The sequence below is a fragment of the Petromyzon marinus genome, chromosome 32 (genome assembly GCF_048934315.1).
Source record: "Petromyzon marinus isolate PM22_M1 ecotype Great Lakes invasive population chromosome 32, UKy_Petmar_22M1.pri1.0, whole genome shotgun sequence".
Taxonomy (NCBI): Eukaryota; Metazoa; Chordata; class Hyperoartia; order Petromyzontiformes; family Petromyzontidae; genus Petromyzon; species Petromyzon marinus.
Genome location: NC_133698.1, coordinates 8,308,825 through 8,453,003, shown reverse-complemented (window position 1 = coordinate 8,453,003; position 144,179 = coordinate 8,308,825). Strand labels below are relative to the sequence as shown.

General features: G+C 42.3%; 1 protein-coding gene across 3 annotated transcripts; it reads right to left on the bottom strand.

Annotated features, from left to right (window-relative positions):
- Positions 1-66,754: 66,754 nt before the first annotated feature.
- On the bottom strand, positions 66,755-132,429 carry LOC116948139 (zinc finger and BTB domain-containing protein 16-A-like). Of its 3 annotated transcripts, none has more exons than XM_032964544.2 (11): positions 131,976-132,429; positions 122,049-122,348; positions 120,544-121,620; positions 119,731-119,991; positions 117,909-118,070; positions 116,386-116,552; positions 108,263-108,357; positions 98,551-98,637; positions 81,414-81,587; positions 74,425-74,595; positions 66,755-73,952 (listed from the first exon to the last, which is right to left on the bottom strand). In XM_032964544.2, exons 2-11 carry the CDS (start codon positions 122,301-122,303, stop codon positions 73,723-73,725), a joined length of 2,679 nt encoding a protein of 892 aa, XP_032820435.2. In that variant the 5' UTR covers positions 122,304-122,348; positions 131,976-132,429; the 3' UTR covers positions 66,755-73,722. The 3 variants fall into 3 exon arrangements, with proteins under 3 accessions (XP_032820435.2, XP_032820437.2, XP_032820436.2); XM_032964546.2 differs by having other exon boundaries at positions 81,414-81,584; XM_032964545.2 differs by having other exon boundaries at positions 122,049-122,343.
- Positions 132,430-144,179: the final 11,750 nt, after the last annotated feature.

Sequence of the window (144,179 nt, the reverse complement as noted above, 5' to 3'; positions counted from 1 at the left end):
TGGAGTGACAGTCCAGGGATCGACCCTGAGTTATATTTAAATGGATAACAACAAAATAGACGAAGATCTCCCACGCGCAGCCACTAAACACGAACATACAAACATTCATCGAGGACACCCATAACTATGTAGGGATGTCCAGCGCACTGTTTCCCACGTGCATTGGTCTTGCAATAGGTTCCATCCTCGGTCCCCTACTCTTCTCAATATAACATCTCCCACGTTGGAAATTCACATCCAGCTTTAATGTGGACTGTCACTTCTATGCTGATGACACTGAGCGCTACACACCAATAACCTCTCTTCTACTTTTGTATGGCAAGGTCATGTAGCAACATTATCCGTGAATATCGAGGTTATTAAGTCATCTAATGGCCTATGTGGAGGCTTGATGGATGTTGGTAATATTGCTCCTGAATGAGCGGTGCAGGCAGCGTGGAATCATGTGATCTGTGATCTGTTGACTGCAGTCACATTGAGGACTCTCCTTCGTTAATGGCTCACCACTGGTTCCTGGGTAAGGGGTCGAACCGCGGATATTTATTTTTGTCTGGGGATGGCAATGAGCTCCTTGTTCGCGATGGTGATGTTGCACCACGACTGCCACCACTGTCCTTCTGGGCGGAACGAGCTCGTATTGAGGGCTCTGGCCCTGTCCCAAACACCACCGAATCAATGAACCTATAATCCAACCTCATTGTCCACTCTCACATCCTGCACTGACGTGGTCTCATCTTGGATTGCTTCCAACTTTCTCTCGCCAAATGTCAAAACTGAAGTACTCCTGATGGACAAAAAACATCCACGCCCCGTAAAGACTTCAGGAAGTCATTAAAGGCTGAGTTGACCTCGGGAAGGCACAGGGCCAGTTCATATTTATACGCGACTGATGTTTGTCAAAGCTGAGACTGGAACTCTGGTCACTGGGTTTGTAGCACAGTGAGTTAATCACGTACCATCGCTCCCCACACACAAACACCCTGAGGGTTGGCATATCCATCTGCACAGATGAATGTCACTCCCATTAAAACAGAGGAATCAAGATGTGTGTGCAAGATGGCTTGATGTGATTCTGCTGAGCAAAACAGACTCTGCATTACGGCAGCTTTGTTTCTTGAAATGAGGTGAATTCGCAAACCGTTCACATGAAAGGGCAGCCGAGGTTGTTTGTTAGCACGCATGGGCAGAGATATTGTTCGGAGATTAGGCAGGCCATAGCAACGAATTTAAATTAACTTCTGGTGACCTGTGGAGTGTAAATATAATCTGCAAACAGTCTCCATATGACAGACAAGGCGATATGTATGCATATGTAACCGGTGTGTGGTTATGGTTACGCTAATTTGTATCTATATACTGGCGCTAATGAGGAGCATGTTGGAATTGTGATTTGTACCTTTGATCATTACCTGTGTATCGATAGTTAAATGTTCAATGTGCCATTTTATTGAGGGACTTTTTGCTATCTTGGTGTGGTCTGGGACTGTTTTGTTGTTGTTTTTGCTGCCATGCCCAAGCTTGATAAATCGGAATTAAATAATTAATTGATTATTTATATGTAGCGACTTGTTTACTTTTTCTCTATTTTGTACTCCTATCGTCGTCGTTGTTGTTGTTGTATTGATTTCTGTCTTAACTTGCTGACGTGCCCCATACTGGACACGTGTGAAAAAAAACAGCCTCGCAGCTCATCGGATTTGTCCTGCAAGTCTAAATAAAGATGTGCGTCTGACTTCTGTGCAACAGCAGCGTCACAACTTGGGTTCACCATTGACCCAAGGGGGGCAGATGCGTGCTACTTTAGGCCCCGCTCCAACCCCCCCACCCGCCCCCCCCCATCAGCCCCCAGGTACAAGTGGGACAGTTACGTGACTGGTGATTCCGTGCGTCCGTGCCGAGTCACGGACCTGAAATATTCACGTCGCAGACCCTTTTGCTAGGGTTGCCGGCGTGTCGGCGAGTCGTCCGTGGACCATTGTGGTTCTCCTTCAACATCGCCCTGGAGGCTCCGTGTGTGCGCACGTGCGTGTGGTGGCTGGCGAGTGACGAGAGGGGACGCGGAGTTCAGAAGCAAGAAGACAACGCTTTGAGTTCTGTCGAGCTTTGTGAATTTGATTTGATGATTACCACCCCCTGCGTGTGCCCGGCAAGAATCACGGCTAGAAGACAGAGGACACGTTGGGCACGGGGTACAAACATTACGAGCAGCAGCAGCAACCTTAGAACATCCACCGCATGTTAAATACATAAATAATATTGTCTCCCAATATGAATGTGTATTCTGCAGCCCACCACTTGCTGATAATGTATGCTTGTTGTGCTGCAGCAGCATACACTTTTTACAACGTGATGTTTTACACGAGAACAATGTATGATCTGCATGATTAGGTCTTATCCGAGACGATAGGCAATGTCAATGTTATGGAAGGAGGTATTGTATAATTAAATACAATGTTTACTTCCAGGATAAAAATTACTTTAAACGATGACATGCTAAATCTTGTTCGTATTTCAACTGCCCTTAACCATGTCAAAGCAAAAGTGGCGCATATGACACAAGGTACCTTTATGGTTCAGAATATTTCTTTCCCCCGTGGCTTACACCAATCTTCCGCCGCTGCTGTACTGTATGAAGCGATGCTATGAGAGTGCAGCCAACTGCCCTGTGACATTAAACATACACTCCCTGGAGAAGCCAGTTGAGCTAAATGATAGCAACAAAAAAACTCGTCTGCCAAATCAATTCACCTATGATGACATTTATCCTCTGCCCTATGTTCACAATAAGAGATGCAGAGATACTTGGAATTCAAAGGAGACTGCTGTACCAGAAGAGTATTTTAAAAGGGTCCAGTGTACATATAAAAAAACTATCAACAGCCATATTCAGCCGAGGGAGGGACAAAAGATTTTCCCCAAGTGCATTTTCTTGCCTCTGGTCCAGGGTTCTCGTCATCCATTTACTGCCACGTGCGTTCTGATTTCATCAATGCATCCCCATTTATAATGTACGAGTCCACTCAGCACAAAGGAATGCCAGAAAGTTTTGAGAGCTGTGACATGAAAAAACTAATTTAGCATGCCTGCCATCATTGCGGACACCGCCCCTCACATTAGGACACGTATTAAGATGAACTATTACCGCGTAAACATTAAACGATTATATAAACTAAACATGTAACATTGTCTAGTATTCAGATTTTGTTTTAAAGCATTAGACACATTATGTGTGCTTGATTCTGTATGTCAATTTAAAGTGCACCTAGCCTGGCACAATTGCTGTTGGTGGCATCTTCGAGTAATTATATTGTTACGAAAAGTTAATTATATTGGGCTTTAATTTCATTTTACTAAATCATTACTTAATGCATTCAAGACAAACGTGGAATCCTCAGTAGACACAAACCTCCCTTAATGGGAATAAGATGTTCAATGAAATAAACAATGAACCATCAGTCAACCATTTCATGCACTCATCCGTAATCTTCACCTACCCAGACGTATAATGTATGTAGATTTTTTTGTTTTAATATGGCTTTGCAATCCATCTATTCAAATTAAATCACAAGCATTCTAAGCTGAATTGCTGTATGACACAACAAAAACACAATCTTCTTTGGTTCTTTCGGTAAAGTCACGTTGGAGTAGCGCTGTCCTACAAGACAGTCTCGTCCCTTCACCTGATGAAGGCCGCTTGTGTTGTGGCCGAAACGTCGTGAGAATATTATTGTGTTATTTTATTTTATCAATTTATTATTTTATTCTCATTCTACGTGACTTTACCGAAAGAACCAAAGAAGATGAATCATTGCAGTCACGAAAGCTTTAAATCGAAAAAAACACAATCATTTCGATGTCGCTTAGAAATAGTGCCAAGTTAATATGAAGTTCCACATACAGGGTGATCAACAACATTAACACAAATTGCTATTTCATGTTAATACCGTGGTCGAGTGCAAAAAAAATACTTTGGTAACCTACATGTATGTACACATAAATCATGTCATAGTCGCATAGGAACTAGTCTGCTGTTCGTTTTTGCCATTTGTTAAATGCCACCACTGTTTCAGTGCCCAGTAACTATGTAGGATTCTTTGCACATACCTTAAACTATGCGGATAATTGAGTGGAGGAAAATCCCTACTCAGGGATCAACATCTCTAATGGCCAATGAACTTGGCACATGAACACTGCGTAACCAACGAGCCTGTTGGACGCAATACCCATATTCCTTTTGCAGATCTCAAATTGCCACATTCGCTCAGATGTTTGCTCTATAGAGTGTTGGATAATGTGCACGCAAGCTGATCGACCCGTGCAGGAATCGTATTTGACTCCTACGATTCCCTCCCCCCCCCATCCTGGACAAATTTCGACGGAAAATCGCAATTCTTCTCTGGGCCAAATCCCAAGTGAAAATCTTCATACATACAAATGAGTGAGCATCTGTGTTCGCGTTCATGCACACACAGGTGGAGCATCTGAGTGTATGCGTGTATGCATAAATTACATAAGTGGTTGAGTGAGCATCCGGTCATGGGGTAGTCCCAGTAGTGGAAGTGGTAGGCCTGGAGGTCCTAGAGGTTATAGTGTTAGTCTCGATGGTCTACGTAGTAATCACAGTGGTTGTGAGTGGTGGTCCCAGGAGCCTCAGTGCTCAACCCTGATACTATCGAACCAATTTTTTTCCAGCATAATTGCCACTCGTTGCAGAGGTTTGTGCTTCAAATCCGGCAGGCCACCCTGGTTATTACTGCGTATGTATTCACTGTAAAATATGTGCCCGTCGATTTCATGGTGGGCCTTAGAGACCATACACCATCATATTCAATGTTATGGTCCACAGTTGCCAATTTTTTTTTAAATCAAACTGCAAATTACTTAACAGAATTACACGTAGCAGCATTGCCCCCCTACTGAGTCTATTAAAAAAGCAATTTCATGATAGCCGTGTCCTCTTTGAATGGCACTGATTCCAAATGTATTATATTATACTGGTAGGAACCTCCTGGTTACACCAGCCCACAGGGGATTATTGTGTCCGTCTGTCCGTCGTGCATCCAAAAATGGGAGGGGTGGGGCTGGGTGGAGAGGGGAGGGTGGAGAGGGGCTGGGTGGGGAGGGAGGGGCTGGGTGGGGAGGGGAGGGTGGGGAGGGGCTGGGTGGGGAGGGTGGGGCTGGGCTGGGTGGGAGGGGTGGGGCTGGGTGGGGAGGGGCTGGTCACCCCGTGGTGCCCTTATAAAACTCAATGTTTAACCTACTCACGCCGGCTTGTGCCCGCCCTCACAGTCGGACATATTTGCGGAATACACCACCCCGCCGTTGACCCTGGCCATTGACCGAGCAACCCAACGTTCCTACCAGCTCCCTCCGCAGGAATGGGTTTATTTTAAAGTCGGCATCAGTCATACCTTTCAATGGCGATTCATTCGGTCACCCAGGCCCCATATGAGCCCTCCCTTCTTGCCTGAATTCCATGGTGATGCCTGGCATCTGCCCATGATCAAAAACATCTTCCCATCCCAAGATCCCATGAGGAATCATAGTCCACTCTAATAATGTGATCAAACTTCAAAGCTAGAAAATAAAAACCAAAAATTTTCCCAAGGAAAAAAACACTTCTGAACTCTCATACATTGACTTCTCGTTCAGCAAAACAGTTTAATCAACAACAAAATTGGTACATAATTAATTACTTTAAATAAATTCATGAAATATGTCAAATGTTTATATATTAAAAAATGTTACCTCAACTGCACAGTTTAATCCCAGTCCCTTACCATCACCCACGAGGCAGAGGATGAAGGCTCAGGTTCACTGGACATCGAAGGCTGAAGAGATTTCCCTCATGGGCTAGAAGATTGAATATAGTTCATTTGTAAAATATAACAGACGTAGAATACAAAACATCCAAATCCACGGGTTCACCGAATTCCACACAACAGATAAGCAAATAGATTTAGAATTGTGGGTGAATGAACGACGGCATTTTACATGTCCTAGTATTATTCTTGGTTCTTTCGGTAAAGTCACTTGAAGGGAAACAATAAAATAATACAAATATACGTGACTTTACCGAAAGAACCAAGAATATGAATCCCTGCAGTCACGAAAGCTTTAAATCAAAATGCCCTAGTATTGATAAGCACATCTTTAATTTCCTACACGTAATTGAGTGTAGAGCTTCGGGACGACGAATGCAATGGGATGGAACACAGAACGCCGTATCCTGCCATGCACAGCTTAATTAGCGTGCGGACAGTGCTCCTTTGAGAGTTGAATTATTTAGTTTATGTACATTTATTTATTTTAGTGGCTGTTACCACTGACTCAAAATTCAAGCTTCGAGAGGTTTGACTACAGAATTGATGTGTGCTATCTTCGCATGCTCAACGAAACTATTTGTTTTACTTGACCAGATAAGACCCTCTGAGCTATTGAGCTCTTTTTTAGAAGCGACCTGGCCACAAATGAAAGCTCCAACGAAGTGGCTTATTATGTGTACATTTATCGCAGCCAAAATACTTGAAACGCACGTTGCGAAATGTGGAGAGAAAAACCGGAGGGGCCCACAGAAAAATCCACGCGACCACGGGTAGAACAAGCAAACTCCAAATATACAAGGGTCAGGGTTGGGATTGAACACACCACTTCCTGTATACCAGGCGAGGTATTTAACATCTCCTAGCCACCGTGGCGCCCATTGGGGGGGGGGGAGGGGTCTCCAAGTACTTTGGTCTCATTTCACGGTACCATTAATCGGAAAGGGCATTTCTGAACAAGGAGTTATGAGACTCATACGGACATAAATATGAATATTAATGTCGTGCTGCCAAGGGGTTTCTCATTAAATGGACAGGCCTAGATACGATGCCACAGAGCCAGTGTTAAGAGAGCATTACAATAAATGAAAAAAAATGCTTGTGAAGAGCAAACTCAGTCAATGAATTACACTTCAATGACCGAAAACATCAAAGCATTTAACAGTACAGGTCATCAAAACCCCTCAAAGATCTGCAAGATTTTTTTAAAAATCATCACAATATAAATGTATGTTCTTCACTAAATCCGTAATATCTGACATTGCATTCACATTTAAATTGCTGCCGAAGTTGCATAAACTCATTCCCACAAGATTTTACCGCAGCCTTAAATCGTTTACGGAGCATTTCTGCATTTGATGTATTTGCATGTTATAATCACCACAACAATCACTAGGGAGAAAAGGATTCCGGATTTTCAAAATAAAGGGAACATTATTTACAGCTGAATGCGAAGCTAGGTGTGGGATTTTTTCAATGTTTTGAATTTAGCTAAATTATCATATTAACACAGATCATACCAGCACACCAATTAGCATACCAAACAATCCTTTCAAATACATCATATTTCAGAAAGGAACAAATAAGTGTTTGAGACCAATTAAACTGAATACATATTTGAAATTATTGACAAGATTCAAATGCCTGTATCCATTTATATATTCACGAATAAAATACTATTATGGAAATGCACTGCGAGGATTTACCAACTGCTGTATATTTAATATTAGAGGGCAGCCCCATTCATCCTCGAGGTCGGAGTGACGTGACACATTCACCTGACCCTTGTCACACATTCACCAGACACTCACCAGTTATCAACGAACCCTCACCACTCACCAGTGTAAACATTACAGTTGGAAGGAAGCTCTCCAGTGAGATCCACGAGCTCATCCTCATCCCAACCCCACGCACGCCCCTCCCCTCACCAATCCATTGTTTTTTTTTTTAAACAATGCCACATCACGTGCCCGGTTATTGTAAGTAGTCAAACCAATTAGCGGCATGATTGGGTAGAAGGTTTTTTTCCCTCTCGAGATAAATGTTGACTTCATTTTCATGCACTACATTTAATAAACTTTCAAATTACAACTCCCTCATTGAGAGCGGTGGAGAGGCTATCTCCAGACACAAAGACAAAGAACCCCCGGTATAGCCTTAACAGACTGTTGGGGCAAGTGCTGTTAGCGAGTAGCACCTATGAAGGCCGGCACGGCACCCGAGGTGGGTGGACAACACCACGCCCGGCCGCCTTTGTCTCCCCAGTGACAATGTTTACACATCGTACCAGGTACTCATTTGAGGCTGAGTCGACCTCGACCGACTCAGATCATTGTCACTGGTGTTGGCCGTGAGCGCGAATCGAACTCAAGTCCCCGGATTCGAGTGTAGCACACTGACTGCTACAATACCGCTCCAGACAGAGATACATGCATACAAGCATACACATTGGCCACTTAGTGTAGACAGAATATGGCGATAACATTGGTGATGATATTCTGATGTTAACTATATCGATCAACATATCCATTTTCAATAATTGCCTCTTTTGTCAAAACTGATCACTATTACATAATGCAATTCCCTTATGTGTATGCATGTGTATGTATGTTGAACTTATTTCACACCGTATGTAGCCAACCGCGCGAATCGGAGGTGCGCGGGAAGGACAACAAACTAAATACGAAAAGCAGTTCTGAATGAGTTCAATGATGACGTCACCCTGCTGCTCTATTTAAGACCGGGAGCAAGTGAGGGCTTCACCATTCTGGCGAATTGCCCGATGACGCTGGATGTAATTACCAGCGAAACGTCGTACTCAAAAATTGTAAATGTTGTGGATTCACTTTTCAAAAACACACCGATGGGCTAAAGTAGTGAACTATTTTGTCTTTTGTCAACGTGACACATTTTTTACTGTTTGGCCGTGTCGGGTGGTGGAGGGTTACGACACATTTATAAATAACGAGATCTAACCCAAAAACCTTTATTATGAATAATATTGGTCGCGAAAGCCTACGTGTTAAACTAATTAGTTTTCAATCTACATTTTAAAGTGCGTAGCTCCATCTAAAAGCGCGCGATGCAGTGAGACCTTCTTTGTTAGTTTGTTAGCAATTTACAATGAACACCGTGTTTAAAGATATAACTTTGTACTGAAATTTGACACGGCCACTTTTCCTACGTGAATGTAACGCTGCAATATAATGGCCAATTTTCGCCCGCTATCAAAACCACAATGGGATCGGATTGAATGATGGGGAACCCGAACACAAGTTTAAACTGTCTACTTTCCATCACTTGGTAAGCAGCAGATAATGCAGGGAGATCACAGACGCGGATATATGTTGAAAATCTGCTGGGGCTTTTGTAGAGATTCGGCGTGCGTGTGTCCTGATGTAACGGCCACGCTCTTAACGGCCACGCTCTTAAACTGTGGATTGCGGTCCCAACAAGTGCAGTTTCTGATTATGAATTGTAAGGACCCAACCTGGCCAATCCATAAAATGGCATATTCACATCACCGATACTGAACAATGAAAGCTATTGAGCTGCCAATAATGAGCACAAATTGGCATCGAGTGAAGAAAATAACACTTTATGGCGATGTCACGTGCACATCATTAAAATCCTGAAAATAAACCACTTGAAACAGGCGCTTGCTAGATCTGCAATCTACCGTGATGGAAGATTGATGGGAATCAATGTGGGATGGTGATGCTGGTGTGTCGCAAACTACTTCTCAATGCAGAATCAGAATATTTATTTATACTGGAGGAATTGGATGAGCCATAAAGCTCTCTTTCACAGATGTCCAGTAAGAACGCTACAACAACAACAAACAATACAAAAACACGATACCAGTGCAAAGTACACGAAAGGTGAAGAAATCACCAAACAAATAAATACAACTAAATCGTCCCCATCCTACCAGTCAAAGCCGCACTGAGGTATCAATTTTTTTTTTCAGAAGTGACCTGACCGCAAATAATTGCCGCTCAACAAAGTGCCTTTATCATTTGGACATTTATTGCAGCAAAATTTCGTAGCAATGCACGCGCCCGCGCGCGCGCGCGCGAGTGTGCACATGTCACGACCGCACCTTGCAGAGAAACATTAAATCTGGTCACACGACACAGGCCCCCCTCCGACCAACGTGGTGCACGCGGCCGTCGGCTGTGGAGACATCTCTCGCCCACAGCCAAGCCGCTGCCCCGCGTTATCTTCCCACTCGCAGCCTCGTGTGTTTTCCGTCTTATCAATACGGCTTGGAAAGCCACTCAACACCAACACACAGGTTTAATTGTGGCCATTGTCAGATACCCGTCGAGTTGATGTACTCTTTTTTTTTGTAACTGAACATTTCATATTTGGGTGTGACTTTTTATAATGACCTGAAAGCACATTTTTGGGGGGTAATTTTCGTTAGGGGTAATTTCGTTTGTTTCTTTGCATTGTTGTAAACACTGAAAAGAAGCCACAAGCAAATTAAGCGTTTTTTTATATAAATTTTGTCTCTACATCCCCCGTGAATGTAACAAAATAACTTTGCTTACATTGGGTAGTACGTCAGATTGCTCACTGACATAGTATGGATGATTGGAATGTATTTGGTTTTAAGCGACCACCACCTGACAGCCAATCAGTAAGGTTTGTCACGTAAAACAAAACGTGCCAATTAGTTACTGCTTCAGCACACCGGTGTGTTGGAGTAAACCCACAACATTTAGAATTTGAGTACGATGTTTCACTGGTGATTGCAACAATCTTCACATCAGGCGATTTGCCAGAACATTCTGCGCACCCATATATGAAATGTTCTGCCAGAGAATCATGGCGAATTCTGGCATATCGCCTGATGAAGCTGGTTGTAATCACCAGCGAAACGTCGTACTCACTTAGTAAATATTTTGGGTTTACTTTCCAACACACCGGTGTGCTGAAGTAGTAACTAATTGGCAAGTTTTTCTTACGTGACAAACCTTACTGATTGGCTGTGTCGGGTGGTGGTGGGTTAACGACACACATTTATAGTTATGCGATCTAACCCAAAAAACCTTTATTATGGATACTCTTTGGTTCTTTCGGTAAAGTCACGTAGGTAGAAAAAATTAATCAAACAAAAATAACATATCACGACGTTTCGATCGCAACACAATCAGTCGTCCTCAGGTGGATAAAATAATCCAGTAGTGGAACACTGGTTTAGTAGTGGAACCCTGGTTCAGTAGTGGAACCCTGGTTCAGTAGTGGAACCCTGGTTCAGTAGTGGAACCCTGGTTTAGCAGTGGAACCCTGGTTTAGCAGTGGAACCCTAGTTCAGCAGGTTCAGCATTTCCACTGCTGGATTATTTTTTTCGCCAGAGGACGACCGCTTGTGTTGCGATCGAAACGTCGTGATATTTCATTTTTTGTTTTATTTTATTTTTCTACCTACGTGACTTTACCGAAAAAAACCAAAGAGTATGGATTCTTGCCGTCACGAAAGCTTCAAATCAAGATTTACTATGGATAATATGGATCGCGAAAGCCTACTTGTTGAACTGGAAGTTATTTGTTTTTGTGGTGATGTTGAGTGAAATATTTTGGTTGAGTTGTTGCAAAAGTATTGAATTTCCAGCAAGACAAATTGTTGGCATTTGCAAAAAAGCCCTCAAAGTAAGCTGGGGTTTGTTTTGTTGATTTTCCAATGAATGTCAATTTCTAAATTGTTTGTAAGTACTTTGAAAATAAACTGAATGCTTCCAATAAAAAATGTATAAAAAGATCATCAAATTGAAATAAGGACATTTACCATTAATGATGCGTTACAAATCATGCTCGAAATAATGACTAATTATTTTTTTTCAATATGTAGTTAATTGAAAAGTATATATAAAAATCATGACTATCCGAGCAATAGTTCTACATCCTGAAATGTTAATATTGTACACAGAAATGTTATCTATTTTCCTCTTTAGTGCGTGTAATGAAAAAAACTTCGTTCACTACTTTTTGTAGAAGATAGCATTGACATGAAATGGATGTTCTTCCATCAAGTTTTTTTCACGTGTTCACCGAGATTTATATCAGTACACAATGTTCTGAAAACATTTCAGTTGCATGGTTTGGAACACGATTTCCGCATGCCGTTTAAAATATACGGCTTTATGGAAAGGCGTATCAATGCCTGAAGGCTGATACAAGATGAAATGTTATACGTGTGGATTGGATCTTGTAAAATCATGCAATGGCATCGTCATTATCGTAGATGTTACAGAAAAACCTTGGCTTTAGTGCCATTTGGCAATGAAGTAGTAACTAATTGTCACGTTTTTCTAACGTGACAAACCTTACTGATTGGCTGTGTCGGGTGGTGGCGAGTTAACGACACATTTATATTTACGCGATCTAACCCAAAAAAAACCTTTATTATGGATGCTATGGGTCGCGAAAGCCTACTTGTTGAACTGGAAGTTATTTGTTTTTGTGGTGATGTTGAGTGAAATATTTTGGTTGAGTTGTCACAAAAGCCTTCAAAGTAAGCTGGGGTTTGTTTTGTTGATTTTCCGATGAATGTTAATTGCTAAATTGTTTGTGAAAACATTGATAATAAACTGAATGTTTCCAATGAGAAATGTATGAAAAGATAATCAGATTGAAATAAGGACATTTGGTAATGACACCTGCCATTAAGGTAGAAGAAAATATTTGTAGCTGTTATCATGCATTGCACTTTAGTCATTATATAGTGGTAAAGCATATATAATATATTAACAAAAATGCTGCATCCACATTTAAATATTTCTACTTGTGTGGGATAGTGCCTTTGCACATTTTCATACATTTAGATTGAATACATTAATAAATACGTTAGACCTCATTCTGAGGTAGCACATTACCTCAAACATATGTTTGATATTAAATAATTGCAGATTAGAAAAACTGCAAGTAAAATATAATTTCCTTTTTCCAAAGGTATATTTGTAAAATGTACATGTATGTTTTTACTTGAATAAGAACACATACACAAAATAGTATTCATCTACGCACAACATTTTTATGAAGCAATGCACAATTTCAATATCAATACCAACAAAACCCTTTGTGAATAGGTGATGGGATCCATTTCGCACGTTAAATTATTGTCTACGAAACTGAAATTTCAAATATTCCAAATATCCTCTACTTCAATTTCAGAATAATATCATATCAAATGCTATTTGAAATTGTTATTGAAATGGTATTTAGGCCATTCAGATTAATGTTCTTAATGGTAGACAAATTTTAAATAAAAATGTCCGCGTGATAAGCCACGGAGCTTTCATTTGTGGCTGGGTCACTTCTGAAAAAGAGCGATATAGCTCAGTGGACCATACATTGTAAAACTAAATCCGTTTAGTTGTTTTTAAATCATCTTCATTGTTTATTCTTTAAGTTAATATTTTATCCATTATCATTAATATCAAATATTTTCTTCCTTTTTTAGATGACATTTAAAAAGGGTAAGAAAATGTAATAAGAATGGACAAGTTCAATTAGTGTTTGTGTCCGCTAACGAAGGCAGCTGTAATCTTAAGAAAAGGTCCTCAATAAATGTCAAATGATAATTCATGCTTGCATTATTGTTAATGGAAGTCAGTTAAAATAAATGAAATAACCATGTGTCCTGACTTTTGGGACACCGTGTATTGTGTTAAAACTTTATTTATGCATTTGCTGTAATACATTTTTTTCAAGAATTTCAAAGGAGATGTGATGCTTCAGTGCATAATATGTTCTGCACAAGTGATAGAAACATTAAATTTTGATTTAAAGCTTTCGTGACTGCAGTAATTCATATTCTTAGTTTTTTCGGTAAAGTCACGTTGAAGGGAAACAACAAAATAATAAAATATATATAAAACAATAAAAATTCTCACGACGTTTCGACCATAACACAAACGGTCGTCTTCAGGTGTGTTGGTTTGCATAAATTTATTTTTAAACGGCGCATTTATTTATTTATAAAACGTTAGCGCCACGCGCAACGATTTGGCAGTTTATTTAGGACTAGTCCATCTATATTCTGAAAAGAGGAGGGGGGAGACGAATTTTTTTATGATGCATGCTGTCTGAAAGCCACTGTAAGCGTGAACAATCAATTAAGACCTGAAATGGTTTATCAAATCTTTCCAATGATTGCTAAGATAGAAGCACAGAGACAATTTCAACCGAGAAGATGGATTCTATCTTAGCAATCATTGGAAATATTTGATAAACCATTTCAGGTCTTAATTGATTGTTCACGCTTACAGTGGCTTTCAGACAGCATACATTATAAAAAAAATTCGTCTCCCCCCTCCTCTTTTCAGAATATAGATGGACTAGTCCTAAATAAACTGCCAAATCGTTGCGCGTGGCGCTAACGTTTTTTTAAAATAAATAAATAAATAAATGCGCCGTTTACAAATAAATTTATGCAAACCAACACACCTGAAGACGACCGTTTGAGTTATGGTCGAAACGTCGTGAGAATTTTTTATTGTTTTATATATATTTTATTATTTTGTTGTTTCCCTTCAACGTGACTTTACCGAAAAGACTAAGCATATGATAGAAACATTGTTTGATTGCAGTCAAAGTAGAGAATTATCAATTTGGTCATATATTTAAGCTAAATGCATCTTTTTCAAGTCACTGACAGCAAATAAAACAAATCCACGAATGTCCTACGATGTATTGTGAATATTATTTATTACTGATTTGCACGGTCATAACTCACACTTGCAACAAATAAAGTCTGGAATGTGCTTTTCCTGAACATGAAAAAAGTTGAATCACAATTACTACCAATCCGAAAAATAATTCACATGCAATGTATTTTATCTTCCGTATTGAAAGGGCTGATTAAAAGTAACCAAATTGTTGTTGTCACCAACAAAACTTGTTAAAGATATTAATATCATTCTCGCTCCTTTGTCAAACCGCTGCTGGATGGAGGCAACCTCCCGGCGTGTCGGTGAATAATATTTTTTTTCTTCACACAAAACTTCACCACGTTGGTCAATGTGGCTTGGTGAAGAACGGGAACCCGGCCCAGTTCAGATATCAATTTTCACTGATATAAGCGACTTGGCCTGGAATCAAACTCAGATGACCAGCTTCTGAATGTAGATCACTTATCCTCATGTACTAATATTCCGCCCACGACTACATACTTTTTGAGTGTTAATTTTTGCAATTAGTTAATACAAGTGGCAAAATAATGCTCACCGCATCACCGCTTCGGCTTGTGAGTACGAAGGGTGCCCAAATGTTTACGCAGATACCGTCACTGTCGTAAAATAAATATAATTGCAAACGTTCGTTCCAAAAGATTATACTATCTGAACTATTTCTTCACACGGAGATTTAAACAAATAAAGCTATGGAAGGAGTTGTGTGATAAAAATCAAGCAAAATAAATGTATTCACTAGTTTTACATTGCGTGTACCAGAATTATACACAAATAGTATATGATATCGCATTCATTAAAATGTTCTCCTGACGTTTATTTGCAACATTAGTCCACTCGATATTCAAAGCCATGGCGTAGTCATGAATATGCGCCTTTAAAAATAAAAGTTGCATTCCTCCAAACACACTCTACAGGACTGCAATTTGAATACGATTTACACGTTGCTATCGTTGCATGTAAGAAGAACGGAATGGCAGTGCTGAGGAATGTTCGCCATGAGGGGCGTTCTGAAGAGAATGCGTGTCGCTTTGCTATTCCGCCTTCGTTGAAGATGCCAGTCGACAGTGGTTTACTATATATGGTTCAGAGTTTTGCATCGCACCGTGGCCTGTCGTTGCTCTTACATTTCTGAAGACGTGTGCATTGGCCTGTTGACATTCTGATATGACGGTGAAAACAGCGCGATGCCGGAAGGGGGGGTCAGGCCTTGACTTGGCGGTGTGGTGACATTGTTGAGACCTCGGTTGATGACGGATAGATTATCATATTCTTAGCTCTTTCCGTAAAGTCACGTTGAAGGGAAACAAAAAAATAATAAAAAATATATAAAACAAAAAAAATTCTCACGACGTTTCGACCATAACACAAACGGTCATCATCAGGTGTGTCGGTTTGCATTAATTTACGTCTTTTTAAACGGCGTATTTATTTATTGTGTCCGCTAACATACACCCAGCCATCAGATTTACCATGGAAGTCGAAAAAGATGGCAAGCTACCTTTTTTGGATGTCCTAATAAGAAAGAGACCTGATGGTTCAATGAGCCACTCTGTCTACAGAAAAGCTACCCATACGGATGCTTATCTGAAACCGGATTCCCACTACCATCCATCACAGAAGAATTCTCTCATCAAGACTCTGTACCATAGAGCCCAATGCATATCCGACCAGGAACACATAGGCAGGGAACTCAAGCACGTACACCAAGCTCTTAAAGCTAATGGTTACTCCGACTATACAATCCGCAAAGCTATCACTCAAACCATGAAGAAGGACCCTCTTGAGGAGCCTTTCAAAACCATCACTTTACCCTACATTGCGGGGATCACAAAAAAGATCTCCAAAATCTTGAATAAACACAAGATCCAGGTCCGTTTCAACACATTACATGAAATCCGTGATCTGGTTCTGTCTGTAAAAGATGTGATTCCGGACATACAGTACCCTGGTGTCTACAAACGAAGTTGCCTCTGTGGTAGTAGTTACATTTGAGAAACCAAACGCCATGTCTCGGACCGCATTCGTGAACACAAAGCAGACCTTAAACACGGTAGGACCAACACCTCGGCCGTGGCAGATCATTGTTATAATTCAGTAGGCTCACATGACATTGAATTTTCCAAGACAGAGGTTCTTTGTAAGCCATCTGGCTACCATGAGAGATTCGTTCATGAGGCTATCCACATATACAAGCACAGAGACAATTTCAACCGAGAAGATGGATTCTGGCTTAGCAATCATTGGAAGGATTTGATAAACCATTTTAGGTCTTAATTGATTGTTCACGCTTACGGTGGCTTTCAGACAGCATACGTTAATTTTTCGTCTCCCCCCTCCTCTTTTCAGAACATAGATGGACTAGTCCTTCTAAATAAACTGCCAAATCGCTGCGCGTGGGGCTAACGTTTTTTATAAATAAATATGCCGTTTAAAAATAAATTCATGCAAACCGCCACTTCTTTCAAATGTTTCTTGCCGTTGGCTTTCACACCTGATGACGACCGTTTGTGTTATGGTCGAAACGTCGTGAGAATTTTTATTGTTTTATATATATTTTATTATTTTATTGTTTCCCTTCAACGTGACTTTACCGAAAGAGCTAAGAATATGAATTACTGCAGTCACGAAAGCTTTAAAATCACGATAGATTCTCGTTGGCAAGATAGTACGAAAAACGGTCTTGCAGTTTTGCATATTTGGTGGCAGGATGGTCACCAGAACAAGGGAGCCAGGGGATTGGTATCAGTTTCAGTGTTCCAGTTATGATGCGCATCGTGTTGATTCACTGTGCGTCTAGAAGTGTTTTGTTTGTTAAGTATGAGCTCCTGGACCAGGGCTGGAGCACAGTGACTCTGCCACGGAGTAGATCAGTGAGGGGGCGGCAGTTCGCAGCACATCAGCCGAGGTGCACCAGGTCGTTCCCTGCAAGTTTCTGTAGCAGGGCTGCTCTTGATTTGGTCTTGATGCAGATCTGTTTATAACCTCCGGAAAGTATTGTGGAGTGGGGTCATATCACACGGGGGGGGGGGGGCTACCACGAATGACACATCAAGAGGTGGCATCTTGCTGCATGGGTGTTCAGGTGGAAAGCGCACGCGATGGTTGTGTAATGATTTGGCCGGAGTCCCCAGAAACGGAAAAGTGCCTCCACTAAAGTTAGCTCAGCTGCTGGAGCAGCAGTGGCTCTTAAAGCTTGACTGCAGCCTTGCACCCCTTGGGTTCTCAATCGTGGAAAAAATGTGCAATATTCATATTCTTGGTTCTTTCGCTAAAGTCACGTAGAAGGGAAACAATAAAATAATAAAAATATAATATATAAGGGAAACAATAAAATAATAAAAATATATAGAAGGGAAACAATAAAATAATACAAATATAAAATATATAGAAGGAAAACAATAACATAATAAAAATATAATATATAGAAGAGAAACAATAAAATAATAAAAATATAAAATATATTGTATTATTATTTATTGTTTCCCTTCTACGTGACTTTACCGAAAGAACCAAGAATATGAATCCGTGCAGTCACGAAAGCTTGAAATAAAAAAAATGTGCAATGTTAATAAATACATAGTGTTTGATGAAACAAAGGAGTTGTACTTACGAGCCTGTGCTTAATTTGTGTTTTTCAATTATTTACCTTCTGAAACCATCTGGCCACGTCTCGCACCCCCAGAAAGGGCATCTCGCACCCAAGGTTAAGAACCACTGCGTTGGAGTATTGGCAATGTTGTCAAGGTTTGTGCCCTGTGAAGCAAGGGCTATGTCATCTGCATATATCAACTTGCCAGATGATGTACATAGCAGGTCACTTATATTTGTGTTCGCGACGGTGCTAGTATGGAGCCTTCAGGGAGGCAATTGTTCATAATTCTATAGCGGTTGTGTTTACCAGCGAGGAATAACCCTGAAAGTCCACTTGCCAATCATCGCGTCGATTACTTTTACAGCAGAACGGCATCTGATGGTCTTGACAAACTTCAGCAGCAGGCCATTATTCCAAACGGTGCTGCTATTAATTGAATTTGGCCCTTAACGCGATAAGCATGAATTACGCTATATAACATTTTATTATTGTTAAGGGTCGTCTCAACTTGGGGAGGGGGAGGGGTGGAGGACACACACACACACACAACAGCGCTAAAAGGATCATCTTCTCAACCGAGAAGATGGTTTCAAATTAAGCAACCATTGGAAAGATGTTCTAAATCGAACCAAACATTAAACAAATTTTCAATGGTACAGTATATTTTTTCAAGTAGGGGTACCCCAAACTTTCGTGTTTCCCTTTTCTTCCCTTTCACACCTCCCCCCCTCGCCGACCTGCACATGTTCACCTTTCATCGTGCTAAGTCCGCCAATTAAATTCTAATTTTTCATGCTAATTCCTTTGTCAAGGCACCTTGATTCCTCTCACACAGCTTAAAGGTCGCGGCCTGAGCTTAGCTGTGTTCACTCCAGCGCTGTCCTCGAGACAGTCTGGTCCCTTCACCTGATGAAGGCCGCTTGTGTTGTGGCCGAAACGTCGTGATTTTTGTTGTTTTATTTTTTTTTTACCTACGTGACTTTACCGAATAGAACCAAAGAGTATGGATCATTGCGGTCACGAAAGCTTCAAATCTCGAAGCGCTAAAAGGAGCCACCTCAGTGCCCCCGTCGCTGCTGCTCCAGGTGCGTCCTCGCCGCTAGAGCCACGAGACGAGCCCCGTGGCCTCGTCGCGGCCTCTGGACGTGCTCATTGGCAGCGCCAACGTCACCGTGGCCGGTTCAACCGTTCTGACGTCAAAGGCGCGTCCCGCGTGCCACGTGATTGTTCTTCCTCGCTCGTTGTGAGCCATGCAGCATGTTGGTGATGTCCTCCGGGTCGGGTTTAACCTCGTGGATAAATTAAAGCCCGCACTGTCGCCTCATTCCCTTGATTAGAATTTGCAACGGAATGAGGACGATTTGCACGACACGGAATTAAGAACTTTTAATGGCATACAAAGTGCGTTGTTTCCCCCCTGCGCTTCTCATTCCGAGCAATCAAGACCAAGCCATCAACGTGAGAGTCCATAGCCACACCTGTCAGCTTAATCATTGGACATGTTTTTTTTAATACTAATGCCTCCTAATCCTTAATAAAAAAAAAACCTTCAATTTTAAACAAGTTAAATGTATTATGAGACCTCCTTTGCCAGAAACAAGATATAGGAATAGGTTTTACCCTTTTATCTGGCACAAAAACTGACACCTTTATTCAAGGCATCATGTTTGCAATGACCACAACACAAGCAGTCAAAATGCAAACAAAAGACTATGCTCTAAGAAAAGCTGTCTCGGGTGTGGACCAATCAAATTCAAGGACAGTGCACATTATTATCAGAGTTGTCTTTTTTGTTTGCATTTTGACTGCTTGTGTTGTGGTCATTGCAAACATGATGCCTTGAATAAAGGTGTCAGTTTTTGTGCCAGATAAAAGGGTAAAACCTATTCCTATAAGTTAAATGTACCCTCTACTGCATGGGAAATTAAATCGAAAAAAGGCAAGGCCGAGTTAATCACTGATAGATTTGATGTAGAAAGCCCAGAGGTGTTGAGGGAGCACAAAAGACAAAGCTCCCCATATAGCCTTTAACAGACTGTTAGGGCACGTGCGATTAGCGAGCACAAGATGGGCCGGTGTGACTAGAACCACACCCGTCTCTCCCTTTGCCTCCCAACAGTGGTTACACAACACACCAAATAGTAATCTAAGGCTGAGTAGACCTAGAGGAGGTCCAGGACCAGTTTGAAGCACCACTGATGTGAGGTCGTGAGGTCCATAATGCAAAGGCGCTGACCACTGTACCACTTCCCTATGCACATGCACAAAAAAGACAAAGATCCCAGGTGCAGCCTAAACACTTGGAGCGAGTGCTGTTCGCGAGTCCTCTGAAGGCCGGCACGGCACACGAGAGGGTGGGTGGCCAGCGCCACGACCGACTTTGTCTCTCCAGTGGCGATCTTTACACACCGCACGAGGTATTCGTTTGAGTCAACCTCGGGGAGGCCCAGGACCGGGTTCAGATATTCGTCACTGGAGTTGGCTGTGAGTGGGAATCGAACTCGGCAACGCTGGGTTCGTAGCGTCCTACTCCGAGCACGCGCGCGCGCATCTCCAAGCAGACACGGATCCATAAAATTGGTCGATGAGCCACAAGCAAATTCTTGGCAGAGTTCTTCAAACATAGACCACCGAGTGCAGCTTCTCTTCGTCAATAGATGAAGGACTAAAAGTCACGCAAATAAAATGCAAGGCTTACTTTAAAGTCTTATATACACATTTGAAATTACTGTATAGAATTTTAACCATGTCTGAGTTGCTATATATTTTAAAAACGTATAAATATGCTAATTTATTTTTATTGACCCCCCCAGTCTCTCTTCCCTGCATCAATATGCTCTGAGATGCACAAAACACACGACTACCCTAATATTATGAATAATATATTGAATGATTCACTTTACATATATATACAATCAACAACGCACAGAGACAGTCACTGCATTGCGCGCTTTCAGATGGCTTCTGCAGCCGTCTGGAACGCTCTTCCTTCCAATATTCGTAAGTCACTGGAGTTATGCACTTTTAAATAGAAATTGAAAACGAATTTCTTTAGAACAGCTTTTTTGTGTTTAGTTTGTTGTCTTTCCCCCTGCACCTCTGCCACCCTCAACGCGGGTCGTCAATATGCTTGTCGATGATGCGGTGATGCAGTGTACCATAATTTGTCTTTGCCTAGAGGTCTCCCAAACAATGTTAACCAGCGGCGTGTGTTTCACCACACGAGCTGTAGACCAGTTTCGGCCTTACCGGGTCTCATCGGCAGAGTCAGGTTTGCTAAACACGTGTAGTGTAATAGCGTCGGCTGGTGACCAGCAGCGGCAACTGCGGTGGACAAACAGTGCACATGCCGGTGAGCATATACACGGCTGTGTGTGTGTCGGCAGGGCGGAGGAACTGGGGCAAGGGTCATGGAGGGCCCCATCTGGAAGCCCCTGGAACCTGCTGGTGGGTTCGAGAAGGGAGGCGTGGCCAGGGCGGAGCCAGGCCGGGCTTGTAATATAAAAGGGGCCAAGAGCGGCAGCTCGAAGCTGCCGGTTCTGGAATTGGATCGTCTCATTGCTGCTGTAGTCTCATCGCCATCGTCGCTGCCATCTTCGCTTGATATTGCGCTGCTCGATAATTGTTGGCTGTCTCCGTCAGCGCAGTCGGTGTTAGACAGCTCGCGTTGTGTGCAGACTGTGTAGAGCGTGCAGGCGAGAGCGTGGGTGTTCAATCAAGAAGGTGCCTCTACAAACCTCGTCTCTGACTCACTGACACTACGCATGTATGGCTCATCAGTGTAAAGAACAAGCACATTGGTGAAGCACCGTAAGATACTGCAACACACCAAGACAATATTTCAATAGACAATTGCAACTCACCATTACTGAAAACTTTTAGTTACTCACCCGGGTTCACACACGTTTTTGTAAATCCTTTCAAAACACAATTTTTGTCATTATTTCAGTCTCGATACATCCATTCAACTCCCCGCCTGCCTTTCGCACCTCAAGTGCTAGAAAATAAATTTCGATTTAAAGCTTTCGTGACTGCAGGGATTCATCTTCTTGGTTCTTTCGGTAAAGTCACGTAGAATGGAAATAAAATAATAAAAATAATAATAACAAAATAAAATTCTCACACTCAAGCGCTGTCTTCCCGACAGTTCTGTTTCTTCACCTGAGGAAGGCTACTTGTGTTGTGGCCGAAACGTCGCGAGAATTTTATTTTGTTATTATTATTTTTATCATTTTATTTCCATTCTACGTGACTTTACCGAAAGAACCAAGAAGATGCTAGAAAATAACTAACATTGGCTGTTATACTTGTAAAAGTAAAAAAAGCAACCAAAATTGTATAGTTGTTTGTGGCCACATCAGTTTGACCGAGCACCAAGCTCTTGTTTGTCCATATCGACTCGTCCACGTTTCTCAAAACACGTTTTTTTTCTCTCCGTGAACATCATCACACGATTTGGATATCAAAAACCGGACTTTCAGGTGTTTTTTCATTCCAAACAAGCAACCCCACGTTCTTTGGACATGATCATCCATTCATCCTCCCCTCCTAGCCAGCCAGCAAAACGTTTAATCTTACATAGAACGCTGTCTCTCCATCTTTCTCTTGCCACCTCTGTACAGTATATCCCAATTTATTTCTCACTCTGTTTCTCTATTCCTCCGTCCCTTAATCTACCTCTCCTTCCGTACTGTATTCCTTTCCTTCAACTACGACAGCCGCTATTGCTCCGCCACGTTTTGGCAGCGTCATCACAGCGCTTGTACCAGGCTAGGTGTACTTTGAGGCACACGTAACCACATGCCCAATCAGGTCGCACCTCGTCCCTTCTCTTGCACCCCATCAATTGTCACGTGATAATGCGCATGCTATGCTACCGATTTCAATGCAGTCCCATCTTTATTTTACATCAAACATTCTGTTTTGTAAAGCATATACAGTACATGTATCCCAATTATCACCTTTTTTATTACAATTCCTAAAGCAGTGGTATAACGGCAGAGGACGTACGTCTTAAATGTACCCTCGAATTATCCTGACATCGTGACACTGTCACCTTCTCCGCTGTAACCCGCTGATAATTACCGGATTACCTTAAAAATACGAACACTTTTGGAAGAGTAGGGACTAACATTTTTGAAACACATTTGTAACAATGCCTTTATATCTTGCAGTCATATTCATCACCCTCAGTTATACGAAAAGTCCTTTCCATAATGCATTCCCACACAGAGGAGTCCTATCTAATTGCAAATACACCGTTGAATGCGTTCGTATTATGCCCGTCGGAAAATAATGTTGTATTTCCATTCACAAATGTTGCATTTGCATTCATCATTTCTCCAAGTGGTGCATCACCATCCAAAGGGCATAGGCCAGTTATTACATTTACTGTGCCCTTCTAACCAAAGCTTTTTTTGTAATAAGATACGCCAAATGAAGCAATTTAAAGCGTCATCAATTAATGTTCCCTTCTTGTATTTTGCATTCAATTCAAACAAAAGGGATTTAAATATTCAAATGTCCTCTTTTGACTTTTGTGACTTTCAATTACAACCACTGTAAAAAAGAAAAATATATGCCTTGTCAGATAATGTAACAATCCCCTTTAAATGCCATGTATTAATCTGTAATGCGATATTTTTTGAAAAGGCCTTTAACCTACGCAGGTAATTATCTCAAAGGCATTGAATAATTTGTGGTGAGGTAACTATTGTTAACCAAATAATATATCAAGAGTAATAATGATACTAAACAGCCCTTTGTCAATATATTGCTGGATAAAGGCCTCCCCATGCATGTGTAGGTGATTATTTGACGATAACATCACGCATACAGTTTCCAAGAAATCTCAAAGAAAGAGAATGATCAAGAAGGATGAGAAAGCAGTCAGAACCGTTGCCAACAATTACCTAAGCTGGTCCAATATTGGGATCTGTGACCAACATTTGGAAGGAAACCAGAATACCAGGAATGTTTTAGTATAGAAAAAAAAATCCAGATAAGGCCCACTGAGCTATATAGCTATTTTATTTTACAGAAGCAAACTGGCTATCACAAATGATAGCTCAACGAAGTGGCCTTATCATGTGATGTCTAGCAGCCACATACTCTAAACGCATGTTTCTGAACGTGGAGGGAAAAACCGGAGGATCCGGAGAAAAATCCACACCACCACGGAGAGGGAGAACATGCAAACTCCAAATATACAGGCAGGCATCATGGTCGGGATCGAACCCACGCCCTCCTGTATATCGGGCGAGGTGGTTAACATGGGCAGTAGCTAAGCGGATCGTTGCATTGCGTGGACGTGAGGAATGGCGATGGGAGGTTAGGAGGCCTTGTAAAGTCGAAATCATTATTATTTCAATATAAGCAGCAACTTCTTGGGACTCAAATCTGATTTGTGCTCGCGAATTCGGTCAGAGATATGTCGTTTCGACTCCCCGATATAGCAGTCACCACAGGTGCAGCTCAATTTGTTTACAAATTGAGAGGCAGAACGAATTCTTCTGCCGTAGCTGATCACTGTTACAACGCTGTGGGTGATCACGATATAGTTTTCTCCGATACCAAGGTTCTCTGCAAACCCACGGGTTTTTATCAGAGATTTGTCCACGAGGCAATTCAGATTTACAAACACAGACACAATTTCAACCGAGAGGATGGTTTCAAATTAAGCAATCACTGGAAAGGTGTTCTAAATAAAACCAAACATTAAACTAATTTTCAATGGTACAGTATATATATATTTTTCAAGTAGTGGTATCCCAAACTTTCACAGCTGCTTATTTTCCCCTTCACACCAACGTTATGTAAACGCCCCCCCCCCTCGCCGGTCTGAACATGGGCCCTCTACGTGCATCACGCTAATCCCCCAATTACATGCTAATTTTTATGCTAACTCCTTTGTCAAGGCGCTTTGTTTCCTCCCACACAGCTTGAAGGACGCGGTCTGGGCTTGGCTGTGTTCACTCCAGCGCTGTCCTCTGGACAGTCCGGTCCCTTCACCTGATGAAGGCCACTTGTGTTGTGGCCGAAACGTCGTGATTTTTTTTGTTATTTTATGTTTTACCTACGTGACTTTACCGAATAAAACCAAAGAGTATGGATCCTTGCAGTCACGAAAGCTTCAAATCTAGAATTTACAACACATGTATTTATTTTAAAAAGATATGTCTACTTTTTAGCATGAATCAATCTCTGAAATGGACACTGTATATGACTTGGTGTAAATTGTAAGCATATACATCAATTTAAGGGATCTCCCATTCTGAAAATGTTACGGTATCAACGTTTTGACAAGTGTGTGTGGCAAGTAAGTATATATTTGAAAAACATAAAGAAAAACTGCTGGAAGAGTCATTCTCCCGAAAGCGTGTCAAAATTGGATGCAGATCTTTTTTTCATTAAGCGCAAATAATATTTTAGTTTGTACTGTTGACGCTTTCAGTGTATATTCGTACACAATGCATTTATATTGTCATATAGTGCCTGCAAGTCAGTTCACACACACACACACCAACAATCCCATCGTGGGGAGAAGAATAATAAAGACACCCTGTGCATTTTCCTCCAAAAGAAAGGGGGCTGTTTGTTTGCACTTCCATCTCAGACCTCTCCGGCCAACGCTATTGCTGGCATATTCTCAGAGAGCCCACATATATCCTACTGGCCTGTAAACATTAATAAATGTACAATACACCTTTATTCATAAGAGTGGTAATATTTCCAATGCACGGACAGAGTTAAAATAAAAAAAAACAATCTCCATTGCCATTATTTTTCGAAGGAAAAAGAGTATACAGGAATACACTGTATTGGCTACGTTTTTCGTATGTCATATTCAAAACAATGTTAGTGTCCTGCCAGATGGCTCAGCAGTAAAAGGGAGCGAGTGGGTCGAAATCAGAAGGTTGCAAGTTAAATCCTCGTTTGGGGTTGAGTTGGCCCACCATCCCTCTGGAGTTGATCAAATGAGTACCACTTCATAAGGGGGTCAAGTGGTTGTCCTATGGAATCGCTCTGTCCATAGGAATGTGGAATTTCCACAACTGGCTCAGGGGGCTGTAAACGGGAGATGGATACCACCTCAATGCTTACTTAAGCAGAAAATCGCTGGCTTTTGAGTGCGCTGGCAATTGCATTTTTACAATTCAAAGTGATTTGTTTTTTTAATGTCTTCACAGGCTTTTTATGAAATGTGCATTTTACGACAGTTGTTGCTATGTGTATGTAACATCGTCAGGAATTTTTGTTCAATTTTTACTACGTATATATGAGAAAAAAAGATTTCACTATTCAGACTCAAACATATAAATGTAATACGAAACAAAAATGCTGTATAACTATATACAGTATTTCATATTCTTAGCTCTTTCGGTAAAGTCACGTTGAAGGGAAACAATAAAATAATAAAATATATAAAACAATACAAATTTTCACGACGTTTCGACCATAACACAAATGGTCGTCATCAGGTGTGTCTGCATTAATTTATTTATTTTTGAACGGTGTATTTATTTATTTATAAAAAAAACGTCAGCGCCACGCACAGCGATTTGGCAGTTTACTTAGAAGGACTAGTCCATCTATGTTCTGAAAAGAGGAGGGGGGAGACGAAAAAATTAATGTATGCTGTCTGAAAGCCACTGTAAGCGTGAACAATCAATTAAGACCTGAAATGGTTAATCAAATATTTCCAATGATTGCTAAGCCAGAATCCATCTTCTCGGTTGAAATTGTCTCTGTGCTTGTATATGTGGATAGACTCATGAAGGAATCTCTCATGGTAGCCAGATGGCTTACAAAGAATACACAGTTTAAAATAAATAAATTAATGCAAACCGACACACCTGATGACGACCGTTTGTGTTATGGTCGAAACGTCGTGAAATTTTTTATTGGTTTTTATATATTTTATTATTTTATTGTTTCCCTTCAACGTGACTTTACTGAAAGAGCTAAGAATATGAATTACTGCAGTCACGAAAGCTTTAAATCAAAATATATACAGTATTGTTAAAGTATATACTTAATAGTCGAACGTACATTGTTAAAGTATAAAAAAAATGCACAGCAATAAAAAAAAAACATTAATAAAGCCATAAAAACAAACACATTTGCTAAATCTAACAACACGTTTTTTAAAAAACGATTAAACTATTTATATTTTACCAGGCCCACTGAGCTATGTAGCTCTTTTTCAGAAGCGACCTGACCGCAAATGATCGCTCAACGAAGTGGCTGATCAGGTGGAAATGTATAGCAGCCATGGTTCTAAATGTGGAGGAAAAAAGAGGACGACCCAGATAAAAATCCACGACGAACGCGGGAAGAACATGAAAACTCCAAATATACAGCAGGCAGTCGAGCCCACGACCTCCTGCGTACCAGGTGAGGTAGTTGACATCTTGCTATGGCACATACACTGTTTTGTGTGAACAAACAGACACATTGGAAAAAAAAAGCGAACACATCAGACAAACTTACAAATTAAGCACCACTGATATCTGCATATGCATTGTATATTAAGCAGCATTCAATTACGCAATACTATTCTTGCATTGAGACATGTTACACAATCCAAGGTACTTGTCATGCAGACCTTTTGTCAACTGTGGTAAGGAAAACTGAATAATGCTGGAAGACAGAATACTGGCGGGGCTGATGAAGTATTGAAAGGTTTCATGGAAAAATGAAACGGTCGAAAGGGAGTTCTTTTTTTTTGGCTTGGCCACAAAAGGAGTTGCACTTGGAGTAACAATTACATTTCATGCTTTACACATCACAGCCCAGTGTCAAACCAAGTGAAAGGGTACTACATCAAAGTCAACGCGCTGCGCTTTTGAGGACATTAATAACAAACTATCAATATTATTCAGGTAATTAGGGTTTTTTTTAATGGATTCTTATGTGTATGTACGGTGAGTTTTTTTCTCGCCACGTGTGTAGCCAACCGTGCTAATTGGAGGTGCGAAAAAGCATCGTGGCCCGTATGGGGATTCTACTCTTAATTATGGGTACGTTTTGACGCGTATTTGTATTGCTTAAGTACAGCACGGCAAAAACAACGTATAGGATGACATATCACACAATTATCTACGTATTGTAGTAGTAGGGTACGCATACAGTTTCATCCATATTTTGACGACTTGCATTTCATAAGATGTATTTTGGTAAATATTGCGTCGATGTCTCTATGGTCAACAATGACGCAAATTTCCAAGGGGGGGGGGGATGGGGGGCGCATTTCGGCCGTTTTATCAATAAGTGGATTTGGCCTATATAGATGTATTCCTACTTCCAACAAATAGTTAAATTTGACAAAAATCGCTCTGTTTTTTTTATTAGAGTTGTCTCTGTTAAGTGCAAAGAGGCAAATGAGAATGTAAATCGATTATGCTGAAGTGCAGAGAACAGGAGGTTTCGGGCATCACGACGCATATATAATCTTTGGTCATAATTCTGCTGGGTAAATTTTCCAAACATTTATAATGCTGCATTCATTATCCTAATCCTAACACCATTAGTATTTATAGACTAGTATGGCATAACGAAGTGTTTTTTTTGTGAATTCCAAGTATAGAGAGGAATGACATGGGGAAGTTTTGATTTAAAGCTTTCGTGACTGCAGGGATTCATATTCTTGGTTCTTTCGGTAAAGTCACGTAGAAGGGAAACAATAAAGTAATAAAAATATAAAACAATAAAATTCTCACGACGTTTCGACTGCAACACAAGCAATCATCATCAGGTGTGAAAACCACAAGAAGAAAATTAGAAAAAAGTGGCGTTTTTTTAACGTTAGCACCACGGAGAGCGATTTGACAGTTGTTCAGATGGACGAGTCCATCTATGTTCGGAAAAGAGGAGGGGGGAGACGAAAAATAATGGATGCGGTCTGAAAGCCACCTTAAGCGTGATCAATCAATTAAGACCCGAAATGGTTTATCAAATCCTTCCAATGATTTGTTTTATTATTTTATTGTTTTCCTTCTACGTGACTTTACCAAAAGAACCAAGGATATGGGGAAGGTTGTGTCTATATTGAAAATAATACGAATTGACTTAACAAAAACATTCTTCTTAGGATTGCCAGGCACGTTTGAATTGAGCAATAATAAAATCGTACATGTGTGTGGATTTTAAAATCGTGCTTACGCGTAGATTTTTAAATCGTGCGTACGCGTGGATATTCGAATGCTTACCATCATGCGTTTGTACTCGGAGGTATTTAATGCACAGGACGTCGCTGGTTCATTTCCTCCACCCATGTTGAGGACTCAGCCTACCTCCGGTGAGCATGGTATGGCTACGTACTGTGCAAACGAAGTTCAATATACATGCGTACATGCCATGTTCAGTCACGATACCACAGGTCGCAACAGCTATTTATTATCTTCTTTCTTTAAATTGTCTGTTTTTTCACTCTCTCCCCAAGCTCCTATAATTGTGCTAAATTCAAGAAAGGCGTTAACTCGTGTCGCTTACACCTTTGATAGTTTTGTTTGGTGCTGGCCTGTCTTTACCACATTTGTGGGGGGGGGTGGGGGGATAAAGCACGGAAGCCAAGGGCAAAATAGGTGCTAGAAGAGGTCGCAATGGGCTTAGGCATCGCTTTCACAGAAGCCAAAATTATATTATAGCTATAAGCTAACATGTATTATAGTTAAGGAAATATAATGCATACCAATTCAATGATGTAATGAGCTCAAATATGTGTTTGTCGGAAGTATTTAATGATTGAATCACTAAAACGTTTCCAAGACGTGGTGAGTCTACGATAAAGTCATGTATAGTGATGTTATTTTCTTTGGTTCTTTCGGTAAAGTCACGTAGAAAGAAAAATAAAAATTCAATAAAAAATAAAGTGAATAAAAATAAAAAGAATAAAAATGGATCTTCTCTGGTTCTTTCGGTAGAGTCACGTAGAATGAGAATAAAATAATAAATTGATAAAATAAAATAACACAATAATATTCTCACGACCTTTCGGCCACAACACAAGCGGCCTTCATCAGGTGAAGGGGCGAGACTGTCTGGTAGGACAACGCTGGCCACAACACAAGCGGCCTTCATCAGGTGAAGGGACGAGACTGTCTGGTAGGACAGCGCTGTCCTGTCTGGTAGGACAGCGCTGTCCTACCAGACAGTCTGGTAGGACAGCGCTGTCCTGTCTGGTAGGACAGCGCTGTCCTACCAGACAGTCTCGTCCCTTCACCTGATGAAGGCCGCTTGTGTTGTGGCCGAAACGTCGTGAGAATATTATTGTGTTATTTTATTTTATTCTCATTCTACGTGACTTTACCGAAAGAACCAAAGAAGATGAATCATTGCAGTCACGAAAGCTTTAAATCGAAATAAAAATTTAATACTAAATAATAATTAAAAAAGCACGAATGTAGACTGTAGCCTGGTTCTTAACAGTTTAAAAATTGTAAAAGCTCCCTGATGTAGGAGAGTCATCGAGTGATGAGCCTTATATGCAATGATACAAACTTGCATTCATAAATAACACTGCCATAAAAAGTAAAAAAAAACACATACACAGTAATAGGCAATGGGCCTTCTACGTAGCGCATACTGAATATCGTGCAGATGAGCTATTGTACGGAACATCGTCAATGATATGTAAATCAGGCAGATCTTAATTTGACATTGTGTAGTAATTGTCAGGCCATGCAATATTTGGAGTAATGGTGTAATGTTCCTTTTGATTGACCGAAGAAACATCCTTTAGTAATATATTCAGTATATGTTGCAATCTGTGCAAACAATGAATTGCAACAGTCTCGTCTGGATAGGACCAATCAGTGCACCAAGGCTCTGGAGTTAAATGTATTTCAAACGTGCGGCAACTTAAGAAGGTGATAAAAGACACATTTTACGATATTTCTCATATATATATAGATTGAGATGAATTGTAACCAACCAGCTGATACACCGAGACTTTTAGAAACTCAGACGATGTGCACGGTGTGGCCTGGTTCATGCCCAGGGCTCCTCCAAATCAATTCGAGCAACGTGGTAGCTTTGTGCCAAATAGTGACGAAACAGCGTTACGCGCGACTAATTTTTTATAGTTTTGTTCTCCACCCATGATACCAAACGGTCATTAAATTTTGCACATTGATGCACGTTCCTTGCACCGGTGGTAATATAATTGCATCGGCATGTCGTGTAAATTATACTCCACCCCACTCGCTGATAAAACGTCATATACAAGCAATAAATGTTTATTTTTTATTAAAGAACAAAGGTTCCAAGACAGATCCATGCAGGGCCCCTCAAAGGTAACCCATTCCTCTGATTTAGAAAAAAATGTCAATATACAATTTTCTTCGATCAGCAAGTACCGACCCAGGTACTTCAACGAGCTTTCGCAATGTATCCGAGAGAATGCTGAGATGTTTTGTATCGAATTCCACTGAATAATACAAGACCAGAATGGCCTATGCTCTTACAAGTATCCATCCCAAACAAAATATCATTGGTGATATTTAATAATAAAGTCGCCTTCGAATGAAATTCTCGAAAGCCCTCGTTGAATTGTACACATGCAGCAATGGAATTGCTCTGCAGGTGCTCCACATGTCCACGTGCCGATTGTTACGCACATAAAACACTCCAAATGCTAATTGTACCGTTATAACTGTGTATTTATTAATCGCAGTGAGACAATTGTGTTAATTTCCAAATTTCAGGAAAAATAATTTGATGATAATAACATTGGTTACATTGATACTGTCTATTGTATATTTTAATTCAACGTCTCTGAAACATAGCAAATACACTTGTAGGTGACCACATTTTAATAACAAATCGCAAAAACAAGGTATTGATCCTATGGTGCTGAACACATCTTTCAGACCGAGTCGAATGACAGCAATGCATTTCATAAGCAGCAGAACTGTCATTTGAATCATGAAGCATCAACAATATTTCGAATTGCTGCTTAGCCAAAACGCAAAGTCCATTTATATTAATGTGTGCATATGTGCTCATGTGTGTGTGTGTGTGCAGATCGCCCATATAGCTTCGAATAGGCTACACGCAGATATTTGTTTGCGGGGAGCGGTGGGCATAGTGGTTAGTGCAATGCCCTACAAACCCGGCGAAAACAAGTTCAGTTCCTGCTATAGACCAAAAACAGTGGCAAATGTTTGAACTGATCCCATAGGTCGACTCAACCTTAAATGTGTCACTGACAGGGCGTGTAAACGTCAGCAATAAGGGAGATAAAAGCAACCAGGAGTGGTGTTGGCCAACCACTCACCACCATTGTGTGCCATTCCAGCTTTCATAGGTAACTGAACTTGCGTCGACAGCCTATTAAAGGTTATACGGAGGATCTTTGTCTTTTGTTATATGTGTGTGTGCAGCGAGAGAAGTGAAACGTGGGAAAAGCTAATGCTCCTCCCACAGAATTCCTTCCTGAATACACGACTCCAGTCAGTCCCCGACTTACGAATGTCCGACTTACGAACGGGTCTCAGCCGAGGGGGCTGCCTGTTAAGGGAAATTGCTCATGTCCACCCTGACATGTAGGGCCCCATGGGGTGGACCATATTATCCGTGCTTTGCACGCATTCTGCTCCTTTTACCTACACAGAGAAAACACTGATAAAAGTGCATAATAGGATTAATTTGCTGCCAATTCCAGGGTCGCTCCGCAGATCCACGGTTGAGTGCGGCGAAAATGGTCAAAGATGTTCTTCTGAGAGGCTGCATCACGGCCAATTCGGTTCAGGTCAAACTTGCAGATACAACTTGGATAATAGGATGACCTTACTGCCACTTCCAAATTACTTCCTTTATGCGTGAAAATAATTTGCATAGCAGAAAAAAATGCACGTGTGCATTGGAAATGTCCATGGATCCATTCTGGGGTGCGAGTAAGCGCGGGTTTATCATCTTTATTTTCCAATTGTCTCCCAATTCCACCACCGATTGTGCTATTGGCACCCCATCACAAGATGAAGTACCCCTACGGATATCAGCAAACCAGTGCAACCCTTCGTGTCGGAGAACGGCCCACAGAAGCGGACATCACAGAACTATCTCCGGGATCCCTTCAAGTGACCTCTGGTCCACACTCAGTAGAGGGCAGCACGCTCACTCGTTTGAGTGAGGTTTGTATCACGTGACAGTAAAAAAAAATCTATATTTTGAATTCTCAAGAGCTGGAATTTAGCCACATTAAGTGCAGAATCAAATTTAATGTGATGAGATATTTTTTTTCATCCATTGGTGACCAGGCTGAGACCATCAATGCACTACAATTGGGTGGGGGGGGGGACCCTCATACTCCTGGTTTCTACGGTGATATACATTTCACCCCATGCCATTGAACACTGACCGCGTTAATTAACGTTATGTAAATAATCTGCACTCTTTACTCAGACTGATTGCAACAAGCCCCACGTCGTATCGTGTAAATGAGACGGTCTTATTTAATGACGGAATTTTTTTGTAATTATTACACCGGTATTTGAAACGTAACGAATGGCATATCGCGGGAGGCTTCGTTTACCAAATGGAACATTTTGGAGAAAATGTAAAAATGCGTTGCGGAAACGGCTCACCTTTTAACTCTCTCGGAGGCTGTGAGTATTGCAGGCTTTTAATACACCACGATCTGAAACCAGTGTTAGAGAAAGAGGACCTATGACAAGAGGTGATATTGGGGATTAAATATGCTGCAAATCCAAAACAATGAGAGACTGGAATATACAGTGTTCACAGTGGCTAGCTCTCAGCTCCCCATCCCATTACACCAGTGGGTCTTAACCTGGGGTGTGCACGCACCCCCTGGGGGGCGAGAAGCCCTTTCTGGGGGTGCGAGACATGGCCAGATGAATTTTAGAAGGCAAATAATCGAAAACACAAATTAAGCATGGGCACGTAAGTACAACTACTTTGTTTCATCAAACCTATGTATGCATTAACATTCTAAATATTTTTAACGATTGCAGTAAAGGTTAAGGACCACTGCATTACACGCGCTGCTAACAAATAACATGGAAACATTAAATCTGGTCGAATTTTTACAAATGGCAATGTATGTGTGTGTGTGTAAAAAAGATGTATATATATTTACATACTCTCACTTACCGACACCTACCGTGAGATTTGTGATGTCACTGTAATTGGAAATTTGACTTTCAATTTCTCTTCCCCCCCCAAGAATGTTTCATGGAACACATCAATAATGCACTTCAAGTGCGATGCGTGTGCATTTTCTGAATAGAATTAAGAGCGAGAAAATAAACACGTAAGCAATTTAAAATGCATCGGCCGAGTATGAATATAAAACGCAGTACATTGCTGAAACATTGTAAACATCTGTATTTGATAGGAAATAAAACTTTTGTCTTGTTACACCCATTGCCTACTATAGTCACCCAGAAATGTCTGTCCGTCCCGCGCGTGACGTCACTCCACATGAGTGCTACATTCGTGCGTGACGTCACTACAAAAGAGCCCCCCCCCCCCCTTCATTAATATTCATGCCAGCGTGGAAATTTACACGAACGCACAAGAAGGTCGCGAACTCCACATGCCGCATCCCTCCCCTCATTAATAATTATGAGCGGGTGACGTCATTCCACATGCCGCACCCCTCCCCTCATTAATAATCATGAGCGGGTGACGTCACTCCACATGCCGCACCCCTCCCCTAATTAATAACCATGAGCGGGTGACGTCACTCCACATGCCGCACCCCTCCCCTCATTAATAATCATGAGCGGGTGACGTCACTCCACATGCCGCACCCCTCCCCTCATTAATAACCATGAGCGGGTGACGTCACTCCACATGCCGCACCCCTCCCCTCATTAATAATCATGAGCGGGTGACGTCACTACACATGCCGCACCCCTCCCCTCCCCAATAAACCATTAGCGGGTGACGTCACTCCACATGGGGCAACCTCCCCCCCTCATTAATAATCATGAGCTGAACAATTTTACTATTTAATGTTTCAGATTTACTTCAATATACACCCGTCCTTGAACGGGCAAGACAAGCTCGTTGTCTTCATGAGAATAATTTCGACTCGTAGTCGACTCAGGGGCATGAGGAGGAACCAGAGACAAGCGGGAAGGCAGCCACGCCATCATCCAGGACCAAGAATTAAGCCCAAGCGTCTGCGGTCCTCTATACATTGAGGTGCCATCGACCCATTAACGCGCGTTTACATTGTGGGAGGAAGCCGGAGCACCGGGAGGAAAATCCACACGTGTGAGGGAGCAACATTGTATCCCGTACAGATGTAGCAGGTGGAGTCCACATTTGCTGCGCTGTATTATCCTGGCAGTGGCAGGGTATTGGCCCCTCGATGGACCGCGGGAAGAGAGATTCACAACGTTTATGTGATCCACCAACCCTTGCCTCCGCTGTTCTGGATTATAGGCGTGCATAGCCACCACCACCCACCTTGTGACTCGAACATTGTCACTGGGTAGTTCTTATTTTCATTGGAGTACTGTATATATTTTCTACCGGTCATGATCTGAATGGCAGTACAGTAAAACCTTGGATTGCGAGCAACTTGGTCTGCGAGTGTTTTGCAAGACGAGCAAAACTTTTTAATAAATTTTTATTTGATAAACGAGCGAGGGTCTTGCAATACGAGTAGTGTACGTATCCGCTTTGTCTGCCGAGCGTCACGTGATCACGACTGATATACGACTGCTTTGATATAGGAATGCTTTGGATTACAAACACGTTTCTGGAACTAATTATCCTCGCAATCCAAGGTTTTACTGTATTTCACAATTCAAAGCATACACATGCTTTATAGTATATACATTGTATCGAAACTCCTCTCATCCCTATACTAATTATCAGACAACTTATATTTGCTGTTGTCTCGAAACAATCTGTGCAATATCCACGTGATGATTCTTCCTATTATCTGACCGTGCGGACAGATGAGAGTGACCCAGAAGCCGTAGCAAACTCATTGCTTCTTCCCAGCTTTTGCAAAACTGCGTTAACTAAAAGTGGTCTCTTAAAAGTGATACATTCACAAGAGGAGTTAACCCGCGAGATGCTATCTTCAAGCTATTATCGAAGCTTTTGTGCAGACGAAAACGGATAAGAATTCGTCGGAAATTCACACTGTGTTTTATTTGTACTTTACCGTGCAGATAACAACGGGTAATTTGCACACGTAAACATTATTCCGATTGGCATGCTTGGCTACGTACGGTGCGACAGAAGTTCAACATACATAGATAACAGGATCACATAGATAGATAACAGGATCTGCCGAGTGTTAAAACCACACAAGAATTGGGTAACAGGAAAACTAGATTTTGATTTAAAGCTTTCGTGACTGCAGTAATTCATATTCTTAGCTCTTTCGGTAAAGTCACGTTGAAGGGAAACAATAAAATAATAAAAAATATATAAAACAATGAAAAAAATTCTCACGACGTTTCGACCGTAACACAAACGGTCGTCATCACACACACCTGATGACACCTGATGACGACCGTTTGTGTTATGGTCGAAACGTCGTGAGAATTTTTATTGTTTTATAATATATTTTATTATTTTATTGTTTCCCTTCAACGTGACTTTACCGAAAGAGCTAAGAATAGGAAAACTAGATTCGAAGCTTTCGTGACTGCAGGAATTACTCTTTGGTTCTTTCAGTAAAGTCACGTAGAAAATAAAATCAAATAATAATAATAGAATACGACGTTTCGATTGCAACACAAGCAACCATCATCAGGTAAGAATGGATGAGAAAAAAAACAAACATAGTAAACTTAGAAACACAATGCAACACAACACAGAGGGCCGGCCAACACAACAGCCAACACCCCACCTGGCTGACCACGCTGCTCCAAAGACTCACAAACAGAAAGACAGCTCCACTGTGCTGAGGCTTTAAATAGAGAGAGGCGGGGGGGGGCATAGGATAAAGAGAGAGTTGTGTGGAATTCCGGACCATAGCAATTGCCGTGCTGGTTTGCTTATAGTCCATTGTTTCTCCTCCAACCACTATGGTCCGGAATTCCACACAACTCTCTCATTCTCCTCTGCCCCCCTCCCCCGCCTCTCTCTATTTAAAGCCTCGACACAGTGGAGCTGTCTTTCTGTTTGTGAGTCTTTGGAGGAGCGTGGTCAGCCAGGTGGGGTGTTGGCTGTTGTGTTGGCCGGCCCTCTGTGTTGTGTTGCATTGTGTTTCTAAGTTTACTATGTTTGTTTATCTCATCAATTCTTACCTGATGGTGGTTGCTTGTGTTGCAATCGAAACGTCGTATTCTATTATTATTTGATTTTATTTTCTACGTGACTTTACCGAAAGAACCAAAGAGTGGATAACAGGAGTTTTACAGCATGATATCGTTTTCTATTATAAAACGACATTTCTGAAAACGGACATTGGTGAATATTTTCTGAACGCAGAATGGGCAGAATGCTAGAGTGCTTATGGGACAATACGAGTCTCCTGTGCCCCTTCTGAGACACTCAGAAGCTCACCAACTCACTACTCTGGCAAGCCCCAAGCAATGCCCACAAGAACCGCGTTCAGCAATCGCTGTTCAGTGCTCCACAGTGGCTCCGGGCACGATGCTGCATCTACCTTCTTCCAGAATCGTGGGCCTCACCGATTTCGTCTCTACATTCATGGGTCCGTGCACAGTAGCGTAACGATCGTGGGGGGTGGGGGGGGAGGCAGGAGGTGCCTTGCCCCCCACCCCTGGTGGGCAAAGCCACGAGTTTGGGCCCCCCTTGACAACCACCATGAGATTTGCTTTCAGCAGTATTGCGGGGGCCTCACCTGACCAATTGCTGCACCCGCCTCCCTGAGCTGATAACGTCGTTACTACACCACTGTCCGTGCACTGATCCTCAATCACGATGATTGAGGCATTGCATAGGGCAGCTGCAGTGGTATTAAATTATGTTTAATGAAATAATATAACATGCAACATTTATTTGTGACGAGAGGAAAAAAAAATAAGCGCAGTCGTTAGTGGACTGCGCTTTGGTTACAGCAGTAGCCCGGGTTGATTTTAACCACGTGAGAACTCAAGAGACCCAGGCGAGTGTCATTTGCGAGAGTCACCTGGGTAAAGTTGCAACGTTTTCCACGGACCAAACCCAGGCATATTTCTCAGTCAGCCGAGGTCTTTCAAAGCTGTGCAGTATACTTTAATATATTTTAAAGCGACAGCGCCAGATCTCGGTATAAAGTAAACTCCTGCCACCCGAACACAGATGCCAATTCCCAGACTGTTTGGGTCAAACCCAGACCTGGGCCCCCGAAATGACAAAACCACAATAAAACTAAATTCAGGAGAGACATATAAACGAAATGAAAGCAGAATAATTTAATTCGAGGAGAAATAAAAAAATGCATTGCTGCACACGAATAGTATGCACTGTATGATGATGTACTGTTAAATAAAAAGTCCTGTAACATAAGTTGGTTAAATAAAGTAATTTTCTAAGAACCTGGCAGCCTGAGATTGATATCTGGCTCTTGCTAACATAAGTGGCGAGTGAAATGGGAACCGGTTCTGGACATTCCCCACACGATCTGGTTCATCAACCCCTACTGACTAGTGTGGTGCAATATGATGAAAAAAATCCCATAACTCAAAGAACCTTGGGAGTGGAATGGTTTAGGGCTGCAAAATAGGTAACCTTGTGTATCTATATCCCATAGGGAACTGACAGCATTGCTTCCCACACCATTGCCTCAATGCGTATTGGGACTTTTGTGATTCACATTCCTCTCTACATGGCTGTGGCTGATTGCGTAAAGCATTGGAAAGTGATTTTATTCCCATTGGTGCAAATTGATTTAGATTGCAAAAGGGATAATGTCAATTTGTGTGTTTTATGCCACTGGTCATGAAAGAACGCACTTAAGCTTTGCCTGTCTTTGGCACCACTCTCATCACGCATATCCTGCAGTTGTCTGGGCTCTTATCCTTCCCACATTTACCTCAGTATTGATTTCCAAAATGTACCGGTTCATGGAGTTGGCCTCGTGTACACCTATGCCTTCCACGGGGCTCTTTCCTGGCACTTAGCTGTATGACTGGGAGTTCAATCTGTGTTCATCGATTTTCAGACCAAGAATGTTTCCACTTTTTTTTCCTCTATTGCTTGATGCAAGTCTACACAATTACTTTTTTTTCTGCTAATGTTGAAAACGAAGAGAGAAAAATGTGTTTAATGCATTAATTAAATTTTCAAAATTTTTGAAAGAAAAAAAACAGGCAATTTGGCATGCCCACATGGGAAAACAGACGTGGCCTTAAATAATATTGCTTCTTCTCTGCCTTGGGAAGTGTTTTAAATGTACAGCTCGTACTTTTGCAAGTGATGAAGATTAAGATATCGATTAAAAGTTTTACTCAATTTAAGTTTGCTGCTCTTGATCAAAGATTGGATACATCCAGCAAATGTCCACATTCTTATAAATGTACAAGAAAGTACTGTGTACAAAAAAATACCAGTGTTCATGGAACAAAACATATACTAATTGATCACAATTGATTCTGATGATCACGGTATGCGCAAAGAATTCTGCTTGTCATAGTTGACTATGATTTATGCTAATTAGAACAATAAGGAAACATGATTTACACAACGTGGGGAGGCTTTCGCATTTCACCTGATGGAGCCAAAACAGCTGTACGAGACAAAACAATTCGAGACAATACAAGCGAGACAGCAGAACATAAAAGGACAAAACAACACAAACGGCTAGAATCCCATCGCAGTGGTGGTGAATCTTTGACAACTCATCAGATCAACGCGGTGGTGAATTGTCACATAATGTAAATTCCTACAGTCCTTTCACGCAGCAATAGTGTTACGCAAAGTGGTTGATCGAACTTGAATGCTCCTACAGTCGAACCACGTACGCGAGTTTCTGTTTCACACGCCAACAATGAACATTCATTTCACAAGTTCTGCATTGCTGCAGTCAAACAGTTGGTACTTTGTCCATACCTTAGTTTATCTGCTTGATCGAAGCATAACAACATTCTACCGAATTCTCCAGACTATAAGGCACACATTTTTTTTTAATCCTATATGTTAAATCAAAAGTTGGGGCATGCGTATTATAATTCCGGGAGCTGTTTGTGTGTGACCAGATTTTTTTAACTCTTTGTACACTGTTCACAGGTCCATCGAATTTTCTAGAGCATGTTAGAATCTGAAGAATATGGTTTATGCCGTACTGTAATGTGAAATCATCTACAATTGTGCATGCTGTTCCAGAGGCTAGTTCATTCGACTAAATATAGCCATTGAGCTACGGTTGAAGTTATTGCAATGATTACACTTGTATCTCTTTGTACATTAATTGGATTTTGATCCGACTGTCTCTTTAACAGGCCTGCTTACTCAACTGGAAAATGTCAATTTACAAAAGGAAATGTAAATTTCACCTGCTGTGCAGTGTGCATCACATTATGTTACTGCGCTCACATAATTCTACAAGTACAAACTTTCTTTGTAAATACAGCAAGCCCTCGCTATGTGCGAGGGGTTAGATTCTCCAAAAAGGCTCGCGAATGCACAAAACCTTGTTCCGACGGGAAAACAAAGGGGGGTTACGTTCCTGTTTACGAGTGAACGCATGGGGGAATGGTAAATGTTTAATAACAATGACTGCAATAAGCATAAAATAAAATATAAACAACAACGTGTTTGTTTTTTTAATATTACCTTTGCTGATCATGATTTAACGACGATGGAGGTGGCTGTGATGGTGAGGAATTCGGGAGGATGACTCCATGGGAAATGGAGGTGTTTGATAACAACGCCGCACAACGGTTCTTCTCACGGGGACAAAGCGGGCAGCCGAGATTCCCCGTGCCTCGTCCTCGCAGACAATTGAAAAATGTTCGATTCTGCGCGCACCTCCCCGGTGCCGTCGGTGGTTCTGGCACGACGTACACTCGCGAATACTGGAGCCCGTCGGGTCGCGAATGGGGAAATTGTTTTATGCATTTAGTCACTCGCGAGTATGCGAAACTCGCGAATCCACAACTCGCGTGTGCAGAAGGTTTACTGGGGGGTTGGCTTCTGAGGTCTGGTTCTTGCTCTTCTCGAAAAGGGGGTAGGGGGGGGGACCTGTTGAGACGTTGCGTCGGAGCCAGCGTAACAATGATATACCGTGAAGGAGTTGTGAACTTTGGGTGCGGGGGACCAAAGGGCCCTTTTGATTGTTTAGGGCCCCCATTCCCGTACTCGTCTAGCACCGGGCCTGGGGTTTCCTCCACACCGTTGGCGGTTGTGGGGGTTTTTGTTGTTGTTGGTTTTTTTGCCATACTTCACCGTGGTGGTCGGTGCGGGTTGAAGGTCGTGGAGAAGACGGAAACACAGAGTAAGCACTACTAGCATGCATTTTGTTGCACCGCCCAGCAGCCTGCAACAGCTGTTTTCATCTTGACACGCAGTAGGCTTTCGCGACCAATATCATCCATAAATAGAGGTTTTTTTTGGTGGGGGGGGGGGGGGTTAGATCGCGTAAATATATGTGTCGTTAAACCTGTCACCACCCGACACAGCCAACTAGTAAGGGTTGTCACGTAAACTGAACGTGCCAATTCGTAACTAGTACAGCACACCGGTGTGTTGGAGAGCAAAGCCACAACATTTGCAATATGAGTACGACGTTTCGCCAGTAATTACAACTAGTTCATCAGGCGACAGTCAGAGCTCTTTTCATGCCTATGACCGAACTACCCGGGATGCATCCGATCCCATCAGATGTCTGAAGCTAAGCTGCCTTGAGCCTGGATAGTGCTTGAAAGGGGGAAAACATCATTTATGTTATGATACAGTAATATAACACGGGTTTTTTTTGGTATACAATTCAAGCAAACTAGATGTAAAAAAAAACATCACTTTGCTTTCAAAATAACGAAGTCACTTCTCCCGATGGGATGTGACATAACACGTGAAAGTCAAAGGGGGGGGGGGGGGTGGAGCCTTTATTTTAATGAAAACACAAACGCATTCAACACGCAGGAAAGTTTACCAGTCCTAGAATTACTTGACTTCGGTACAACAAAGGTTATATGAGAAACTAGGACAAACAGAGCGAACTGTTGAAGCAAGGTCAATGAAAATTGTGTGTTTTTTTATATGTCAGCAGCTCAACTTAGGGTTCAAACCTGTGCCATCAATGTAGCACCATTTTGCACTTCACCTGACCCTTCTCTGCACTACCTTACGGGGAGGACTCGAATAACATTGGGATCGACAAGGCGAAGTGAAAGTGGTGCGGTCGGGGGAGAGAGGGGGGAGCGAGCATGATAGATGTGGTATGAGTGTGAAAGTATTGCAAGGCCGTTGAGAGGAAAAAAAGGTTTATCTAAAATTTGGCTCAGATTTGGCGAGTGCGTTCACTTCAAGCATTACATTGAGGAAGCCAGAAACACATTGCACTCGAATACCGGAAATACAGTCTTGAACTTTGTCTTTACTTTTCTACCGCACAGCACGGCACAATATCGGGGAATTACTCCACTCAGGCGCCCTGAACGCCCCCTGTAATCCTTCCTTTTATTATCTTCCCCATCCTTTCTGGAACTTTCTATGACTCTCCATCAATCCCCTTCATTCTTCATGTAACGGTCTCCCAACCGACCCCTCGTTTCTATTTAGTTTCCACTGATGACCAATCCAGTTTGAATGTCCTCCACCTTCAAATCCGATTGAAACTAAACTATTGAGTTTTTTTAACTAATCTATATTTATTTTACCAGGTAAGCCACACTGAGCTATGTAGCCCATTTTCAGAAGCGACCTGGCCACAAATGATAGCTCAACGAAGTGGCTTATCGTGTGGAAATTTACAGCAGCCATATACTCTAAAACGTGTTTCTAAATGTGGAGGAAAAAAACGTAGGATCCAGAGGAAAAATACACACGACCGCGGAGAGAACATGCAAACTCCAAATATACAGGAGTCAAGGTCAGGATCGAACCCGCGAAGTCCTGTATACCAGGCGATGTAGTTAATATCTCCTAGCCACCGTGATGATGATGAGAGAGAAAGAGATACCCAAACGCCAAATATACAGCAGGCGTCAGGGTCGGAATCGAAACCACGACCTCCTGTATACCAGGCGAGGGAGTTTACATTTCCTAGCCACCGTGGCTCCCCCTCCTGTGATAGTTCCTAGCCAATGAGAGCCGAGCATGCTATTCGAACTCAAGAGCCATTATAAGACCCGGTGGGTGTGTATTTATTTATGTATTAGCTTGTTTTCCCGTCCTAGGACTGAAGCTGTAATATTTACGAAAAAAATTGACCAGTACGTATCTTGTGTAAATTTAATGGCAGTGAATCTTGCACAAAACGAAGTCATAAAACACTTCACTGCAGTTCACTGTAGCACTGTATTAATGGCAGTGATTATTGCACGAAACTATATCATCAAACAACTCACTTCGTGTCACTGTGGCAATGTATTTAACTGACCTTCAAATTCTCCAAATTCACTGCTCTGACACTTTATTTTCTTCTGTTTTCGTTCGCTGGGGTTGAAATAAATTAGAATTCGATACAATATCTGGAAAATCACCGAGAAATGTCTATTTTACCATAATGTAGAAGCATACATTAGACTTACCTTTTGTCTCAAGTGCTGAAGAAATAAATAAAGACACCAAATCGACTTCGTTGCTGCGTTGAATTATTTATTTGAATCACTTTCAATAAAGAAACGTCAAACTTAAGGCGAATTTGCCAAAAAAAATCTTCCGCTCCACCTTCTGCGCGAGTGTAAAAATGCACCCACTCATGAATATTCATGAGGGGGGGGGTGGCCTCATGTGGAGTGACGTCACGTGCGGGACACACAGACATTCTTGACTCATTGCAGCAAGTTAATCGGGTTTACCTCTTGGCATCCCTTACACATGCACACAGCACCCATTATAAAAATGCAGTAAAACCCTGGCCAGCGTAACTAAAACATGCATTGGCCTTAAAACTGATTGGCCTACACCAGAGGCAGCCTTATTTATTTATATATTATCAGAGCATGTTTGTTTGCATGTTTTTCCACAAGTACAAGTGGTTAATGCAGACTTGATGTCTTGTGATAGGTATCGATTTGGTTTTTCAGCATCTTAACACAACTGTTTTATAGTCAGAAAGGGTAAAACCTAGTCTTATTTTTTCATCATTTTGACACTGGCAAATAGGTCCCATAATACGTTTAATAAGTTTAATAACGTACTTACGCTGAGACAGCTTCTGAGCAATTTGGAGTCGAAATAAATACGCAGATATGTGTTGATGATGGGAGTAATTTTCCCAAAGTCGTTTCTCTTTTATGTGTACAAGCTTGGAGAATGTACATGCAGATAATAGGAAGATTCATAGATCAATTGGTGGGCATAAAGGTACAGATTATATTTAAAAAAAAAAACTTTATTACACTGTAATAGAAAATTGCTTCAGGCACAGTTGTGTACAAGTTGAAGTTACGGATATATTATGACCTCTATTAGAGACAACTACAGCCTTCAAAAAGCATGTGAGTGGATTCCAGCAAAAGTAATCATGCGCTGCAGTGATTGCCCTGGAGTTCTGGTGCACACGTCACATTATTAACTGACACTTTGTCCATTCTGGGCTTAGTCGTGCACCTCTCTGACAGTTGCCAACCTATAATCTCTGATCAGTGATTCAGCATGGTGTGCTGCAACAGAGGCAAATTCAAAGCCATGACAGCCAGCCGATACATGTGACTAGGGGTAAAAGCAATGTGGCCATCTCAAGATTTTGTTGATAGCCTTGCCTAGTTGCGATACCACTTTGGCTCCAATACAATCGCGTTTCCTCATTTGTTTCCCCACAACCCCCCATCTCGCCATGGTGGCTAGGAGATGTTAACTACCTCGCCTGGTATACAAGAGGTCGTGGGTTCGATCCCGACCCTGACGCCTGCTGTATATTTGGAGTCTGCGTGTCTCTCTCCTCGTGGTCGCGTGGATTTTTCTCCGCGTCCTCCGGTTTTTCCCTCCACATTTTTGAAACATGTCTGCTATACATTTCCACGTGACAAGCCACTTCGTTGAGCTATCACTTGCGACCAGGTCGCATCTCAAAAAATAGCGATATAAGCACAGTGGGCCTTACCTGGTAAAATAAAAATGAGTTCAGTTTAAAAAAAAAAATGAGCCACCACTTCTCATTGCAGCAACAGCCAGCCCAACAACACATCCACAAGGCTCTTCTACCGGTACCGACAAGCACGGATACACGGGAACGATGAAATTTCAAGACCCGGGGATACAGTAAGGGGATGTGTGCAGCAGGTAGTTGCTTCTGTTGACTGGATTTTGCCATTTGCACGATCATCCCCTCTTTAGAAAGTAACGCTCGCTCCACTTAAATTATTTAACCGGTAAATAAAATACGTGGCAGTAAAGAACTAAATAAATCGATTCTGAGGCTGTGCAGGATTTTTTTTCTAATTTTTTTGAGCAAGTGCATTGCCCAGCCAAAATGTAATCAATTCAGTGATTTTTTACATGTTTTTTTTTACAAGTTAAGCTAGTGCACTATTCATTATTTGATTGGGTGTGAGGGGCACATTGGGGAGAGTAGTGGGAGACACGGGAACCAATACATTGTGCACACTTACAAAATAAGTGTTGGGATGCTAATCTGTATTATGTGTGTTTGCTCTGACCGCTCCGTCATCATTGTAACTGGATTCGTTACCATTTAAAACGTACTACAGCATTGTTTGTGCCGTTCGTGCGAACGAGGTCTAAATTAGGAATACAATTTGACCCTTGATCCGACAAATTGGCTGATAAGCCCTGGTGTTACAGTACATATCCACTCTACCATGCACAATGACCAGGTATTTAATAACTATGAACTATATTGATTTTTTTTTTACCAGGTAAGGCCCACCGAGCTATGTAGCTCTTTTTCAGAAGCGACCTGGCCACAAATGACAGCCCAATGAAGTGGCTTATCACGTGGAAATTTATAGCAGGCAAATACTCTAAACGCACCTTGTTTAAAAATGTGGAGGGAAAAACCAGAGGACCCTGAGAAAAATCCACGCGACCACGGGGAGAGAGACACGCAAACTCCAAATATACAGCAGCAGCAGGCGTCAGGGTTGGGATCAAACCCACGACCTCCTGTATACCAGGAGAGGTAGTTAACATCTAGACAGCGTGGTAACCTGACATGAAGTGCATTCAAAGTCATATAATTGGATAAATGTGTGCCACTGAGGAATGATGAATCTCAACAGGCTTCCTATTCCCTTTTTTTGACTGGACAGTGGTGGGCAGGTAAGCTGATGTCTGGTGAGTGGTGCCAAGCGAGTGCCGAATGTCTACTGAGGGCCTGGATGGCACATCATCCCATAGAATGATGGCTTGCCGACGACTAATAGGTACCCTACAAAAACATAAAAACATATCAACATTCCAGCCAAGACGATTGGTCAGTGAAAATCGACACGAGTCAAGTACTGTAAGTCAATTACGAGATTAAACATTGTAATCGACTACTTTTATTAGTCGATTATATTACTCAGGCCCCTTTCGAAAATCATAGCTGGTCTGCCTGCCAAAGGTTGGCAACGCCCTGAAAGCCACTCCCAGCGTGATTCGGTTGAAGGTGTTGTGAATGACGCCACTCTCCGTTAATTGTCTCCTGTCCAGCAGCACACGTGGTGACAGTGGTAAGGCTCCCCACCCCCCCCCCACCGAATAATTTGCATGTTATCTGGTAGTCGAGAAATAATAATTAATCAGATAACCCACCTATGATCTGCACACTTTGTGATTCGGCACATTCGGCAATAACACAGTGGCCTTAAAATAATATATTATATAATCGGCAAAGTTTCAGGCAATGGCCCTTTTTCATAGCGCTGCCAACATCAAATAATTTGCATACATTGTGGGCGATCAGCGAGGAACGGTCAAAAAATGTAGTTTCTCCATTTAAGCATTCACTGAATATTCATAATAAAGGTTTTTGGGTTAGATCGTGTAACCCTCCACCACCCGACACGGCCAATCAGTAAGGGATTTTTCACGTCAACAAAACGCCAATTAGTTACAAATTAGTACTCAAATTGTAATGTTGTGGATTCACTCTTCAAACACACCGGTGGGCTGAAGAAGTAACTAATTGGCGTTTTGTTAACGTGGCTAATCCCTTACTGATTGGCCGTGTCGGGTGGTGGAGGGTTTCGACACATTAATACTTACGCGATCTAACCCAAAAATCTTTATTATGAATAATAGTGGTCGCGAAAGCCTACGTGTTAAACTGAATCACTGATTATATATGGACTGTAGTCAAAGTAAATGAGAGAGTGTACATATTGAATGTCAAGAATAGCCTCCACAGTTATTTTAATGATGTCTCAATGCCAAACATATGCTTTGAGCGCAGTTACCGCCACAGCAAGCCGTTTTCAGCTGAGGCTGAATGTTCGATAATAAAACACTGTACAGTATTTTCGGAACACTTTTCTCCCCTCGATTTTGAAGATAAAGTTCCATCGGTATCTGGAGAATTACATCGTCTTCAGAAGAGACCTATTTTAATTTGGTTATTGAAGATAAAGTTCCATCGTAATCTGGAGAATTACATCGTCTTCAGAAAAGACCTATTTTAATTTGGTTATTAATAATCACCTTCCCAAATTAAACGGGTCTCCATAGCCATATAACTACCAGCAGTTCAGAACAATCTTCATTCATACTCTTTGGTTCTATTCGGTAAAGTCACGTAGGTAAAAAATAAAACAGAAATCACGACGTTTCGGCCACAACACAAGCGGCCTTCATCAGGTGAAGGGACCAGGCTGTCTCGAGGACAGCGCTGGAGTGGAACACAGCCACGCTCAGACCGCGACCTTTAAGCTGTGTGCGAGGAAACAAGGTGCCTTGACAAAGGAATTAGCATAAACATTAGCATTTGATTGGCCGCCTTAGCATGATGAACGGTGTAGCGGTGGTGTACATGCGGGTGCACATGCCGGTTGGCACGGGGGGGGGGAGGGAGTTTCCCTATTGATGGTGTGAAAAGGGAATTTAAGAGCTGCGAAAGTTTGGGGTACCACTACTTGAAAAATATACTGTACCATTGAAATTAGTTTAATGTTTGGTTCGATTTAGAACATCTTTCCAATGGTTGCTTAATTTGAAACCATCTTCTTGGTTGAAATTGTGTCCGTGCTTGTAGATCTGAATTGCCTCATGAACAAATCTCTGATAAAAACCCGTGGGTTTGCAAAGAACCTTGGTATCGGAGAAAATTATATCGTGATCACCCACAGCGTTGTAACAATGATCAGCTACGGCAGAAGAATTCGTTTTGCCGTGTTTCAAATCTGATTTGTGCTCGCGAATTCGGTCAGAGACATGTCGCTTTGTCTCCCCGATATAGCAATCACCGCAGGTACAACTCAATTTGTAAACCCCGGGGTACTGTAAGTCAGGAATGACATCCTTCACGGATGGGATCAGATCACGAATTTTGTGTACTGTATTGAACCGGACCTGGATCTTGTGTTTGTTTAGAATTTTGGAAATCCTTTTGTAACGCCTGCTATATATGGTAGTGTGATGGTTTTGACCGGAGTATAAGTGGTTGTTTCTGTATGGAGGGAGAAACAGCTTGGCGGATGGTACGGTCAGAGTATCCATTCCTATTGAGGGCCAGGTGTACATGTTTTAATTCACTGGTCAGGTGGTGTTGGTCCGAAATGCAATGAGCCCTATGGTATAAAGTTTTGATGAGAGAATTCTTCTGGGCTGGGTGGTGGTGGGAATCAGGCTTCAAGTAGGAATCCGTGTGGGTGGGTTTCCTGTAGACAGAATGCCCCAATGAGCCATCAGGTCTCCTCTCAAACAGAACATCCAAGAATGGTAGCTTGCCATCTTTCTCCACCTCCATGGTGAATTTGATGGCGGGATGTCTGGAATTGATGTGGTGTAGGAAAAGGTTCAGAGCTGGGAGGCCATGTGGCCAAATGACGAAAGTGTCATCCACATATCTCTTCCACAGGGAAGGTCTGAGGGTGGAAGTCTGGATGGCGTCTGATTCTACCGAATAGAACCAAAGAGTATGGATCCTTTCAGTCACGAAAGCTTTAAATCGAGAATCTTCATTCATTTGTAGTCATCCCCTGGAAGACGGCTCTCCGTAGGACCGTATTCTACTAATGATACAACACACTGGTTTTCAGAATTACCCCAAAGTTTTGGGGCGTTCTTTACTTTTTTGGAGCATCTTATAATCTGGGGAATATGGCTTTACTTTTAAATAACCATATATAGATACACACACAGTTGTACGGTATAATACAACAGTTATTTTTACACGGTAAAAAAAAATATAAAGTCTCATCTTTTCCTCGATAACCCTGAGGCTAAAACAGTCAAATGAAGGCACCAAGAGACCGTGGAATATAACAGCATGTAGAATAGTAGCGCACTATCGCACAATGTTAGAGGCCATTGCAGCTGTGAACAGGCTGGACATAAATTGTAGGAGAATAGTTTGGCTTCATTGCAAAATATAGTATGTAGAACTTGAAAAAATATATAACACTGATTGACTGGTATAACCTCGGAATTTTGAGGAAGTTAAACACACGGGATGGAGCGGTGGCACAGTGGTTAGCACACTTCACTGTGAAGACACGCGATTGGCTTAGATTCCTGGGCATAGCTAACATCAGCGGCAAGCGATATCTGAACCTGTCCTGGGCTGCACCCACCCCCTTCACCAACCCGCACTTGACCAGCGTGGTGAAGTATGGCCGCAAAAAGCAATGTGAGCGACACGGCATGGGTGGAGAGGCGTTCCATCCAGCAGTCGATCGACAAAGGGCTGTACCATTTACAAGGAACATTCAGCAGAAGGTGGTATATAAATGATGGCATAAACTAATGAAAGCAGCTGACATTCTGTTAAATGACATGAGCACTTCCACAATTTTTTATTGGTGCCGAATGATAAGGGAATCATGATAGACAATGACTGCCATTGGTCCCACGTGGAATGGAGACAGAGATGCTGCCATTAACCCAACGAGTTTGTGTTCACATAAGCCCTCAGTATGAGAAATGGCTCCCCTCATGACAAGTTGGACACCAAATAGACCGTATCACACATTTCTCTCCATATCAGGCGGCCACACCGTGTTGGTTGGTTGACCATGAAAGAGACCTATCAACTACATAGTCTGTGTTATAAATAATTCGCACGCCACAGGGATTGAGTCATTTGTAACTCAAAGAGACAGTTGGGCTTCATTATGCACGGTTCTCTTTACCCCGTCATCACCACCACCACCACCACCTCCACCACCGCCGCCATCGCAAATAAACAAAAATAAAGCACGTATTATATTATGTTTAGTATTTAATTTTAAGTGCAATGTCTGTCTTCGCAAATATTGATTTAATACTGTAAAATGTACTTCTTTGGAATGGCACTGCAGTACAATGTTCGCGAGTATCTGAATGATCTACCTATGTCCTTGGGCACGTCTTGAAGGGCAATGGAAATGTTGAAGGATCAACGGGGTTATCATTTTCCCAATAATCACGAGGGATGATTTGTTCGTTTTATGCACGCAGATGCCTATTTGATTTGTTTTCCATCATGCAGATGCCTTTTTCCAAAATTGCTCTTTCAAAGCGATCGCCAATGGTTAAAAGCTCAATATGAATTATAACTGAACGATGAAATGTAATTCAGGGTTAAGCATATTTCATGAATGTTAAAAGTTTCAACACACATTGTTACCTAGCCAGTGTATACATTCAATGCCGCATTTAGTCGTTTATTTTCCCGGGACAATGCATTTAATTCATTATTCCAGGCTTTTGACTGCAAAAGATGTCAGCAACATGCAAGTTTTTTTGTTTTGCAGCGAGGTAAAAAATAAACCATTTTCAATTTAATAAAAAAAAAAGTTTAATTCAGTTTAAATCACGCAGTTTTAATAAGCTGTATTCGTGCAATAAGTATTTATTGGAATTACAATTATTTAATAACAAAGACTATATATATTCCACATGCACAGCTTAATTAAGCCCCTTGTTGCAATCACTGCTTCACGGCTACCAGACAAATGTACCCTTCAGAGATGGCCGAGTGGGGGGGCTTTAAGGGCAATGTGAATGTCTCTTGTTCTAAAGTTTGCGGGATCTAAGCAGTCCTGACCCTGGTCCTGTGTGGCAAGCATAGGGACTGCATTTAGAATTTGTACCGCAGTCTCAAAGGGAAGGATGTGCTTGCTGTTTGTTCACTTTTAAGTGTCAAAATGACGCATTCCCCCCCCCTGCAAAAAAAAATTAGGCCATTTGCTTGTCATTCCATGGTCACATCTATCACACAGAGTCAAATGTTTTTTTGTAAGATAACAAGTAAGTTTCTGTCTGTAAACCAATGTGAAGCGTGACAATATTTGCGTGGTCTTTTTGCATAGAGTAAGGATATATGGCACACATATGCGTGCAAGGATTTCCAAGTTCGAGTGTTGCAATAAAATATATACAGTACACAGGACAGACATGTCTCATACGTTATTCTATGGTATATTAACGGGGCTGGTACTGTTAAGACAGCACCTTTTAAAAGTAGCACGACACACGAGGGTATATTAATGAGGCTGGTAGTACGTACGGTGAGAAAGAAGGTCAACATACATACGTGAATACAGCGCCTATTAAAAGTAGCACGGCGCACGAGGGGCTGATGGAATCCGCATTTTTTTTTGTTCCCACCCACATAAATGAGTTTCCCCTGTGCTGAGGTTGATAATGCACTGGGCACTCAGTTAGGTCTATGGCAAGTCTGCACACGCTTCAGATACCAATTGGCAGATTGCTGGATATCATAGCAAACTGTGTGCGAACCACCACACCATCACTCTACATTCTTAACGTCTACGCACAGACATGCGCAAGAAATATGCTGGACCATGTGTGATAATACTGCATTCATATTTGAGATAATTCGTCTGTCATAGCAGACTGACCTTTTACCTGGCCTACATCCCATCATCAGGGTCATATTTATGATGGGGTTTTCTCAACCCTCATACTGGTTTTACATTTTCACTTCCATTACTATCTCTTGATCCATTTCACAAGGCCGAAGAAAACATAAATCACACTTTTTGTTTCATCAATAGCATGCCTATACCTCACAATCCAATTTGTTTTAACACTTAACCCACCCAGCATTCCCCATATGGAGAAGCTTGCTCATTCTGGAATTTCAACAATCCTGAAGCTTTGGGTTATATTTTACCACACACTCACCAAAAATGTAGACTATGTTTTTTTTTTCTCTCTTTAAAATAGCCACAGCAAAGTGTGTAGATTATTCAGAGGTGGCTGTGTGGGCTCAGAGGTCAAAGCATTTATCCCAGCACTGCTGAGATCCTGGATTTACATCTGGGCAGTCATATTTGAACTTGCTACACTGTATAAAGTGTAGCAAGTTGATGGCTTCAGCCCCAACACGTTAAATGTTGTTTGGCATTTAAATCGGGGTAAATTACGGCACTGAGAATTGAAAATAATATTGCTTTGCCTGCCTTGCAGAAATGTCACAGCAGAGCTTGTAGGTAAGTGTGCCCCCAATATACAGGGCGGTCCAAATGTCTTGTGACTCCGAATGAATTGACCCCTAACATTGTTTTCCTTTGCATATTTATTTCAGTTTTAAATAAACCCTACTTTGAAAAAAATATTCAGTTTTAGAGCTTTAAAGACAAGACATCTGGACCATCCTGTACAAAGGATAAAATTACTATTGAAACATTCATAATAAAGGTTTTTGGGTTAGATCGCGTTTATTTATAAATGTGTCGTAACCCTCCACCACCCGACACGGCCAATCAGCAAAAAAAGTGTCACGTTGACAAAAGACAAATAATTCACTACTTCAGCCCACCGGTGTGTTGAAGAGTTAATCCACATTTACAGTTTGAGTACGACGTTTCGCTGGTAAATACTTCCAGCATCATCGGGCAATTCGCCAGAATGGTAAAGCCCTCGCTTGCTCCCGGTTTTATATAGAGCAGCAGGGTGACGTCATCACTTAACTCATCAGGTGCAGTGATTAGAGGCGGAGGGGGGGGGGGGGTAATGTAATTATATAATCGATTAGTAATCAGTCATTGGTTATGATTAGTAATGAGTTGTAGATTAGTAATTCTTTAAATCAAAATGTAATGTGTATTATTTAATAATACGCTTCCAGGCCGCACTAAGCCGGTAGCTGTCAGAGCGATTAAAGTTATTCTTGTTCCTCTCAATTTCAATGGATTCTCTAATTAGTCTTTGCCAGTAATAATTAGTTTTACACACCACTGCAACATTGTCAAAATCAATTGAGTGTCCTTGTTGACAAGCATGTTCTGCCACTGCCGACAGTTGTGTTTGAGATAATTTAATATTTCTCTGATGTTCTTTTAGTCTTACGCTGATGTTACGTCCCGTCTGCCCAATGTAGCAGCTGCCACATGAACAATTAATCCGATATACACCTTCTGTTGATAGTTTAGGTAATGCGTCTTTAGTGCAAGATACTAGTTTTTGAATTTTGTGTACTGTACCAAATCTTACTGTAATGTTTTGCTTTTGCAAAACGCGGGCTAATTTGTCAGTTACTCCTGAGATATATGGAATTTTTATTGTTTTAACAATCTGGTCGCTTTCAGTAGTATTGCTTTGCGATCGTGATTTGGCATTCAGTGCTCTGTTAATTTGAGCATTATTGAAGCCATTCTGTCGCAGTGCGTCTTTAACGTGTTTAATCTCTCTCACTAGACTCTCACCATCTGACACCGTTTTCGCCCGATGTACGAGCGTCTTGATAAGAGAGGATTCTTTAAACAAAAGGAAGGAGCAGCAATGGGTTCTCCTTTATCCCCTGCTATAGCAAATTTGTACATGGAAAACTTTGAAATAAGAGCACTTGCCTCGAGCACATTAAAACCATCCTTTTGGTTTAGGTATGTGGATGACACTTTGGTTGTCTGGCCACATGGTAAAGATACACTTAATGATTTTCTAAATCATCTCAATGCACAAAACCCGGCCATCCAGTTCACCATGGAAATGGAGGTGAATAACACACTCCCATTCCTAGATATTTTGCTTGGACATGGCCTAAACGGTAAAATAACACACAGCGTTTACAGAAAGCAAACGCACACTGATGCCTATCTGAATGCAGAATCACATCATCATCCAGCTCAAAAATCCTCTCTTATCAAGACGCTCGTACATCGGGCGAAAACGGTGTCAGATGGTGAGAGTCTAGTGAGAGAGATTAAACACGTTAAAGACGCACTGCGACAGAATGGCTTCAATAATGCTCAAATTAACAGAGCACTGAATGCCAAATCACGATCGCAAAGCAATACTACTGAAAGCGACCAGATTGTTAAAACAATAAAAATTCCATATATCTCAGGAGTAACTGACAAATTAGCCCGCGTTTTGCAAAAGCAAAACATTACAGTAAGATTTGGTACAGTACACAAAATTCAAAAACTAGTATCTTGCACTAAAGACGCATTACCTAAACTATCAACAGAAGGTGTATATCGGATTAATTGTTCATGTGGCAGCTGCTACATTGGGCAGACGGGACGTAACATCAGCGTAAGACTAAAAGAACATCAGAGAAATATTAAATTATCTCAAACACAACTGTCGGCAGTGGCAGAACATGCTTGTCAACAAGGACACTCAATTGATTTTGACAATGTTGCAGTGGTGTGTAAAACTAATTATTACTGGCAAAGACTAATTAGAGAATCCATTGAAATTGAGAGGAACAAGAATAACTTTAATCGCTCTGACAGCTACCGGCTTAGTGTGGCCTGGAAGCGTATTATTAAATAATACACATTACATTTTGATTTAAAGAATTACTAATCTACAACTCATTACTAATCATAACCAATGACTGATTACTAATCGATTATATAATTACATTACCCCCCCCCCCTCCGCCTCTAATCACTGCACCTGATGAGTTAAGTGATGACGTCACCCTGCTGCTCTATATAAAACCGGGAGCAAGCGAGGGCTTTACCATTCTGGCGAATTGCCCGATGATGCTGGAAGTATTTACCAGCGAAACGTCGTACTCAAACTGTAAATGTGGATTAACTCTTCAACACACCGGTGGGCTGAAGTAGTGAATTATTTGTCTTTTGTCAACGTGACACTTTTTTTTGCTGATTGGCCGTGTCGGGTGGTGGAGGGTTACGACACATTTATAAATAAACGCGATCTAACCCAAAAACCTTTATTATGAATAATATTGGTCGCGAAAGCCTACGTGTTAAACTATTGAAACATTGTTCATAAATCATATGCAAAAAAAATGGTTTAACAGATCATTATTTGTATGCACATTAGACGCAGCATCAATTGGGCTTTCACGGTTTCTAAATGTCCTTATATATACACACGCTTAACAAATTATGTTGGTGGTGATGCTGCTGCACTGGCCTGTGTTTACAAGCACAATTCAGGACAAACATTCTCAACAAACACTCGTCAGCAAACACTGCCTTAGACAACGCACAGGCAATATCATCGGTGACAGGCCTCGGAGGAAGCCATCCGTGCCACGACCACAGACAGAGAGAGAGAAGGATGGAAGGTTCTTTTAGCCTCATCATCATCATCGGCAGCTTGCCACCACGCGACAACTCAGGAAAGAGAGATAACGTTCCCTGACTTATGCTAAATAAATGTCGTTACCACGGGAATTCACCGTATGCAAACATACGACATCAAATGAGAATTTCCAACGGAGGCGTCGTGTACGACGGGTGCCGAGTGAAGCGCGCGGGGACAGCAGTCCGAATGGGAACGAAAGCACGCGGCAGCTTCACGCAAATCTGTTGAGACGGGGGAATCCCCAGATGTTAGACTGACTGCTTAAGCGTCATTTTCACGCGGTAATAATAGAGGAGTTTGAATCGTGTTTAGGAACTACTTCCGAATAGGTATACGCTTGCGTGTTATGTTTATACCCTTCAATTCGTTTGAATGCTCTTGATTTGAAGCTTTCGTTACTGCAGGAATCCATACTCTTTGGTTCTTTCGGTAAAGTCACGTAGGTATAAAATAAAATGAATCACGACGTTTCGGTCGCAACACAAGCGTCCGTCATCAGGTGGGAAAGCTTTCCGTCACCTGATGACGGACGCTTGTGTTGTGCCCGAAACGTCGTGATTTATTTTCGTTTGAATAGTTCAATAATGCAGTATATAGTCTGTATTGAAGTATAATACAAGAACAGGTCTGGGTGTGAATGTCCTGATGTAAAACTACAGTATATTACTGCCACATCTATTCACCCTATTGTTCCAGGATGCCACACAGCTGTCACCTAATAGGTTTTGCACTTGAGAAACCTTTCACACTGTAAAAACCATTATTGTACAATATATGGAGACAATTATTTACCTCTGGCATAAAACAATAAAACATAGTTGTAACTATGCAGTGTAAAATATAGTTGTCTGAAAATGTACATGTATCGTGAATTCATTATTGTTTAACATTTTGATATGTTGAGACTAAATATGATGCAATTATGAAGTGTGTGTGTGTAAATTCAAACGTGTATATCCACAGACAGCTCATAATTTGCATCTGTCGATACATGCAGAAGCATGACTTGGCAGTAGTAATGCATTAATACTGCAATGCCCTTTGGCATTTTTTACTTCAACATCAGTTCTATTGAGAATGTCAAATATTGAAGGGGCTATGAGCTCTATCCAAGAGACATGGGCTAAGGTTTATGTTTGAAAAATGGGATTGAATTTAAGTCATGCTTTCTCAATGTTTTTGCAATCATTGGGCTCTTGGAGATGTTGACATTTTGCAAAAAGGCATTTCTCCCGAAAGGCACGGAGTCCACAACACATACATTGGTTGACATTAGACTTAAATACAAATCGGTTTGAGTCTCATGAAACCCCACCAAACAGTAACCAAAAAACAACACAGAAAATTTGAAAACTACATTTTTATTATGATAATAAGTATGCTTTTAATATAACTATCCATACTCGCTTAATAAGCACATAGGTACAAATGCAACGTAATGCACATAATTTTTTCGGTTTTTTTCCCCACTCGCAATGGAAAAAATGTGATTGTATCGTCCAAGACGTGGTTATATTGGCATCTGGTGGCTTATTTAAGTAACTGCACTACAGCGATAAAATGTACAATGATATCTAATCTATTAAATCTACAATACGAACCATTACATACCTGATATCACTCCCATCAAGCCCTCTTCCCCTGAACAAAGTTGAGACTCTAATGTAACTTTAAATATATTACATTGTATACGTGACAAAGAGGGGAGGTTTGAGTGTATTTTTTTTATTCACGATGCTCCATATTCATCGATTGACATCGTTGTTAAATGAATACACACGCAATTGTCTCTAACGATCACTGAGAAATGCTGCACTAAGAAAACGGGAGGGGGTTTTGCAGCTCAGCACCGAGCGCCTTTTGTCAACGTGCAGATCGTAAGCAACTATCCAGCACAGGGAAGTCGGAGTAGGAGAAGATCGCAGGACATTGCACGCCATCGTCCAATAAATATATCGGCACCACGACGACGGAAGACACGAGCAATAAAAAGGGCAGCGTACGGTCGTGTACTACCCGTTGATAACAAATCTCAAGAATTATATTGGGACAAGGCCGTAATTATAATATAAATCGGGGGGGGGGGGGGGGGACACATCCCCAACAATATTCAAATAAGCTCAAAATGTCCCCGCCAATGTATTGCTATAAAGAAATCATTGCTATGCTATGTAAATAAAAACAACAATTTGATAAACCTTGGCCACAATATCTGGACTTGTCTTCATATAAATCAATGCATAGATTTCTGTTTATATGATTGTGGTTATGGTTGTTCTTTATTAATCCATAATCTCTGCCATTACATACAATGAAACAAGAAATGGTAAAAAAGTAAAAACAGAGCAATGTAATACAATCCACTATGAGACATTATTGTAAAAAATAAATAAAAAGTACATCCCATGTGTTAGTGACTTTTTTAAATGTTAGGCAGGAAATGAGTTTTCAAATTTAGATATTTTTCTGGGTTGGGACCCCCAGACCCCCTGCAAGATTTGGTCCCCCCAAATGTTGACTCCATGGCTATGGCCTTGTATTGGGAGACAGAAAAGCCGGCTTACATTGTGTTCACTTTGTTTTTCCACCAGGGGAAAAGAAATCCACACTAGTGCTTTTATCAATCTTCATGAAGTAATATATAATAGTGTGGCTATTTATGCAACGTGCAATTTAATTCACTTTTGTTGTACCGCAAGGGTTAGCTTCAATGAATCCAAGCTGTTGTTGGTGGTGGTGAAGTACAAGGCCACAAAGACAAAGATCCCCCGCATAGCCTGTAACAGCCTGGGGCAAGTGCTAATAGCGAACACATATGAAGGCCGGCACGGCACACGAGGGGGTGGGTGGCCAGCATCACGCCCGGCCGCTTTCGTCTCCCCAGTGTTTACTACACAACGCACCGGGTACTCATTTGAGGCCGAGCCGACCCTAGGGGAGGTGCAGGATCGGTTCCGATATAATCGTCACATTGAGTGGGCGCGTGTGAGCAGCAGTGCATGTAGAGACTAAGTGAGGAGCGGTGGTGCAGCGGTTAGCGCTACGCTGCGCCATGAACCCGGCGACACGGGTTCGTTTCCCGCTCACGGCCACCAGCAGTGACGATTATCTGAACCGGTCCTGGGCCTCCCCTAGGTCGACTCAGCCTCAAATCAGTACCTGGTGCGGTGTGTAAACATCGCCACTGGGGAGACAAAGGCGGTCAGGCGTGGGGTGCTGGCCACCCACCCCCTGGTGTACCGTTACCGGCCTTCAAAGGTGCTCGCTAACAGCACTTGCCCCCTACAGTCTGTTAAGGCTATACGGGGGATCTTTATCTTTATGCAGAGACTAAGGGAAGCAAGGCATGGGCTTTTTTTCCCGGCTCAGGGCTCTTACCCACCACTGTGTGACTGGCACAAATGAACCTTTTGGTGGTACCCCAGGACAGGGGCCAATCATTTAGTACGCACGCACGGAGCGGGGGTCAACCCAAATGCGTACCCTTGCAAGGGTTAGGGGGGGTCTACTATATTGCATTGATGGCTTTGTTTTGGTGATTTCGAAAAGTTGTTTTGGTTTGGCCATGTTTTTGTTTTGTTGTAGTACGGAGTTAGACTGATGGCCTTAATCTAAGTTGTCATGTGGTTGTTGTTGTTGTTTGACTTGCATCCCACTGGGATTTTTTTCACACAGCGTTGGTGTACGGTGCTATTTCAGGAATATTTTGATGTTTTTTTTTCCCTGGATTTTCTGTTTGCACAGTCACATAATCACTTTAAGATATTTTCTTGTTTTTGTTTTTTGTTTGTTGCGGTTGCACCCGATTCAAGAGCCGAATGGCTCACAGGGCTATACCAAAATAAATGGAACTATGAACTACTTCAATGTACGTACGCATAGGGAACGGGGGGGGGGGAGGGGGGGGGGTGTGAGGCCTCGATAATAATTTGTCTACATTGGCCTTCAAATGAGCCACAGTTCAGTTTCTTCAGCTGTCAGACAACAAGTACTGCCGGGAGAAGTGTGGCTGTTGGAGAGAGGTGTCACTTGTGTGCCACCGTGCCACTGACTGCAGCCACCACGCTGCTGTGCCTGTTGACGAAAACCCCAAAATGCGTCAGCTGTTCGACTGGGTTCAGTCGGCCTTTGAACCTAGCGGACACTTAGACAACTTTTTTGAAGGTACGCAACTTAATTTATTCAATTCAGCCGGCGGTGGACGACTATCTTGTTTGCTTTAACACGTTAATAGTATTAATCCTTGATCGTTTCTGCGTGGATTAAATATCGGCCGTTCTATAGGATTCGGGGGGGAGGGGGTGTAAAAAGTCCGCGTGCGTACAGGGAGTGGGGAGGGAGAGGGCTCAAGTTTTGACGGATTTTTGCGTGCGTACTCAATGGATGGCCCCGTACCATAGTAGCCCGGCTCTCGCACGATGTCCGTGATGCAGTTGTTTTTAGTCTGTTGACGGTCGGCGATGCGGCAATCGACTCATCTGGACGAGCTGTACTCACGATGCACCACCACCACCACCACGGTGTGTACCCAGAGCGTTCAGGGTTTCGGCACAATCGTCGTCCTCGTTGCGTTTCGACATCGCGGAGTGTGGCACCGATTTCGGATTGAGTGGTACCCCGGTAGCGGAGTGAAGTTAACACTCCTGGGGGAAAAATAGTGTCCCAGAAATATAATATTTTAATTGTCTCGCCCATGTTGTATTATTTGGTACCCCGGGGTACTGCCATAAGGAGCATTTAGTCGTTCACGCAAAATACCATGAGCGTGCGTTTAATGGAAACATTGTATCGTGTTAAATAATTATAATTATCAGAGCATGTTTGTTTGCATGTTCACCACAAGTCCGGTGTGGTGAATGCAGACTTAGATTCCTTACAAAAGGTTTCTATTTGGTCTTTGAACATCTTAACACCTTGATGTGAAGCTTTCGTGACTGCATGAATCCATACTCTTTGGTTCTTTCGGTAAAGTCACGTGGGTAGAATTTTGGTTTTTTTTTCTACCTACGTGACTTTACCGAAAGAACCAAAGAGTATCTTAACGCCTGTTTTATTCCCAGAAAGGGTAAAACCTCTTCTTATTTTTTCATACTTTGATATAATTGTTATAATTATTGTTCGGTACTGGACAGTGGTGTTTAAGTATTATATACATCGTTGCTTTCACTCCTGTGGTTACTGCACTCGAAGTGCTTTAATCGATGTCATATGATCGCATTACTATGAATGACATAGTTCTCCAATGGCTTTGCAGGTCATGTGTAAGCCGAGTAATCTTTCATAAACAGGAGAGTTATGACACTAGCTTAACACTTGAAGGCCATATTCCACACTGCGTACCGCTTGGAAGGTCATGTTCTAGGCGATTTAAAATTCAGTAGATGGTGTGACGGTCCATAAAGTACAGGGTCCATGCTGTACGGCTCTGCCCAATGATGTCTAGATTGAGGGTCATCTTTGAGCTGGCTGGTTAACGTGAAGAGCGAGATAATGCAACTGCCTACTGCAGTGATCTTCATTAATTTTCAGAGGAGGGGATGGGGCAACTTTCGCCGATAAGACATCGTCAAACGTTGAGGGCCGCGACACATTTGAAACAATTGAGGGTTTGACAGCAGCACGATGATGATAATGATGGGGGGTGATTTCACTCGTTGTGTTATTGTTGGGGGCCGCACTAAAGGCCACCAGTGGCACGGAGGGCCTTGCATCGAAGAACACTGGCCCAGAATGCCCACTGCTGTACGGCCAAAATTAATGTTACCGTCACACATTTATAGTTTGCCAACACCGTGTCAGCCACGGCAGTCGTTGTCCATGTCGCACTGCCCTGGGCAGGGAAAGTTGTGAGTGAAGGAAGGTCCGACCGAGCACTGCCTCAGCCGTCACTCTTCACTCTTTCAATAGCCTTGGCCAGGAATGTAAACTCGGGTCGACAGGTTTGTCGCGCAGTGTTGTTGGCCTATGCATCATCGCTCCATCCTCAAGCTAATTATTGAACAACAAAAAAATCCTACATGCTCCTCCAGGCTCTGCCACTTACCTCTGGTTATCATTCTTGAATTAGCTAATTTAATGTCAACAAAGGTTCATTGATGATGGGCTGTAGTACATTATTGTCATAATCATCTTAAGAGGTAAGATCAATCAATATCTTCCGAGTTCCAGGCCCACTGCTCTGGTTTAAGATATGGATATCCTGAGGTATCAATAAGGCTTATCAAATACAGCACATTTGTCACGTGGCTACACACAAGTTAACACTACACTTGTATCGCGCCAGCATTATGCATTGACCGTATGCTCAGAACTACTGTGCTTGAATAAAAAAAGTTATATTAAAAAATACTTTTTTTAAACACGCTTTAATGAAATGTACCGTACTAGTAATGTAAGAGCTCCACGACTCCAGGGAGTGGCCCCGAAGCTTGCCACAACGTAAGGGACCCGTGGTGATTTACAGCCAACGTCAGTTAACCGTGGACAATTAGAGCCAAGCCGAAACATAATGTATAAAAATGTTTAAAATTATATCTTATTTTTTTATGATAGAATATAGTATTGTCATCAGTATGACATAAGTATACCAAGTTAGCAGTCGATACCACATTGGGAAGTGGGTTAAAATATAGAGTTACAAGATTTGAGGCTACAACGACAACAGACAGAGTGAGTTAAATGAAAGCGTGTAACAACAGGTAACTGTATATATGACCAGAGCATGTCTTTCTTGTTTACCAGTTCACCACAAGTACTGTGTGTGGTTAAAGCAGACATGACGAGAGCATGTCTTTCTTGTTTACCTGTCCACCACAAGTTCTGTGTGTGGTTAAAGTAGACGTGATCAGAGCATGTCTTTTCTTGTTTACCTGTTCACCACAAGTTCTGTGTGTGGTTAAAGCAGACATGACGAGAGCATGTCTTTCTTGTTTACCTGTCCACCACAAGTTCTGTGTGTGGTTAAAGCAGAAAGAGTAAAACACCAATTATTATAGACTGTTGAACCAACGCAGTGTTTTGGCCAGGTAACACACATTCCCCCTCGAGTGCCCGATTAGTGCGCCTAAAATACTTTCAAGAGTGACGGATAATATTCATATCAAATAATACTGAGCAGGTACGCCTCGTGTGGCCGTGTCACGTGAAGTGGCAGGCCAGCGTATGGCCCCCGGGCCTTCGAGGTCGAAGGTCGCCTCTCATATTTAATATGCACCATCAGCATGTAGGCTGCTCAGTTTCATTTTCACAATCATTTTGATCCGTTTCTATGCAGCGGTGGCAACGAAGACGGCCTCACTGCATCGCGCGGCGCATTTCTGATTCGCCGCTTCTTGTGGCCGTCTGGAACGCTTCTTCCTGCCGATATTCCGAAGCCACTGGAGCAAAGCACTTTTAGGTGATCTAGATTGAAAGCTAATTTCTTGCAGTACTGATTTTTGTGTTTAGTTTTGTTGTCCTTCCCCGATTCGCACGGCTGGCCACGGACGATGCAAAAGACGTTCAACATATGTACAACGGGCTCTGGGCTATGAAATATAAGCAATGCCACCTTGTGGAAAAACTGAGGTTTTGCAGTCAGAACTGCAGCACACCTGCAAAGCGGCTTGGAATGTAAGCTATAAACATCGTAATATTGTAAAATACAATCGAGCATATAACACAATAAGCCGTTTCAGATAACTTGGTAAAAGTTCGCCATTTGCTTAAAGCTGAGTAGAAAATTCGGGTGAGTTCGCTCAGTGGGAGAGTGAGCAGCTCAAAATCGGAACGTGAGCGAGTTCGAACCTTGATCGGTGTGTGGCGTTTCTGCCACTGCTTCAGGGATATAGAACCCAGGATGGGCCATTGCCTCTGCTCATTTAAGCAAAACGTAACTTTTTTTGTTGAGCGACAAAGCAAACAGCTCCACAAAGAATCCACAAACAATAACATGAAATGAAACAAAATTATTGTCACGAACATTCTCTCTCAGATCGTTCTAAAAACTGTTTAGCCAGGATGAGCAAGAGACAAATCTTAAAATGATTTAATTACACTTTCCTCATATCAAAAACGACGTTAAAAACAAATGTACGATTTATTAGAATTGTACTACAAACTGTTTAGGCCAAATGAGACTTTGGCAAGTATAAATATGGATGGAATGCTTAAACAGAGAGTTAATCTTCGACAAGTTTATGCCATGACATTGTGTTGTTTAAAAGTATTAGAATGTCGCAATGATCTTCATGTCAAATTAGGTACACATGTGCAACAGCATCGAGTCCAAACATCAATGAAGCAGGGGGAGACAAATTTTGCCCAAAAAGTGGTTATCTGGGCAACGCCATGGGAGGTCCTCTTGAATATTTTATGCTTCGGTATTTCTAGAGAAACGAAGAATCCCACTCCACTGGAAGTAGTCATATCTCCCCCAGAAATAGAAAAAGTGTGGCGTTAATGGCCTTTTATTTTCACCTCAATTGAGTGCATGTTCCATTCTCTTTTTAGAATGGTATAACGTTTGAGGAGGTATTATTTTCCAAAGTCTGCACGTTGTATGTAGCAACAGCTAACTCCTGGAGGCACCCTTTTCCTTCGCCAGTGATTCTCAGCATCTGCTCCTCCGCATCTGCTCCTCCGCCTATCCGTCCAACACCACAGCTGGGCGAAACAAGAGCTGTTGCGGATTGTAGGCTGTGGTTTAAGATTAACTAATCATACTCCACCCGTCTGGTCAGTAAGTTATTACAGGCTGTTGCAATGCAAATTAAACTTCAACATTATCAAGGTCAAGGCAAAGTTAATTACAGGCAAAGATGCAATTAACATAACCAAATATATAGGTCAGGGGGAAGACGAGTTAGACTGACTCTAAGCAACAGAATCAAATCAATCCAGAAGCAAAGTAATGAAATGGATGCTTCAAAATTAATATTGAACTAGCATTGTAATGGATAGTTGCACTGAAAATGAGGCAAAGTAAAAAAAACAGCAGAGTATAAGTTACTTGAAATCACACAAAGCATGTTCCAGAAAAGTACATGAAAACGGATGATAATGCCAAAGATAGACTATGCCTGTAAAGCAATTATAAAATGAAAGAGAACAGAGAGGGAACACAACGAAAAACATCAATTTAAGATGTAACAATGAGAGCACAAAAGCAGCGAAAGTGAAAAGTATGGTTGGTAAATCACAAATAAGAGTCAGAGAGAGCAAGATGGAACCATTACACACAACAGGAGGGGATTCTATGCAGATTTATTGTACCAAAACCAAAATAATATATTCTAGATAACATACTTTTTCAGATATTTATCAACCACGGGATAATTTAGAAGCCAACGAGCTGCATGAGTATGCTGGATTTGGATTTAGAAAACGTTTGATTACATTGACCACAAAAATACTATAAATCAGGTTATAACAAGGACAACACATTACCAAAGACCATTATGCCTAAATTGTGGAATATGAAAAGGTATTTTCTTCAGGTGGCAAATTATGACATCTAGGATCTTAAAAACCAATGTCTCATTGAGGATATCACAAACTAAAGCGTGTTTTTTTTTAATCCCAGAATTCACCAACACTTGATAAATATGGAGCTCTTAGGATTGCATAAAACAAAATACAAATGAGGAGTCGAGCAGCGATATACCCTCATCAGGGATATTCACAGCAACATTAGAAAGTATTTTCTAAAAGTTGGTTTGAGGAAAAACGTTCATAAATATAAATGAAGGACTAGTCTTGACTAAAGAAGGCAGCAAAATAGGGGAAGAGATGGATATTAACAAAATCACATGTTCACTCAACACAATTAAATAAATTTTGAAGTTAAACAATTACATATATCAAGGGAAATTACAGAATGCAGGTTAGGATTAAGCTGGTGAAATAGACAGGCAAGCAAGGGGCAGGTTAGAGCATTTTTGGAAAACTGAATTCAATTGCGAAAACAAAATACCATTGCGGCCAAAGTTAAAATATTTAGAACACAATATATAGTCGCCTGTGCCACGTGGATCAGAAGCATTGACAAGAATGCGGAACAAAAGCTGAAGTGCGCAAACAAGAATGTTGGGAGAGCATTCTAGGGATTACACTGGGAGTGGGGGAAACACCATGGATCAGAGAGCAAAAATAAAAGACAATACGCTGTTAAAAAAAATAAGCGAGCATTGGGCAGGACACGGCGCCCAAAGAATGACGATCGACGGACAAGACTGATGATGGAATGGCAACCAAAAGTAAGAGCACGCGACCAAAAGTAAGAGAACACACAATGCAGAGATGCGGCAATGAGATCTGCTCACGCGAAGGAGCAAGATGGATTTATAGCATTCACAAGACCAGATGCTTGGCAACGATGCAGGGAGGCCTTCATCCAAGTGGCTACACCAAGCCTATCATTTTTCTTTGGGTCTTTCGGTAAAGTCACGTCGATGGTTCAAAGAAAATAACAAAAAACTACGACGTTTCGATCATATGATCCGAGGACTACACCCTATAAAAGTCTGCATTCAGCAGATTTCTTCCTCCTGATGACGATCGCTTGTGTTGCGATCGAAACGTCGTAGTTTTTTGTTATTTTGTATCAGCCATCTACGCGACTTTACCGAAAGACCCAAAGAATATGAATTCCTGCAGTCACGAAAGATTTAAGTCAATATCTAAGCCTATAATTGTTGAAGATGTTGAGTAGTAGTTTTTGGGCGTGTTGTTGGTTGACCGTGGTAAGAATGCTCATTAAAATTTACAACAGATGCTCATTAATTCACAAAGTCAAGTTATCCAATAAGAACAAGTTGGTTGACAAAAGCAATTAGGTGGAAAGGCATGCTAGATAAAACAAAATATGGTTTCTCAAAAAAATACATATTAGAAAAACAGACATGCATACAGTATTCTATGTTTAGCCACACATTAAATTGTTCAATATTTTAAAACTTTTATTTTTTTCCTACCACTACAATCATGATATACAATGGAAAGAAAAGTACTCATGTACATTACATATCAAAATACAAAACAACTTCTCTACAAAATACTACCATTTAACAGGTACAATGTAAAAATAATCTCTGGCTCTTAAAGGCACATCACTTAGTGACTTCTACATGTGACAAAAAATGGAAAAGAAAATTCAGCAGTACTAATTAAATCCGGCAAACTGCAAGGTAAACAATACAGCAATGACAGTAAAAGCTGTGTTGGTGGCGTTCCTGCAAATTAAGTGAGCCTATATTATACCATAGGGATGTCACGATATACAAAGCATAAGAATGTATCACGATAATAAGCCCAACTATAACCGGACCACGTTTTAAAGTGATAACTGTTTATATCCACAGCATCACAATGCAAGACAGATGCGGTAACATACAATTACAGAAATGTGATATATAGTTTTCTAAATGATACAGATAAAAATGTTACGATATTTTGGTTAGTGCTTGTGTACACATTCAAATGGTAATGAATGCATGTAATAAATCCCCTTCCACCTCATTTTAAGGTTCGATAGCTCAGCATCATTATCGTGATATTAAGTATATTTTCTATATTACAATAACATATTGTGACATCCCTATTAAATGTTTAAATTATTTGCAAATACAGGACCGTGAAGTGTAAATACATGAAAAAATGCTTTCAAACATTTTGTACAGTGTAGTTTAAAACCATCATTTGGTTTCAGACTATACGGATGTGATTTGCATTGTTTGATTGAAAAAAAAGTGTTCTTGTTAAATGTTTTTTGTTTGTTTAATTATATATCTGTTGACATGCAATTACATTCTGATATGCCAGTTATGTATTTATAATATTTAACCAACTTGCAGAATATTATAGTTAGGCAAAGTACACCAGCAACCGTAATGTGTAAAGCAGAGGATTACTGTAAGCATTTTCTACATTTTCTTGTTTAAACACTTGAGCATACTGGGGGGGGGGGGGTTAAAAAAATAATACCAAGCAAAGCTTCTTGCCTTCTTTAAACTTGACAAGATGTGTGCTCTTTGATTTTGTTAAACATTCTGACATTCAGTACTGTTAGAATGGTAATGTTATATTTAAACAAAAAAAACCCACCGAATTCATTACACAAATACTTCGCTCCGCTAAATTCTCAGCGTATTCATTCAGAAATGCCACGCCTCGATATAACACAGGTCTTGCCATTTGCAAAGGTCAAAGGTCACTGTCGCAGAGCATAGTTCATTTAATAACAATAAAAACACCACTTAAACAAGCAATTATGTCAAAGCTCACAATGAGGTAGATTCACTATTGCGTATGTTGAAGTCTGGAAATAATGAGCAGCCATTAAAAAAAAAACCTTCACAATTGTTACTAAAATACTGAAAAGAGAGAAATATCAACAAAAAATTGGTCCACAACAATGTTTTCAGTGCTGAAACAACTATGACAATGCTTATATTACATTCCTTTCAACGATACCTTACAATGAATGTGTAATTGCTCGCACGGTTGATAATTTTTCAAAATTCAAACATAAAGAAAGATGTTAGCGTAAATTGTTATATTTTTGATTTTCTTCCATTACATTGGCTACCGATGCAAAACGTCCAAATCAATTCACAGTAATTGAATGAGAATAACCTTAGCATTATGTTTGAAAATGCAAATACAAAAGAAGTACGTTATAATTCACTAAACTTCAACAACTCCGCATTGTAAACTTGTCAAGGTTAAACAAGAGGCAAAGCAAAAAACATTCCTTAGGATGAAAAAAATGTATTGGCCGTCTACTACAAAAACAACACTTCTGCATCACTTAACATGTCTGTCATACACAGCAGTGTCACCACAATGATATAAATGAAATGGTTTAATGCGATTTGTGTGTTTAGAGGGGGGCCCTATACAACTCCGTTGGGTGTTGGCACATTAAAGTTTCACTTAAATAAAGCTTCTTCCACTCACATTTTTTCCCCTCTATGGTATTACTTAACAATGCCGTGCTGAGCATATGACGACGAAACTGTTTTGCTCTGAAAAGTGAAATATGAGGAAGCCCTTGTTTTAACAGGCACACAGCGGTTCACACTACAGACACTGTTTTTACTAAAACCTTCTTTACTTCCTTAGCTTATTTTGTCAACAGGTCAATGCGTGTATCATCAGGTCTTGTTTCATGAACCTATCGGTTAGAGACACATTTAGCCATCTTCTCTTTTTTCCAAAAATCTATTTTTTCTGTTAAATGCAATCAAATGTTATAAACTGCTTGACGTGTTTCGTTTGAAATGTGAACAAGATGGTTTTTGTTTTACACTGTGATAAAAAAACACCAAGAACGTATCCATCATAGTACATTTCTTTTTCCCAAATTACAAGAGAGACGTATTTATTTTTACCTACAAGCAGAAAAAAATCCAATTTGTAGAGTTTATCAGCTAAACATAACAACGGGTTTATGCGAAGCAAACACAAGTACTCTAATTACAACATAATGCCCAACTATGAACGCTCTCAAACACTACGTATATATTTAAAATTTTCTTACAAGAGATCTCATAACAATTGTCTTTTTGTTGCCCCTTCCTAAATTACTAAAAAAATAATCCTATTTTGGAACCCATACTGTTAGAAAGTCAACCTCCTCAATACGACCACAATAACACTTCTGACACAACATAATGGTTACACCAAACATTTCAGCTACCTTCTATAGTGAACCACGAGAGCATACCTTAAAGCAAGACAAGAGGTAGATAACTAAATAAAAAAATGCTCAAAAATAAACCCTGCAACAAATGGGAAAAGAAAACAAACAACAAAAAAAATCACATTGCATTTAGGCAAGAATACACGGAACAGATCTTGGCACGCACAAAAATAAACATTCAGATGCAGTCTTTCAATGCGAACACATCAAAACAACTTAAGCATTTGCAGCACTTATCTTCCTGCAACACTTTCTCAAGTTGCATTGTTATATAACAATAATATAAGGTCCTCTATATCATTCAGTGTGGGCTAAGGCATTGCACCCAACAAAATGCTAAACAAACCGAGAAAAATCACACTTTGAATAAAAGGGCAGATTGCTACAACACCCCGCTGGTAGTTAATGTTACCTTGTGATACTAATTAATTGCTTGCTTCTGTTAATCACTACCCACTGCTATAATCACAATCATTAGGCTTAATATTTTTTATAATGAAATTAATAAAAAAAATTAAAAGGAAAGCGCAAGCATCGTCTCGAATTTATACCTTTTCTACCGAATTAGCATGAATGGATGTATGTTGAACTTCTTTCACATCGTACTCATCGGAGGTGCGGCAAAATCTTGACGAATGCAACTCCCAAACCGTGAGCTTGATAAGTGTCTACGCAATAGAGATATGCAGCATTCACATAACTTCAATGTGTCAATGGTTATGGTTTCCTTGTTATAACAATTACCCTAGAGGCTACACCCAATGCTTGGCTTGTATAAAGTACCAAAATAATTATAACCCCCCCCCCCCCCCAAAATGAATAAAACAGGTAACCCTTACAGTTACTATAGCATTATTTGATGAATAAACGTCGGTTGCGGTCAATACCTTTCAAATTAATTGTGTTTAATTGAACGAGTGCATTGTATTATTTTTAGTATTACACAAAAATGAAAATGATACAATTCGGAAAATACTCTCAAATAACATACATGATCTAGTTATTATTTTTTCTTCTTTGCTCAACCAAAATGCCTTCAAAATGACGCTGTGCATCTCTAAAATTGTTACAACTCAACAATTACATTTCCAATGTTTAGTTTATATCACCACTGAAAGAGTGCCCGCATCCAACACTGCACACTCTGTGCTGGTAGCTCTTCCTTTCCATTTACAAATAAAGAAAAAGTAGCATTTACTTTAATCAATAAGTATCAATTGTAATCCATTAACATGGGGTACATAAAAAACACAATAGAAAATTGTCCAATTTTTTTTTGGGAATGTCAGATCTAATGGTACACCAAAACCTTGCCCATCGCGGATTTGACCATTTGCGTAAAATTTTGCTGAGGTACAGTTCGCCGATCGAGCCTCTGTGCCTCGACCCTTTCATAGCCGACAGCGAGATTCCTGTACGCATCGTAACTGCACTGCTTGCGATGATGGCCATCATGATGATACTGCTGCTGCTGCTGCGGAAGAATGCACATGCCACCTCGCCTCCATCGCGGGTCCCAGTTCACTACGTGCTCCCCAGCGTCGAGCGAGGCGGTGAGATTCAGCCGCGCGATTTCTCTTACATTGCTTGAAGTTTTTTTGTCTTTATTCCACCTGAGGACGATTGCTTGTGTGGCGATCGAACCGTCATGATCTATTATTTTTTCTACCTACGTGACTTTACCGAAGAGTATGGTGGACAAGCTATGTTTAACACTTTCGAAAATATTCGTCATACTTGACATTAAAATACTTCCCGTTTCACGTTTGGGTTACTGTAGGTAACAATACAAAAGGGGGGGGGGTGGTTGTTGTATTACGAACCGTGAATCAAACCCCTAGTTTTCCCCATTTGCCTTCGAGTTTGCGAATCACGGATTTGCCGATTGCGGCTATATTCAAGAATAGGCAAGGTTTTGGTTTATTGAATCCATAATTAACTATTCATTAAAAAGCGGGCGTCAATACACAATACAAATTAATGCCATTTTAAACCTTCACCTTTCGTCAATATTACACCGATGCTAGCTACAGCTCCAAACAGAGGCCCTGAACCTGTACATAAACATAACCGAGGTACACAACCTGAAACCTTCTTGGCTCAGAAAGTTGCCATGCAACAGTTGCCCCACAATACAACTGGAAAAATTCAAGTACACCAAACTATTCATCACAACATTTCTACCTGACCCCCAAAAGGTGGTAAAGCTAGCGACAAACAAAAAACAAGTTTAATTTGGTGGAAAAGCCGGCCAGATGGCGCAGTGGCAGAATGCCCAACTCAAAGTTGGAAAGGTAGTGACTTCAAATCCCACCTGGATGCTGACTTGGTCGAGTACCAACGTTGAAAGAAAACAGCAGTTATCCTACGGACAGACTGGTCTACTCCATAACAATGTAGCATTTCCACCAATTCCCATAACTCTTAACGTGATAGAGAAATGCCGATATTAAATTCAGCGTGGATGTAAGTGTTCTTTTTATTCATATTTGGCCATCAATCTCACGCTTCGTGGAGTTTTTATACTGTAAGGGTTGAAACACTCTTGCATTAAAATGTCTGTTCAACTGTGTCGAGGAAAAGTACTCGCAACAATTTCACGTTTAAGACGTAGGCTTTTGCGACCAATATTATCCACAAGAGATTTTTTTTGGGGTTCGATTGCGTAAAAACGCGTCAATAAACCCGCCACCACCCAACACGGCCAAAAAGTAATGTTTGTCACGTAAACAAAACATGCCAATTCGTTACAAGGTTCAGCACATCGATGTATCGTGGAGTAACCCCACATCATTGACAATTCGAGTGCGACGTTTCGCCAGTAATTACAATCAGCCTCATCAGGCGGCAGCCAGAGTTGTGGAGAAACACTCCTGTTTTGGTCTTTGAGGGATAAATGTGACATCGTCATTTGTGAGCCAATCAGGTGCGAAGACCAGAAGCGGGGGGGGAGGGGGGGGGCTAATGTATTCCATTCTACATTACTCGCATGGCCAGCTTTGGCCAACAATAAGCAGATGCCTTAAAATGTTTTTTAAAATGTATTCACGAAATGGGGAAATTTGTTGGCAATACAAGTGCATACAAAAACATGTAAATATAATCAGTGTTACTAAAATCTCCAAGCCCCTCACCAAGGTGATGGTATATGCTCAAATTATGGCCTAACTGAAGTGGGAATTTTAGACAATTAACTTCAGAAAGCACAAAAAACATTTTACCTACTCACTGAAAAGTTTCACAATCCATGTGTGTTTTGGGCCACCTTTCCAGTACCAGAGGCCCATTCCCTGCCCAAATCATTACCATTTCAACAAAAGCCATGTATATTTTTCAAATTCACAATATATAATGATCAATACTAAATCCAAGTGAGAATCAGATGAACCTGTGTAATGAATAACTTACAAAAAAAACCTATACTGCACAATCTTCAGTAATTCAAATTCTTTTTCAAATATCACTTCTATTCAGAGACCTGCTGCACAAATTACACACCGACATTTGCAAAAATGTATACAAACCAAACATAAAACAATTCCTGAAAATGACATTTCAACATACCACACACACATATTTCTATTCCACCATACCATTTACCAGTTCAGCTTAAATATCGGTTCCATTGCACCTGTGTTCTTCTGGTCACATGGTGCCTATGAGCTCGGTCATAAAATAGCAAGAATCCAACGTGAATCAAACAGTACCTGTCTGTCGGTCCAACACTCGTATTTGTCGTTGCACTTTGAATATTTTTTTACCCATTTTTTTTCTCTTCGGCTGCAGTTTTAATGACGCACAACGACTGTTCTCAATCTAGGGCCCTCACGAGTGCTAAAAATAGGTTTCGGTTTATACACTTTAGATACACTTTCTGAAACTACTTCCACACCCCCAACGATAAACGCACGAGATAGATCGCAGGATCTAACAACGTCCAAACAACCACATTTACTTGTCGCCATCAGTCACTTCCGACAGGCAACAAACGGACTCGCCCGCTCACTCTAAACGCCCCCCTGGCAAACCCTGTGCCACCTTCGCACCCAACGCGCCGCAGAGCTGGGGAGGCACCTCCCCTCTCACAGTACAAAGGTGATGGATATGGGGTTCCACCCACCCTTTGTATGCCTCCATCATTCTCATACCGCCCCCCCCACGGCCGGCCACCCTCTCCCCCCGCCCACCCCGACTCCTCTCCTGCTAGACGTAGCAGAGGTAGAGGTACGTCTTTTCAATGCGCCAGTCCGGGGGGATGTCCTCGGGCCGGTGGGCCTTCATGTGCTTCTGCATGCCGGCCAGGCTGCTGCAGAACTGCAGGCAGAGGGTGCACTGGTAGGGCGCCGCGCCGTTGTGCGTCCGCAGGTGCTTGATCATGGCCGAGTAGTCCCTGGAGCGCTGGTGGCACAACTTGCACTCAAACGGCTTCTCGCCTGCACCGGTGGTTGGAAGGGTAAAGAGGGAGTGGGGAAGGATGGATAGTTAATACCTTTCCTGAAATGGTTTTTCATCGCGGCTACAGACATGGTAAAGGAATGGGAAGGGTCTTCAATGCATCAGCGGATAGACAATGGCTGCTGCTGATGAAAATAAATCACAAGATGTTCAAAACAAGAAGCTACGAGGCTGAATTTCGGTCTTGCTTAAAGATTCGCTCTGCAATGTGTTTCCAATTTGATGCCCCGAGGTTTTCCGCTCCACGTCTTCTTGGGAAGCTTCTCCATCACACGAAAAACAGCACGCAAAGTAGCAACCCGAAAGACCCGTCGAAGAGAGCCGACACGGTACAACCACAAAACCCTACGTGGGGGGTGACGACGAGAACCCCCACGCGGCCTGCACGTCTCGCTTGGAGGGGTGGGTGGCGGGGGGCGGGGAAACGTTAGAATGCGTGACCACATTTACCAGTGTGCACTCTGTAGTGCGTCTCCAGCTGATGCTTGAGGCTGAACTTCTTGCCGCAGCCATTACACTCGTAGGGCTTCTCCCCCGTGTGCAACCGCTTGTGGTTTTTAAGGATGGCCTCGTCGCGGAAGCAGCTGCCGCAGAACTCGCACTCGTACGGGTGCTCTCCGGCTGTAACACAAGAGGCGACCCCCAGGAGAGAGAGAGAGAGAGACAACGCTTACACCACAGGGCGTTTGAATCCCCGCGCAGTGCTCATCCATTGCCAGCAGAGAGCGATGCGCGGTGTCCTTTTGAATGGACAACCGCGCGGGAAAGAAAACAGGAACGTGGTGCATTACTTTTGCATTACAAACGGTCGAACAATTTACAGTCCCATTTAAATTCGATTTTCAAAAACGGGACACAGATATTTTTCAAAATAGGGCACCATTGGTAATAATGTACACATCATTAAGTAACATGAACAAAATGATTCAACTCAATGGAACCACAATCCAAAAAGACCCAGGCAGCCACTTTTCAAATCAGCCAAGTGTCAGCCACATAAAAATCATGGTGCTTCAGAAATATGAAAAAAAATACGCACGAGAAACCTGTTTGACGAGAGATGCCAGTGCTTGACCTAAATTTGTTTATGCCAGATGCTAGACCATATGCAAATAGTGTGTTTACAGCGCACGGTTAAGAAGGTGCATAAAATTAGCACTGCTTATAGTTTTTTACAGGCATGTATCCAAATTATAGTTGAACTTAAAAAAAGTAGCAGCTCACAAGAGAGAGCTACCCAATCAGTTTCTCTACTAAACTACAACCTCCTCTAAAACCTGCCAAGACCCTCCTGAAAATCAGTCTTTAGGCTCAGTATGGATTTCCTGAGTCAATAAATGTTAAGTAAGGAATACACAAAAAACAAACTCCCTTGGCAAAGCCTCTGATTTTAACATTATCCACCAGGGGAAAATGTTAGCATTCCTATCCAACCGCATTAAACGATGCCAATACACTTAGGGATCTGATAGTAAGAGCTACAAATAAAATAAATGCTTAAAAAATATATATCAATGTCGAGAGACAAACTTTACAGTTGCTGCATCATCATTTCTCAAGACAAAGAAAGTGAAAAAATAAACCATGCCAAATTCACCAGGACAGAAATCGTATTACGGCTCCATTCCACTGGTATAATCCTAGTGATATCTGCACTGAATTTGTGTTTCTTTACCAAGCATGCCTTGGCTACAAATCAATATAAGATGTAAACCCACCTACAAAACAAAAAGACCAATTAAGGCCAGGCGGCATAAGCAATTCTATGAAATATTTTTCGCAGCTATAAACAGTGTAATAACCTTCAGCTTTTTTTATTATTCCCCTTCTGTAAAACATGCAGGGTGCTGGCTGGCATGTGCTCTGGGTGTGCATGGGCAGTTAACCATGGGTGGTTAGCCACAGGGCCTCTCATTCCACAACACCTTCGCTGAAACTATTTCTAACAAAAAGCGGCACCCGCACAGCTGTCACGGTGAACGCGCGTTAAATTTAACAAGTGAGAGACAGACCGTTCTGTTCCACGTCTGCCGATCATTTGTGCACCTTAATGCCATTTTCTTTTTCCTAATTACCAAGGTCAAGCTGACACGACGAACTGCATAACAAATAAACGGGAACACGATGCCTTTTTTTCTATTTCCACGTTATTTGTTTTTATATCCGTTTCAGACGCTTGCAAATTGGTTAGGAATATGCCCCTCCATATATTCGTTTTCCCATTTTGAAAAAGCATGTTTTCTTTGACAGAAATATTACTCGGAAAGAGACAAGTGGCACCACGCGGCACATGCTGAAAACGCAACAATAATTCGCAAAATATTATACGCTAAATGTTCGTTTTTAAGGAAAAAAAGTCAAAACTTTAAATATGTTACGCGATATTCATCTAAAATTAGGAAGAAATTTAATTATTAAAAAAGTAGTGAAAATAGGGGATACTGATAACATAGTGATAGCGTCCGTCGATTTTTGCAGAAGTGCACAGTTTGAATATGGCAGGCCGCTCCGTTTAATAATGCGGGTGTAATTCACCGTAAAAAAATAGGTGCTGTCTGCTTCAGAGCGGATGTTAAAGATCCCATTACATCATTCGCTAAAAGTAGGCCATTGTCAGTTCGAATCTACGTGGCAATCATCACTCCGACTACTCGAGATTCTCCCGATGATGAAAGAAACATCAGAAAATAGAAAATAAAAAGCACATTGTGAAAGAAAACTCATTTTAGGTCACAGACAACGCACCAGCTGATTTTAAGTGAGACCTGCAGAATGCATAGATTTAGCAATATTAATAAAAGTGTTTGTATGTATTTTGGACTTCTTTAGCACTGTACATAGCCAACCATGCTAATCAAAGGTACCGTGATGGACAAACAAATTAATCCTCCTTCATGAGGAGAAAAATCACAATTTCTTCCCTATTTTGAACAGCACCAACAGCAGTGTACCGAGCGACTATTAGATGATGCAAAACCACACCATAAATCTTCGTTGATGATGGATCGTTCACCTAATTCTCACTGTCAGGCCGAGACTTATGTGCAGTTCAAGATAAGAAGTACGTCGAATCAGTGTGACATGCAACACTCAGCATGACATGCAACACTCAACGAAACCCATCGCCATGAATATACATCTGGGGCTCATAAATAAATATGCGTGTGCCACAATAATTAGGTGCCAATACATTCTGCGGCAATGAAAGGGTTCCAAAGATATTTGGAAGCAGCATGCAAAAGCATGTGTGCTTGGAGATTAAATTATGCACATGTGTAATTACATTTCTGTAAAAATGCTTTTAAACATTGATGTAACTATAAAAAATAATGGGCTTGCCAACATAATCTGATACCAAACACTCAATGAAGTGAATGTGTGCCCGTTAATGCCATACTGCCCATTTCAAATGCACTGGGCATAAAAAGCATAGCCAAGAGATATACATAGCGCGCATATATTTAGCGTTGCATCCACTGCACTGCTCACAAACGTATCAGGATTGTCCCACATGAGTAAGACGTGTGTTTAGTTCTCCACAGGCACACAGTATAATGATGTTCACAATGGGCAGTTGGAGTAGTCCATTTTCAATTACACATGCACAGTAAAAACATTTGCGGTACAATGATGGCAATTTTACTCAATACAAACAAAAAATTGTACCTTGAGATAGTACACAATCCAAGAATAAGGCAATGAAAACATATTGAGGTACAGATGCCACAAGCTAATTTATACTAGAAAAAATCCTGCATTTACAATTTACTTGGTAAAATCTGTCTGATTAATTTGTAATTATGCCACACGCTCTTCCATCACGTGCATTTAAAGCCTATTAACACTAACATACAACCGCCATTCAATTCTAGATTTGAAGCTTTCGTGACTGCAAGGATCCATACTCTTTGGTTCTATTCGGTAAAGTCACGTAGGTAAAAATAAACAAACATCACGACGTTTCGGCCACAACACAAGTGGCCTTCATCAGGTGAAGGGACCAACCTGTCCAGAGGACAGCGTTGGAGTGAAGAAAGTCAAGCGCAGGTCGCCTCCTTTAAGCTGTGAGTGGATAAACAGAAAAGATGCCTTGACAAAGGAATTAGCATAAAATGTAAAGCTGTGCAAGCTCGCAAATAGCATCAAAAATACATTAGCACCACCGTGAGAGTTTGGCATGCCACTAATTGAATGAACATACTGTACCATTAAATATTCCTTTAATGTTTGGTTCGATTTAGAACATCTTTCCAATGGTTGCTTAATTTGAAGCCATCTTCTCGGTTGAAATTGTGTCTGTGTTTGTAAATCTGAATTGCCTCGTGAACAAATCTCTGATAGAAACCCGTGGGTTTACATAGAACCTTGGTATCGGAGAAGACTATATCGTGATCACCCACAGCGTTGTAACAGTGATCAGCCACGGCAGAAGAATTCGTTCTGCCGTGTTTCAAATCTGATTTGTGCTCGCGAATTCGGTCAGAGACATGTCGTTTCGTCTCCCCGATATAGCAGTCATCACAGGTGCAGATCAATTTGTAAACTCCGGGGTACTGTAAGTCAGGAATGACATCCTTCATGGAAGGGATCAGGTCACGGATTTTGTGTACTGTATTGAACCGGACCAGGATCTTGTGTTTGTTTAGAATTTTTTAGATCTTTTTAGTAACGCCTGCTATATATGGTAGTGTGATGGTTTTGATCGGAGTATCAAGTGGTTGTTTCTGTATGGAGAGAGAAACAGCTTGGCGGATGGTACGGTCAGAGTATCCATTCCTTTTTGAGGGTCAGATGTACATGTTTTAATACACTGGTCAAGTGGTGTTGGCCCGAAATGCAATGAGCCCTGTGGTATAACGTTGTGATGAGAGAATTATTTTGCGTCGGGTGGTGGTGGGAATCAGGTTTCAAGTAGGAATCTGTGGGTGGGTTTCCTGTAGACAGAATGTTCCAATGAGCCATCAGGTCTCCTCTCAAACAGAACATCCAAGAATGGCAACTTGCCATCTTTCTCCACTTCCATGGTGAATTTGATGGTGGGGTGTCTGGAATTAATGTGGTCTAGGAAAAAGTTCAAAGCTGGGAGGCCATGTGGCCAAATGACGAAAGTGTCGTCTACATATCTCTTCCACAGGGAAGGTCTGAGGGTGAAAGTCTGGATGGCGTCTGATTCAAATTTCTGCATGAAAACATTGGTTATCACTGGTGATAAGGGAGAACCCATGGGGGTACCCTCATTTTGTTTGTAGAAGGTGCCATTCCAAGTAAAGTAGGTATTGGTGAGGCAGTGTCTAACCAGCGCAGGTGTATCGGGGTCTAGTCCATGTTGTACCAAATTCTCAATTATTTCAATGGTATCAGGTACGGGGACCTTGGTGAACAGGGAGACCACATCGAAGCTGACAAGGATATCGTCAGGGGACAGTAAAACGTCTTTGACCATAGAGACCAATTGGGCTGAGTTAAGTACTGCTGAGGAGGTTTTGCCAGTGAAAGGTAGCAAGGTATCTGACAGAAAACGTGCTGGCTTGACCAGTGAATTAAAACATGTACATCTGACCGTACCATCTGCCAAGCTGTTTATCCCTCCATACAGAAACAACCACTTGATACTCCGATCAAAACCACCATACTACCATATATAGCAGGCGTTACTAAAAAGATCTCAAAAATTCTAAACAAACACAAGATCCTGGTCCGGTTCAATACAGTACACAAAATCCGTGACCTGATCCCTTCCGTGAAGGATGTCATTCCTGACTTACAGTACCCCGGAGTTTACAAATTGATCTGCACCTGTGGTGACTGCTATATCGGGGAGACGAAACGACATGTCTCTGACCGAATTCGCGAGCACAAATCAGATTTGAAACACGGCAGAACGAATTCTTCTGCCGTGGCTGATCACTGTTACAACGCTGTGGGTGATCACGATATAGTCTTCTCCGATACCAAGGTTCTATGTAAACCCACGGGTTTCTATCAGAGATTTGTTCACGAGGCAATTCAGATTTACAAACACAGACACAATTTCAACTGAGAAGATGGCTTCAAATTAAGCAACCATTGGAAAGATGTTCTAAATCGAACCAAACATTAAAGGAATCTTTAATGGTACAGTATGTTCATTCAATTAGTGGCATCCCAAACTCTCACGGTGGTGCTAATGTATTTTTTATGCTATTTGCGAGCTTGCATAGCTTTACATTTTATGCTAATTCCTTCGTCAAGGCGTTTTTTCTGTTTACCCACTCACAGCTTAAAGGAGGCGACCTGCGCTTGACTTTTTTCACTCCAACACTGTCTTCTGGACAGGTTGGTCCCTTCACCTGATGAAGGCCACTTGTGTTGTGGCCGAAACGTCGTGATTTTTTTTTTACCTACGTGACTTTACCGAATAGAACTAACCGCCATTCACAATCACCCACCTGCACCATCCACATCAAGGACAACATTGGGTCATCTCCACTCATCCCCGCATAATTACACAGGCACTTGATTCATAGTTGCTTTATGGGATAGCCCACAATTATCTGCCAACAATTGTGTCGTTAAGACTCCCCTCCCCCCTCTGCTTGACACACCAAGACAAACGAAATTGTCACGTGATTTACGAGCGTTCAACGAGCCAAATAATAATGCATGAGCTCACCGGTAAGTTGAAAAGCAAGACTAACAACCGAATATAGCAAGCAAATACGACGTTTTTGGTTAAGTCAAGCATCATCAGGACAAGCTTCAGGAAGTAAAAATAAAAATCCAGTTAATCCGACTTCATGTCAATCTAACTTTCTGGATTTTTTTCAAATTACCGGTGAGCTATCATGACAATTGACACGTTGCACTGTTGTACACAAGGTGACAATTTAATGTTTGGCTGTGTTGGCCGGTGGAGGCTCTTAACGACTCTATTCTGGCAGGATCATTGCGTGGGCCGAATCCAAATTAATCATCTGGGGAATCATTACTCTTTGGTTCTATTCGGTAAAGTCCCGTAAAAGTATAAAACAACAAAAAAAATAAAAAAAAATCACGACGTTTCGGCCACAACACAAGTGGCCTTCATCAGGTGAAGGGACCAGACTGTCTCGAGGACAGTGCTGGAGTGAACACAGCCAAGCTCAGACCGCGACCTTTAAGCTTGTGTGAGAGGAATTAAGGTGCCTTGACAAAGGCGGCATCTTTTGAGGAAGGTCAGCGTCTCGAGGAGCTGTGACTTCTTGTCCCGTTGTCTGTTAAAAGCTCTAACAGATAGGTGAAAGCCCTCCCCGTAGAGGTTATCAATTCTAGATTTGAAGCTTTCGTGACTGCAAGGATCCATACTCATTATCTTGGCTGAGAAAACCTAAACATTCGGGTAACTTTCCATCTTGGGAAGAGCACTTGAGGCAATCCCTCCAACCACCATCGACGAAGGGATGGACAGCTGCACAACTTACAGGTGTGTGAGCGCAGGTGCCGCTTCAGAGTGGAGTGGCTGGGGAAGGTCCGGTTGCACTCCCCGCACACGTACTCGTGCGCCCCTGCATGCACCTCCATGTGCTGCAGCAGGGAACTCTGGGTCTGCAGTCGCTTCCCGCACAGCAAGCAGAAGTAGGCCATTCCGCTCTCTGCTGTTAGTGGAGACACACACGCACGCACGTGCACATGTGAGCAAGAGATCCTCCGATTAGGAGATGGTCCAGGAGGCTTAGGGGGTCACAGCACTAACCTGGCACACGGTTGATTAGACCGGGATTCTTGACGATTTCAGTCCGGTCACGAATAAATTAACAAAAACAAAAATCACATTATAGTTGGAGTTTCATGAAACGTGGTTAATTTCAACTCTGAGACTTAAAATAATTAGTTATATTGCCATGAGGTAATCAAACTTTGCGTGCAATAGGTTCCTCCAAGTGATGTAAGTCATCTTCTTTGGTTCTTTAGGTAAAGTCACGTAGAATGAGAATAAAATAATAAAATAACACAATAAAATTCTCACGACGTTTCGGCCACAATGCAAGCGGCCGTCTTCAGGTGAAAGGAACAGAACTGTCGGGACGACAGAGCTTCAATGAACGATGTTAAGATTCGTAGCGACTTTTAAGCTGGTTGGGAGAAGTGAGGTACCTTGACAAAGGGGTTTACATATCAAATAGCTGAGGGATTAGCTTGTGACTGGTCACAGAAATCGCTATGTTAAAGTCAAAACCTACACATCCACAGAGGCAACTAGTAATTTAGCATTGAAATAGCTAGAAACGTCGTGAGCATTTTATTGTGTTATATTATTATTTTATTATCATTCTACGTGACTTTACCAAAAGAACCAAAGAAGATGAATCCTTGCAGTCACGAAAGCTTTAAATTGATATGTCACTTCAGAAGTAGTTCAGTGGTGATACATTCCAGGATCAAGTTCTCTAACACAGGGTGATGCTCTGCTGGCTGCAGAGTTTTCAAACGAACAGCTCATCATCCCGTGACATGATTCCTACAACACAATTGGAATAAACAAAAATGCATTATTAAAATAAACTTCCACTTTGCCTTCCAGGCTCGAAACAGCAAACACCTGTTAAGGTTGTCACGGCACAACGGATTGTGTGGTTTACAGCCAAGCTTGGCTATCTTTGTCTCCAATGCAATGATGCCCAGGGACTCAATTAAGGCTGAGTAGACCTAGCAATAGCCCACGACTCATTCAAATACCACTTGCCACTGGTAAGTGGCTATTTCTAGGTCTACTCAGCCTGAGTTGAGTCCCTGGGCATCATTGCAGTGGAGAAAAAGATGGCCAACCTTGGTTGTACACCACTTACCAGTGGCAAGTGGTATCTGAACGAGTCGTGGACAGCTATCAAACCAATATCACAGGAGATTGTGGCACAGGAAGCTAACAGCCTCTGCCAGCACTTGCACACACAAGCATAGAGCCACTCTCCTTAATTCTACACTCTTGCTACTTATTTGCTCACAGGCTATCTCTGTTTACTCATTGTGGTGCTCACAAAGAGACTAAAAACTGCCCAATGAGAGAGCTTCGTAAAAATCCAGGAGGATCTGCACAGAATTGAGGGAGTAAATTCGGTTATGACACCGCAACGCAAGAAGCCAATAAGTATTTGACGCGGACATCAGTGGGAATACTCTGTTTTTTTTCGGCAAAGTCACGTGACTTTACCGCAAAAAACCAAAGAGTATGAATCCTTGCAGTCACGAAAGCTTCAAATCTAGAACCAGTGGGGATACTCAAGTCTGTAGGTACGCGACAATACGGACTTCAAAATACAATGAAAGAGCAACACACTCATCGTCAATTCTGCATAATAGCATAAGACTATAGAGCAAAGTGATGTTTCAGGAAATGCCCATTATTCAGAGCAGAGCTTACATTTTTCTTTGTCCAGGTTGAGGTGACTCGTGGCACAAACCTAGCGATGTGTTTTACTTAGATGACAAACAAAATAACTTTGAAAGATTGTATTGAGCAATGCATTGCAATGATATACGGACCAGCAGCACAGCAGCTAGCACATTGAATAATGAAACTCGTGACTTGAGTTGAAGTCCCAAACAAGACCAGCGGCAGTGGTCAGTGATATCTAAACCAGTCCTGGCACCAACCCTTCAACCAACCAACACTGACCAGAATGGGTAAAGTATGGTAAAACTATTCCCTCCCCCCACCCCCATGAATGACAAAGCTTGGGGAGGTCTTAATCCAGCATGTGAACTAACATATTAATTAATTTTAAATAACGCTGCTTAACTCTTTAATTTGTGTCATTCACTTATGTTTTGCAAGTTTAAAGCTCTGGTACAATGTATTCACCTTTTCATAAATTCGAATACTTAAACTCGGTGCTAATTAAGCTAACTGCAAGAGCGAAATTTATATTTTAAAAAAACCCCAGGCAAATATGTTAGCCAAGAAAGCTGGCTTAGCTGTAGCCAAGCCTTGGCAGTGTAATTCACTCCAAACCCCCCAAGTGGCATTCTGCATTCTGTGTACTCTCATTTTTATTTAAAGCTACGAGCATGACTATTATAGGTCAAAACGTGCAGGGGTCAAAGGTTGTCCCTGAATGTCCCACCTCCTGCTGTGGAATTTGAACATGGTGCCAGCAGAAAAAGCGTTAAATAATCGGGCGGTGGTTTGCATACTCCCCTTCTCTGTTTAGAGCTTACTTTGCACACAAAAAGATTTTTTTGGGCAAAATTTGCATTCAATCTTGAACTCTGGATCCACTTTACTCTATTGACTGGCCACACAGATGGCAATTTAAGAGATGGAAAAGGACTTGGGTGTTTTTTTTGCTATCCCTGTTCCACTGGTGAGGTTGCTCCCGGATCTTTCATGGAATTTTCATCTGCGGCAGAGCAATGGCAAAGTTACGCAAGCGCAAAGCTGCATAGGGACTGTGGAATTTCAAGATGGCAGCACCCGTGTAGCCCAAGCAAGCTTATTAACCTCCAGCGTCACGGCCCATATAATAAATAAAAAAATCCCTTACTTTTTTTACAAGCATTAACTCATCCGACAAGGATTATTTTTTTTGTTATATTCTTTAACTCCAATGGGACTACATTGCAAGGGTGATTTAAATGCTGGAAATTTATTAAACACAAACATGAAGATGTGGAAAAAGCCTGATATTAAGCGTTCACTTGTAGCCCTCAAGTGAATAGACACGAGTGGTTTCTGGAGTAAAAAAAAAAACTTAAATCGTAATCCAGAATCTACATTCCTTTAACATCTTCACTATTTTAGCACTTCCAAGTAAAGTGACACGTGACTTGCATCGGTTTTGCATTGTTTCACGTTCCAGAAAACTTTCCAGGGAAAGTGCAGGAACCAGTCCGCATAGCCTGAAAAATAAAAGACCTTTCCACAGACCATAGCATCTGCTGCTCTGGGCATTAGCACAATGGAGGAGATAAGCCCACCCAGACCAAGACAAATCTAACCTGACAAGGCAGTGGGATATACATGCCTTTCACTGTTTCTTACTGAGCCGATCTGCTGCAACACTCTGTGTACTTAACTGCAGTGTTTACAGCAATGATAAATGCCAACTAAATGTTGATGCATTTATGATCTCACAATGAGCACCACCACCCACACCATTTTTTTTTTTACAAATTTAAGCCAGAGTATGTGGGGAATTTTAATAAAAGTAAAATATCCTCACAAGTAGTGCAATCGTAAAATGTAAACATTGCTCAATCTCACCATAAATAGGCTGGCTCTATTTAGCATGGCAGCCTGCCTACTCTGCTTGACCTTGTATTACAAACATCAAAGTTTGACATGTCAATAAAATGTTAACAAACGTTTATATATCGTGAACGCTGAAAAAATATCAAGCTCTGTCCCACAATGTATGACATTTCATGAAAAAAGGACTTGCCAAAACCATACAAAATGTTCTGTTATAGAACATTTGCATACAATACATTAAGTACTTCAAACCCTTGGGGTAAACAGATAAGCAATAACAAATTTTTCATGGTTTAAACATCGTCACATGAACGCGCCGCAATTGCGCAACGTGTAATGTGTGGCGTCGAATTAATACACGTGTGGCGCACATGGCTCAAAAACAAGCGTGTTTACTTTTCAATTGTACGCCACAATAACCCGTAAAGGGTTTAAACCATTCGAAGAACTGGACAACAGCTGTTGTAGGGCCGTGACTACGTCCCAACTGGTCACAAGTGTTTCGTTGGAAGTGGGTCACTGAATTTAAAATAGAAGTCTGCCCGCTAATAATGTGTAGTGGCCCCTGAAGGCTGCCCGTGGCAAACCAGCTGCCCTGGGTTAGAGGGCAGTCTGCAGATGGCACAAGATGAACGGAGCAGGAAAAAGAGCAATGGAAATATTAATGTACACACAGGGTTTAACTGTTTCACCTGCCTTGCCGAAACACAAGGAGGACATTTTATTAAGGGTGGTTTACAGGCCGCACTTGATGTTGCTTTGACTGACATTTGGCAAATTGCAGCCACCAAGATCTGGTCAGCACAGCGTCTTATTACAGCTGTCGCCTCGGATTTCAGCCTTAAAGCAGTTGGACAAATATCTTGGCGGTTGTATTCCCCAGAAATGTTTCCGTTTGGTTGGCTTCAAAAGCAGTGACTAAGACCTTGTAATGTACAAACGTCTAACACCCAAACATCACCAACGCGACGGCAAGTGAAATCATGTTGTGTGTAGAGCCATAAAAGAAAAATTTTGCCCTAGGTCCACACCTAAACACACAATATCAGACAAAAAATATACATGCGTACATTAAATATACAATCCGTCCTGCAAATGTCGACATAATATCGTGCATATACGACCAATGGTACACATTTGCTACATTTGCACGATACAATAAATCGTTAACGATGACAATTTTTTTTAAACGTGTTTTTTTTTTGTTCGCGAACGCAGTGCATAACACTTAAGAGCACAGTTGCTAAACACAGCGGGCGCCTGCTGGGTTGGACTCGAGCAAGGCCAATTCCGTGGACCACGAACCACGTAATGGGGCCGCACAATCACAGTGCAAAACACCGCACATATCTGTTGAAATGTGAGTGGCCAGGGCGGCGTATTTTAATAGCATACGAATTCTTTACATTTGAATAATGACAGTGCAGGCACAGAGAGAGCGTGCTATGCATTGCACAAGCACCTATTTCAAAAGCGACCGTGTCTCTTAATTTACCGTTACGACGTGCTTTGGAAGAAACATGAAAAAAGCGGATTCATTTATGGTGCGCAAACAGAGGATGTTATGTAGTGTATATACAAAAACATGTTAATTAAGAATGGTAGGTTTGGGAAACAGTAGTAAAATGCTAGCCGATTTACTTATTTTTTAAATCACCAAAACCCACACTGAAATCATCTGCATAAGAATAATATGAAATTACTGATACGCAGCAAAAATCAATATGTTAATTGCCATGCCTTTGGAATACGCACACGCACAAATTGGCCTGTAATGTACCAAGGGGTTAAGAATACCATTTATTGTATTATTCAGTGGTTTCTGGCTTTTTAATGAGAATGGTTATTTTGTATTCCGTACTCGTAAATCATCTCTCGCCGACCCTTTGAGCTACGCACGTCTCTCTGGGGTTGTGAACCCCGTGCGCTTGGAAAGGCCCGTGGGAGAGGGAGGCGCGTTTAAGCTGAGAGGGGAAAATCTAGAGATTAGCATTCTCCTCACTCGCGTGCGTCGCTCCGCGCAAGCCCCCGTGCACAAACACGGACGCCAAAAACACAGCGGCTAATTAAAACAACCCACCACAGATTCACCACGCGGCCACCGCCAGCCTCACACCAGAGGGTACGCGCTACAAGCAGCGCGAACAAGGAGGGGAAATGAATTTAAATTATACGAGGGGGTTGGGATATTAAAATAAACACGCAGTCAAATGGGGGGGGGGGGGTGGAGTCTATTGTGTACGAGTATATATAGCTCAAATTCTGGCTGGGGGTTGATTCAGCCCATCATCTCTCTGGAGTCGATAAAAACGAATACCACTTTGTGGGGAAGTCGAGTGGTTGGTTTCTCGGTAGACACCCCGCCATCCCCCCCACTGGCCATAGGAATGTGAAATGTCCATCACTGGAAAGGGCTGTGCACAGGAGATGGAGCAGCAAATCACTGCGACGTTTGATATATCAACTATCACAAGACCAAGTTAATTGCAAGTCCGTTATAATTTAAGTATATGGACAGGAAAACATTTTAACTAACAAACCTGTGGCCCTTCATGCTGCGGAGAGATACACAAAACAAACTTCTGTTTTCTAGATTTGAAGCTTTCGTGACTGCAAGGATTCATACTCTTTGGTTTTATTCGGTAAAGTCACGTAGGTAAAATAAAATAAAACAATTATATCACGACGTTTCGGAGTCGTGATTTAATTGTTTTCTTTTATTTTATTTTACCTACGTGACTTTACCGAAAAAAACCAAAGAGTATAATCTGTTATGTACTCATATTCTTTGGGTCTTTCGGTAAAGTCATGTAATATCTACTTGACTTTACCGAAAGCTTTAAGTCAAGATTCAAACTGTTACGTGTTACAATAATGTCGCGATTTAAGCATTATTTGCATATAAAACACGTACGTAAACTATGTAATGCATTACGTGTAACACGCACGCCCAGAGTTCACAATGGGCAAATAAAACCCGACGTACGTTGCACTGCTAATTAGTTCATTTTTTATTCGTATTTAGCAGGCGGAATATGTATTTAATGTGGGTGGTTTCGTGCCAATTAAACAGTTTTCACATGCGCAGCAATTTGATTTTAAAGAATGCATTACGAGCATTGCTCTCACTCAATTCAATATCCATTCTTGGGGGGGGGGGGAACTACACAAAAATGAAATCCGATGCAAAGGCTCATATACAGCAGGAAGACAGATACCTTAGTCAAAGGACACACACCAGAGAATTAATGTCCAGGGATATCCCTGCAGGGAGAAATCCTTTCAATATTATGGTATATTGACGTGCACATTATGCCATAGAACACACGGACACATACACACTGCAATATTAAAATGGATCGTACCTGTTTTAAAGGCAGTGATGTAAAAATATTGCGGTTCAAGTATGAAAATAAACAGCAAATACTCTTCATTTCTGACCGTACTTACATAAATATGGGGATGCGCCAATCTCCTCATGGCACCAATTGCTCATTGATAATCTTTTTTTTTAACTAAGCACTGTACATACACCCATTTAAAGATACGCATCATCACCACTGCTCACACACATGTCACAGGACAGAGTTTAGATGGAGCACGTGAAGGCATCTTGAAGTGTTTGAGGGTTTAGATAATGCGGTCCAACAAAACCAATTTGATCTAACCTCCTACCACCCGCTGCACATTATCCCCCGCAACCTCAAACAGATTTGCAGACCTTCCTATGATTTCTGTTTTTGCAGATGTTCTCCATATTTCACAGATAATAGGAGTAACCTGCAAGTGATGGTAAATTTATCACAATATCTGCATTGATCATGCTGCTAACCCAGTGAGAATTGGCCCAGATGTGCTACAAAATCTCGCTTGTGATTTATCATTCAACCTATTATCTGCACTCAAGTGCTGATAAGTGTACGAACATAGTGACGACAAATGTATCCTATTATCTGCTTTTTGCGAATAAGAAAAAATCCCCACACGTCACTTTAAATGAATTTATCTGTAAAAAGAAAATCTGCGCATTTAATCCAAAATTGACCCAGAAGTGGTCTTTCAGTAGTATGTTTAACACGTAGGCTTTCGCGACCAATATTATTCATAATAAAGGTTTTTGGGTTAGATCGCGTTATTTATAATTGTGTCGTAACCCTCCACCACCCGACACGGCCAATCAGCAAAAAAGTGTCACGTTGACAAAAGACAAATAGTTCACTACTTTCGCCCACCGGTGTGTTGAAGAGTGAATCCACAACATTTACAGTTTGAGTACGACGTTTCGCTGGTAATTACATGAGTTAAATGATGACGTCACCCTGCTGCTCTATTTAAGACCGGGAGCAAGCGAGGGCTTTACTATTCTGGCGAATTGCCCGATGATGCTGGATGTAATTACCAGCGAAACGTCGTACTCAAACTGTAAATGTTGTGTATTCACTCTTCAACACACCAGTGAGCTAAAGTAGTGAACTATTTATCTTTTGTCAACGTGACACTTTTTTGCTGATTGGCCGTGTCGGGAGGTAGAGGGTTACGACACATTTATAAATAACGCGATCTAACCCAAAAACCTTTATTATGAATTTCAGTAGTATGTCAGTCATTCTATTATCCACATTTATTTATGCTACTTTATTTGAATCAAAGAAGAAAATGTGGCCAAAAACACAGATAATAGGGACCCACCCCTAGTTTTCCCCGATCAGTGCAAAAAAATAGGAATTTAACTGTAAACTAATTTAAAATGCCATTGGCTCCAATTGGGTAATTTTTGAATGTCGACTGGGATCAAATGTGAGATTAAAGGGGTGAGCTAGATCTGGATGGAGTGATTTTGAAAAACTGGCATAATTAAAAAGGCATCCTTCAACAATATGCCTAAAGGAAAGATGTAAATTGGTGCATATTAACTACGATGGCAAAACATCAGACACATGGACAGTGCCAAAGAAAGCAGAACAAAAACTGAAACATTCAACAAAGAGCGACGGAGAGAGACACGCTAAAAGCCAGAACAGAACAAACGTGGTTCAGAAAAACCAATGCATGGGCAGGACGTCGCTGAGAGGAACGATGATGGTCCAATGGACAAGACGTCCGACAGGAAGGAGCAGCACAGAGAGATGATGCGACTTGAGTACAAAGGTGCAGCAACAAGGCAGCTAACGGCATCGGCGAGACCACGAGGGCTGGTGACAACATGCGGAAGGAAGCCTTCATCCAGCAGTGGATTGATCGTGGCTGTTGGCAACAAATATCTAACGCAGAATAAAGCTCATGAAAGTCGTGAAAAGGTTGTGGGGAATACTGATGAATCGTGGTCAGAAGAATAAAGAAACAGAAATCAGCATTACCACATTCAGAAACATCATGTTTTGGTAAGTATAACACAATGGTGCAACAAGTACTAAAATTAATTTGTCTGAAAACTCACAAAGGTTTATCTTTTGTGGCGCAAGACACTCGTGAACAACCTGTAAGCCCCGCTCCTTTTTTTTTTTAGCACATGTGCTTGTTATTTGGCACAATTAGTGCAGGATGCAGGCTTGGCTTACACAAACAATCACAAACAATCTGGTCGTTGTCAAAGCCAGACGATACCAGAATGCTTGCGACATCCCATTCCCATGGACACAAGTGCTCGTGAAACACCACTGCACCAGACACTTGAAAGTGTAAGGCGTTCTTCTCTCTCTCTCTCTGAGAAAGTCAATAATGCAGTTCTTGTACTTAATTAAGGCATTTTCAATGATTTGTAATTAAGACTTTCTTAAAGGCATTCTTAAATTAACTAGGTCACCCTTACAAAAGAGATGCAAAACCTCAAAGATTGCACGTCTCTCAGTTGGTTTAAGAAAGCACTGTGAACAAGTATTTCCTATGCATAGACAAATTCAGAAGAGTACAGATAAAATAGGCGCTCAAGTCACCTCCATCAATGACCATCCCCTTACCTCTTATTATCTATTTCCTGGACATGGAATGAAGGAACAAAAAGATACTTAGAAACTAATCAAAGTTCATCCAGGCAGACAGGCCTTACCAATTCGACTGTGTTGCACTGTTTTTTTTTCCAATTGTGGATATGTGCACAGTCCATCCAGTAGCACGACTCTCTGAACTATGACCATGTATTTTCTTATTTCGTGTAGATGGCAGATTAATATTGGAGGGGTGGGGGGCAGTGTGCTCATCTCGACTCCACACATGACCAATCTGAATTTAACGTGTGACCAATGCAAAATGTAATCCATGTTGCCAGTGGGGCCAAATCATTTCACGAAGCCCTATCCATTAGAGGGGAGGCTAGTGGGGGGGGGGGGGATATTGGGCAAGATGCAGAGTCATCGTGCCAGAACTATTTGCTGGAGCAGGCCGTCATGTACTTGTATCACGGTCAAACTGACCACGCACATAATATGAGCGTACCCCCAGGGCCTCCTTCTAAAACAGGATATGTGCTGATGCCTTGCAGCTAAATGCAGTGGCTTAGTACAAGAACACATTACACATTGAGTCATTAAATTAATAATAATCGCAGGAACACTTACACAAAATCCCAAAGAGCACCAACTGGTTCAAAAGTCGCTTACAAGTGGGCGTGCACCCTTGTTACATTTCGTGAGATCTGTGAAATATGATTTTAAAAAGAAAAGAAAAAAGATGCTGAAAATAGAACTCCTGAATGAAAAAAGAATATTATCTTTAAAACAATTTTGAAACGGGTACAAAAAAAACCCTGGAATTAAAACTGAAAGCCTATTTAAATTACAGACGCATTAACCTCGTAGCCGCACGCATAAATTTCGCAATAACGCTCAGTATGCTTTGGGAAAAGTGTTAGAAGCGGTGGTTTCTATTCACCTAGGTCGCATTTGGTAATTAAAGTTAATACATGCCATGCATGGTCACATTTTAATAACGTGGCACTAAAGCACATAAAACACTCATTTAAGTGCTGTACGGGGAAAAAAAGGTATTTTTCAGGGTCAACGGTAGGTCACGCGTGTCAAAATATCAAGGCCCATGCTGAATGAAACTAGAATCTTTGTATGTTTCCTGCTGCCCACCAAATTCAGTAGTCTAAGCAGATTAGGTCCAAAGATTAAAAAAAAACCACATCTCGATGTAAGAGCAAGACAGTTAGCGGGTTGAGGCGGCCGGCAACAGAGCTTAGCGTACCGGCAGCTTTGCCCACGTGTGAATGTTGTCGCATCACTAACATCAGCATGCTGCGGAGCTGGCTTTAGCATCCCTATGAAGGGCGAAATGCGTCACACTATGCTCGCTTCCAAGCCTAACTTTGTGTGTCTCTCTCTCTCTCTCTCACCCCTATCATTGCAAGCGTGTAGTTTAAATGCCAGAAGAAAAATAATGATAATAATACTGCATGAAGTGGGGGGGGGGGTTGTCCATAGCGAAGACAATGGTAAACATGTTCAAGACGCAACAAGTTTTTTTTTCATCTGGGAGGACAATTTACAGCTACGAACTGACTGATAAACATATACAGTGGCCTGTGCTTAACTCCCTGCAAACACTGCCAAACCCCCAATGAAACCCTTTGTTTGCCTTTTGTTCCCACTGCTTTGCCCGGGCAGAGGGAAAGACGCATGTTGCTTTGTCAGCTCAACGCATTCACGTTTATAAATCCAGATATTTGGTTTTTAAAGATACGTGAACATCAATGCATTAAAAAAAAAAAAGATAACGTAAACCAAATCGTGTTTCCGCGAGTGTAATGGCTTTGGTTAATTCTATTGAAATGTCTCGGCATCGCTCTCACATAACAAAATAAATAAAAGCCAACCCCCGTTCTCATTGCTCCGATGTGCCAGACATATTGTACTGAAAACGTTTTCCAATATTGAATTGGTTTGTCGTTGTAAAGTGCGCGCCACACTGCGCCAAATATCTTAAAGCATAAAGCAAATCAATAAAACGCAAAAGTGCATTGGACATTTTTCCTGCTTTGGGGGGGGGAGGGGGAAGTGTCAAAACCCAACACCATCCAAATTTAAAGAGTAAGATTAACATAAATGTGTTTTTTTGTGCCTTAAATGCCTGAATCGCGACTAAACAGAACACAGGTTACCGCTGCGCAAAGGCAAACTGTGAAATAGACGTACACTGGATGCCCCGAATGCTGGGAGCGCATGCCATCGCAAGGCAAACTCTTGTAAGATGGAACGGGTTAACGCATGCATGGCAGTACTTCTTCAATTGCTTTGTTTCTGCACATTACAGTCGTGGGCCCTTTTAAGTCCCGGGGCAGCTGTTCCTCACAGGCTCATTTAATGAGGTGGTGGCTCTCGGCTTGCTAGTCATCTGTCAGCCTTCCAGAGATGCTATCAGTGACAAGATGCTTCCCCTTATAATGGGAAGCTATCCATCCCGCACCGATGCTGCCTACTGCCTTTCATGTTGACACTTGGAGGTGCTAGAGGACAAAGCAGGGTTAGGATGGGAAAGTCGGAGGCGGCGGTGTTTCCCTACTGTAAAGTCATTATCCGTTCGATGGGAGGGGAAGATGTGTGTGCAGTACATGCTAAATTTAGCCTGTAAAGCAGCTGAGGCTGACACTAAGCATTCTACACTAGAAAACTAGTTTCAACAAAGAGAACATGTTTATTAATTTTCACAAATTCTGTGAATGCCCCGTATTAAAAAAAAAATTACTTTTTTTAATGTATGGTACACATTTGAATAAGCTTCGACAGCAACGATACGCATTGCACAAATCTTAGATAACACACTTCCTTTCTCTGTAAAGCAGTAATGCAGACAGGATACCAAGAAAAATTACAGTGGCATTTTCTTTACAAACTGGCAACGTTGAGAAAAACAACAACTTAAATCCCTAACCCGTTGCCACAACCTGTATTCTGTAAATCTCCCCGTGAATTCTCACTGGAGGCTGTAACACGAGACAAGGCAGCTTTAATCTGCAGTCAGCCACCGGAAAGCATGGTCAGCATGGAATGTCAGAGTTTGGTTTTTTTTTTACCCAGGCCAAATGCACATTTGGGTGGGGGGCCAGTGCAAAAACAGTGGACAATTGAAACGCACAAAAAAGTTTGGGCGATATTTTCAACACTTTCCCCCATTCTATTGCAATGAGGTCAAATCTAATATTCTGCCCGGTTCGTAAAGTACCACAAACGAAGATACATTCTGTCCTCCGAAACACACACACACGCGTTTCACGGTCTGGAACTATGGCCTTTTTGTAGCCAATGTTTACATTGCATAAGTTAATAAGTATAACGTATCTCTTTTGCTGAATACATTGCATGCCCCACCCCACTCCCTTCTCTTCCCTCTTTACTATGAGGGATGAACCCTTGATGAATGCCAAAGACTGAGCCACAAAGCAACAAGACACAACGGGAATCCTTACAATTGTGAATTAAAAAGTGAGGCATGAGAACGCCGCTCACCCAGGCTGGTAGCACTGTACATACAAAGAGCTTGGGGAGGACGAAGGGAGGGGTGTTCCAGTTTTCAGTGGGGTAGGTCAAGCGAGGCCTGACCCCTGGCTGCTGAAAGGGACCCTGAATGGGCTGAATTTCTGGGCAGTCAGCAGGGAATGGGCTGGGAACTGGGATTACTGAGCGGCCTGGAAATGGAAACCGCTGCCCCTGCGTCTCCGGCCAGAGCCATTGGGGGGAGGGCGACGGTGGTGGTGGTGGTGGAGGGGGAAGGGTTAATACGTTCAAGCTCCAGTCTCTTTTTTTGTTGTAAGCTGGCTTTATTATGTTAGTGGCTTTACAGTTGTTTGGAAAACAACATTCCAAATGCGCCACATTACGATCTCTGCCGAGACAGGCGTAATATTTACCCCCGTTTGGTCACACCAATTGGGTACATCTTGTTCTCCCGTTTCTGCGTATTTTTTTTCCCTTTGTATTTTCGCAAAAGTCTGTCGTGCCAAAAGAGAGCCACAATTTGTTTAAATCATTGGCCTTTACCTGGAAACTGAACTAAGTCGAATGCACACGATATAGCATTATGTAATGCTGCGGCACGTGTGAGTTACGGGGCATTGCACTTCAAGCTTTAGTCTCTAAGTGACACATGCAATATATAAAATGTCGTAATGATTAAATCTATATTGTCAATATCCTTTGAAAAAATGTTTGATTATCCTATTCGTTTCCCATTTGCACGTTATTGTAATCGATAAAAACTCAAGCAATATTTTTTTTCAAATTAAAACACATGTCGCGTGTGCATAGGTCACAATGCAAACTTTCTCAAAAACTTCCCGACTCGCCATAATCACACTTAATGGCTGGTAGGCAACGAAAAACAAACTTTGTATGCGCCCGTGAACGAATTAAATGGCTTCAAAGAAGATTGAGACCAGCTGTTTTGGCCATTTGACCCAATAAACTCATCTACTGTTACTGCGCAACTATGCGGTACATCCGAACCCTCGGCCAAAAGGAGCCAATTTAGACGTCTGCACAATATGCTCGAGTGGGCATTCCTCGAAAACACTGGCCAATTGTTCACCGTACCACAGATAAAGTAAATGCTCAAAGAAAACACAACTAACCTAATAGCCTTAAAGGTGCATAGAATAACAACACACAGCCGCCAACATGTAATAAAATGTACCTGCTCCTGAGCTAACGTTTGGGCTATACTGTACTGTATTTATTTCATCTATAACATATACTTCTGTACGGTTGTTCTTTTTTCTCTCTCTCTCTCTAATTGTATAAGGCATTTTATAATGAGTGTTGATACAATTGTATAAGGCAATGCCATTTTATAATGATTGTTGATAAAGTATATTTTAAATAACATTCGCCATCACATACATACATACATGTGTACTTGTACACGTCAGTATGCACATAATGGGCCATTAAATCAACATAGAATGGATGGAATATTTCACGCAGATTAGTATCACTTCACGTTGGTTATGAGTTTCCCTCCAAGTGAGTCGGAGATCAAAAGCGGGAAAACCATGACAGTTGCTTAAGAGTTATATCACAGGCAGAAGAAGCACGCTACTGAGTATTCTTACGTAAACCCACAAATAACAGTGGCAGTAGCAGTGGGGGGCGGGGGGTGAAGGGGGGTGGTAAGAACCACAAAATAACACAAAAGATCAATTTCAAACTACCCCTGATGAGGGCTGGCATGTGCTGCCCAGTTTAGCGGCAAAGTCTATGCGAAGTGCCGGAAGGGCAAGGCCAACATCTGGAGCAGCCTGCAGACACAATCATCGGGTTGGCCAGGCCTGGCAGGGACATTGAACACAGACCACTTGATGATGCCACAGAAGTAGCACGGAGTCGAACAACAAGTTGTTAAGCACGGCAGGCACACTACCTGTGTACACTGCTGAGCTAGTGACTCACAACATTAAAATAAAGTAGAAAGCATTAAAAAACCCCAGTGGTATTATTTCGGGGTATTTGAAAAAATGTGTTTTGTACTTAAATACATCTGTTATTTAAGCACTCTGGAAAGAACAATTTGCTGAAGTACATCCTGTTTGATTCATAACTTTGCTATGTCAAATAAACCTTTTTTTTCGATAAACCATCTGTTGGAAGTTTATATAAATAACTACACGCATGCCTTAAACTCCTTTCAATGTCCAATGAAGCACCCGACTTTGAAACCAGAGCTCTTCAAATGCCTATACGGTAGCATGTTGTTCGCTTTGTAATGTACGATTTATTTTACACAAAAAACATGCTTGTGCTTTGTTAACAAATTAAAATATGCCCAGAGGAAAAGTATTCCTGGCAAGATTACCCATAACAGGGACATGCAAAGTCTCAGTTTTCCTTATACTCTAATGCATCCTATAACCTGATACCCGGAGGCATAAGCCAATGCCACTTCACTTACCCAATGGCCAGAGTGGCTAATGCCACTCCAATAACTACTGCCCACCACAGCAGCTAATATACAAATGGATTATGAGCTGTGAATGACAAAGCTACAAAGGATTAGTCAATTCTCATTTGGCATATCTGTGCGGGTTATGTCACAAACGCTGCCACAGTTAAGTCATCATTGTATGAGCTTTGCGAAATGCTTTATTATTTCATATTTATATTGTACAGATATCAGATTACATCTCATCGAGTCTAAAAATATTTTTTTTCAAAGGAGACCTAGGCTACGAGACAACCAAATGAAACTGCACAACACAACACTGATGTTGAATACCACAACTAATAAATATGCAATTCATTCAGCCAAACCACGCCTTACTCGCACATTTGCGTGAGAAGCATAAGCGTGCAGCGAGTTGTTGCCGTAACACGTGAAGCGTCTTTTTTTCTTCCAAAAGGCACCGATGTTCTCTGACACTGCGTCGCACATCTGAAATCTACCGCTCTTTACACCCAAACCAGATGTGGGCACGGAGCAGAGGCTACAAGTCGCGTGTCGCAGTTCGGTTTTAATGTCGTAAATTAGTAATGATAAAGGATGCCAGTTCATGTGTGACGTGATGGAAAGTAAAGCATCTTCATGCATCATTTATTGTATTCGGAGTGGAAACAGATCTGCTTATTTTACCACCGCATTTTCAGCAGCCTCTGGCCGTACCGGCCAAGACGCGCACAGTGTTTTTTGCCTCTGATCTACGCTGCGCCACAGGAACACAATGTTCTCTTGGCGGAGAGCCCGGGTACACGGGGTGGTTTTGTGGGGGGGAAACAGGGGGGCGGCGGGCGGGCGGGCGGCGCTGTAGAGGGAGCCCAGGGCAGAGCTCTATGGCGAAGGTCAATAATACGATGGTGACGGATCGTAACACGGGCCAGAAAAACACAAACCGTGTTGACACTACGGGATATACAGTAGATCAAGAGCGCAGCGGATAGCAATACTATAATTCTGACGGCTCCTTTGTGCGCAATGTCATCGCAACTCCACACGGCTGAATAACGTGTCGCTCTCACCCCCCTCTCTCCTCCTCCTCTACCCTGTGTGTGACGGCTTGTGACTATTTAGGAGATTTGGCTAAGTGCCAACCCCTGTGCTACCTGGCATAATGCCAAGCCACAAAATGCGATGCAATATACATCATGTAGCAACCGTGCCTTCTTTTGGCACTCAACGAGCGCACTGAACTGCACTTGACTTTAAGGAATGTATTGTACAGTAACTCGATTCAATTAAAAAAAGGAAACTTTAATCAATGGGAGTGGCGTCGAGCTCGGCAAGAACTTTTGAAGGGCCTCAGAAATCACGCTTGCTCTTGCTTGAATAAACATGTGTTCGTCTGACAAGTTGCAGCGCTTCGATCGACAACCTTTGTTCGTGAAAGCAACAGGTACGGCGAGTGTTCATTAAAGGGTTTGTTGTTGTTGTTTTTGTTGTTGTTTTACCTCTGTGTGCCTCCCTGTGATGCTCCAGACTGGATTCTTTGGTGAATGCGGCGCCACACTGCTCGCAGGAGTAACTTTGCCCATTTGCTAAAAACAAAACAAGGAAACAGCAAACGTGCAGACGATTTAAATAAAAAGAGCGCAACTGAAACGCACCACCCACCATCACAAACCTTTACGTGCACTTGACTAAGTTTCGAACACCCAAAATAAAAATAACATTTTATTTAATTGTGTGTCCATTGTGGTTGTTACATTTGCACAAAGTAAGTATTCCTGCCACTTGAGTACAGTTTTGTTGTTGTTGTTGTTAATATCTGCAGGGCTATAAGACTATGTATTGTAATGGGAAAAAGCAAATAACTCTCCGTGGTAGGGCGGAGTGGGAAAATGCCACCACCCCCTTCTGTGTAGGCCAGGCGTCAGTTAAAGGGAAATCATAAGTAGTACTGTTGTCAGAGAATGCATAAGGAGTATTGTGTTATAACCGTTTCCGTGACCTGTTCTCGAACAAAGGATGCTTATTACACTGCTAAATGTGAGAGATCTGAATGGATTCTTCATCTCATGACATAGCGATAACACATTGAGGATAAAAATTCGGCGACAAAAACTCTAAACCATTTCTGATGTTCATATTATTTCTTAGAGCCTATATCCAATGGTCTTTAAGTTTGGCATGGGTCAGTCACTGTACTTTGGAGGCCAGACCCCAAACCGCCGTGGTTCCTAATTTTTTTGTGCGCAGCAGCTGGATGTGTTGCACTGCAAAGCGTTTTTTTTGTTATAAATTCAGTTCCTCATTTGTTTCGCTAGTGCTAATGGCTTTGGCATCCCGTGACAAAAAGTGTACGGTATTGACCCTGCGCCTACGCAAAATGCATGAACACGTGCGTGCGTGCATTCAGGCAAACGTAGATGATCAGGTCCCGCTGATGTTGCATAATGAGGGGGGGGGGGAAAAAGAATGCGTTTTTTTTACAAATATGATGAAAGTAAAAATTAAATTATTAATTATAAATAGAAAACGGAAGTCGTACTAAAGTACTCGTAATGCGCGTGCCGTCAAATTTTTTTTTAAATCAGACTTGAGCTCGAAACAAAAAAAATGGTAAGAGGAATAAATATGCTAAATGAATATAATTAACCTTTTTTTTTTAAGCGTCACACCATGGGTAAACAATTAACACTGGGGGCCCAAATGCTGGAACGTGTTCACTGCAAAAGGTTACAGCACCGGAGCCAAACCTGACATGGCCTTTGTCCCAGCACATGCAAAATGTTCCGTGGCATTTTGTTTTCCTTCTTACACGCGCGTTGCACATTTGCACATGCGCATTTATTCTATACACGGGGGGTTACTTTAATTCTCATTAAAATAGGTACGCGAAATAATACGCAGCCGTCCTGTAAGAAACACTGCGATCTACACGTGCCGTGCGCTGGCATGCAGGTTCAGCGAGGTTTAGATCACGGGAGTGTCGCCGATGATGGGTGGGTGGTTGGTGGGCGGGGCGGGGTTGTGGATGTTCAGGAATAGAAAGTGCCATCATCCGGTGTTTTCCAGAGCTGGAAAAAGGACAGCCGGGTTTTTCTCTCCGCTCTCTTAAACCAGGAGTGTGTGCCATTCTGTAAACACCCAACCCCGACACGTCCAACCCTGGGGGTTAGCGTCTCCCCGCCCGCCAGGCATGAAGCAAGTCTGATCACTTACAAATCACCCGGTAACTCATACTCACGACTGAAAGCAGAGGAGGTGGTGTCAGGGGGTATGTAAAGAAAACACAGTCCCAAGGACCTACGTTTAAAAGTAAATCTCAGTCCAACCGCATAAGGAATTCAAACATTTAAATTCAATTTTCACTTGGCCACAGAGGCAATAAATAACATAGGACATGAATGTTTACGTAATATATACCACATATCACATCGTGGTTAAACAATGTTCCCTTAAATATCCTTAAATATACCTATTACGTGAAGCATGTACATTAAAACACTCGTAATGGTTTACAGCCTGTTATCAATCTACTGCTGAATGAAGACCCCCCCCCCCCATGGCCTTGTTCGTCACAGGGCGTTGTGAATTGGGAGGAGGTTGACACAAGACTGATTCAGATATCACCTTGCTGAGGTCAGCCAGGGCAGGGAATCGAACTCGGGTTGCTGGAATAACAGTGCAATTCGTTAAGCAGAATCTTAGAGCTCGACCCCAAAGCACCAATGCAAAAATGGGCATAGACCCTGAAAAACAATACGCAAGTAAAAAAACACTAACGGAATGTACACAGTATATAAATAAACCTACTTTTGACTTGTGAACGCCAAACACACTTTTTTTTGACCAACTCATTTAACAAGAAAAAAAGCACACACAAACGCACCAGATCCCCACAGCATCGTACGCATGCGCCGGTCCAGAATTAAAGGCCATTTGCGGCACTCGTGGCAACATGACGTACAGCATACCATACCATAGCGCACGGCATTACACTTCTTTCAGTGCATTGTAAACATGACCTGACAAAACTGTCAAGGAAGAATGTAACCGGGATGTAGCGAGGGCTTATAGCCAACTGTGAGCAATAAATAGTCCCCGAACACGTGGTAATGATCATTGGCTTGGGGTCTGGCCAAGCCTTTAGCCCAAAACACCACTCGTGTTACGTTAAATGGGGCCTCTTCCCATTCAGCCACCTGCGTACTTTAAGTTCTGGGTTACAGAAAGTTCTACGAGGTCCTGCCAATATTTGACTTCAAATTTGTTACCAATTCCCAATCCAATTTTGCCATGCACTAAGTGGACCCCCCCCCCCCTCCAGTTTAAAAGCGTCCATGCAGGAATGGCCGCATCTTTGGCTGTTGAAAGTGGAGCTGTGCGCATGTATTTGAAGGTCTACGTGTAAAGGGAATAAATGGTTTTAAACGGCAGGCTGCAACACAAGCTACTATATACGGTACATGTAAAATGATAGCATGCTACGGCCACTTTCCTGTGGTAATGTGTTTTTCTCCATCAGGAGTAGGCAAACCAGAGATCACATTTCCCCTGGTTGGAATTCCAAGCTACAAACACATCTCGAAACAAGTAACACTCTTCTTTGAACCTCAATTCTATATACCACATGTAGCAAGGTGAACATAACGCCAACTCATTTTCAAACAGCAGCTTAAAATTACCTACTAAATCAAAGTGGGCACTAGAGAAATAATACATCAAAATGCAAATATGATTTTTTTTCTCTATCTGCCGCAGGAAAAGAAAATCTAAACAATGTTAAATATCACTGTGAAATCTGTTAGCAGGGCATAATTAAGGTCTATTTTTATTTTATGGATTCAAGCAAGCTCTTACTACATGAAGGGGGCGTTTTTGATTTCGGGGAGTGGGAAAATGTTTTAATACCGTGCCACCCCACCCCATGTGCTGTGCACGCCACATGCCCTGCTGTGAACGCATGGTGCCTCTGGTGGGTGCCTCTTTTGGTGGCCCTATTCACGGGGCCAAGTCATCCCATGCTCCCCCCAGCATACATGTCCAGCAGTAGTGTAGCGGTTAGCGCGCTCTGAACCTGACGACCCGAGTTCGATTCACGGTCAACATCAGTGACGATTATCTGAACCGGTTCTGGGCCTCTCCTAGGTCGACTCAGCCTCAAATTAGTATCCTGATGCGGTGTGTAAAAACAACGTCACTGGGGAGACAAAGGTGGCCGGGCGTGGTGCTGGCCACCCACCTGCCTCGTGTGCCGTGCCAGCCTTCATAGGTGCTACTCGCTAACAGCACTTGCCCCAATGGTCTGTTAAGGCTATACGGGGGGGGGGGATCTTTATCTTTGCAGTAACACGTGCCTGACCAGAAGAAGCCCTCGACGATTTTTCTTACATGTGCTCCTCGACTCTTCATAATTGCGGCCTAGCTACGACAAAAGAAAATCCCTGTAACGCCCCCGAGGGATTTCTTGTATGTACGTCCTGTGCAGCCAGACTAACCCTGGCTCTTCCGGAGCCAGAGGGAAGCGGGATTATCGGCATGCAGATCTAACAACATCCTGAGCAGGTCAAAAAGCCCACGGGAAACTCTGAGGCAGCTGGCCTGTGATACAGTGTCAGTCCACTTTAGGTCACCCATGGCAGGTGCTCTAGGCCTTTAAGTTTCTTATTTGCGTGCGCACATACTTTTGTTTGGGTTTGAATGAAGTACGGAACTATATTTTGCAACTTTATTCCTGTTATTATCTGCCGTGAAATGGTGGGAGACCGGTTAAATGTTGTCAATAAAATTTGATGAAACTAATAACATTTAAGTACAAGATTTTTACGTAAACATGTGTTTATTTTATGCATCCCGTACTGTTACACTTTTGCATACTCATGTGTTATTAAACCCTGTAAGAAGTACAAGGGTACTGTCAAAAATCTAAATTCGAAATTTAAAAAAGCTACTGATCTATAACAATTGAAATTTTGCTAGAACGCCACAATTTATACCCCACTTACGGAATACATGATTACCAATGGGGAAGGGGGAAAAGTTACGATATAAGGCATTTATTATGCAGTTCACCATCGTGGAATGTGGGTTGTGAAAGTCTAGATGCTGATTGATTGCTCACCATTCCGGTGGATGATCTCACTTCTTCCTTTGGCCCATCGTTTATGCAGTCTTATAACAGATGTAAACAACAGCTGTGAACTACAAGTACTGTGGCACTGCCAGAAAGATATTAACGACCACCCTCCCGCACACACACTTTTTGCCAATGAATATCTTGTCAGTTTGGCGACTGCTTTTTGCTTTCTTCTTTGGGCACTAAAAAAAGAAAAGAGGACTGCACCGACATATAATCACAGTACAATTATAAATTGCTGTGACGGATGCGAATTTCACCGCACTAGAAAAACTTCCTGTCAATTGCTATCAACATGAGGGCAACGGTTACGATCCTGCATCACTTTAATACTAAACAATCCCGCCTACATCCCCAACAAAACCTGGTCAAACACGGTGTACAATTTAACACAACGCAACTGAAATTCTATTGTGTTCAGCCAGAGCGACATGCTGCTTTAAAAAAAACGTATTTTGTTTGCCCAGAGTGATTGATATGAAGGACTCAAAATCAGCAAGAGAGCTAAGACCATTCTGAATCTGTGACTATTCTAAAAAAAAGGCTTCCTTACTCATTTTACATAAAAATAAAATATGCCCTCGTATGAGAAGATACAAACAGTGTGACCCAATAATGTCGTACCCAGTCAACAGAAAAGACGGTAATGAGACGTATGTAAACAGGTGGAAGGCTTCGTAAGTGTCTCTGCCAGTTTCCTGTTCAAAGAGGTCATAAACAGAACACAAAACCAACTTTTAAATGGCACATGTGGTTATTGAGCAACTTCGCCTCCTTAGTGTGGGCCAAAGTGCATCCATCCCATTCCAAATTCCACACAGCTGCACGGGAGGCCAGTTTATTAGTGGCATGGTAAATATTATACATCTTCTTCCACACTCTGCACGGCTTTGCAATAAAATAAAGTGGTAAACATCCACGGCAGGTCATCCTTGAAGCAAAGCTATAAAAAGGCCGAGGAAATTAATCTGCAAAGGTAATAATATTGTTGTACAGATGTGTGTGCCTTTGCTATTAAACAACAGTGAGGTATTGTTTTGGAAGCCATCCTAAAACAAAGAGATTTCTAGGCTTACCAATACATTATTTATGTTTAACGGGTACAATATAAAGCCAACACAAAATTAAGCGGCCCATATAACCTACGTTTAAAAAAAGAAAAAAGCCTCATAACTCAAAAGTAAAAACTCCAAAAATTATCAGTAACTATTTTTATCACTTTGCTACCAATACAGACGAAATGGTCATAAAATGTTACGAAAACATGAAATTCATATGGAAACCTGATTCAGATGCCATAAAGCGCAAAGCGGTCTGCTTTGAGATACATTTACATAACAGTTATGCTTTATCATGCAGATGTGCCCTGCCAAGCAGCGGTCCTACCAATAGGACATCGTGCAATGTCTGAATCAGCCGAGTGCTCGCCAATGAGGTCACTTTGACCTCCCAAACACTGCGTGTTTACTAAACCCTGGAACCTTCCTAGCCAGGCAGCCTGCCCGCCCACTTAACCAACAGCCAGTCAGTACAGTCAACAGATAAAAAAATCAGCTTGAGATGCTTGGCAGAGCAACTGAGCAATGAACCACCTTAGAAAACACATTATACTTAATATATGTACCAACTCTATTCTGTGCACCAATCTTGAAGTGATAACCCTTCAAATATTCACAAACCGCAGGCAAAAGAATATAAATTGAAATAGACGCTGGGATGTTTTTTCTCCCCTAATCCTTCAAAACATTTTGTACCGGACGAGTTATGTGCCATGCAAGACAGTAATCAAATTTAATTAAAAACAAATAAAAATATTAATTAAAAAGGATAATTAAAAACTGTGCTCTTTTGTCTAACATAAGTAATACGGGAGTGCTGGATAAATAATGAGGTTTGTATTTTACTTGCCAAGTAAATAAAAGGAATATATCAAGATTTGTTTTGTAAGACCGCAGCAGCCCGTACAGCTGCTTACATGCATTATGGCTGTATATCAACAAGTCATTTATCTACCCACATTAATTACGTGCAACATCTCGGCACGAGTGAAGTGGCAAGTGAAATAAAGACCATATCTGTTCTTTTTAAAGCTCGTAACATTGCTTGCTCCAGATCACGGTGACATGCATGTCAGGATGGCCTATTAGGCAGCATAGTTTTCCTTATAAGCGCGTGACTAGCTATTAACTCTCTCCCAGCACAAACTTTAGCACACTTTTTCAGAGACCTGCCAAGAGCCAGCTTAAATTCAATCAGCATATAACCGACGACTATAAATAAATGTCTCAATATTCTGTGACTTGTAGTTTATCCAATAACACGTCTGTGCATAATCTTGAACCAACGATTAGAAAAAAAAACTAATTAGCAAAAATTACTTCTTGAACAATTTCATTAAACTGTCGCTTACTCAAATCATTATAATAATTGTCAAGGCCAGATACATTATGCAGAAGTAGCGACCTAATATAGTACATACGAGTCACTGGCATGTGAGCATTAACAGCTAAAAATTAACAAGACTCGAGAAAAAACTGATAGAAATAAAGATATTGGATGATAAAGGTCTAAGGCGACCATGGCAAGTTCCATATAATTCAACTTTGGATGAAATAAAATGGGTATGATGATATGATTTTCTTTGTAAAAGCAAAGTAGCACAACAAATTGTATATCGCAATTCATAGGCTAACATTATAGCTATATTCTTAGCTCTTTCGGTAAAGTGACATTGAAGGCAAACAATAAAATAATAAAATATATAAGAATATGAATTACTGCAGCCACGAAAGCTTTAAATCAAAATTTAACATTATAGCTGTTGCTCTGCAACACCATTAGCCCTACGAAGAAGGAACACGTAGGCCAACAGACTACATTTACGCAAGCTATAAATGTTTTTGCTACATAAAGTTGGTACTTAGCATCCTTTGCTTACGCTGAGAAGCATGATCTGTGCCTGCAAAGTCACAGCGAATGGGTTAATCAATATTTCACAAGCTGTTCTCTCTTGCAGAGGAGGAAATGGGCAGGGGAAGGGGTAAAATGCACATGCTGTGAGCGCTGCAGCTCAGCCAAGAACAAAGTGTACAGTAACACCAAAGAAATTACTGGAACATGACCAATAGGGTTTCAAAATGAAAGAGCATTGAAATAGAGGCGAGCGAGACACATGCAGGTTGTGGCGGTATGCATTACAATTCCCACTGACAGCATGTACTGTTATAACGACCACACTAAACATGAATCATGGGCATGGGGGGGGGGGGGCCTTTCGTGAAGTAAAATTAATGTGTAAATAAATTAGCCCGTTATGTGGAAAGATCATACAGCTTTACATACAAAAATAAAAAAAAACCCTTGTCGAGAAATAAAAACGCCTGTGCCATAATTTCAATATAAAACACTAATTTGTATGCACCCTCACACAGTATTAGAGATCTCCCTTAGGACTGTATGAATAAGGCATGCATTCAAAATCTAAATAAATTAAGGAGAAAAAAAAACACACACAACACTCTATTTTCCCCTGGAATCAAGTTAAAGATCTGATATATTCATGGCATTTTGCGAGGGCTTGCGGCCGGCGTGAGTCGTGTATTGAGCGGCGGGCAAGCAGCAGCCAGCATGTTTTATTGGGTTAGTTATTTGTTTAGGGGCGAGGAAACAAGTAATCTCTTGGCTGGGCACAGACTGTACATACTGTACCCTGCCGCTCTGGCAAGCCGCCCACCCCGGCTACCGACTGCCGTACATCCAAAAACCCAGCGGCCCCGCATCACGTTCCCCACAGCCTGCTGTGGGGGGGGGGGGGGGGCACACTACGCGGACGATAATTGCACACCGCCACCCTGGATGAATTTACTGGATTACTGTAGGAATTTAATGGCCCGCGGGGTGGGCGGGGGTGGTGGGCTGGGAGGTGGGCATCGCTTGCCACATCTGTATCTCGTACACGCAGTCCTCTGGCGTGTCGGTTGCCCCAACGGTTTTAATGTGGCGCGCCGCCGCCGCCGCCGCCGCCGCGGTGGTGGTGGTGGTGGCGGCGTGGGGGCGGTTGGCGACTTCGCACACGCGTGGTGACGCACGATGCGCCGGCGCACGAGCCAATGCGCGGGTCGCGTTGTTAAGAGAAATGTGCCACTGGGAGGGGGGGAGGAGAGGGGGGTGAGGGGAGGGGGAAGGAGGGAGGGAGGGAGGAGCAGGGAGGGAGGGGGAGCAGGGAGGGAGGGGGAGCAGGGAGGGAGGGGGAGGAGGGAGGGAGGGGGAGGAGGGGGAGGAGGGAGGGAGGGGGAGGAGGGAGGGGGGAGGGGGAGGAGGAGGGAGGGAGGGGGGTAGGAGGGAGGGGGGGAGGGGGGAGGGGGGGAGGGGGGAGGGGGGGAGGGGGGAGGGAGGGGGAGGAGGAGGGAGGGAGGAGGAGGAGGGAGGGATGGGGAGGAGGAGGGAGGGAGGGGGAGGAGGAGGGAGGGAGGGGGAGGAGGAGGGAGGGAGGGGGGGAGGAGGGAGGGGGAGGAGGAGGGAGGGAGGGGGGGACAGGGAGGGGGGGAGGGGGGAGGGGGGGGGAGGGGGGAGGGGGAGGGAGGAGGGAGGGAGGAGGGAGGAGGGAGGGGGAGGGAGGAGGGAGGAGGGAGGGGGAGGGAGGAGGGAGGGGGAGGGAGGAGGGAGGGGGGGGAGGGAGGGGGAGGAGGGAGGGGGAGGGAGGAGGAGGGGAGGGCAAGGAGGGGAGGGGCGACGTGGAGAGGTGGGGGGGGGAGGGGCTTCGTGATGCGCCAGGTACCGGGCGGGCGGCGTTGCTGGGGCGGCCCGCGACAGCTGCTAAACGCATGAAACCCAAGTGCCGGAGAGACCGCGCACCGGCATACACAAACTGCGGCAGCGGCACCGCGGCGTTGCAGGGCAAGTGAGCGGACACCGGTGACCGACGTGGATCTGCGCCTTCGCCACCGAATACATACCAGCCCGGTTTAAACAGTTGCCGGATGCCACGCCGCTCCGACCCACCGCTGCGCAACGAACACAACAACCCCCCCCACACACCCAACACCCCGTGAACGTCGCTCAAATGTGGGCAGGATTCTCACCCGAATGAGACAGAAGATGCATGCGAAGACGAAGGCTGTCCAAGAAGCGCTTCCCGCAGAGATCGCAGGCGTAGCCCTTCTCCATGTGCAGCTTCCTGTGGGCACAGAACAACAAAAAAAACAAATGTGGATGAGACGTGTGGATTTGTAGAAACTCTACGGATTTTTTTTTATATATATAATTGGTGAAATAACGTACAGGAATCCTTGCATGCCCAAGTGTGTGTCAAGCCATTCTGCCGTTACTGCAGGGGTAAATTTGACCAGAGTTTCTGTCCTTAAAATAAATTAAAAAAATCCCGCCAGGATCATTGCACTCAAAAACATAAAAGTTAAATTCCTAATTAAGCACAAGTGTGGCTCTTCAGCATGGACAAGTAGGCCAAAACACCTGGCTCTCTAAGAGTTCCCTCTAGTGTACGTTGAACTCCTTTCGCACCGTACGGAGCCCCCACTGTGCCAATCGGAGTGGATGAGGCTCTTCTGCCATCATTGGCATCAGCAAAACGACTGTGAGAGGCTCCACGCCAACGTGAAACGCATCCAGGATGGAGCTTCTCTACATCGTGTGCAGGGTTGGGGGGTTAAACATGTGCCGACTGCAGTGAGGCAAAGTAACGTTACACACGATATAGCATTGCACGCATCAATTCACAGCGACACAACCTATCCGCCAGGTACCCGCATTTCACGACTCGCTAACAAAAAAAAATGTTCACGGTACAACGACGACCCGTGCAATATAAGTCATTTCTAATTATTAAGCATAAGAGCAAATTCATGGCGCCTTGTGGGCATATTAGTGAAATTAAACTATGCTAATTCAGTCCCTCGGTGACAGAAATCCATTTGCGGCTCGGGGAAGTTATTACGAGAATGTTCGTCGGTCAAAAAAAAACGAAAGAGAGAAAAACATACCGGGGGGGGGGGGGGGGAGCTCATACAGTATGGCATGTTCTAGGTCAGTGAGCAGCTTTCAACAAGAGCTTAACGCGACTCTGAATGGCAGGCTGCAAAACAAAACCGCATTGGTGTGTCGAGCAGCAGGCATGCATTATTAATCTGACTGCACACCCATTCTATTCCTATTTATATGGCGCACTATAAATTTTGAAATCTACAGCATGGACACCGGGGGTGAAGGGAGGGAAAAAAAACGTTAACTCATCTTTGTCGCGCAGGAGACGGAAATAATTTGAGTTTTTTTTTGTGTGCAAAGCAGGTAAAGGGACGCGTTTGGTATTAATGTACGCGCATGTAAATGCGCGTAGCGCTGCGAAGAACATAATTTAATATGTAGGATACATGATTTAAGCAGTGTGTGGTCATTTTGTACACGTGTGTTTGCATTTGCGAAAAAAAATATATCTCAAGACTCCAGTTTGGAAACATGTCCAAACGTTAAACACAAAAGCATTTTTGTAGGAAAATGACCTCTGTCACAGAGGCTTAAGTTGTCCATTTTAACCATGGCTTCGACAAGCTACACTACCACACACTTCTGTTACAAAGTGGCGGAAAAAGGCAAAGGGAATGCAAAAGAAAAAGGAATGGAAATATGCTTAGGGCGCCTGCAAAACAAAACAATTCTGTTGATCAATTGTCCATTAAACCGAACTTGCCCCGTACACAGCTATAAATAAACGTTCAGACTGTTTATGTATCTGGCAACTTAACATGCTTGTAAACCAAATGGACATTAATAACAGGTCTTAGACCATCTCAATGAATAGCAACTGTGTCGCAATACCAAATGTTCAATTTACTTTCTGCACACACAAAAAAAAACACATTTCTTTTTTTCTCAACACTTTGTAAACTGGAATGCCTTCATTTCATATCTCCCTGGATTCCGGGTAAATATTTGTATTTTTTGGGAAAGAAACTACAGTGCAGTCAACAAGATCCAAATCTTGTGGGTTTTCAGCTGCAAACCGCATGTGCACAGAACAGTATGCGACGCCACAATTCCACATTCCACTGCAAAAATACAATGAACACATTCTTTACGAAGCATCTGTAATAATGTATACATTCTCTGCCCCCTCCCCACCCATAACATTATTAGTTGCCCAACGATAGTTTTGACTGTGATGTTGCAAATGGCACGCAAAAAGAAAGGCACGATACATTTTGGTTTCAAAGTTTACGTGTGCCTGAAATAAGCTTCGCACAATTTAAGATTAAGACGACTCAAAAGTTCAACAAAATTAACATGTCACTCAATTTAAAGCTCCGTTAATTCACCCGCATGGAAAGGATTGCCATGGTAAACACTGTTGCACTAAACATTCAAGTTAAAGATACATTCAAGTTCAGGATTAATAGAATTCGTTTTGAAACTACTAAGGACATTAATACAAAAGACAACAACCAAGACTAAGGTGTGAGCTCAGTAAGTCTTATTGACTGATATAGTATATATTAAAGCCTGCATATCATACAAGGGTAGTGGTGTGATTAACACACCACGCAAAGCCTTATACTGTTAACGCACTACAACAGGTAATAAACTTAGGCAGAGTTGGCCGAGGAAAGTGTCAGGCCAGGATGACATATCTCTTGGCACTCAAGATTAAGACCCAAGAATCGTATCGTAGGACAGAAGAGAAGCACTGCATCATTTAACTTGGGGAAAAGACTTGTTGATAACATAACATTTTAAATATTCACAGCCTCAGATGCTTTGATTTATATTGCAATTCAGGAAACACGAACATCAATGCACATTCTACTAAATGGCTTCTGTACAGAGTGCTTCAAAATGAAATAAATCTAACACTTGGTGGATGGGACTTCTTTCTTTTACGTCTAATTTCTCAAAACCTGCTTTTACCACGTGTCTTACATATACACTGTATAACGCCAACCTGTAAAAAAAAAACAGGTAGCAGTTGCTAGAAGTCGTGAGCCTGAGAACATTTTCTCTGGAACGTATGGCATTCCATTCATGGTGCTCGCAAAAATGTTCAGGCTTCATTGTTGCTTGCCCACAAGCGTTATTAACACATTACCCGTGCTCAAAGCTCGAAGGGAAGTGATGTGTTACTGGCACCAATGAGGTGGAATCGACCGCAATTTACAGGACCAGCGTAACAACAACACAACTATGAGAGATTAAAATGTTCAGAAAAAAATTCAGTAAAAATACTGGAGCCTTTATTCGGGGCGCTTATTTTATGGTACTGATCATAATTGTACTTCTGTAATTTTAGTGGTGGAAATATGTAACGGCTGATTGCACGAGTTTATGAAACGTAAGCTTGGCGAGTTGATAAATGTATACATTTATTTGACAATGTTTACACAATTGAGGTTGGCTGCTAGGCATCCAGTGTAAGCATATTTCCACGTGAAAATGTAGACTACTTTAGCAAAGATTTAAGATCCGTATCGGTTGCCAACAGGAAAGGAGTTAATCGTGTTCATCTGCCCAGCGTAACCGTCAAATTTTGCGCTACACTAAACCCAGCGCGCTGTATAGCAAGAAATCTTATGCCACCCAAAGCCTGGACGTGTTGTTGAATGGGTGCATTGCACCCACCGCACACAAGTCTGCGGTGAACCAAGCTATGTTGGCCAAAGGGCACATGGGCAACAACCGTCTGACCACTGGCGGCGGGGTGCAGGGGACCACACGTTATGGGAAACTATCTCACCCCAAACTTGCAGGAGCCTCAGCCACACCTACGCCGTCTGCGGGGATCCGTAGGCAGAAATTTGAGATGTGGACCGTGCTGTAAATTATCATGCAAATCCACATCGGTGTGAGATTTGCCTTCACAATTTTTCTATCGATGAGCATTTTTTTTATTTACATGTACGTGTATTCTTGTGGGTTTTATTTTTGTAAAATAGAAAGTTATCAAAGCAATTTCAATGCTAAAAATGGTGAGTGGAAAATCGCATTAGCAGGTTATGGCAATGTGGTTTGTGATACATCTGCAAGATTAAATTGGGGGAAAAAAAACACTGTGGGCATGAGCTTCAGACTGTCAACACGTTTTAGTGCTTAGCTTCAGAACCAAATGTGTCCACAAAATTACAGTATAATTTTCGTACATGGAAACCCATGGGTAACTTTAATTGCTTTCTTTAAACCACTGCAGTCTGCGCTCTCCTTCCACGAAGGAATAGCTTAACTACACAAACGTTCTCCTGAAGCCCTCTCATGGCTAGCAGGCCTTGACATTGGCAATCATCTCCTGAATGCAAGAATAGAATAAGAATTGCTTCCGATAAGCAAAATAAAACAATGCCCTTCTTATGTCTGACAAACCTCTAAAACACTTTAAAATGTTGTGAAATGCTTTGGAAAGAAGTAGAGGCATTCGCAATAACTTAATTATCGATCATTTGCTGTTTTGTATTTAATTGACAAGAAGTTAATACTGCAATGCAGCCACCAAAAATACCACACAGAACAATAATAACAGTAACCCACAATACCACAGTGCCAATAAGGAACAATGCAGCAAGTCTTAAGGCCACAAAACGGGCACAAACTACACCACACAATTGCCAACTACGTACTGTTATTTAACTTTGTTGACGAGATTTGGATTTCCCCCCTTATGGTCTAATATGTACACATTTTATGGTAAGCCACAACTTCAATACCACATTTGAAAAAAAACTGATATCAGTTTTAAACAACACACACTGTTTTAACAGAGCATATAAGTGCTGATAAGCAAGTACTGTCATTTTTTTACTATTAGAAGCATTACAAAAGTCAGTTGGGAGTGTTTTTTGGCAAAAAATATGTAAAAATAGCCCTTATTCATACTACATTAGTCAGCGAAGGCTCAAATAACATTTTAGAGATTTTGTAAGTTATTTATTTTCGTGTCAAGATTTTCAGCAGGTTCTGCCAATTTAAAAACGTTTTCACAGATGGAGCCTGCGGAGATTAGGGTATCACTAAAAGCATCCAAATTTGTAAAAGGGCAAGTTTTGTAGAAGCATGTGGTCACCATCAGTCCATGTATTCGTTCATGGACACATAAAATTAGATATAAAACATACGCCACATGTAAAAAAAAATGTTTTTACCAGTTGAAACAAAATGTATGAGTCACTCCTGCTAAACCGTGTACAAAGGGTGGGGGTTCCGTGAACTACCGTGACTTTTCAAACGCCGACATTAAAGCACACGCAGTAGTTGCCCCGATGAGCAATTGCCCGGGGCTTCTCTGGTGATTTTATTCGGACCCAAAGAAACCTTACTCGCCGCACCAATTGATACATTTTATTTGCGTGCAAAGGTACACACAAAAAAACAAGAGCGCCCTCCCCCCCCCCCCCCAAATAAGCACACACCTTACGTTAATTACCCTTTTTGAAATTTACAGGAGGGCTTGACTCTCGCAGGTGTTGTCCATTAAGATGTTTTAAGCTTGGGCCATGCACGGTCATTTGTAGACCTTGAGAGGAGCTCTTTGCAAACGAAGAGGCAAAGATACACTTGATTACAGCCCTTTAATGGCTCTACAGTGAACCTTTGGAGATCACCTCTGACCTTGCCACTGATAAGCAGCCAGTTAAATGAATGGCACTACAGTGTATTCCCAGGGAGACAAATGACCCAGCAGATTTCTTCCATTGTTCTCCACATGACCTCCAATCACACAAAAATGCCAACTTGCAGTCTACAACGCCAGCGATTGTTTTTTTTTCCATCCATATAATTATGGTACTACAATTGCGAGGGACATTCTTTACAGACAAAATGTTGCAGTGTGATTTCTACACTTGTACACAAGCCATTGAAATATCCCAAAAAAAGAGTTATTTAATGTCATTCTTTTTACCAGTATCTTGGATGATAAGAGGAAATTGCATGCAAAACCATGCGATAGAACCATTCCTAACAAACAAAAAACCTGTTCTACATAACAGATGGTGCTAACAGTCCTATTTAAAATCCACGCATGTAAAATGCATTTGATTTAATATACCATTTGAAATAATGTGTCTAAATACATTTTATATATGCAAAAAATGCATTGCCATATGGGTACATTGGGAAATCATTGCCTAGCTTCAATTGCTAGCCACGGTAAACTTACGCCAAGATGAATCATCCACAAAATGAATGAAAAGTGAAAGGCAATTTGCTGCTTCCTCAGCCTCCGTGTATAAAGTCCATTATAAGTGTTTCAATGGATTGTCATCTTCATTGACGAACTACAAATATGCCAAAAAATTTGATTACATTTGCATCAACAATTATTTGTTCATTCTAGTTACGAACAAATTACCTCTAATTTAGAAGGTATACAGAAAATGCACCCACTGTATTCATCAAAATATCATGACTTAAAAGTTATTTAGTAATACTACATTAAACAGTTCTACAAGGGCATAACACTTTTTCCTCAGCACCTTGCACAACATTTTATTGGCTGCCAACTGTGACTATGCGACACAATATTGCACCTGCAACATTAAAAAATGTGAAATAAAATCAGCTTCAAGCATTACCAGGTCCCTACAAAAGTGTTTATCTGGCAAGTAAACACAAGTGATAATGGCTCTATCTGTGCCCTTTCAACCCGCCCGCCCAGTCCCTAACCCATTACTCAAACGTTATCTGTTGCTGGCAAACACGGCCACCATCCAACACCAGTACTAGTCACCAAGGCTTCTGCAAATACCAAAAGTTTAACTCTGGCACATTTGGCCAACGGAACGAATGTCCCATATATAGGGTATGAAAAAATAAGAATAGGTTTTACCCTTTCTGGCAATAAAACAGTTTGTGTTAAGATGTTCAAACACCAAAGAGAAACCTTTTGCAAGGAATCATGTCTGCATTATCCACACGTACTTGTGGTGAACATGCAAACAAAAACATGCTCTGATAATATATGCATTAAATTTTGATTTAAAGCTTTCGTGACTGCAGTAATTCATATTCTTAGTTCTTTCGGTAAAGTCACGTTGAAGGGAAACAACAAAATAATAAAATATATATAAAACAAAAAATTGTTTTATTGTTTTATATATTTTATTATTTTGTTGTTTCCCTTCAACGTGACTTTACCGAAAGAACTAAGAATATGAATATATGCATTGTCTATGGAACTGATTGGTGTACACCAGACGGACTTTTTTTAGGGCCTAAAGAAGTCTCGTGTACTTGCGTTTCCGTCGGGTGTCTCGCCACGCTGGTCAGCCTCAGCAGGAAGCTTATACTATATCGTTTGGACTCAGCACTGTTACCTAATTTCTGAGGCTTTTTTGTGGAAGGTGAGCACATAGGTCCTTTTAAGGGGCCTTCTTTAAAATGTGTCACATTCCAGTGGAAGATTATGCATTACTCAACAAGTCTGTGACCAATACCAACTACCAACTGCAATAACTGTATTTTTACGTAAAAAGGGTAAAATAAAAGAGTACAATTTACTCTGATATATAAATGCGGGTGGTTTGTATAAAAAAATGTGTACAACCCATACCTACTGTGACCTACCAAAGTCACAAACTCACAGCCTCATATTTACTACAACAATGTAGTCTTTTTATCCCCCAAGTATATGGGAATTGATAAAAGGTATTGAAATGGACACCACGAAACTAGAATACAAAGCTCAATTGCTTCTCAAGTAATACAAAACCCACTCACGAATCACACTGATGGAACAACTGGCACGCCAAGCCAATTGGGGCCAAAAATGAGAAGCAAGCAAGATAAGTGTGGGTTCAATGTACCCGCATGTGAATTCAAAACGTGCCAACGTGAGAAAATGTACTGCAGTTAAAACCTTAACTCAATGACTGTGTGAATGACAGTTAATAGTCCGTTAACATTCTGTCTTCGAGCATGTACAGCTGAAAGCTATGGACGATGCACCTTAACATTCTGTCTTTGAGCATGTACAGCTGAAAGCTATGGACGATGCACCTAAACAAATTTGGAGCCAGTTTAGATATGAGCTGGCATACACTCTGAGTGCAAAAATTCCAGATGAGGATTCGTACCAGCTGGATTTTGGCCACTCGTACAAACATGCCTTATGCACGATGGGTGCTCATGGAAACTAGCTTGCACACAGTGGCTTTGCCGAGCCAAGTTTTAGTTTAGTTTACGCCGCCATAAATGTTGCTGTTTTTCAAACCTGTGCTCCCACAGGCTCTCTCGACTTGAGAAGGAAACATTGCATATGTCACACTTCTCCTCTCCGGGAGCTGACGAGGAACCAGGGGGAAGGTAGAGCTGCATGGCTGACTGGTCTGCTCTCAGCGCAGAGCTCATCTCTCCCAGGCGGCTGGCAAGCTCTTGGGCCTGGATGAGACATTGACAGAAACAGGTAATGAATTTAAAGAGTGTTCCACCGAATAAGCAGACGTGCAACAATGCATCAGTTCGTTTATAGAAACTGATTACGAATGCTCAAGATACGCGCATTACAATCACGAGAGTCAAAATAACGATATGGCCAAAACTAAGACAATTCACCAACAATAAGACAATATAATTAATCATGAAACAAAAAAGCAACCCAGCATCATGACAATTCGCAAAATGCTAGGATGAATAGTTACACGCCTTCCATTAAAAATAATCATTTAAAACAGTGGTATCACCATAATACAAATCATGTACGAACACCGGTCCACACAATCAACTGTTCAATGCATTTAAAAGAGCATATGTAATTGTACCATGAGCACAGGCAAGATTTTTGCGAGCGGTTAAATTCACACTGAACTGCCGAAGCCACGTGCACACGTGCCTAGGGCCTACTGTCGCTTCAGGTGGTTTGTCGCAGGTGAGCTTCACAAGCAGCGCACAATGCAACGAACACCTCTTTGCAATCTTAAATCCCTCGATCAGCTACGAAGCTCCTCCGTGGCGGTGTGCACCAACTTGAGCGAGGTCAAGAAGTCAATGACATCCTCAGGGCAGAACAGGTGCTATTTTTCAGTTAATTTGGCACAATGATCTGCTCCCATTGGCGAGTTGTGAAGACAATTGAAGTTAAAAACCCCGAGGGTAGTCTTCTTATGCTGGGAATTCATGGGCTTGCCATTGCTACCGTATTTTAAAGCTGAAATTGGGAATATATCTGAAACAGTTATTCCCCCACCCCAAAACAAGCAGTCCCGATAACTATACTCTTTGGTTCTATTCAGTAAAGTCACGTAGGTAAAAAATAAAACAACAAAAATCACGACGTTTCGGCCACAACACAAGCAGCCTTCATCAGGTGAAGGGACCAGCGCAGTCTTCGAGACAGTCTGGTCCCTTCACCTGATGAAGGCCGCTTGTGTTGTGGCCGAAACGTCGTGATTTTTGTTGTTTTATTTTTTACCTACGTGACTTTACCGAATAGAACCAAAGAGTATGGATCCTTGCAGTCACGAAAGCTTCAAATCTAGAATTCAGTCCCGATAACGTACCGTTAATTCCAACTATTCCCTCAATGTCTGCGGAACGACAATGCCGCGGCACGAATCGCGCGAAAAAATATTTGCGAGTGCAGCACGCACTTAATTTACAACGGGAGCAAATTTGCGCTAAAGCCAACGATGAAGTCTTCACCTGCTCTTGCAATCGGAGGTCACACCGCGTTATCGCACGAGCACAACACAGTTGGCGAGGGCCCGGTGCACGAGGAGTGCGAAAGGCAACACAAACCTGGAAGGCTCGCTGCTGCTGCTGCTGCTGCTGCTGGTGCTGGTGTTGCTGATGCAGTGCGAGGGGGTAAAGACCAGAGCCCAGGGCACCCAGCATGTGCATGTTGTAGATGAGCGCGGGGTCCATCAACTCCAGCCGCGTAGCCTCCCGGCTGACCCGATGCTGGAGTGGAAAAGCATTAGCGCGTGTTAATTTACCCGCTTAAAAACCACACAATGGGCAGAGTCTTAACCTTTGTCTGCATGAATGCTACCGCGGCTTAAACTAGTGGAATAATTTCCAACAAGCAAATGATCGTTAAAAGGTCTTGATATAATTAGGAATGGACCTTTGGCTCACAATATTTATGACCCACCCATGACTGAAAATACATTTATGTACAATGAGAATTCTACGAAAGTGCCTTTTACTGATATTGTCGCTACATTATTGAAAAGATCGCAAGGCATGTCCTGGGCTGAAGCAAAGGAAAATGGGTCGTTTCAATGGCCAGATCTGTGTTGTTTAATATCCCATCTTTTTGGACTGAAGGCATCACTGAGATTATTGCTCAGCTTTATTCAAAATGTGGATCTTGCAACAGGGAAGGCTAACATGGCACTACACACATTTACTTGTAGACAGCAGGAAATGTTTATCACATTTGTTTACATCCTCTATAACAGAATGCATTGGACCAATCATGGTGGAAATTACACAAAAAACTATTTTTTTAAACACATCACAGCTAAGGGGTAAACACCAAGGTGGTTATTGTAAATGACGAGATAATGTGCAAAATTGAGGTGCACCTACCAATCAGGACCTTATTGTAAACAAGCCATATATATATAAAAAAGGTTTTACCCGTTCTGCCAATAATACAGATGTTAAGATGTTCAAACACCAAAGACACCTATTACATGGCATCAAGTTTGCAATAAAAGGGCTCCACAGATAAGCCATATATGTATTTAAGAGGTCATTGTGTATTATAGACTGCACTTATTAAAATCTAGACGTATATAAGCGTCATAGATAAAAGAAGGAACAGGCAGTCCATTCAATAATGCTCTTAGTTGTTCTTAGTGTTTTATTAACAGAGTAAATATATATGGGAAATGAGACCTCCACAGGAAATAGAGGTCAGTCAATATTTATATTAGATGGACGTTGTATAAATGTGAGTCATGATGGACAACCGTCAAAAACGACGGCCAAATTTTGTCAGCAAAAATTGATATCCCAGGCAACATTTTTCAGCTGTATATTCAATTAACATTTGGTAAGGCATACGAAGGTAATATGCATGGATAAATGACTTATTATAATGCGGTACACTTCCAGTCTTTACAGCAATATAATTACGGGAAAAATGTCATTGTGACGGCTTTATAAAAATAGCCAAGATTAACTCCCTAAAAGCTGTCATTCCAGACGCACAGCTCTCAGAATGACAAATCAGCAAAAAAACATGCTTGGGACCTGACATATCTGGGTTAAAACCTGATGTCCATATACTTAATCCTTGCGAGATGAACATTTAAGTGATCACAAATTATAAAAATTGCATTAATAGATTCGTTTTTTTTTATTCACGACGTGTTAAATGTTTATATTCATGTGATGTCTAGCACAGCTTGCTCAACGAAAATGCAAGATCTACCATGAAGAAATGTGATGTATATACAAAACGTTTACATGTTACAAATATATTTCTTAAACACTGGAATTTCTAAATCGTAAAGTAGGATGACAGCTGTAGATAAAAAAAAAACTCTCTCTTTCCCCTACTTCTCCCATCTCCCTGGGCACGTGTATCACCATTAATCGCAACACCTACGTAAGGAGTGTGGCCCTCGATCTCAACATTTGAAGCAACTTCCGGGGGAGACACCATGGCCTCCTCGTCTGAGTCGAGCGGCTGCCGCATCACCACATCTTCGGGGTCGTCCTGTGACGAGTGGCGGTGGAGGTCGCGAGCGCTGGTGATCACGCTGCCTCTTGTGGGTGTCCCGGGCGCCTCCTCCACCTCAGAGCCCGACCGCTCCTGCCTCTCCTCCATCGACTCTTGCCGTGTTGCTACGGAGGCCTGGTTCCCATCCTGCTACCAAAAAGCCACCAGGCCGGTCATTTGTCACGCGTTTTATATATATACACACACACTGCGAAAACCAAGCCAGGCTCGGCGTTTCGCTTCTGCAGTGGCAATAATAACCAAGCACTGTCGGTCAAACAAATATTTGAACGCTTAATCAGAAATTTATCATTAAAATGCTGTCAACTATTTGTTATTTGAATGAAATAATGGCTTACATACCACACAATTATAATTAAAGTCAATTTTCATTTGCAAAATGTCCGTGTTTTGCAATGTAATCACAACCTGAGTACAAAAAATAATTGCACGATGAAGTAATTTTATATTAGCGCAACTAGCCGGACTTGAATATTAACGCTCAGTTAATGCTCGCCTTTGCAAAGTGACGCGTCAAATTCTCACCAATTAAAATAGACAATAATTTGGCAAAGCAATCCTGTCACCTCACTTAGCCAAGTGAGTAACTGTTTATACATCAATGGAAAATAACACATTAGCAGAAGGTGCTGCATTTAAAGACGCAAGTGTAGGTCGGGGTGAAACAAAAAGACATACCGCGCCTGAGGTTTCCATTTGGCTCGAACCTCCAAGGTGCTGGCCGGCAACAAGCGAATGTCGCAGGCTCATGAGGCTGTCCACGGCGACTCGTCGGGGGCTCAGCGAGAAGCAGCCGGCTTGCAAGCCCGCCGCTTGGGCCTCTGTCAGGCGATGCTGCTCCCCTAGCATGGCGGCCATCATTTCCAGCGCGTGATGGGAAGGCGCTCTAAGATAGAGGCCCGAAGGGTCCTCCCTACCCCGGCCTGCCTCCAGCTCACCCCTGCTCAACTTCTGCGACGAGCATGCCAGGTCCTGAGGCATGGAACCTTCGTCGGCGAGGACCTCTGTAACCACAGCCTTTGCGGCCTTCTCCTGCAGTCTCAGAAAAATGCCATTTTTGTGGCGATCTTCATGGGGGTCCTCCCGATATCTGGAGAAGCTACTGCTTCGTCCCTGCTCCCTTACCGTCACAGCCTCTTCGTCGGCATTCGACGGTCTGAGATACAAACTGGGATCGCTATTGGTACGGTCTATGGACCTCTGAGGCCCATCCTCGCCGACAGAATAAGCCGATTCGAAAGCACTGTTCTCGACCTGCTCTGGTGCCATGGACTCTTCAGACTGAATGCCTTCGAGGCTGTGAGAAGGCACCGCAGCGTCCGCGTTATCAGTCGACAGTGAACCTTCGCTGAGCCGGTGTGTTGCACTTCGCGACGTTCTCGAGTAGAGTTTTTTGCGGCTGCCAACACCAGGCAGCCTCGCCTCGGTTGCTATCTGCAAAGCAGCTTGCGACGTTCTTGGGTACAAATCACGATGTGAATGTTCCGCCACAGAGACCCCAGCCACAGTGTGTTGCAGATAGACACCGTGTGGCATTCTGGCAGTGTCACCGTGCTCACGAATGTTGGCACCACTTTGGTGTCCTTCATCTTCCGTAACCTCTGACTCATTGCCCTCTGAACCCTGCAGGCCCTCAAGAAGTTTTAAACACTGTTCTTCTAAGTATTCAATCTCTAATATCTCAGCTGCATATAGGAGATCGTCCAGATCTTCTGGCCGAACCTCCAATGTTGATGTATACATATACTCCAGCACCTGAGGCGGCAATGACGGAAAAATATTAACCATATACTTAGACATAATATATTTATGAATGCGTTGTGTTCATTTGGGGTCACTTTTGAGAATTGCTGTTAAACGATTATTAATAATTTGGAGAGAATGTCAAAATGTGTACTATTTTGAGGTTATAATGGCTCAAATCTCATAACTTATTAAGTACCTTTAACAAATGTACACCGAGCATATTAAGCATGGATTTTTTTTCAACATCAAAAACAAAAGGAAATGTCCCGTGATTAATTCATTAAAACTTAATTTTAATTAACAAGCAAAACATTTTAGATTCCCCATGCTTTTTTCCCTACGAGGCCCACTAATTAATTTACTACATCCAACGACTCTGCCGCATACAGGTTTAGGGCCATCGCGGCTGGCCACGCATCACCACACTCTGCCCTTACCTGCGCGAAAGTGCGAGGCGAGAGAAAGTCCAAAGTGTAGCGCGTAGTGTCGCCACGCTGACCAAACAGCAGCTCAAACATCTTGCTGGCCGCCGCCAGGACGGCGCGATGGGCCGGGAACTGCTGCCCGTCCACCTGGATGACGACGTCGCACAGCGTGCCGGCTTGCCGCAGCTGGTTTGCCCGGTGGAGCATGGCCCCTGGGTGCGAGGGGTTCACCAGCCGGATGGCCACCGGGGTGTCCGACACGTTCATCGTGAGCGTGCGTTGGACGGCCACGGCACTGTTGCTCCTGCTAGCCTGAAAGAAATTCACTTGTCTCGAAATTCTTTCGCCCGTTCGCTCATTAGCCCCCCCCCCTTAAGCCAAAAATTGGCCACTCTGCAGAATGGTAATAATTGCATGCCAATGTTCAAGCATTCTTCTGTATTCCATTTTTAATAAAATTGCAGTTCATAATTTGCGTAGACGACTGAACACTGATTACATTTATCCGTGGTTTTTTTCCCCCCCAAAAAACTAAACTAGGAGTCCGCCATCAAGTTAAACAGAATAAATCATTGTAGGCATTTCATACAGAATATAGTCAAGGTCCATCAAAAGCCCGTATCCACTGTGTAGTCCTTCTTATGAAAGCATAATCCTCGCTAATCTATGTCTGAAGACAAAAAAAGCCCTTTACAAAACAGTGCCAAACCGGTTTTAAAATGACATACAATGCAAGCCTGCACAACAGGCTTGGCTTCCGTTCCTTAAACATCACCCATGTCATTCTTATAAGCAACACGATGCATACCCTAAAAAAATGCAACACTTCACTGCAGTGGCATTTAACCGGTCTTTTGGAAAGAAGTGAAACTGGAACGTATGCAAAGTCCCTAACGTTTCCTACGTACGAGTAGCCTTTAAGTGTTACTTTTGCTGAACACCGGGTGGGTGCTGTAAGTAACTACATTCGCCATCAGAGGTCATACGCAGCTGCGTTGCCCGCTACCAACTCCTCCTCCGCGCGCATATCAAGCTGCACATTGCTCTCTAGAGGATCGGTTGACTGTGACTGCGTTCCAGCGATCTTGAGCCACACTCTGCCCCTCCACATGGGAACTCACTGTACTGTAAACAGTGCCAGCCTGCACTATAAATAGCCTGACATACTTCCAGCAATGACGCAAGCGTGTTTATACAGCGCTCTCTGCCCGTACCGGCTTGGTTGAATGCAATGTCAGTAACTCTCATGGAACACAGCCTGCCCTTGTGATCGTCATATTGGGTGGCATGCATAACCAAACTGTCCCATCTAATTTAATCATTCCAAAATGAGCAGCAGAAAGGGCTTTTGTTCGTAACGTTCCCCTCCAGCTTATAATTATTGCTCAAAACGGTTTAACAGAACGCAAGCAACAAATCAAATTACCACTTACAATTGGCATTCCCACAAAAAAACATTACTTTGTACAACAACGAAAAACAGCTATCCTGAAATGAGTAAAATCGCCATTCAAATGGGTGTGCATTAAAAACAAAACGAGCGACACACGTGGCACAGTTGATTAAATGTTTGCAAATATCACGCATAATAAAACTAGAACATCTAAGAGGATTTTCGTCTTATTTGGGTTTTTTTTTTAAAACACTTCAAGCACTGAATGGCTATAGAGTAATGGTTCCTTTTGGAGCTCATTAACTGCTGTGCATTGTAACTCAATGAATTTGCCCACGAGAGCGCACAGCAGCTGTTTTGTTATTTACATGTAAAACAGCATGCTGCCAAAGGAAATAAGGTCTAGTTTTAAGAGAAGCATGCCAATAAAACATTTAAAAAAAAAGCTTTCGCTATCAAAATGACCCGCCTCTCTCTCGAGTTGGTTTCTCTGAGTTCGCCCGTTAGGTATGTGGCACAACCTTACACACCAACCAACCACAGCTGCATACATAATAAACGTGCTCACTATGTGTGCAGGAACAGGCTTAAAAACCCCAAAAACTCTTTCAGCAGGGTCTTGTATGGAATGTGTGACTGAATGCTTCATTTCAAACACAAACGTATGAAATTCATCTTAACGCTTGTTTTTCCCCCCAATATAAATAGCAACTCTCGTTGAACTGCAGTCCCAGTGCTGTGCAAACACCCAACCACACACACACACCCTGGCAATGGAAATGTGTACTCAAACAGTAAAGAAAGGCGAGCGTTGGCCATCCTTTTAAGACATTGTTCGGAAAATTGAAGCAATAGCAACAAAGAATTGCACCACTGTAAAGCTACGAAGACCCACGGGCAATTATTTTGCCCTAAGCCACCAAAACGCCTAAACGTATCTCTTATAGGGGAAATTAATGAAAATGCACACTAAATTTTCACAAATTGCTTTACGTCAAGTGCAGCCTGGACAGCCGTCTAATGAAAATTGGAGAAAATGTTCATGGGATACTGTATATCACGGCTGATGATAAACGACATGCAGAGCATACGCAGTAATTCAGTACTATCAGTATTACTATAATCAGCAATGACATCTCGGCCCACGTGATTCCATTGTCTCATACCGCGCTGCACAAAGCAGTCAGCTGCTGGTTTATTGGAGAGGCGATTTCATTTTAAAAGCATTCCTTCTTTAATAACACCAACAACGGTGAGGTGTGTTCCATCCATAACACACCATCACAACTACATCATCCCCCGGAACATTGTCCACTCACAAACCTGACCTTTTAAATGCTCTTTAAACATTATGGTCCGAACGTCAAAAAATGTGTGTGGTACACGGAGTATAAATACATGCTGGCCGGGTATTAAAACCACGTCCAATTTCAGCATGCTGCCCTTTATAGATATAAAAAAGGCGACCTGGACACGTGATGTAAAAGTTAATAGCGCAAGAATTGATAGTGGGGGAATGTTAGGGGGGTGGGGTGAATGTGTTTTGGTGGGGAAAGGGAGGGTTCACCTCTATTGTGTAAATGCCTGTGCCCTGTTCATACAAAAGCGTGGTCGCCGAGGTGGGCCAACGGGACATGTTAATGTGAACAACACAAGGTACCACACACGCCACTTTGCTGCCACACGTTTTCACCCACGTGCGTCAGTGGGGCAAGCAAACTGGGACCCATTCAGATTTCATTTAAAAAAAATCATCAGCACAATAAAGAAGCGGGCAAGCTCCAGTAAGTCGTGTACTCCTCTTAGGATCCAGGACTAGCAAATAAACACAATATTGTCGCACTGTCGGGGGCTATTTAGATGTCACTATCGACAGTTGGGTACAAACACCAGAAAGTGGTGTACTCCACTGTGTTATGATAAGGAATTGTTGGCAACGTGAAGATCTAGAAATTCCATGCAACAGCAGTATCATCGCCAACTCAGATTTCACTGCACCAAGAGTACTAATCGCAAGTTCCACCAAACAGCAAGCACCAGTGAGTAGTGTACTCCACGGCCCAATGAATAAACAAGTCCTGGCAAATTTATGATCCACGAATTTCAATCATTAGCAGTATCGGTGCCATATTTATTTTACCACAGGCACTTGCAAATTCTAGCTAGAATATGCATCGGTAGATCGTGTATTCCACTATGCTGGGGGAAAACAAGAAATGCCAAAAGCATGATCCACGAATTTCAATAATTAGCAGTATCGGTGCCATATAGAATTTAAGAGTACAAATTAAGCACTTGAAAAATAAATTCTAGTCTTAGAAAAAGGCACCAGTAAGTAGTGTACCCCAGTTGCTAGGAATAAAAAAAAGAATCTCAATCCGTAAAGTACTCGTGGCCATATATATATTTTTTTGGGTATTTCTCGATTATACCACGAGTGCCATGAAGCCCTTTGTAAAAGCAAATGCTTGGGTCAGTGAAAGGCGCCGCCAGTTATGATTGCGTTCCTCCAACGCATTGGGAAACCCAAGTTAGCAAGTGATGTCAGTGTCAATGGGACAACCCCAAGCGTGCATCGGTGGCAAGAGGATGGCGAAACACGTGGAACGCAACAAAGGGACGCAGCAAAAGAACACGCCACACACAACACGCACACACAGAGAGTTGCGCAACGTTAGCCGATTACGTGTTAAAAGTTTGGAAAGGCGTGTACAAGATGTGCAATGCAATACTAGTGTACGTGGTTATTCATGAGCACGGTTGATTATATTTGTAACGTAGTTGCAAACTTTTTTTTAAAGCTGTAATGTACAGTTCTTGCAAAGTCGGTAGCTACTGTATGAGCACATTTGACCAACCACGTGCATTTTCCCCTTAATGCGGTAAACTGTCCCGTGCACACACTATGCCGTAATTCTTTAACACATTCCAATTAGTACTATGAATGAATACTGTTCGAGGGCTATGTAATGCATACATCTGTATAATAGTGATTTTTTTTTTAAATCATGTAAAACAAACATGAATGAAACTGTCGCGTTGATAATACAATGTGCGTTCGTTGCATGTGCAAGTGTACTACGTGAGACATTTACGTACACAGTAAAGTTATTACATTGTACCATGCTTAAAACACATTATCGGTGTACAATGGATATACAGTACATTCCTGTGCTGTCACAAGTCAATGTAACTTTAGTAATCTTAGTTACCGACTGTACACACACGACTAAATTATATTTTACCACACTAGTTAAGTAAATATGCAATGCATACAAAACCACACTGAGAGTACAACACTGTGCTGTAATAGGATGCCACCTTGCAATGGAGACAATGAGATCATATATACGATAACAATTTTAAATACGCATTATTTTACCCTTTAGCAATAGAATCCATGCGTTAACTTGCTTCATTTAAAGCTCCATTTGTCATCTACCGTACTTTATTACATACCGGTTCAGCAAAGCACCACGTGGCTCTTTAAACGTTATGCAGTGAATATGACTGCAATAGTTACGGCACTATATATTATTACATAGACGTTTTGTGTTACTCTACACTATGTGAATGGAATTACTCCCGTGGTAATTACTCGACGCTAATTCGTAAATTCCACTTTCATTGGAAACACCAAGAGATCGACACGGTATATTTTATTGCGCTATAACGTAAACTATTGAAGCGTGCGACTGTGATGTAACACTGCAAGCCATACGCATTGTACAGGCTACACACATTGTACACACGACAGTCATTGTACAGGCTACACTCATTGTACAGGCTACACACATTGTACACACGACAGTCATTGTACAGGCTACACTCATTGTACAGGCTACACTCATTGTACACACGACAGTCATTGTACATGCTACACACATTGTACACGCGACAGTCATTGTACAGGCTACACACATTGTACAGGCTACACTCATAGTACAGGCTACACACATTGTACACACGACAGTCATTGTACAGGCTACACTCATTGTACAGGCTACACACATTGTATACACGACAGTCATTGTACAGGCTACACTCATTGTACAGGCTACACTCATTGTACACACGATAGACATTGTACAGGCTACACTCATTGTACAGGCTACACACATTGTACACACGACAGTCATTATACAGGCTACACTCATTGTACAGGCTACACACATTGTACACACGACAGTCATTGTACAGGCTACACTCATTGTACAGGCTACACACATTGTACACACGACAGTCATTGTACAGGCTACACTCATTGTACAGGCTACACACATTGTACACACGACAGTCATTGTACAGGCTATACACATTGTACACGCTACAGTCATTGTGCATGTCATACACACTGTACACGTTCCACACACATTGTGCACGTTACACAGTGTACACGTTCCAGTATACACGTTACACACACGCACTGTGCACGTTCCAGTGTACACGTTCCACAGTGGACACATCACACGCACTGTGCAGGTTACACACACATTGTGCACGTTCCAGTGTACACGTTACACACACACACACAATGACCACATCACACACACATTGTGCACGCTACACAGTGTACACGTTCCAGTGTACACGTCACACACACATTGTGCACGCTACTCAGTGTACACGTTCCAGTGTACACGTCACACACACATTGTGCACGTTACACATTGTGCACGTTACACATTGTGCACGTTACACAGTGTGCACGTTACACAGTGTGCACGTTACACAGTGTGCACGTTACACAGTGTGCACGTTACACAGTGTGCACGTTACACAGTGTGCACGTTACACAGTGTGCACGTTACACAGTGTGCACGTTACACAGTGTGCACGTTACACAGTGTGCACGTTACACAGTGTGCACGTTACACAGTGTGCACGTTACACAGTGTGCACGTTACACACACACATTGTGCACGCTACACACACGCACACTTACACACCTCGCCGCTCGCTAAACAACGACCCCCCCCCCCCCCGCTGTCTCTGAATACATGAATGGAGCCCCCGAAACCACTGTCCCTGTGCTGGTGGTCAGTGTGGGTTGGAGGAGGACGAGGGGGGAGGAGGATGATGAGGAGGAGGAGGAGGTTGGTAATGGTTGTGGTACGTGGTTGATGGTTGCGTTCGAACAAAGGAACGCGCACGCCGAACCACAACACAACACACGCGTGTCACCCGCCACTCGTGACCGTGTGTCATGTGTGTGTGTGTTGTTGTGTGTTGTTGTGTGTGCACACAACAACACACACAACACCAAGACAAAGATCCCCTCCGTTGCCCGACTGTCGGGACAAGTGCTGTTTAGCGATACAACCTATAAATAATGCCGGCACTGTAGCCACCCACACGAGGGTGATGGGGGTGGTCGGCGGCACCACTCCCGGCCGCCTTTGTCTCCCCAGTGGATATATTTTTTTGTTTTAATGTTGCTGTCGTTACACTACACGGCGTCGTCGTGTACTCGTTTGAGGCCGAGTCGACCTAGCGGAGAGCCATACACGGTTCACACATCTCGCCGCTTGTTGTTATTGTTATTATTGTTGTTATTGTTATTATTGTTGTTATTGCTCGGCCGTGAGCCGGAATCCAACTTGGGTGGGACCCGGGGGTTGGTGGCGCAACCTCCGCACAACAAACGCGCGAGCAAATTGCCGCTACATTAAAGGACCACATTCATGACACATTCATGGCACAAACATGACACATTCATGACACAAACATGACACATGACACATCCATGACACAAACATGACACATCCATGACACAAACATGACACTAACATGACACAAGCATGACACTAACATGACACAAACATGACACATTCATGACACAAACATGACACATTCATGACGTGTGGGGTGGAAGTGTGCAAGGCCATGAGGCAGCTGCGCTCATTGACACACGTTAAACACATTTTACACACACGTATTATACATACATACGTGTAAACACACACACGTATTATACATACATACGTGTAAACACACACACACGTATTATACAACGTACACATACATTCGTGTAAACACACACGTATTATACAAGGTACACATACATACGTGTAAACACACACGTATTATACAAGGTACACATACATGTGTAAACACACACGTATTATACAAGGTACACATACATACGTGTAAACACACACGTATTATACAAGGTACACATACATACGTGTAAACACACACACGTATTATACAAGGTACACATACATACGTGTAAACACACACGTATTATACAAGGTACACATACATACGTGTAAACACACACACGTATTATACAATGTACACATACATACGTGTAAACACGTATTATACAATGTACACATACATACGTGTAAACACACACACGTATTATACAAGGTACACATACATACGTGTAAACACACACACGTATTATACAATGTACACATACATACGTGTAAACACACGTATTATACAAGGTACACATACATACGTGTAAACACACACGTATTATACAATGTACACATACATACGTGTAAACACACACGTATTATACAAGGTATACATACGTGTAAACACGTATTATACAATGTACACATACATACGTGTAAACACACACACGTATTATACAATGTACACATACATACGTGTAAACACACACACAACGCGCCTGCCTGCAATATGCTACGCACACCAACACCAACAATTGGCACCGCGCTATTACTACTCAAGGGCACATTCGTAAACGCCGTCTCATCAATAGCACCCCCTATCACTATCAACCTCCTACCACATACAACCACTATCACCCCCCACTACAACCACTATCACCCCCCACTACAACCACTATCATCCCCCACTACAACCACTATCACCCCCCACTACAACCACTATCAACCCCCCCCCCCACTACAACCACTATCACCCCCCCCACTACAACCACTATCACCCCCCACTACAACCACTATCACCCCCCACTACAACCACTATCACCCCCCACTACAACCACTATCACCCCCCACTACAACCACTATCACCCCCCCCACTACAACCACTATCACCCCCACTACAACCACTATCACCCCCCACTACAACCACTATCACCCCCCACTACAACCACTATCACCCCCCACTACAACCACTATCACCCCCCACTACAACCACTATCACCCCCCACTACAACCACTATCACCCCCCACTACAACCACTATCACCCCCCACTACAACCACTATCACCCCCCACTACAACCACTATCACCCCCCACTACAACCACTATCACCCCCACTACAACCACTATCACCCCCCACTACAACCACTATCACCCCCCACTACAACCACTATCACCCCCCACTACAACCACTATCACCCCCCACTACAACCACTATCACCCCCCACTACAACCACTATCACCCCCCACTACAACCACTATCACCCCCCACTACAACCACTATCACCCCCCACTACAACCACTATCACCCCCCACTACAACCACTATCACCCCCACTACAACCACTATCACCCCCCACTACAACCACTATCACCCCCCACTATAACCACTATCACCCCCCCCCCACTACAACCACTATCACCCCCCACTACAACCACTATCACCCCCCCCAACTACAACCACTATCACCCCCCACTACAACCACTATCACCCCCCACTACAACCACTATCACCCCCCACTACAACCACTATCACCCCCCACTACAACCACTATCACACCCCACTACAACCACTATCACCCCCCACTACAACCACTATCACCCCCCACTACAACCACTATCACCCCCCACTACAACCACTATCACCCCCCACTACAACCACTATCACACCCCACTACAACCACTATCACCCCCCACTACAACCACTATCACCCCCCACTACAACCACTATCACCCCCCACTACAACCACTATCACCCCCCACTACAACCACTATCACACCCCACTACAACCACTATCACCCCCCACTACAACCACTATCACCCCCCACTACAACCACTATCACCCCCCACTACAACCACTATCACCCCCCACTACAACCACTATCACCCCCACTACAACCACTATCACCCCCCACTACAACCACTATCACCCCCCCACTACAACCACTATCACCCCCCACTACAACCACTATCACCCCCCACTACAACCACTATCACCCCCCACTACAACCACTATCACCCCCCACTACAACCACTATCACCCCCACTACAACCACTATCACACCCCACTACAACCACTATCACCCCCCACTACAACCACTATCACCCCCCACTACAACCACTATCACCCCCCACTACAACCACTATCACCCCCCACTACAACCACTATCACCCCCACTACAACCACTATCACCCCCCACTACAACCACTATCACCCCCCCACTACAACCACTATCACCCCCCACTACAACCACTATCACCCCCCACTACAACCACTATCACCCCCCACTACAACCACTATCACCCCCCACTACAACCACTATCACCCCCCACTACAACCACTATCACCCCCCACTACAACCACTATCACCCCCCACTATCACCCCCCAAACACCGCGTTACCTCCTCTAGAGACGTCACCGCCGCCGTGTTGTTGCTGCTGTTGTTGTTGCTCTTGCTGTTGTTGTTGCTGTTGTACTCGTTGCTGCGTTCGTTTCGCAGCGGCCGCCTGTGAAGCGCTGCTACTACACCGTTCGAATTGCGGTGGTTATCAACTACAGCGCTACGAAGTACTTTGTTGTTCGACAGCACCGAGTGTGCTTAACCGACGCGGTTTCTATAAACTGTTGTCTACGATTGTTGTTGTCGGGTGTTGTTGTTGTTGTTGTGTTTATTTTATTGTTCTGGGTGTAGTCGCGCGTTAACGCGACAGTCGCACGCAGCTACCGTCGTCGTCGTCGTCGCTGCTGTTGTTGTTGCTGGAGTTGGGTGTCGCGCGCGCAACTGCGCGTGCCGATCGCGGGAGTCATTGAGAGCCGAGTGCGCGCACGCGGTGTGAGCCTCACACCCGCCTCCCTGCTACCCCCCCCACCACCACCACCACCTCCTCCTGCTGCTGCTGCTGCCTCCATCCCTCCTGCCTCACTTCATCTCCCTCCCTCCTGCCTCACTCAATCCTCCTCCATCCCTCCTGCCTCACTCCATCCCTCCTGCCCGACTCCATCCTCCTCCATCCCTCCTGCCCCACTCAATCCCTCCTCCCCCACTCAATCCTCCTCCATCCCTCCTGCCTCACTTCATCTCCCTCCCTCCTGCCTCACTCCATCCCTCCTGCCCGACTCAATCCCTCCTGCCCCACTCAATCCTCCTCCATCCCTCCTACCCCACTCCATCCCTCCTCCCCCACTCAATCCTCCTCCATCCCTCCTGCCCCACTCAATCCTCCATCCCTCCTGCCTCACTCCATCCCTCCTGCCCCACTCAATCCTCCTCCATCCCTCCTACCCCACTCCATCCCTCCTCCCCCACTCAATCCTCCTCCATCCCTCCTGCCCCACTCAATCCTCCATCCCTCCTGCCTCACTCCATCCCTCCTGCCCGACTCCATTCTCCTCCATCCCTCCTTCCTCACTCCATCCCTCCTCCCCCACTCAATCCTCCTCCATCCCTCCTCCCCCACTCAATCCTCCATCCCTCCTGCCCCACTCAATCCTCCATCCCTCCTGCCTCACTCCATCCCTCCTGCCCGACTCCATTCTCCTCCATCCCTCCTTCCTCACTCCATCCCTCCTGCCCCACTCCATCCTCCTCACTCCATCCCTCCTGCCCCATTCCATCCTCTATCCCTCTCCTCCTGCCTCACTCCATCCCTCCTGCCCCACTCAATCCTCCTCCATCCCTCCTGCCTCACTCCATCCCTTCTACCCCACTCCATTCTCTTTACTCCATCCCTCCTGCCCCACTCCAGCCCTCCCTTCTACCCCACTCCATTCTCCTTACTCCATCCCTCCTGCCCCACTCAATCCTCCATTCCTCCATCCTGCCTCATTTCATCCCTCCATCCTGCCTCATTTCATCCCTGCCTCACTCCGTCCTTCCTCTTCCCTCCATCCCTCCTGCCCCAATCTCTCCTCCATCATTCCTCACTCCATCTTTCCTCCAGGCGACCTGACTCCATCCCTTTCTCCTGCTCTCCTCCATCCCTCCATCCTACCTGACTCCATCCTTCCATTCCACCCTCCTCTCTCAGTCCATCCTCGCTCGTGCCTGCCTCCATCTCATCCTCTTATCAACTCCCCAATACAAAAAAAAACCCGACGGCAAAATGTACATCTTTCTCTAACTTCCATCCTGCCCCCCTTCATCCATCCCTCTATCCCTGTTTCTATCCCTCATTCCATCCCTATCCATCTTTGATAAACGATCAAATCGCGCTTGACGTCACTGCGGTCCAAAGATCTCCGTTGGAGCAATTGTATCACTGTAATTACAGCATGAATAGATGGGGGGGGGGGGGGGGGGTTGGTGTTTGACCATACTTCACCACGCTTGTGAATGCTTGGTTGGTGAATGGGGATGGGGGGGAATCGCAGCAACGGTTCAGATATCCACTCGCCACGGATCCTCACCATCGCCGGGAATTGAACTCATGTTGTCGGTTTCATAGTGGAGTGCGCAAACCCCTACCCCCCCCCCCCCCCCCCATTTAGTGTGCACAATATACAGGCGCGTGCCACATGTGTACCGTTTACACAATGACTACTACATTCAGTGTATGGAACAATGTATTACATAATTTTAACTCGGATCACAGCGGTGTACTAAAAATAAAAAAAACATTGCGTCGAATGTACAGGATTGCGAGCATTTTCAAACCGTAGGTGTTATGGAGCCTTATTGCACACACGAAGGGAAATGTCTCAATAAGCTCTGACCTGGTTAGATTGACATTGAAATACCCTAGGGCATACCTCCTGTGCGTATTACAGGACTGTACACTCCATGCATAGGCTGTGTACTATATATATAGTCCCGTAATGTGTATGTGTTTATTTTTAAGTACAAAATATATCTCTAGCTTCAGACTGATATTCGTTCCACGTTCTCTCTACACGCTTGCTTACAGATGTTCCAATATGCTGCGTGTAGAATATAGAGACACAAGCAAATACGTGTATGAGCATAATTCCATTCTCTGTATCCATGTATAAATAAAACATGTGTTTTTTGCATCAGCATATTTGCTTTCCAGACCAATATCAAGCAGCATTTGTTTAAGCAAGCAAAGTCTGGCCCGATTTCGACATTCTCATACCAATGCTGCCGGAGTACCGACCGTATGCTGTTGGCAAGAGCACTCCATATAAAATATGAGACCTCGCCCAGTCACATGGAGTACAATATAAAGAGTATATACTTAAACATATTACACTAGCTGTACCCGGCGTAACATACGCCGATCTAGCAGATCCTAATTAAACATTCGCGCATAAATTTTTACTAACTTTTGTAACCAAAGATTTCTCAAAAGACACAAATTGTAAAAACATTCCAACACTAAGTGAATCAAAGATTGTAAGCCAACTGAGTCGTGTGCAGATATCCTTATCCTTAAAAAAAGATATGACATAATGGAATTTAGGTTGTTGGCTTAAACGCTATGGACCCTACCCGTGTACAGAGGGAAAAAAGTATTTGATCCTCTGCTGATTTTGTACGTTTGCCCACTGACAAAGAAATGATCAGTCTATAATTTTAATGGTAGGTTTATTTGAACAGTGAGAGACAGAATAACAAGAAAAAATCCAGAAACACGCATGTCAAAAATGTTATTAATTGATTTGCATTTTAATGAGGGAAACAAGTATTTGACCCCTCTGCAAAACATGACTTAGTACTTGGTGGCAAAACCCTTGCTGGTATTCACAGAGGTCAGACGTTTCTTGTAGTTGGCCACCAGGTTTGCACACATCTCAGGAGGGATTTTGTCCCACTCCTCTTTGCAGATCTTCTCCAAATCATTAAGGTTTCCAGGCTGACGTTTGGCAACTCGAACCTTCAGCTCGCTCGACAGATTTTCTATGGGATTAAGGTCTGGAGACTATGCTAGTCCACTCCAGGACCTTAATGTGCTTCTTCTTGAGCCACTCCTTTGTTGCCTTGGCCGTGTGTTTGGGTCATTGTCATGCTAGAATACCCATCCACGACCCATTTTCAATTCCCATGGCTGAGGGAAGGAGGTTCTCACCAAAGATTTGACGGTACATGGCCCCGTCCATCGTCCCTTTGATGCGGTGAAGTTGTCCTGTCCCCTTAGCAGAAAAACACCCCCAAAGCATAATGTTTCCACCTCCATGTTTTACGGTGGGGATGGTGTTCTTGGGGTCATAGGCAGCATTCCTCCTCCTCCAAACACGGCGAGTTGAGTTGATGCCAAAGAGCTCTATTTTGGTCTCATCTGGCCACAACACTTTCACCCAGTTGTCCTCTGAATCATTCAGATGTTCATTGGCAAACTTCAGACGGGCATGTATATGTGCTTTCTTGGGCAGGGGGACCTTGCGGGCGCTGCAGGATTTCAGTCTTTCACGGCGTAGTGTTACCAATTGTTTTCTTGGTGACTATGGTCCCAGCTGCCTTGAGATCATTGACAAGATCCTCCCGTGTAGTTCTGGGCTGATTCCTCACCGTTCTCATGATCATTGCAACTCCACGAGGTGAGATCTTGCATGGAGCCCCAGGCCGAGGGAGATTGACAGTTCTTTTGTGTTTCTTCCATTTGCGAATAATCGCACCAACTGTTGTCACCTTCTCACCAAGCTGCTTGGCAATGGTCTTGTAGCCCATTCCAGCCTTGTGTAGGTCTACAATCTTGTCCCTGACATCCTTGGAGAGCTCTTTGGTCTTGGCCATGGTGGAGAGTTTGGAACCTGATTGATTGATTGCTTCTGTGGACAGGTGTCTTTTAAACAGGTAACAAGCTGAGATTAGGAGCACTTCCTTTAAGAGTGTGCTCCTAATCTCAGCTCGTTACCTGTATAAAAGACACCTGGGAGCCAGAAATTTTTCTGATTGAGAGGGGGTCAAATACTTATTTCCCTCATTAAAATGCAAATCAATTTTTTACATTTTTGACATGCGTTTTTCTGGATTTTGTTGTTGTTATTCTGTATCTCACTGTTCAAATAAACCTACCATTAAAATTATAGACTGATCATTTCTTTGTCAGCGGGTAAACGTACTAAATCAGCAGGGGATCAAATACTTTTTTCCCTCACTGTATGTAGGGTCCACGCGCATGCAAAGCGACGCTTGCGCAAGGATAGCTGCTGTAATAGGAGATGATATAATAATAATGTAAGAGCGTGTGCTTTGGTCGTGAAAGGCAGTGACAGATGCGTGCGTCACTGCCTTTGCAATCCATTCAGAGTGACAACAAAGTGACGCTTATTTACTGTAGTACATGCTTTATGGCGTGCCTCCGTTTGTACATGCGGGCACTTTAAACGTGACATACTCGCACAATAAGGGCAAATGTGTTTACGATACAGGCAGCAGGTAGTAAAGTCGACGTTACATACCAGGACATGTTGTACTGTTGCTGCAATACTATAGGAAGGGGCGAGGGGGTGGGGTTGGGGGCGATGGGGAAATCAATAAACCAGAAACTCTACTCCCCATGCACAACATAAAATTTCATGACAGCCAAAGTGAGCTATGCTGCGTGGTGGAACGAGTAAAGCCTGCTGCTTCGGCAAATAAAATGAAAGTACCTGTACAGTACTTCAACCAGAACAAAAAGTTATTTGCTGAAAGTAAGACAGAAAAAAACCAACCTTTTGACCCAGGCAACCTTTTTGACCCAGGCACCTTAAATGGTCAATATGAACCACAGCCAAATTGCGCAACGCCATCCAGCTTTTTGATTTTTAGCACTCATCAGCATACCATTGTGAATTGCAACGTTGCACACGTGGCGCAAATGTAAGCTGTATGTTATCGGGTGCAAGTGGAGAAAAACAATTAACCACAGTGCCCGGATTTTGAAATGCCGTTGTGTAGTGTGATTGATAAGATTTGCCAGTCATGGCTCGGGATAAGAGGCATCGAGATAATTTCGCATTCTGAAGAATACGGTAAAGTACTTTTGCCTTTTAGAGAGACTAAAACCAATTGAACAAGGACTCTTGCTTATTTAATGATTTCTTGTCTACACAGCACACGATGCATCAAGATGTTATACTCAGTCAACCAAAACGCACAAATATTATTTCCCACCACAGTATAATACATTAGATTACAATGCTTAGCCAGCTTTTCACACAAAATAATAATGGCACAGCTGATTAATAATGTATGGTGATTGGTGGTGACAGTGATTATGGCTGCAATTTATAAGAAGTTGATGATCAATATTTATGGTGTTGATGATGAAGACGTTAGTGCGTGGTGATTGCTGATTATGTAACTTGACTTTTTTTGTAAGACTTAAGTGTGCAACCGTGTCATGCGTGTTATTTGCAGAGTGTCGTATGTCTTTCTAAAGCTGCATGTAGAATCGTACAAACATAAAAAATATAGGTAATGACACGAAGGATGTTCACATCTTTTACTCATGTCTTTGGCTTGAAGGTTGGATAATAACTAATATAGTAACTACAATGGCTGATGATGCCGATTGTATAACAGTCAAAAAAATGTGTGCACACATTGAATAAAGGTTTTTTTTTCCCCCTTAATTGCGGTACTGAAATTTTAAATCGTAATTAATTTCTTACGTATCCGCACGTGCTCTGTTTACTTCTTGTCGTACTTAAATTGTACTGAGTGTACTATGTCAGCATGCACTCTCTAAAATATTTAGCCAGGGATGCAATTCCATTATTTATTACAGCACTGTATTACAATCATTGTTGTCAACACAAAACAACATTAGTTGCATTCATTACAACTGTTATGCTATTACTCAATTCCCCCTCCCCCCCCTTGCAAAAGTTATATTGTATCTCCAAGGACTATCCTCTTGGCTTTAAAGGATTTAATTGATTTATTTTGTGGCCCTGAATGCAGCATCGCATTTAATTAATCATTATGGATTTGCATTACAAATGTTTCAAAAGTGAATAGTTGAGTATTGTCTACCAATGCAGTTTTTACATCTTTAGTTGCACTTAGTGATGCAGCAGATGCCTTTGCTTGCGTGAAGAACTCTTTATAAATTACCGGCGAAAACAATCTCACCTCCTGGGCATCGTTGCAAAACATAACTAAACAGCAAATTAAATATTTAAAACGTACACTTTTAACAACGGCTATTTGTAAGATCCTTGGTAGGATATTTAAGTAGCTTTTATGAACTCACTTTAATAATTACAGATTTCTTTATTGAGAGAAGCCTGAGTCTGGAGACCCTTTTTTCATGAGTGCCCTGTTTGAAAATGTTTTGGACAATTTCTTGTTTGAATGTTAATGTGGGAGGGAAAAAAACAGACTGTCTGCATACAACCCCAAGCATACAAGGAAATAACAATGACATTACATTTGACACAGTAAAAGGTCGAGAACATATTTGTTGTAGTGTCTCCTCGGGCACCTCACTGTCCCTGCAAGTAATTGCCACACAAATTATCTCGCCGTGCTTCCATTTAAAACATCGTGTAGCGATGGATATGAAAATAGTGCCTGCCACTTTATAAATATATTTTTTGTCAGTTCTTGGCAAGCATACAAACATGATCATATAAAATAATTAGCTGATGTATGAAATAATAGCATGCACTGTTTGCAGAATGTTTTCTTCTTCTTCTAGTTTTGTAATATAATGATGGGTCAACAGAGTAAGTCATATAACAGTACTGACGTCCCAGTGCGTTCAATGTACATAATGGCAAGTAGCATGCTGTATTTATACGTGCAGCTGTGTAGATAAAGTGGTTTACTTACAGTAGATGGCATGTGTGCAGGAGCAAAGTTCGGTTTAATCCACTTCAGCTCTCCCAGAACAATGGCATTTGCATCGCGCGCAGTGTTCAATCACTGAACTTGGAATATAGCGCGACAAACAGCTCTAAAAACAAAACAAGCTGTAAGCAAATGACATTGCAATGGGAATGTATTTTTCTTTTAAACAATTTGCCCATTTTTTCGTCATGTTTTGTGATGCGTGGGAACATGATTTATGGCAGACAAAGGAATAATGTTAATACGTAATTCGTGTTTTGTTCTCTTGTCTCTACACTAAAGCTCATTACAGTACTTTATGTTTGTGTTTGCACTATTTCCGTAGTTAGCTCGATATCTTCAAAACACTGGGATAGACATACATTTGAAATAAACGGCAGTGCAATTTTTTAGGCTGCATTTAACAAAGGGGCATTTCCTCAGTGCTGGGGTAGTCTGGGCAGCCCTTGACAACTTGGATTTTAAATCATGATGAGATAAAGTGTGTGCATGGATTTGTTATTGGTGCATATCTAACTACGCCTCTAGCCAAGTCCTTCACGACATTTTCAAATTGTTTTTACATGGTAAGTGCGCAATTTCAATTAAGTTTTAAAACATTATTTGCCGCTACGAAATATCGTTATAACACGCGTTACTCAGATGGACTCAAGGGAATAATAATTAAACATCATTGTTATTAAAATAATTATTTAAACAGCTCTTAACACTACTGATAATGAATGAGCTTTCAACAAGAGAGCTTAAGGCGACTTAAAAAAAGTATATTTTTCTCAAGTCACGTATGCTCCCAAGGACCAATCAAATCAATGCAATCAAGATGTAATGCCAAACGGATTAAGATGTGATTGGAATTTACGTCTTAATATAACCTTCCATTGCAAATTTAACAAAGAGTAGGTGACCAACAGGCCAGTCGTCTCTTTGTTTCACGAAAGAAAGCTTGTAAATGCATCAGCAGTGTCCAGCGATAACCAGTGTACCTTGATATTCATGTAATCTGAAGCTGTTGCAGTAATTGTGTACATATCTCACCTGTTGCCTCAATAATTGCAACTGAATGACAAAGCATAATCAAATACTGTAGGGTAAAACCTTGGATTGCGAGTAACTTGGTCTGCGAGTGTTTTGCAAGACGAGCAATTTTTTTTAAATCAAACATCAATTTGATAAACGAGCGAGGTCTTGCAATACGGGTAGCACGTATACGCTTTGTCTGCCGAGCGTCACGTGATCACAACTGATATACGAGTGCTTTGATATACGAATGCTTTGGATTACAAACACGTTTCTGGAACTAATTGTCCTCGCAATCCAAGGTTTTACTGTATATTATATGTACTGTTAATATTAAGTTTCCCCACCACCACCATCTGTAATATCCAAAATAAAACAGCTGATCATGGTTTTGAAAGAAGTGCATTCCATGAATGGAACGCCATATACCTGAGAGCACTACATTCCAAAGGCAAACCACTCACAGTAACCTGAGCAGACAGGAATGCTGCAGCCTTATACACACTCCAGTAAGCAGGGTTTAAAACAATATATAGTTTAATAAATACACGCTGTGCCTTCCCTTCATAATTGTATTGGCACTCCAGCACAGTATCGAACATTGCGTTACTGGTGGTACATTTGAGTTGATGATGTGCAGCCAATTTATATACGGGAACAAAACCTTGTATTCTTTAAAAAAAAAATAACCAAACAGCATAATACATAGTAAGGCAGGCAAAAATAGGCTCTGTTCTGGGAGCGCAGCCTGAAATAACAATGTGGTAAGCTTTAATGTGCCTGTGTTGAGCCAAAATGGATTTTTTCATCACCCAAGGAAAGATTGCTTTGCACATTCTCTTCTACCCATCACCCAGCTGTCTAATTGCAATATAAGACCTCTATGACTGCAACAACAGACAATTGACATCTTGCACGTGCTACTTGAGGAATTGCACAGTTGTGTCCTGGCAGAAGTCTATTAAGAGAGTCCTTACATTCAGGGGCAGCAACGTGTGATCACGGGAACCGCTTTTCCTCAAGCTGCAAACAATAGGTTCCTCAGCTCAAGGTGGCCTCTGAGAGGCATCACAAAAGGACCCTAGCAACATAGTCCATGATTGTGGGTTTCCAAGGGTGTCTTTACATCGATGGCCTGCCAGTGTTTTTTTCTTGCAACCCCCAATCACCCTAAGGGATCGGGTGCTTCGTGCGTAGAGGGTGGCCAACTGTCAACCTTTTTGGGGCATCAATCGCCACATCATTTCTGCGAACTGTACACAATGTGACCCCCATCTACGCGGCAATGAAGTTTGTTCAGAAAATTAATGGTAAAAAAATAGTCCACATTTACACGAAAAACTACTTTTTGTATCCAATAACATTTTTGTATTCCCTATGAAAATTAATTTATTTGGCTTGAGATGCACAGCAAAGTGGTTGGAACATTATTCAGGAAATTAAAGCTAAATAAAAAAAACACAGGATTATCCACATATCTGTCTGTTATACTTTGCAATGTAAATGACATTTACTGAGAATACATTGCATTCAATAATGTTACGCAGCACCTTATGTTGGAAAAATACTCGAGAGCATCTTGAGTCCGGCATACCCGCAGTAACTGAATATGGCGTATTCTAAACTACATCTTATCTAAAAGGGTTAACTGATTTCTTAATAAATATTGATTATGACCATTTATGTTCAATGAGACAGCAGGGAGAGTAACTTCATAGCGTGTGTGCTTGCTTGGGGTTGGGGGTCAAAGGTTAAAATCCAATCCGGTTCCCTTCTGCTTATGGATTTCACAACACCTCTAAGTGCAGTACATCTCCGCACGTGGATACATTGTGCAAATGTGTATTTTTTTTAACTACAGTATAATGAAAACAATGTATAGAATCGATTTCTTTTTTTAACAAGTGTCTGCTAAAATGGTGTTGCTGAACACGTATAAGTATCGAACAAATTTGATTTATGCTTTATAGCATTAAATTGCAATTAGGTTTAAACATTTCGGGAGCGGTAAACAGTACGTACTCAACTATGGAAAAATATAAAACGTTTAAAACGATGCTCGATCCAACATAATACTGGGCGACCTTACCAGAAATAACCTCTGTCATGTTGCAATCGACATCAACATCATGGACAAGCCCTTTGCATGCTTACGACCGCGCACACACACACATAAATACATTCCCAGAATTCCTAAACAAACTGCCATTCAGGAAGCATTCCATATGTGACAGATAACTGTTAAAGTGGGCCATCTGAATATAGTACACTTCTTTGAGCAGTTCCTCTTTTCAAGTTTGCCTGACACATGCAGTTGTTTACGAGCTCTGTAAAAGCATATTTTGTAAAATGGTAGTATATAACACAGCACGTAGTTTTGGGTGAAGGGAAACACCAATATGCCAGCCTATTTTAAAATCAGAATTTCCTCGGAAATGTGTCTTTTATAATTACTCTGCAACATAATGGCTAGTAGCATTGATATCCTGAAGAATACATATATTTCATCCGTGCACTGTACAAATTATTTCGTGTTAATAATAATTCACAAAGCTTCCTGCACTTAATTCTTCTTTTGTATGGCATGCAAGCAACAGTTTGTATAGATGTCATAGTTTAATGTTAAGGTCCTTCAACCAATCCAAGGCGGCAGTATATATTATAACTGCCGTGGTGTAACGGTTAGCACACTTGACTTGCAATCCAGAGTTCTCTGGCCATGACAGTTCAAACAAATGTTCCTTAAATCACTCCCCCCACCTCTCTCCTGCCAGCAGTATTCACCAAAAGTATTTGCCACAAACGAATCATAACACCTTGCTGGCCTCGTCAAGGAGCAAACTCTGCTCATCCTTGCAGCGCCTTTTGGCTCGCCATCGAACAAAGACTGTCACTGGATTACGCGCTTTCAAATGCACTTCTGCGGCCTTCTGGAACACTCTTCCTTCCAATATTAGGAAGCCACTGGACCTACGTACTTTTAAATCTAGATTGAAAAGTCATTTCTTTAGAACTGATTTTTGTATTTAGTGTGTTGTCCTTCCCCTGCATCTCCGTTTAGCACGGTTGGCTACGTGTGGTGCAACATAAGTTCAACATACATACAGTATATGGGAACACCAGTTCGTAGATTGGTAGGTGGCGTTTATGGTGGGTCAAAGTATGGGATCTCATGCCTAATCCCAAGATATCTGGCCAGTGTGAAAGAGTATGCCACGGTGGCGAGATGTTAACTACCTCGCCTGGTATTCAGGTGTATGTGGGTTCAATCCCGATGCTGACGCCTGTATATTTGGAGTTTCCATGATCTTTCCGTGGTTGCATGGCTTTTTCTCCAGGTCCTCCGGTTTTCCCCTCCACATGCGTTAAGAGGATCTGGCTGGTGTAAATTTACACGTGATAAGTCACTTCGGTGAACCATCATTTGTGGCCAGGTCGCTTCTGAAAAAGAGTATATAGCTCAGTGGGCCTTACATCGTAAAATAAACAAAATAGTCTAGTTTAGTTTAACCCTCAAGAAGGGGCTCTCTAGATTTCCCTCTTGTAGGAGGCCTTCTGCCTGCATTTAAAACCAAAACTAAAAAAAGCATGTGTTGACAGTATTTTAATTAAAATTAAATGGACACATGCTTTTTATTTATATTTCTTTTAATTAAGATATGTACGCTATACATAAGTGCTTACATCTTTGTTTTAATTATGAAAATTACAAAAAATAATACATCAGGGCCACACAGTGCACAAATTCAACTGTGTGCCACCCATTTTACTCGTTACTTCCCATAACACCAATCCACATTTAACAAATACTTTGCTGGAGCGGAGACAATTATGCAGTTGTTGTTCAGT

Coding starts and splice junctions, on each gene's coding strand:
- LOC116948139 (XM_032964544.2), bottom strand. CDS start 122,303: ATGAACGTGTCGGACACCCCGGTGGCCATCCGGCTGGTGAACCCCTCG. Junction 119,992..120,543: donor AAATGGAAACCTCAGGCGCG/GTATGTCTTTTT, acceptor TTTTGGTAGCAG/GATGGGAACCAGGCCTCCGT. Junction 74,596..81,413: donor GCACCTGCGCTCACACACCT/GTAAGTTGTGCA, acceptor CTTGTGTTACAG/CCGGAGAGCACCCGTACGAG.